The sequence below is a fragment of the Peromyscus leucopus genome, chromosome 6 (assembly GCF_004664715.2).
Source record: "Peromyscus leucopus breed LL Stock chromosome 6, UCI_PerLeu_2.1, whole genome shotgun sequence".
NCBI lineage: Eukaryota > Metazoa > Chordata > Mammalia > Rodentia > Cricetidae > Peromyscus > Peromyscus leucopus.
Genome location: NC_051068.1, coordinates 132,939,991 through 133,062,678, shown reverse-complemented (window position 1 = coordinate 133,062,678; position 122,688 = coordinate 132,939,991). Strand labels below are relative to the sequence as shown.

Here is a 122,688-nt window from a genome sequence, read left to right as displayed (position 1 = left end):
TGTGGATTTTATGTTCTCTGTAATGAAAGTTGGTTTTTAAATTTACTCAGTAGATCATTTCTTCTGGCTACTTAAGTTTTTTTTTTGGGGGGGGGGAGGGAATGCCCAATTTAAGAGGAGAAGCAGAGGGAAGGGAAAGAAAGCATACCAGAGCTAACCTGAGAGGACAGGGTAGGAGTGGGAAAGATGATGAGTCAGGAGTCAAGAGGCTCGGACCTGGGATACTTAACGGATGTATGGCTTAGGGATGGCTCCAATGGGAAACTAGCAGAACTTAAAACTCCTGTGGCCTTAACAGCATGCACGTGGTTTTCCCTCACTTGTTCTGGCCTGGAGATGTCGGTGTCTAGAACCAGACTTTGGTTTTGTGGATCTCTTCTAGCTTGATTCCCAGTTTTGTGTGGACCAAGATGGCCTGAGATGTTCCAACCACCGTATCCACATCCAGCCAGAAGAACCTGGACCAGTCCATGAATGTCCCAGTTTAAAGGGAATCTGAATGATACCATTTTTTAATTAGGGAGACCATGTACTCAGCTAAATAGTGGAGAAGAAACTAAGAGTCATTATTCTTATCATTCCTTTATTATGGAGAAAGGGCAATGCCATGGGGAGACAACTGGCTGTCCTTGCCACATCAAGTTCAGTGCTGGTCCTGAGATTAAGTTGTCACATGGTTCTATAGACCAGCACCCCACCACCACTTGACCCCCACCACCCTGGGCCCTATCTTACTGGTCTGCCTTAGTTTTCTCACAAATTTACCACTATCTGAAGTCACTTTGTTTATTTGTGTCTTATGGCTTCCCCATGCTCTTGTCTCAATGTTTGTGTCCTCTCAAAGTTCACGGCCTGAAAGTGATGGTATTGGGAGGTGTGGCCTTTGGGAGGTGACTCTGAAAACAGGGTGGAGTCCTCACAAATAGGATTAGCATCCTTACCAGAGAGATTAGGGGAGCTTCTTGACCTTTCAACCAAATAAGGAGAGAGAAAGCCCACCTGTGAGCAAGCTGACTGTCTTAGTTAGCGTTTCTGTTGCTGTGAAGAGACCCCACGACCACAGCAACTCTTATAAAGGAAAGTATTTTGTTGGGGCTGGCTTACAGTTTCAGAGGTTTAGTCCATTATCATCATGGCAGGAAGCATCGTGGCACATAGGCAGACATGGTGCTGGAGAGGTAGCTGAGAGTTCTACATCTGGATCAGGAGGCAGCAGAAAGAGAGAGAGACACTGAGCCTGGCTTGAGCATCTGAAATCTCAAAGCTCACCCCAGTGACACATGTCCTCCATCAAGGCTGCACCTCCTAATAGTGCCACTCCGTATGGACCTATGGGGCCATTTTCATTCAAACTACCACAAGGACCCTCACAAGCCATCGTCAGTGCCTTAATCTTGGACTTCCATCTTTGAGAATCATGAGAACTGAATTTGTGTTGTCTAACAGGGACATGGTCCAAGCTATTTCAATAGAGCATCCTTAGACATCACACAGATCATAGAATACATAAGCCATCACCATCACTAAATCAGTTTGTCCTCAGTCATGACTCATGTTCCAAGAGGAATTGGAGAGGTTCATTTCTCAGAGGCTGAAGCTTTCTGGGTAGAACAGGACAATGCATGATGTCTTGAAGGGCAGGGCAAACAGCTTTGGTATTCTTTGTGGTTAGGGGTTGATTGAAGCCAGAGTTCTGCACACCACTGGGGTTCTCGTGATCTGAATACTACTAATCACTAGCACCAAAAGAAATGCTCAAACTTCCTTGCGGAAGTTTGAAAAGATGGGAGTATATGGCTTGACAGAAGTCAATTATCAAATGTAGTCTGACATGCTTATTATCTATCTCCAGTAAAACTTTAATTCCCCAAATAGACACATACTGTATGCTCTAATCCTAGCACTTGGAAGGTAGAAGGACCAGGTATTTAAGGCAAGTCTGGGCTATATAGGACCCTGTCTCAATAAAACAAATGATAGATAAATAAGTAAGTAAATGGTAGAGATAGATAGATAGATAGATAGATAGATAGATAGATAATAAATAATTAATTCCACAAACACAGTTGAAATTTTTGAGAGATTTACTTACTTTTTATATTTTATCTATATGAGTTTTTTTGCCTACATATATGTCTGTGCAGCACTGGTGAACAGTACCCACGGAAACCAGAAGAAGGCATTGGATCCCCTGGTACTAGAATTACAGACAATTTTAGAACTCCACACGGGTGCTAGGAATTGAATCCTGGTCCTCTAGAAGAGCAACCAGTGCTCTCAATCACTGAGCCATCTCTCTAGCCACAGAGTTCAAATTTCCTAAATTTAGAATTCAATAAATACTTGTTGATTCAAATGAACATTTATAACTAGTTGTTTATGGAATCCCTTCCTTGTCAGAGTTACTGAGTATCTAGTCCATGCCACTTAATGAGGTTTCAGACAGTCTTGAGCAAATGGAACACAGTCCTTCCTGCCTTCCAGGAGTGGGGCATCTCACCTATCTCTGATGGAACGACAAAAGAAACTCCTGAGAGATGTGTGGAGGCCCACGGGAGAGGGCCTAGGAAACCTGTTTGGGCCACTGTGATAGAGACTTTTCCATGGCGGAGAAAGGGGAGGGCAGAGAAGAGACTGGGTGAGAAGGTCTGCTTGTGTCTGCCAAAATTCATATTGCCAACTCAGTGATGTTGGGAGGTGTGTCAGACCTCCGCTATCATTCTTCAGTAAGCAGCTTCCGATATGCTAAATATTGCACGGGGTTCCGAGGAAGCTATAGTCCACGGCACGAGCTTCTTAGAGACCGGGGATCATAGTGCAGCATGAGAAACTTGAAGGATAACACATTTGATCTCCAGCAGGAAACCACAAGAGTAGATGAGCTTCCCTGCCTGCCTCCCAACCATTTCCCAGGGACCATGTAGTTCCCAGCAATGGAACAAAGATGCATTGTTTTCTTGGCCTTTTTTTTTTTTAACCACTATCTAGATCAAAATAATAGTTCTTTTGTGAGAGTATTTCTGTATTTCCCTGTTGGTTTTCACTGTCTTATGTTGTTCTGGTTTTAGTGGGAAGAAGTCAAGAGAGGAAAAAGTGAAAGTCTCCCTTCCTACGCTCCTATCACCGAGTAACACCACTTCAGCTCTCTCTCCCTTTCCCTTCTCCTCCCCCTTCCTTTCCCCCTCCCCCTATCCTTCTCCCTAGATGATACATTTGCAGGAAGATGGCTCAGCTGGTGAACACATTTTCTGCACAAACTTAGTGACCTGAGTTTTAATTCCTGGATCCCATGGAGATCTGACAACCAAAAGTTGTGTCCTGACCTCCACGTGTGCATAGAATAATAAATTAAATATAGTATTTTCACCTTTAAGAATAAAATGCTGGGCTGGCGGCTGGCTCAGGGTGGAGGTGGTTCAGACCATAAAGTAGTTAATGGACAACACGCATGAGGACCTGAATTCAACCCCCAGCACCCATGTCAAACGCCAGGATTGTGGCATGCACCTGTAATCCTGGTGCTTGGTCGGTAGAGACAGCAGGTTCTCTGGGGCTCACTGACTGGACAGTCTACCTAAACTGGTGAGTGCCGGGGTCAATGAAAAATAAATAAATAAATAAATAAATAAATAAATAAATAAATAAATAAATAAATAAAGTGGAGAGCAGTTGAAGAAGAGACCTGATTTTGATCTCTGGCCTCCACACTCATGGACACACAGAGAGAGAAGGAGGTGGGATGGAGACTTGTTCTGTGCAGATAAAACCCTGCTTTATTGATGTGATCCTCCTTGCCCTTAGAGTTATTGATGAGCCATGAATTTCTTCATGGATTATGTCATAGTTCCATAATTCCACGTGAAGCACCCGACTTTTAGGGTTCTATTAACATCTGTTTTATCCTTCCCTCATTCTGTCTTCTAAGACATTTTCCCCACCTTTCTGCCTAAAGAATCCCAATTCATTCTTTCTTGGGCCGTTTGCCTGCATGCGTGACTGAGCATTACATGCCTGGTGTGCACAGAGGCCAGAAGAGTGTATCTGGGTCATCTGGAACTGGAGTTACGGATGAATTTGAGTCACCATGTGGATGCTAGAAATCAAACTCGAATCCTCTGGAAAAGCAGCCGGTGCTCTCCTTAACCACTGGGCCATGTGTCCAACCCCACACTTTATTCATTCATTCTTCTTGTTTTGTTTTTGCTTTTCAGTTTTTTGATACAGGGTCTCACTATGTAGTCTTGACTGGCCTGGAACTCACTATGTAGACCAGGTTGGCCTAGAACTAACAGAGAACTTCCTGCCTCAACTACCTGAGTGCTGGGATGTAGAGGTGATCGTCACCCTGCCTGGCTTCTCCTATTTCATTTTTTAATTAAATATTAAAATCTAAATTGTTTCTATAACTTTTTTCTAATATTTAAAGACTTATTTGTTTCATTTTATGTGTATGTGTGCTTTGCCTACATGTGTGTATGTGTACTGCTTCCATACCTGGTATCCAAGGAGGCCAGAAGATGGGGTCAGATCCCCTGGGATTGGATTTACAGATAGTTATGAGCTGTCATGTGGGTGCTGGGTATTGGACCTTAATCCTCTGCAAGAGCAACAAACACTCTTAACCATTGAGTCAACCATCCAGTCCCATCCATTCTTTCTTAAGGTCTGAATCCCATACTCCCTCTGAATCTGAGTTTAGGACCGCTCCTCCGTTTCTCCATCCCCTGTGTTTCTAACTTGCCAGACCACACTGCAATTGCTCCTGTGTCAACCACAACAGAGGGATTTCACGAGGCACAGGAGCATGGCAACGTTAGCTGTACCTCTAACTCGTAACACGGTGCCCAGCGTATAAAAGGCTTTTGGTTGTAAACTGAACCAAGAGTGAATGAATGGCAGGAACTGGAGAGGTGGCTCAGTCCATATAAAGTGCTGCAGCTCTCCTGTAAAGAGCTGGGCAGGGTGGCAGCCCTCACCTCAAACCCCAGCTCTGGGGATGCATACACAAGAGGATTCCTGAGTGCACTGGCCAGCCAGTCTAAGTAAGTCAAGTTCTGGGTTCAGTGAGAGACCCTGTCTCAAAGAAATAAGAGAGAGAAAGAGATTGAAGAAGACACCTGATGTCAGCCTCTGGCCTCGTGTGCATCTGCACATGCGTGTGCATGCTCATACACACACACACACACACACACACACACACACACACACTGGAATGAGTGCTTTAATACAGTGTGTAATTAAACAGGTTAGGATTCATGCTCTTACTACCTCCTTTCTGATTTCTACTCCATTTCCTTATCCCTTGAACATGTCGACATACTGACACACAGCAATGTGGTGGTATTGTGTTCCCCAAAATATTGTGTACTCTAATAAATTTATCTGGGGTCAGAGAACAGACAGCCACTAGATACAAAGGCTAGAAAATGGTGGCACTCACACCTTTAATCCTAGCATTCCAGAGATAGAAATCCCTCTGGATCTCTGTGAGTTCAAGGCCACATTGGAAATAGCCAAGCATGGTGACACACGCCTTTAATCCCAGAAAGCCAGCCTTTAATCCCAGGGAGTGGTGGTAGAAAGCAGAAAGATATATAAGGCGTGAGGACCAGAAACTAGAAGCTTTTGGCTGGTTAAGATTTTGGCTGGTTAAGCATTCAGGCTTTTGAGCAGTAATTCAGCTGAGACCCATTCGGGATGAGGACTCAGAGGCCTCCAGTCTGAGGAGACAAGACCAGCTGAGGATCCAGCGAGGTGAGATAGCTGTGGCTTGTTCTGTCTCTTTGATCTACCAGCATTGACCCCAATAACTGGCCTCAGGTTTGATTTTATCAATAAGAACTTTTAAGATTCCTGCTACACAGCAATGTTAACCCAGTGGATCGCTGTCCAAGTCTTCACTTGATTCACATTCAGAGAAATGAAGAAGTAGGAATGGACAGCGGGTCTGGTGGTTTTTCTACACACGAAGTCTCGCAGCAAAATGCAGAACTCATGAGAAGGGCGGACTTCTCATACTTCACTCGAATAGTTGTTCACGGTTGCCATGAAACTTTCCATATGTTTATGTAAACATGACTTTAACATCCTTAGAGCACATACATAATATAGAATTTGGGCATTCTTAGACCTTGTCTAGAAGTCCCTTGCTGGGTGAATCTGTGTATTGCTATGTCCATACTGACATGAGAAACTGGATTACATCTGATCCAGGCTAGTTTTACAAAATATTTTCACCTAAATGAGTGGCTAAGGTGTCATGTTTTATTACTATACTAGTTAATGTTAATCATTATTAAAATAGTTAAGTCACCAGGTGTACTGGCACACACCTTTGTTTGCTCCTCCCAAGGCAGAGGCAAGCAGATCTCTGTGAGTTCGAGGCCAGCCTGGTCTACATAGAGAGCTCCAAGACAGCCAGGGCTACATAGTAAAACTGTCTCAAAAAGACAAACAATAAAATGGTTAAGTCACTTGAAAATGCCTCTTGATGTAAAACAATGCGAACATAGCTGTTTAAAATAAGACACTCAGGGCTGGAGAGATGGCTTGAAAGTTAAGAGCACTGGCTGCTCTTCCGAGGTCCTGAGTTCAATTCCTAACAACCACATGGTGGCTCACAACCATCTATAATGAGATCTGGTGCCCTCTTCTGGAATGCAGGTGGAACACTATATACAAAATAAATTAATAAATCTTTTTTAGTAAGGAAGGGAGGGAGGGAGGAAGGGAGGGAGGGAGGGAGGGAGGGAGGGAGGGAGGAAGGAAGGAAGGAAGGAAGGAAGGAAGGAAGGAAGGAAGGAAGGAAGGAAGGAAGGAAGGAAGGAAAGAAATTAAAACACTCCTAGACCTTTCACTGTGTAACTTGTGATCACTTAAGAAGCTCCTTTTCTCTTTATATATGTAAAACCTCTGGATTGAATTGTTTTTAAAAGTTGATAATATAACTCACCTCCAGGACAAAAGCATAGTACAGGAATTATCACTGAGGACAGAAAATTGCTACCAAGTTCTAGAATAAGGCACCGGTGAGCTGCACGTACATGCATACATCACACATAGGCACATGCATGTTTGCGCACGCGCGCGCACACACACACACACACACACACACACAAAACACAAAGAACTTCTGGAATGGCTCAGTGAATTGACACCTTTGCCCTAGAATATGAGTGTTTGACCTTGTGGCTGAAATCAGATCTTTAACACAAAGCATGGATAAAGAAGCTACAATATTTTGCTTTGTTCTGTTTTATGGACTATTGATTTCAATTTTTAATACTGAAATAAAGTATAGATTTCTTTTTCCCCAAAAAATAAAGATCTAAAAGCCCACATTAATAAAAGATTTGCAATTATATAAAAAATCAGGTACTCAATCTCAACTAATCAATACAATTTTATAAATAAAAAATTAAACTCTTCATCCAAAAATCTAGACCTGTAGAAAACAAACATGAAATGTCACTGAAAAATTGCAATTTTTTTTCTTCTAAAAAGTACTAACATTTTCCCCTAACAACAGAGAAGTTAATTTAACAAACTGCCTTCAAGTTATGATGGATTTTCAGGTCCAAAGAAAACTCTACTCCCCAAATTCTGGGGCCCCTTCCCCTCTACCAAAGGAGCCATTCCTCCATTGTTCGGGGGACAATCTATCTGTGGTGCCTTATTAGCCTTCCAAAGCGTGTGCTGACCTCCAGGCTCACTCAGTACCTGTGGTTCTTCTCAGCTCCGCTCTCCCAGCCCCCTGACATACCCTAAACTTCTGTAGTGCGTGGCCTTCCCTCCCTCAGCTTCTCATTCCTGTACGAACTTCCATCATGCGCTAGCTCGAGTCTCTCTTTTTTGTCTTTCTCTATTGGCCGCCTCATTCTTGTTCCTCTTTCTCGGTCTCCTTTGCTCTCAGTCTGTCTTCCTCTCTTGCTCTCCCCTCTCTCTCCTCTCTCAAGCCCCGGTCCAATCTGCTGGCCACATTGCATCTACTACTTCTCTCCTTGCTCTGGACTTTTCCAGATAGATGCCTCTGGCTGTTCTTTCCCTCATATCTACAATAAAAACCTTCTTCTCAATCACTGGAGAATAGAGTGGTCATGGTCTCAGTTTATACATCTGCTGCCAAAACCCTCAGTTTATACATGTATTAGAAGAACTACTATTTAACTTTTTAAAAATATGATAATACCATGTAATTTTCTAGTACAGTCATGTACTGTGATAAATTTAGAAGTAAATATGGTTTAAACTTTCTGTTAGCTTTTAAAAAGTTTTTTTTTTAATTTATTCATTTTGTTATGTGCATGAATGTTTTCTCTGCATGTGTCTCAGTATGACGTGTGTGCCTGGTGCCCATGGAAGTCAGAAGAGGGCATCAGATCACCTAGAGCTGGTTACAGATGGTTATGAGCCACTTGGTCAAAGTGGGACGTGAACCTGGGTCCTCTGCAAGAGCAACAGGGGTTCCTAACCACTGAGTCATTTCTCCAGCCCGAATTTTGGAGAGCTCTGTACTGTTGTCCAACTTACTGGTTCAATAAATTATTCAGAGGGCATGATTTCCCTTGTGACTTTATTACTTTGGATAATATTTTCATGAAGGGAAAGCAAGAAGGGTGGGTGAGGGGGGGTGCTATCTACAACTACATCCACCACCTTAAATGTTTATATTGGCAGATGGGCATCCATAGAAGCAAAGGAAACCTAGGAGGATGTCTGTCTGTGGTATACTCTAAAGGTCTGTACAACACTCCTTATTGACTGGGGGTGGGGGGGGAGTGGAGAGAGAGGAGGGATAGTCAGGACATCTCTTGAGGAAACTTTATCTTTCAAAGTCCATCAAAGGAAATCTCTAGCTCATGTCCACAAACATCAGAGAATCTCAGTCATTCTCATGAAGTGAGGGACAGACACCCAGATCGTCCCAACTGTACTTAAATGGCTGGGAGAGAGCAAGGAGGAAGTTGACTCTGTGACTCACTGGTAGCTAGCAGTGATTTTATAATATGTACCTGCTGATGGAGTGTGGGACCTGAACAGCTTACAAAACACCACCAGCCACAGTCTCCAGCCTGGCTACCACAGTCCCTGCTCAGGAGCACAAAGAGAGCATCCAGAGTTTGCAAGTATATTTCAAAGCATTTATCTGACTTAATCCTCGAATTTCTCAGTGCATGGGTGAGAAAACAGATCTTTACAGATGTTAAACCATCAACTCACACTGCAAATAATAAGAGAACCTAAGGCTAGGGCTGCTTCACACAACCAGCTTGGCCTATTCTTTCTTACTCTGTTCCAAATACAAATTACAAGAACAAGAAATCATCTGTGCTCTCTAGGCAGACATCAGAAAAGGGAAAGCAGCAGATGAAACGTTGGAGCCAGGACTTAAGCTTCGTGTCATTGGAATTGCTACTCCAAGCAGTCTCCACCGAGTGACTGCCTTGGCCTATTGAAATGTCGACTGCTGGAGGGAAGAAACATGTGCATCCGACTCATTCGATATTATCTTAAAGAAACCCTTCTGGGGCAGCTTCTGCAACCGTCAGCAAGTAATGTGAATTGAAAAGTATGAACCAAATCACTGACTTCCTGAATGAAATTTATCTGAGTTTAGTCTTAGTAAGCAAAGCAGGAAGTCATAGAGTCTTTTTCTAAGTATTAAAAATTCACTATCTTAGACTCAGAAAGGCAGATATCGTGTTTTCACTCATTTATGGTTCCTAGAAAAAAACAACAACAACAACAAAAAAAAAACGTGTCCATATATGTACACAAAAGTAGAAGCAAAACTATCTAGGAGGAACTAGTGGTGGAAGTTAGTAGGGAGGGGATCTGCTCAGAGCACAATATATACTCACATGAAAATGTCCTTATTGCTGGGGGTAAAACTCAGTGGTAGAGCGTTTGTCCACCATGTATGAAGCCCTAGGTTCAATCTCTAGCACGAAAAAAGGAAGGAAGGAAAAGTTAACCCATACACTTCCCCTGATGTCAACTCTCCCAGGGCAAAAACAAACAATGTGAAAATCCAACACAACATGTCTTCTTCCCAAATCACAATCCCATAATAATGGCACCTAATGAAAATGACCTGAAAGAACTTCCAGGCAAAGAATTCAAAAGAACACTTATCAGTATGCTTAAGCAACTCAGAGAAGACATGAGCATATGCAAACAAAAACAGAGAAGAGTGAAATAAGAAGAGCCAATTAAAAATATGAAAATAGAACTCAGCAAAGAGAACTGCTAAAGAAAACCCAAACTGAAATGATGCTGAAAATAAAAAACTCTCTAGGTCAAATAAAACTCTCACTGGCAAGCCTCACTAGTAGAACAGAACACATGGGAAACAGAGGCTGGAAGAGAAGGTAAAGGAACTGGGTCACTCAGTAAAGGTCAGTGATAAACTTAGATGCGCGCGCGCGCGTGTGTGTGTGTGTGTGTGTGTGTGTGTGTGTGTGTGTGTGTGTGTGTGTGTGTGTGTGTGTGTGTGTCTGTGTGTGTCTGTGTGTACATGCAGAGCACGAGAGCTCTGGACACCATAAAAGGACCTAATCTTTGGGTTATGGGTGTAGAGGGAGATTGCCATAGCAAAAGCACAGAGGAAAAATTTCCAAACCTGAAAAAAGAAATGATGTTACAGGGAGTCCACCAACAACAACCGCTCAGACACAGTTTATAGCCAACTGAAGGTCTTTATTCCAGCTAGCTGGGACTACACTCAGGTACTTAGGACCTAAGTGTAGTCCCAAGTGTCCAAATCACAAGGTTTTTTTAAGTCAAAAACCACATCTTGGCCTCTCACTCCACAGTTTCAATGGGACTTTGCAGAAGCAAGCAGTTTAGCAGAAGCTGAGATAAATGGTCGGTTGGAGGGAATTCCACATAGGCAAGCAGTTTAAACAGAAGCTAGGGTAAGCTAGCCAGCGGATCTTGACCTCAGGTTCCTAGAATAGAGTTTGGTAATTTTCCATGGGATTCTTCATCAAGGAGATCAAATTCTAGCTAAACCTGAAATGGCCTCAGCAAGAATCCAAAATGGAGGATCCTCTGCACTGTCTTGCCTTGCCACAATTATCTAAGTACAAAAGATCTACAAATAGGTAGGACCAGAAATTAAACTTCCAGCGACATAGCATAGTTAAAACATTAAAAATAAAGGGAAATAGGCTGGGCAGTGGTGGCGCATGCCTTTAATTCCAGCACTTGGGAGGCAGAGCCAGGCGGATCTCTGTGAGTTCGAGACCAGCCTGTTCTACAGAGTGAGGTCCAGGACAGGCACCAAAACTACACAGAGAAACCCTGTCTTGAAAAATCAAAAAAAAATTAATTAATTAAAAAATATATATGGAAATAAAGGGCATTAAAACTGCAGGAAAGAAAGGCAGGCCCTCTGCTGTCCTCTGTGGGTGCTAGACATGCTCATGGTCCACAAACATGCAGACAAAATACCCGCACACATAAAATATTGTTTTATATATATTTGAGGAAAACTAAAATCTTTCCATGACTAAAAGAGATGAAGTTATGGTCACTAAGCCAGCTTTACAGAGGCTACTGGGAGGAACACCTGCCTCTGAAGAGGACAAACACACCTGGACTAAATAAACAACTCCAGAACCAGAGATCAAAAGAGTTCAAGGAAATGGCATAAAAACAACAAAGCAACAGGAATCAATGTATCCTAAGTTTGTGGCAACCACATCAGCCTATAAGTCCTTCTGACTTCACCTAATGCTGTTGTATTTGAAGATTTTGTACTCCCCCAATCATCGATAATCCAGTGTCTTCCACACAAATGCCCAAAAAAATTCTCAACACCCTTCCATTCTCTCTATTTGCCTTCTTAGTTTCATTTGACTTTTACAGAGGACCTCACCATTAGCCTGTCTGAAAAACGGTTGTACTTCCCCAAAGTACACTATATATACAAAGAAAATCTGTTTTCTCTAACCTTGTAGTGGAACTCATCTAGGCAGAACTTTGGAGCTTCCTTGGGTTGCCCATTTCCATCAACTAACAAATTAAATCTATTCTCATGGCTGACTGTCTTTCTTTAAAACATTTTTTTTGAAAGATTTATCACATAGTGTTCTACATGCAGGTGTGCCTGCATGCCAGGAGAGGGCACCAGATCTCATTATAGATGGTTGTGAACCACCATGTGGTTGCTGGGAATTGAACTCTTGAAGATCAGACAGTGCTCTTAACCCCTGAGCCATCTCTCTAGCCTCCAATGGCCATCTTTCTAATGATTCAGAGCCTTGGCACTGGTTGAAAATGCTCCCATCTGCCCCATCTGGCATCCTTTGCTCCTGAAGTCTGCCTTAGATGTCCTTTCTCCAGTGAGTGGTCACAGTAATAGATGGCGATGCCTGGATATGGTGTATCTTCCAGGTTAGACCATGTGCTCTGGGAGACAGTGCTGTCTTGTTCCTAACTGTGGCTCTGCAGTCTAGTCCCACAGAGGACACGTAAGCATGTATTCAGTGATGATTACCCATTCCTTCCTTTCCATCTCTCTTCCTCCAGCCTGTCCATCACAGTCATTCCTCTTATGTGATCTGAAGACAAATCTCAACACTTATCTTCCTATTTTTCACAGGATCATTTCTCAAGTAAGTTTCCATTTTATATTACTCTGAGAAGGAAAAAAAGTTAGGCTAGAGCCAGCAAGATATCTCCCTGCATTAAGGCACTTGTCTCCAGACATGGCTACCCAAGTTCATTCCCTGGGGGTCCAATGTGCTAGAAAAAGAGAACAGATTCCTGTAAGTTATCCTTTGATGTCTACCCATGTGCTGTGGCAGGTACACACCCACTCACCCACATACTCAAGCACACTGAATGAGTGAATGAATGAATGAATGAATGAATAATGTGATGTCATGAAAAATGTTAAATTAGGCTAATGATAGTTTTCCTCTAAAAATATATTGAGAAATAGCCAAGCTCCTTCTGATGCTATCAGGTAGGCCCTGGAACTCTTCTGTCAAACATAATTTTGTAATACATTACCTTCAAATAAGGCCAACCCATAACAGAGATGGGTCAGTAGAGAAACAAAACAACTCCATAATCATGTCTGGACATGGAGCCCCTTTATCAAGTAGTCCACAGCCTCTGTCTCTTTGAGAGCAGGTTTATTGCGATTTCCATTCACAAGACTAACCTCAGTTTCTTTTCTTTTCTTTTTTTTTTTTTTTTTCCGAGACAGGGTTTCTCTGTGTAGCTTTGCACCTTCCCTGGAACTCACTCTGTAGCCCAGGCTGGCCTCGAACTCACAGAGATCTGCTTGGCTCTGCCTCCCGAGTGCTGGGATTAAAGCCCGGCCTAAACTCATTTTCTAACAACAGCCAATCCTACACACAAACCCTCCCCCAAGCACTTCACATGAGTCAGAATCATACAATAGACCTTTGTGTAAAGCTGTCATACTGAACTGCCCAGACAGTTGCCTATGGTCTGCTTTTTCCTCACTGCCAGAGTAATAACCTGGGTTTACTCAATCCAAGTGTCTTTCTGTTGGCTACAGAGATTTGGTAACATTTTGCCCTCTATACAGGTAAACTGCAAAACACATTTCTGCAACTGCTTATGAAATTGGGGGACTTCAGGAATGATGAGAGCAGGTCACATGGATACCTCAAGGTAAAAGGATGCAAAAAGATTGCTTTGGACCTAAGAAGCAAACTGAGATAACCATTTTACTATCTGACAAAATAGACTTTAAATCAAAACTAATCAGAAGAGATAAAGAAGGGATACTACATACTCATCAAAGATGGCTTACCAAGATGGCACTTCAATTCTTTTTATTTATTTTTACTTTTTGTTTATGTTTTTCTTTTTTTATTTTATAATTTAATTTAATTTTACATATCAGCCACGGATTCCCTTGTCCTCCCCCCTCCCACACCCCTGCCTTCCCCCCAGCCCACCCCCCATTCCCATCTCCTCCAGGGCAAAGACTCCCCTGGGGATTGAGTTCAACCTGGTAGATTCAGTCCAGGCAGGTCCAGTCCCCTCCTCCCAAGCAGAGCAAAGTGTCCCTGTATAAGCCCCAGGTTCCAAATTGCAGCCAGCTCATGCACTGAGCACAGGTCCTGGTCCCACTGCCTGGATGCCTCCCAAACAGTTCAAGCTAATCAACTGTCTCACCTATTCAGAGGGCCTGATCAAGCTGGGGTCTCCTCAGCTATTGGTTCATAGTTCATGTGTTTCCATTTGTTTGGCTATTTGTCCCTGTGCTTTTTCCAATCTTGGTCTCAACAATTCTCCCTCATACAAACCCTCCTCTTTCTCGCCGATTGGACTCCTGGAGCTCCACCTGGGGCCTGGCCGTGTATCTCTGCATCCGGTTCCCTCAGTCATTGGATGAGATTTCTAACATGACAATTAGGGTGTTTGGCCATCCTATCACCAGAGTAGGTCAGCTCAGGCTTTCTCTCAACCATTGCCAGTAGTCTATTGTGGAGGTATCTTTGTGAATTTCTGTGGACCTCTCTAGCACTTTGCTTCTTCCTATTCTCATGTGGTCTTCATTTATCATGGTCTCCTATTCCTTCTTCTCCCTCTCTGTTCTTGATCCAGCTGTGATCTCCAGTTCCCCCAAGCTCTCTTTCCCTCGACCCTCAACCTTCATTACCCCCACTAATGTCCAGGTTGTTCATGTAGATCTCATCCACTTCTCTGTCATTGGGCGATCCCTGTGTCTTTCTTAGGGTCCTGTTTCCTAGGTAGCCTCCCTGGAGTTGTGAGTAGCAGTCTAGTCATTTTGTTTTACATCTAGTATCCTCCTATGAGTGAGTACATACCATGTTTGTTTTTCTGAGTCTGGCACTTCAATGCTTAACATCTATGCCCCAAACACAAGGGTACCCAAGTTCATTTTTATGAACTACTACAGCTTAAATCACATATCAACCCTCACACACTGATAGTGAGAGACCTCAATACCTCACTCTCACCATTGGACAGGTCATCCAGACAAAAACTGACAGAAATGCTGGAGCTAACGGACGTTATAAAGCAAGTGGACCAAACAGATATCTACAGAACATTTCACCCAAACACAAAAGAATACACCTTCCTCTCTGCACCTTATAGAACTTTCTCCAAAATTGACCATATACTCAGACACAAAGCAAATCTCAACAGATACAAGAAAACTGAAATATCCCCTGCATCTTAACAGATCACCATAGATTAAGCTGGATGTCAACAGCAACAGACACATCAGAATGCTTGCAAACTCATATGAACTGAACAACTCTCTACTGGCTGAAAAAGGGTCCAGAAAGAAAGAAAGAAATTAAAAACTTTCCAGAATTGAATAAAAATGAATGCACAACATATCCCAACTAATGAGACAAAATAAAAGTGATTCTAAGAAAAGAGTTTATAGTACTAAGTGCCTACAGGGGAAAAAAAAAAAACTGGAGCGATCTCATGCTGGTAACTTAACAGCACCCTTGAAAGCTTTAAGACAAAAAGAAGAAACTTCACCCAAGAGGCATAGACAGCAGGAAATAATCAAACTCAGTGCTAAAATCAATAAAATAGAAACAACAAAAATAGTAAAAAGAATCAATGAAACCAAGAGTTCATTCTTCAAGAAAATCTGAAAGATTGACAAACCCTTATCAAAATTCACTAAAAGGTGGAGAGAGAAAATCCAAATTAACAAAATGAAAAGGGGAACATAACAACACACACCAAGGAAATCCTGAGATCTTAAGGACATACTTTAAAAATCTGTACTCCACCACAAGAGAAAAATCTAAAGGAAATGGATAATTTTCTTGATGCACACCACCTGCCAAAGCTAAATCAAGATTTAAACAACTGAAACAGGGCTACAAGCCTAGAGAAATAGAAACAGTAATCAAAAGGCTACCAAACAAAAAAAGAGCCCCAAACCAGATGCTTTTAGCCCGGAATTCTACCAGAATATCAAAGAAGACGTAATGCCAGTACTCCTCAAATTATTCCACAGAATAGAAACAGAAGGAACATTGCCCAATTTTTTTTATGAGGCTACAGTTACCCTGATACCTAAACCACATAAAGATCCAACAAAGAATTACAGACCAATTTCCCTTATGAACGTAGATGTAAAAACTCTCAATAAAATACTTGCAAATTGAATCCAAGAACACATCAAAAACATCATCCACCATGATCAAGTAGGCTTTATCCCAGAGATACCAGGATGGTTCAATATACAAAAATCAATAAATATAATCCATCATATAAACAAATTAAAAGACAAATCATCTCTCATTAGATGCAGAAAAAAAGGCCTTTGAAAAAATCCAACACCCCTTTGTGGTAAATGTTCTGAAGAGATTAGGGATACGAGGAACATACCTAAACATAATAAAGGCAATTAACAGCAAGCCAATTACCAACATCAAATTAAATGGAGAGAAACTCAAAATAATCCCACTAAAATCAGGAACAAGACAAGACTATCCACTCTCCCCATATCTCTTCAGTATAGTACTTGAAGTTTTAGCTGGAGCAGTAAGAGAACAATAGAGATCAAAAAGATACAAATTAGAAAGGAAAAAGTCAAAGTATCTTTATTTGCAGATGATATGAGCATATACAAAAGTGACCCTAAAAATTCCACCAGGGAACTCCTACAGCTGATAAACACTTTCAGAAAAGTGGCTGTTTACAAGATTAACTAAAAAAAAATCTATAGCCTTCATATATAAAAACAACAAACAGACTGAGAAAGAAATCAGGGAAATAACACCTTTTACAATAGCCTCAAATAATATAAAATATCTTGGGGTAACTCTAACCAAGCAAGTGAAAGACTTGTATGATGAAACGTTAAGACTCTGAAGAAGATATCAAAAGATGGAAAGATACCCCATGCTCATGGATCAATAAGATTATTATAAAATCCTACAGATTCAATGCAATCTCCATCAAAATTCTAACACAATTCTTTAGAGATCTTGAAAGGACAATTTTCAGCTTCATGTGGAAATATAAAAAAACTCCTGACAGCTAAAATAATCCTGCATAATAAAAGAACTGTTGGAGGTATCACCATACCCAACTTCAAATTGTGTATACAGAACTATATAGTAATAAAAACAGAATAGTATTGGCACAAAAGCAGACATGTTGATCAATGGAATTAAATTGAAGACACAGACATAGATCCACACACCTATGAACACCTGATTTTTTTTTTATAAAGAAGCCAGAAATACTCACTGGGAAAAAAGTGTGCCTCAACAATTGATCCTGGTCAAATGTGTGTCTGCACATAGAAGAATGCAAACAGATCCATACCTATCACCCTGCACAAAATTCAATTCCAAATGGATCAAAGACCTCAACAGAAAACCAGATACAATGAACCTGATAGAAGAGAAAGTGGGGGACAGCTGTGAATTCATTGGCACAGGAAAAAAACTTCCTGAACAGAACAGCATTGGCCTGGGTGTGAAAATCAACAATTAATAAAAAGACCTCAAGAAACTGAGAAGCTTCTGTAAGGCAAGGTACACCATCGTTTGAACAAAGTAGCATCCTATGAAGTGGGAAAATATTTTTACCAACTACACATTTGATAGAGGGCTAATATCCAAAATATAAAAAGAACTTTAAAAACTAGAGCTCAAGAAGACAAATAACTCAATTAAAAATGGCATACAGTTCTAAACAGAGAATTCTCAAAAGAGTTGAGAAACACTTAAAGAAATATTCGACACCCTTAGTCAACAGGGAAATACAACTCCAAACTACTTTGAGATTTCGTCTTACACCCATCAGAATGGCTAAGATCAATAAAACAAATGACAGCTTGTGCTGGTGAGGATGTGGAGTAAGGGGAACACTCATCCATTGCTGGTGGGAGTGCAAACTTGTACCGCCACTATGGAAATTAGTGTGGAGGTCCCTCGGGAAGATGGAATATATCTATTATACCATTCTTGGGTGTAGCTAGAGTTTTCCTGCCTTGCCCACAGTCAGGACAAATCTTTGTCACCCACCAGTCCCACAGCCGCTCAGACCCAACCAAGTAAACACAGAGACTTATATTGCTTACAAACTGTATGGCCCGTGGCAGGCTTCTTGCTAATTGTTCTTATAGCTTAATCCATTTCCATAAATCTATACCTTGCCATGTGGCTCATGGCTTACTGGCATCTTCACATGCTGCTTGTCCTGGCGGCAGCTGGCAGTGACTCCTTCTGCCTTCCTGTTCTTTCTTTTCTCCTCTCTGTTAGTCCTGCCTATACTTCCTGCCTAGCCACTGGCCAGTCAGTGTTTTATTTATTGACCAATCAGAGCAACACATTTGCCATACAGAACATCCCACACTTGGGCATATACTCAAAGGATGCTTTGTCCTACCACAGAGACACGTGCTCAACTATGTTCATAGCAGCTTTATTCATAATAGCCAGAAACTGGAAATAACTTAGATGTCCTTCAACAAATGAATGGATAAAGAAAACACTATACATTTACATAATGTACTTTACTCAGCTGTTTAAAAAAAAAAAAAAGGGAAATCATGAAATTTACAGGTAAATGAATAGAACTAGGAAAATGAGGAGGTCCCTGCAAGTGTCATATGGGGAGGCAAACCCCAAGAAGAGATAAGAATGAAAACCCGGTGTAGATTGACATCATCAACTTGGATCAGACTTCAGGGAGTCTAATGCTAGGTAGTTCATTGTCAGCATATTTAAAACACAGTATAGTTTGGGAAAAGGTTTCCAGGCAACTATCAGTCTAATCAATTCCAGGTGCACAATAAAGCTTAAAGTGTGACTACCTAGAAACTTTTTTACACGGTACATGTGACCATGAGGGTGGATTCTATACCTAAAAGGCCTAGTATCTAGTATCTAGTATGGTCTCTGACCAATAGCATAGAGGTCAGCAGGCCATAGAGCACATGTTAACACCTCCACTAAGGATAGGTAATGGTCTAGGGTGGGAAGAGTCTGGAATAATCAATCTGTGGAATTTGGATGATGTTGGATTCTATAGTAAAAGGTAGGTGAAGTCTGCCTCCACAGATAGCAAAAAAAGTCACCAGGTCATTAACAAAATCTGCTCTCAGCTTTCTGGATGGAATATAGGTATTTGATTTGTATCTCCTCCATTAAGGAGACACCCCTGCATAATTAATATTCCTTGTTCTCTTTGTGCTTCTCTGTGAGTACAAGGACCTCTGTGCTGCCAACAGAAAAATTCATCCTGAATGAGTGTGAGAGACCCACTCCCACTTTTACCCCAGGGTACTCTTGAGAAGGGAGAAGGGAAAATATTTGGATAGAAGAATAGAGGGGAGAGAGACAGTTAGAAACACAGGATAGCTCCAGACGGCCTGGATACAGAACTTTATTCAGAAGGGCTTTTTATAACAATGCCAAAGGGTAAGAGAAAAGACCTCCCCCTTGCTAGACACAGCCAAGTGTAGACACTTCCAAACACCTGGTACCCAGGCCCATGGTCAAATCATCCTCTTATGCAGTCCTGCTGGTAAAGCAAGCTCAGATCTCACTAGGAAACCTCTGTGGGCTCCCACAAGTGAGGTAACCCAGACCCACTCAGAAAGACAAATATGGTATATAGTCACTTACATGTGGATACTGGCTGTTAAGTCAATGATAACCAAGCTACAATCCATAGAACCACAGAGGTTAGGTATAGAGTAAGGGACTAAGAGTGGGGGCAAATAGCCCTCTCTAGGAAAGACAAATAGGACAAATAGTTACAGATGGATGAGGAAGGGACTAGAATGGGAGGACCAAGTAGGGGAGAGAATGAAGAGGAAGATGAGGGAAGGAATATGGGGAGAGACAGCTGAAATTAAGGGAACTTGGGAGGTAGTATGGAAACCTAATACAGTAGAAGTTTTCTAAAATAGATGTCATATATGAAGGTGTTCTAAATGAAATTGTAACATAAATGGGGAGACAGAGCCCCAGATGAACATCTCTTCTTACCAAAGAAGCTTCCAGTACTGGGATTGGGTTACATATTGAGTTGTTAGCCAAAGGTGGTCTTATGGGAACCCCCAAACAACTCAGGCTATTGCCAAGACAAACTGATGGCAAAGCCCCACTGCTGAAGACACAACCATTGAACATGGAGAAGTCCAGCAGGTGCCTACAGAGAACCTTCATCACCCCTGTGTGTTTCCATCTGTACAGGAAATACAGGAAGGTACTCTGCGTGCTACCAAAGGAGAAATGTAAACACCAAACCTGCCATAAACCTTTTGATCTACTTGGTGGCCTGCCAGACACAGTGGCACAATGTGCCAATGGCGGCACAAAGCTTGTGGGAGTCACCAACCAATATCTGACTTGACTTAAGGCCCATTCCAGGAGATGGAACCCATACCCAACACTGCTTGGGTGACCAAGACCCTGAGAGTAGATAGTTCATGGACCTAGGGTAAAACCAAATACTACTGTTCTAAAAAAAAAAAAAACACAGCAATAAAGTGATTCCTAATGACATTATGTTGTATTTGTAGATCAGTGCCTTGCTCAGCCACCATCAGAGAAGCTTCCTCCTGCAGCAGGTGAGAACAAATACAGAGACCCACAGCCAGACAGTATGCAGAGAATGAGAGACCTTGGAACACACAGCCCCTAAATGGAGTGTCTCCATCAAATCCCTCCCCTCAGGGCTCAAGGAGCCCTGCAGAAGAGGATGAAGATGGAGCCAGAGGGGATGGAGGACACCAAGAAAACAAGATCCTCCAAATCAACAGGACTGATGCACATAGGAACTCAGAGACTAAGGTAGCATGTGCAAGGCCTTTGTGGGTCTGTACCAGATAGGGTCCTAGAGCTGAAAGGAGAAGTGGACATATACCCACATCCCTAATCCAGAAGCAATCTCCAATTGATAACCTCTTGCAAGTGAAAATTTAGTTTCTTCCAAGGAGTCTCACCGGGGAAACAAACTACTCTTAAGGCAGGCTGCTTGCTCAACAATAGATGGCCACTGGAAAACAAACTCAACAGCATTATTAGAGTTTCCTTGTCTCATACATAATATTGTGTCAAGGCCTCTTTAAAAAATTTATCTTAGCTGGGCATGGCAGCGCACACCTTTAATACCAGCACTTGGGAGGCAGAGGCAGGAGGATCTCTGTGAGTTCAAGGCCAGCCTGGTCTACAGAGTGACTTCCAGGACAGCCAAGACAAGAGAAACTTTAAGGTCTTGAAAAAACAAAAAAAAAATCTTATGTTTTATTTTTCTTTTATATATATATATAAATGTGTGTGTGTTTTCCTTTCCCCTTTTACCCTACAAATCCTTTGCAAATATATATATTACGGCTTCCAGTTCAGTTGTTTTTATGGGATTCCCGAGTATGTGAACAAGTGGTTCTCTTCTACTAGATCAGTTTCATGCTCCATTTCTTGGGTTCTTTTCCTTCTGTTTGTTTTGTCCTACTCTGGTTTATTAGTTTTTGTTTTATCTTAATTTATTTTATTATTATCTTTTAGAAGTCTGTTTTCTAATGGGAGACAGAAGGGGGTGGATCTGAATGGGGAACGGGGAGGAACTGAGAATGGAGGGAGGGAAAACTCTAATCAGGATGTATTATGTGAGAAAAAAAACTATTCCCAATAAAAGGGGGAAAAAATCAAACAGTATTGGCAATATTTAACTTTATAACATGGGCCTCCTTAAAATTGTGAGATAAAATTATGTTCACCCTTTTGAGTGTTTTCAGCCTGAGGTAAACTGGAAAATAAAAAAGAAGGGGAAAACTAGAGGTCACAATGACGCTTGCCAAGAACCTTGTGCAGAAGTAATCTTATTACTCTAAGTATGTTGAGAATTTTGAGTACTGAGTTGGCTCTGAGCCTTCTTTCTGGAGATAGGCAAATACTGGAAGTACACACCAATGACCTCAAAAACACAATAAACAAAGAGCTAGCACTCCCGTGGGTGGAGAAAGAACTTACTTCAATCTTAATTGAAGAGTTAACATTTGCTGAAGTACAAGAAGTTCCACCAGGAAATAAATATTTGTTTATTAAAGATGTTTGTTGTTTAGATGCTTATTTAAGCCCAAAGCTGTTTAATACAGGAATTATTTGGCATTTTTAAAATGCATTCATCAGCTAATTATCTGGTCACAACACCTAGTGTGAAGGATTTCATTAGGCAGATATTGACCTTGGCTTTCACCCTGAGGCTAGCTCAAGGGTTGGATCTCATAGGCAGGGCTGCAAACACACCAGGCTCACTCTTCCAGAGAATCATAAAAAATAATGGTTCTTTACCTTAATTTACTTAGGACTTTCTTTCTGGCCAAGATTACTTACCCACAAATAAATATTATTTTAAAACACCAGCTTGAAACTGATCTGTCCTGGGGGAGAACAGATTGCCAATCCTAAGTGGTTCAAATGTCTTTTGAAATTGTCTACCTAGTTTCAAAAGTCAAGTGAAGGGGAATGTTAGCTCCTTCTTGGGTCATGGATCAGGGAAGAGCCCAAGAGAATAATGTGTTCACTGATTCTGTTTTAACTGTGTATTCTTTCAGGTGAATGACTGCTAAAATAACCACTGAGCTTATACACATTTCTGTAGTAGTGAGCAAACTTTTAATGTTTAACATGTAGAAGTTAATACAAATCATACAGGTTTTTACAAAGTGACTTCATCCCTACAATCAACACAGAAATGAGGAGGTCAAACTTTGCTAGAATCCCATTCTACCCCTCCATACATCCTTCTCCTAGGCAACTTTCAGCATCATAGATGACTTGCGCCTAGGTCGTAGCTTTATGTAAATGAAATCATGCTTTTGCTTCTTGCTTTTCAACAAAGGGATGCATTTAGCTGGGTGGTGATGGCACATATCTTAAATCCCAGCACTTAGAGGCATAGGCACTTGGATCTACGAGTTCGAGGCTAGCCTGGTTTATAGAGCAAGTTCTAGGACGGCCAGAGCTGCATAAAGAAACCTTGTCTCAAAAAGTAAGCAAGCAAGCAAACAAGAGAGAGAGAGAGAGAGAGAGAGAGAGAGAGAGAGAGAGAGAGAGAGAGAGAGAAGAATGAGTTCAAATTGTGTTCATTTGTAAGAATATGCAACACTTTGGTTTTCTGTTCTATTACTGATAACATTTGAGTTGTTTCCAGTTTGGGTCTAGTATGAATCATGCACATACATATACATGACTTGAAGTTAAAAAAAAAATGGTTTTAACAAGAAAACAGCTGGCAGATAAATTGTTTTTCATTATTTTCCTATTACAACTATGAAGCTATTGTAGACAGATGTTGAAGCATAACTTTCTATAATTCTGTGCCTGAAACAGGCATGGTGGTGCATGTCTTTAATCCCTGCATTTGAGAGGCAGGCAGATCTCTGTGGTTTCAAGTCCATCCTGGTCTACATAATGAGTTCCAGGTGAGCCAGGTCTACATAGAGAGACCCCGCCTCAAAGAAACAAAACAGTCTATGTACAGCCAGCTCATTAGTGACTGTCACTGCTGAACCAAATCACCACACATTTAGTCCTCTACAAGACAAATTCGTCCTCAGAGGGTTCTAGAAATCAAAGGCCCCAAACAGGTCTGTAAGGACCAAATTCAGTGTCAACAAGGCTTCTGGAAGCTTCAGCATAAACTTTTTATCTCACTTCTGCCAGGTTTTAGTGTGTGTGTGTGTGTGTGTGTGTGTGTGTGTGTGTGTGTGTTTATGTGCATGTTTCTGTGTGTGTAGGTGTACATGTGTGTATGTATGTGTGCATGCATGCTCCTGTGTGAGGGTACATGTGTGTGTATGGAGCTGCACATGTGTATATGTGTTTGTGTGTGCATGCATGCTTCTTTGTGTGGGTACATGTGTGTGTATGCAGGTGCACATGTGCATATGTGTGTGTGCATGCATGTTCCTGTGTGTGGGTACATGTGTGTATGTGTGTGTGTAGGTGCACACATATGTGCTCGTGTGCATGTGCGGGCCAGAGGACAAACTCTGGTACACATTCCTCAGTCTCCAACCACATAGAGACAGGATCTCTCATTGGCCTGAAGTTTGCCACGCAGGCTAGACTGGCTAGTAAACCCCAGGGATCTGGAATCTCTCTCTCTCTCTCCCATGAAAGATTTTTGTGGCTCCATGGTACCTATGTAATCCAAGATGTTCATGATCCTTAACCACATGGGCAATGTCCCTTTGCCATGTGAGGTGACAGATTCAGAGGTTTTAGAGATTAGCAGATAGACAGCTTTGCAGGGGCATTAGCTAACTCGGCAAACCAGTCTCTGAAATGATTTGTCTCCCATTTTCCAAACACTTTCTGCAAGGTAAGGCAGAAACTCAGTGTCCTTTTGTCCTGTGACCGCCCCCCCCCACACACACACACCTTGCCAATGTCAAAGGAGTAAACCTGAGATGGAAACTGCTGGGTCTTGTGGGGTAATCTTTTTGTTGTTGTTTTTCAATTAAGAAATTTTTTAAAATTCATTTTACATACCAACCACAGATCCCACTCTTCTCCCTCTTCCCACCCCCAGCCTTCCCCCCACTCCAGCCTCCATTCCCTCCTCCAACAAGGTAAAGCCTTGTACATACAGTTGAGACAAGTCCAAGCCCCGCCCCCCCCTGTATCTAGGCTGTACAAGGTGTCCCATCATAGGTAGTGGGCTCCAAAAAACCAGCTCATGTACCAGGGATGGATCCTAATCCCACTGCCATGGGGGGTGTGGGGCGTTTACCCACCACCCCCACAGTTCCCCAGAGTTTTCTTGAGTGCAATCAGCAGGAAATGTTAGATAGAAGGATTTATAGCGGAGAATCTTGCGGAGATAAACAGATAGAAAATAAAGAATAGCCTCGAGAGGGCCTGGAACCTATTCCAACGGGCCCCGACTGTCTCTGGCCCAGGGTTTTTATAGACACCAAGGGGTGGAGCAAAAGACCTCCTCCCCCAGCACAGCCAAGTGCAGACCATCTCAGAAACCTGCACTCAGGCCCCTGGTCCTGATCATCCTCTATTCGGACCTGCTGGGTAAAGCCACGAGGAACCCAAGAACGGGCTCCCACAGGGGGGCCCTTAAACAAACCAAGCTACAAAATTGTCTCCCATGTGCAGAGGGCCTAGTCCAGTCCCATGCAGGTTTCACAGCTGTTGGTCTAAATTTCATGAGTTCCCACTAGCTTTGTTTGGCTGTCTCTGTAGATTTCCCCATCATAATCTTGACCTTCCCGCCCCCTTGCTCATAGAATTTCTCTTCCCTCTCTTCAACTGAACTCCTGGAGCTCAGCCTGGTGCTTGGCTGTGGATCTCAGCATCTGTTTCCATCAGTTACTGGATGAAGGCTCTATGATGACAGGGTAGTCACCAATCTGATTACTGGGGTAGACAAGCTCAGGCACCCTCTCCACTATAGAAACTAGACATTAAAATACCAAACAAACCAATTTAAAAAATGGCTACAGAGCTAAACAGAATTCTCAGCAGAAGAATCTTAAATGGCTGAAAGACGCCAGGCGGTGGTGGCGCACACCTTTAATCCCAGCACTCAGGAGGCAGAGGCAGGTGGATCTCTGTGAGTTCGAGGCCAGCCTGGTCTACAGAGCTAGTCCAGGACAGGCTCCAAAGCTACAGAGAAACCCTGTCTCAAAAAAACAAGAAAAAAAAATGGCCAAAAGACATTTAAGGAATCACTCAACATCCTTAGCCATCAGGGAAATGCAAATCAAAACAACTCTGAGATACTACCTTACACCTGTCAGAATGGCTATGATCAAAAACACTAATGACAGTTCATGCTGGAGAGGAAGTGGAGCAAGGGGAACACTCCTCCACTGTTGGTGGGAGTGCAAACTTGTACAACCACTTTGGAAATCAGTATGGCAGTTTCTCAGAAAATTGGCAATCAATCTACCTCAAGACCCAATGATACCACTCTTGGGCATATAGCCAAGGGATGCTCAATCACACCACAAGGACACATGCTCAATCATGTTCATAGCAGCATTATTCATAATAGTCAGAACCTGGAAACAACCTAGATGCCCCGCAACCAAAGAATGGATAAAGAAAATGTGGTACATATATACAATGGAGTACTACTTAGCAGTAAAAAACAATGACATGAAATTTGCAGGCAAATGGATGGAACTAGAAAATATCATCCTGAGGGAGGTAACCTAGACTCGGAAGGACAAACATGGTATGTACTCACTTATAAGTGGATACGAGATGTAAAGCAAAGGATAACCAGACTACAACCCACAGCTCCAGAGAAGGTAGCTAACAAGGAAGACCCAGAGAGAGAGATGCATAAATCACCCTGGGAAGGGGAAATAGTGGGGTGGACAATGGAGGGTAGGGGATGGAGGAAGAGAACATAAGGGAATGGGATGGTCAAGTTGGAAAAGGGACAGAGTGGAAGAGCAATGAAAGAGATACCATGATAGAGGGAGACATCATGGGGATAGGAAGAAACCTGGTGCTAGGGAAATTCCCAGGAATCCATAAGGATGACCCCAGCTTAGACTACTAGCAATAGGGGTAATTTTTTGTACACTATGAAGACGTGTCTCTGCCAAGGCACTTTCTGATTGGTTTTAATAAAGAGCTGAATGGCCAATAGCTAGGCAGGAGAGAATAGGGGGGACTTCTGGGGAAAGAGAGAAACTCGGGGGTGTGGGGGAGGTGGGGAATCAGAAGGTGCAAGATTCACCAGACAGACATGGAGGAAGTGGGATATCCTGTACTGAGGGGAGGTAAAGAGCCACGGAGCAGAATGTAGATTAATATAAACGGGTTAATTTAAGTTTTAAGAGCTAGTTGGGAACAAGCCTAAGCTAAGACCATGCTTTCATAATTACTAAGAAGTCTCCTTGTCATTATTTGGGAGCTGGAGGTCCAGAGAAAGTCCAGCGATAGATGGGGTTTGCTGCTGCTTCTCCAGCAGCAGTTACAGATGTTCCACGGCACTCACGATTATTGGTTGGCTAAATGAAGTTATTATCATTCCCTGCCCAAAACATTCTGGAAGATGAAAAGTAGTCATGTGTCACTCAGTGTACTCAGTCGTGGCTGGTAAGGATGGTTTGTCCTAAATTCTAATCTTCGCCAAAACACTTAAGATTTTTCTGCATATCAGTTCCCTCATCTAAAAAACGCAATCCGGACTCAATATGCAGGATACTCATTTCAAGTGGGAATAATACAACACTCAAGATTCTGGCCGATAAATGGCATGATTTAAATTAATTATAAAGCCACACACCCTGTCAGTATAAGATGTTATTAAAAAGGAAACTGAGCCAGGCATGTGGAGCATAATGCACTATCACCACAGTTTTTTGTTTTTTTGGTATTTTTGTTTTTTGTTTTTGTTTTGTAAGTTTAAGGTAAAAAGCACTCTTAATAAAAAAGCTTGTTTTCAGAAATTGCTGGACAAGACTAGATTATAAGAGAATCAAGTGTTCTTCAACATGGAACCTAGAAAAACAGCTCTCACAGAGTACCTGATAAGTGTTGAACTACAAAATAGGAGAATATTTTGGTGGATTTCAAATTGCTGTAGACATAGTTTTTGCCAGATATAACCTGGAATTCTAGTCTCTATTAATACTTTCACTGTTTATTTCTTGGATTTTTTAAGTGTTTAAAACTTGAGTCTCAGCCGGGCGTGGTGGCGCACGCCTTTAATCCCAGCACTTGGGAGGCAGAGGCAGGCGGATCTTTGTGAGTTCGAGGCCAGCCTGGGCTACCAAGTGAGCTCCAGGAAAGGCGCAAAGCTACACAGAGAAACCCTGTCTCGAAAAAACCAAAAAAAAAAAAAAAAACTTGAGTCTCACCACATAGTCCAAGCCAGTTTTAATCTCCTGATCCCCCTGCTTCAGCCATGAGAACCTCTGTGTTAGCACCTAATGGATCTGTCAGCACTGGGGTGTGCAAAGACCAGCTGGCTTGAAATACGCACTTATCCAGGGAGGGGTCATGGGGTATGCTGGCGGTTGTGTAGCAGTTTTAAAAGGCCATCAAAAAAGGAATGGTGCATGCCAGAAAAGGCACACTACTTTGGACAAGTATATTTATTTGTTTTCCCCATGCTGAAGATCAAACCCAGGGTCTGAGATATGATAGACACATATTCTAACACAGGGCTACATCTCCAGCCCTTGGAAATGCATGTTTATGACTTTATATTTGAAAAATGGAAGAAAACTATCTGTGTATCTATTGGTATTAGGCTAAGTATTAGGTGAATATTATATAATATTTATGTCCAAATAGGAGAAATATCCAAACCGCCTGGAAATGACAGGGTGACATGTATAAGAATCCTTAAAGCTCAGAACCATTGGGCTAAATTATTGGGTTTTTACTTTATCATTAGGAAAATGGAACTAATCAATATTCAAAGCTGGCCATCTGCGGATCCAGCGGTCATCACTCAACTGCTTGCAATCTTCTAAATGTTTTATCACCTACACATCTACATATGGAAATTTTAGCTCTCACAGTGATGGTGCTATAAGGCAGGGTCCTCGGGAGGAGTTCTGAAGAACGAAAGTCCAAAGGAGCTCATTGGCCCCCTCTGCCACGTGGGAATTCAATGAGAAGACACGTATGAACCAGTAAGTGAAACTCAGCAGCCAAATCTGCCAGCGCCTTTGTCTTGAGCTTCCTCATCTCTAGAACTTTCCAATCAATTGTCCAGTCTGCGGTATTTTACTATAGTATCCCGACCAGATTAAAACACTGCTTATATAATTCCAATCCTAAATAGCATGTTTGTGTAACTGAATAATGGGTCACTTTTCTTTCTGTTTGATTTTTAGCAAGCAGTTTTATTTCTGTGATTAAAATTAAAGTAAGTTTTAAAAAGTAGTTTCTTGGGTTGATGAGATGGTTCAGTGGGGAAGACTGCTTGCTGTGAAAGTCTGATGACCTGAGTTTGATGTCCACACACATCATGTTCTTTCCCTCTCCTCTCTCTAGTTCTCTCTCTTACACACACACACACACACACACACACACACACACACACATACACACACACACACACACACACACACACACACACCATGCTCTCTCTCTCTCTCTCCTCTCTCTCTAGTTCTCTTTCTCTCTTACACACACACACACACACACACACACACACACACACACACACACTTAAACACTTTAAGTTGTTTTAGGTCTGAGGATGTAGCCCAGTTTGTAGAGTACTTGCCTAGCATGAGAAAGGCCTGCATTTTATCCTAGGACTACATGAACTAGACAGAGCTATGATGCTAGCATTCTGCAGATGACAGCAGGAGAATCAGGAATTCGTGGTCATCTTCGGCTACATAGTGAATTCCAGGCCAACTGAGGCTACACAAAACCCTTTGATACTTGGTCATTAAAAAAAAAAAAAAGTAGTTTTAGAGTCCACATAAATTTCTTTTAGACTTAAAAAAAAATTGTGTGTATGCATGTGTGTGTTCGTGTGTGAGTTCATGTGTATGTGAGCGTGTGTGTGTGTGCACATGTGTGTGTACATGCATGAGTGTGCGTAGATATGGACAGTTCCCTCAGAAGCTGAGGGAGGAGCTGGACCTTCTGAATCTGGAGTTACAGCCTGTTGTGAAGTACCTGACATGAATTCTGGGAACCAAACTGTCTTAGGCCATATATCCTCTTAAAAACTAATCCATCCCTCCAGCTCCCCCCCCACACACACACACATATATTTTGTAATTGGTTTGTAATTTAATAATGAGCATCACACATCTAAGCACACAGACTTATTTTAGTCAGAATCTTTAAATATCGAGAGGGTTAACATCTCCCTCCACTGCCCCTTCACACCAGCTCCTTCCTCAGGCTTCATTTTCTTAGGATGTGGGAGCACTGTCTTCCCATTTGTTCAAGCTGCAATCACAGAAACCATCATTTATCTGGCTTTCCCCTCACCCGCCCCACAAGCGGTCCCCCTCCACAAGCCACCCCGCATCTCTCCATTTCCCTCCATCTCTATTCCTGGCACTTTAGTCTGAACCAACATTTTATAGTGTGAACTGCAACTCAGGGATGAATTATGGGATCAGTTTAGAGGGTGACAACCAGCCTTTCTTCTTCTACAGTGAGAGGGGTTACAAAACCTCAGGGTGTACCCCTCACAGTCAGTGTACCGTGCCGTGGAATTTTTGCTTGTGTGTATGTGTTTATGTGCTGGGTCACTCATGAAGTATATCACTTGTGGCCAGGAATAATAAAAGGTTGAGAGAGAGCCTAGATTTAAGGTCACATATTTCTTGCTTGAACTGCCTGGATCCTGGAACACTTACCCAAGGATGTTGAGAAGGCAAACAGCCTTCAGTGGCAGAACAGCGGCAGCATGAGCCGGCAGCTGTCCTGCCACATCTGTCTCTCTCATTCTTCCCATTTACTGTACTCCAGCCTCCCTGCCACTGAACAAACACCCACGTGTCCCCAGCTCAGGGATTCTCTACTTGCTCCCCCTTGGTCTTAAGGCAAATATCACCTCCATAAAGTTCCCTTTCTAATGTCCCCCCATCTCTACCTTCTTTTTTTTTTTTTCCCCACAGCACCTACTTGTTGTGGAATATTATTTTAACTGGGTAAAGGTGTGTTACATTTGTTTATGCTGCATTTGTTTACTAGGCAAAAATGGGTTGCATTTGTTTATGCTGAATTTGTTCAAGTAAAGATGTGTTGCTGTTTCACCTTGCCTGCCTAAGGCACCTGATTGGACTAATAAAAAGCTGAATGGCCAATAGCTAGGCAGTGGAGGGACAGGTGGCACTGATGGGCAGAGAGAATAAGTAGGAGGAGGAGTCTAGGCTGGGGAGGAGAGAGAGAAGAAAGGAAGGAATGAGAAAGAAAGAGAGAGAGATGTCCAGGCTGGCCAGCCAGGCAGCTGCCAGCCAGACACACATGGAATAGGACAGGACATACAGAAGGAAAGGAAAGGAAAAAGTGCTGAGGCAAAACATAGGTGAAGAGAAACGGGTTAATTTAAATTTTAAGAGCTAGTGGAACAAGCATACGATAAGGGTGAGCATTCATAATTAATAAGAAGTCTCCATGTCATGATTTGGGAGCTGGCTGGTGGCCTAAAAGAAAGCCTGCTACACCTACTCCTATCTGAAACCACCTGATTTATTTCTGGTTTTCAGACTTCTTTACCGACCTTGTGTTTACTAGAATGGAGTCCCTAGGAAACAGAGCCTTCTCTGTCTCCTTTGCTGATGTGTCTCTAAAACCTAAAACACAGCTCACTGTACGTCTATAGCGAATACATATTTTTGATTTACTGGTTTACTCAATACAACCCTATGCTAGGACTGGGGCAATAACTCAGTCATTGAAGTTCTTGTTGCACACACATAGGCCCCGAGTTTCATCCCAGCACCCATGTAGAAGACTGGGCTTGGTGACATGTGCCTGTGATTCCATCACTGGGGAAGAAGAGATCGGAGGATTCCAGGAGCTTGCTAGCCATCAGCCCAGCCCGTTTGCACTCAGTACAGTAATACTCTTACTTTTCTAAAAGAATACAGATATATTCCTCTTGTTACTTTCCTTCATATTAAAATGTCTGCTAGACAGTCTATCTACTGATTGTATGAGGTATGTACTACAGATAACTTCATCACCAATCAGACAAATGGTATTGCAAAAAACAAGTGTACCAGTCTGCTGTAAGCAACAATTAACTCTGACATAATTCCCCCAACCAATTCGTCCCAGCTTTGACTCTCTACAAAGTCCACCAAACAATTCCAGCATTGAACAGATAGAATCTCTGTGTGTGTGCATGTGTCTGTCTGTCTCTCTCTGTGTCTCTGTCTCTGTCTGTCTCTCTGTCTGTCTGTCTCTCTCTCTGTGTCTGAGTGACTGCCTCTCTGTGTGTGTCTCCCTCTCTCTGTCTGCCTGTCTCTCTGTGTCTGTCTGTGTCTTTATGTCTATCTGTGTCTCTATGTCTGTCTGTGTCTCTGTGTCTGTCTGTGTCTCTGTGTCTGTGTCTCTCTCTTGCTCTGTGTCTGTGTTTCTCTCTGTCTGCCTGTCCTACTCTCTCTGTCTGCTTGTCTCTCTCTCTGTCTGCATGTCTGTGTGTGTGTATCTGTCTCTCTGTGCGTGTCTGTTTTTCTCTGTGTGTGTCTGTCTGTTGTGTCTGTCTCTCTCTTTGCCTGTCTCTCTCTCTGTGTCTCTTTCACTCTGTGTCTGTGTGTATCTCTGTCTCTCTCTGTCTCTCTCTTTCCTTCTCCCTCTCTCCCTCCCTCTCTCTTACACACACACACACACACACACACACACACACACACACACACACACACACCAAAAGAACAAGAAAGTCTTATCAACAGTCCTGATTATCCAATACTGGGTCAACCAAGGCAACTGACCCATTAGTGATGGATCGGCCTTTCATAATAACAGAGGCTTCAGACTGTTTTAATGAGAGAAGAATAAATAACTTACTATTTATATTCTTATTAGTCATCCAGTTTTCATCTTGATGATATTTTTCTATGTAAACAAGGAAAACAGGCTCTGTATTTGGATAACATGATAAAGATGTTTATATTTTCCAAAGGTTAATGCTAAGATTAATATTTTTAAGATCAACATCATTAAAACTTTATGTTTCTCCTAAGAATGTTGAAGCACTTAGCCTTTTTGGCTGGGTTCATCAATTGCCAAGTCATACCTTCTCTTCTTGCAAGGGATGGACATAGAATCATAAACAAGTAGCCTCACTCAGAGCCATAAAGCCTCAATCAAAATCATAATTTAGGGTGGGAGGGATTAGGGCTCAGTGAGTAAAGGCTTGCCGAACAAGCATGAGGCCCACAGTTCAAATCCCGAGAGCCCTTGTGAAGGCAAACGTAGTAGCAGGTGTTATAATCCCAGTGTTCCTACCCCAAGAGTAGAGGCAGACAGGAGAATCCCTGGACACTCAAGCACCTGCGGACCTTCCACAGTCAGCAGCAAGGGAGACACTCTGTCATCAATATGGTGGAAGGCAGTGCCCAGCATGTGAAATTGTCCTCCTTGTTCACACGCGCGCGCACACACACAGTTTTTGAAAAAAATTAGAATTTAGGCTAACTCCAAAAGCTTACACAAGTAAAAAGAGTATTGTAAAATCTCTCTCTGATGGAATTCCTACTTACAGCCTGCTGCGCCTTGAGCAATACCTCACCTTGATTCTACTTACTAGAACGAGTGGACTGTGGACTTTGAAAGAGAAAGTGAACGGTTCAAATTCCCAATATCCAGATGAAAAGGGAAACCCCAGCAAGGTGAAATCGCCTGTCTACAGGTCACCTATCTATCGGAGAGGCCGAATGGAACATCGGTATCTAGACCCCCAGGTGAGGAGGCTTTCCATCTGCTATTCCACACGGAACCTCAGCCTGTGCTCCCACCCAAGGGGTGCCGCCCAAGGGATGATGGACTAATCTAGTCGTTCTAGTGACTAACTTGACAACTAGCAAGTCCTCCACAAATGTCAAGACAGATGAGCGGTTCCTAATGTTTCCATCTGAACATATGTTTATGCGTATAATATACATATAATTATTCTATTTATCTACTGGGAGGGGACATGTGTACCATGGCAAGCTGTGGCAGTTAGAGGCCATCTAAGAGGATGTCTTGGGGTTCCCATTGCTGTGATGGCACACCAGGACCATAGCAAGCTGGAGAGGAAAGGGTTTCTTTGGCTTACACTTCTCCATCACTGTTCACCTCTAAAGGAAGTCAGCACAGGAACTCAAACAGGGCAGGATCCTGGAGGCAGGAGCTGATGCAGAGGCCATGGAGGAGGATGCTTACTGGCTTGTTTCCCATGGCTTGCTCAGCCTGCTTTCTTATAGAACCCAGGACCAGCAGCCCAGGGATGGCTCCACCCACCATGGGCTGGGCCCTCCCCTATTGATCACTAATTGAGAAAATGCCTTACAGCTGGATCTCATGGAGGCATTTCCTCAACTGAGGCTCCTTCCTCTCTGATGACTCTAGCTTGTGTCAAGTTGACACACAAACAGCCAGTCCAGAGGATGGCTCCTTCCACCATGTGAGTCCTGGAGATAGAACTCAGGTTGTCAAGCTTGGTGGCGAGGGCCTTTACCCACTGAACCACCTGCCAGTTCCATAAACATATTTGTTTTATTTTTTAGGAGGGAAAAGGGAACCAAACCCTTTCATACGTGGTATTGAGAAGGAGGACACAGACAATAAGGGAGAAAGGGGCTGCAGGCCAGAGAGCCAGGAACAGGTAGGCAGTGACCCCCCCATCCCACCCACCTCCACCCCATCTCACCCACCGTCCACCCCATCCTACACACACACACACACACACACACACACACACATACACACACACACACACACACTAGAATTTACAAGTAGATGATAAGATTAAGTCGATGGATTCAGGGAGACTGGTGGTGTCCCGTGAGGAAACATAAAGCCCTTCTGTGGTCTCACCTCTAAACAACTCACAAAGTGACAACCTGCCGGGGTCACAAAGGCTCTGTCTGCTCAGGACACCTTGGGACTTAGTCAATCACAGCAAGGCTGGGGTCTCCTTGATCCACTGCTGTCCCTGTCTATGGGACCTTTAGCTGAAAACTCCGGAGTCGGACCAGAGAAAGACTCTCCAGTCTTCTCTAAAGAGCCAAGACTTGATGGACAGGGCTGACCCCGTGGGGAGCCGTGAGTGAGCGCAGCAAAGGACTTCAGAGCGCTGTGTGCAAATGGAGTCAATGCCTGGCCGAGATCTGAAAATACTCAAGATCCCTGAAGCCTCAGACTCAGGCTTCATCCCTTTCCTCGGAGGCACAGGGTCCCCTAAAGAGCTGCTGCCAGCCTGCTGAGCCCCAGCCCCCCACCCCCACCCCGGAGTCTGTGGCTCAGTAGGTAGCTCAGGGCGCCTGTCTCCAGTCAGTTCCACAGCCTTATTCATGAATTTCATGAATGCACTTTTTAAATGTCCCCTCCCTCCCTCTCCCACCAGACTTAACTAACAATTCTTTTTGTTTGTTTGTTTTTGTTTTTGAGACAGGGTTTCTCTGTGTAGCTTTGCGCCTTTCCTGGATCTCGCTCTGTAGACCAGGCCGGCCTCGAACTCACAGAGATCCACCTGCCTCTGCCTCCTGAGTGCTGGGATTAAAGGCGTGCACCACCACCGCCGATGGCTTAACAAACAATTCTCTAGCCTTTTGTCTGGCACTTAACCTACATCTGTTCTTCACGCATCTGACACCGAGGACATCCCTCTGATGCCATTTAAGTTGGATTCCCTAAGCCACCCTCAAAGCTCCACTTGTTCCCTCCTAATGGCCTTGTTGCAAATGAAAGCACTTCCTAAATAGCAGGGAGAGTTGGAGGGAGTGTTGGAGACGCTTCAAACATCATGCTACTGATGATAAAACTCAGACTGTGAGTCATGGCTACCATAGCTCAGGCACCTTACACCTCCCCAGTTCAGTCCTTCCGGAAGGTCCGCATCCATCCATATATCCTATCTGTCCAAAACACAGCGTGAACCCTGTCCATTTCCTCTTCTAAAACCTCCCATGGGAAGCTGGCCTGCAACACAGGTCTTTCCAGGAAATTTAATTCTTGGGTATTTGAATACTGAAAACATTCGCTCTTAGAATCAATGATCTTGAAAACTCAGGTAAGATCATGCCCTACATAGGTAGGACATAGGTATACTTATTGCATTTTAACAGTAAAATTACAGAATTTCTTATATTGTAATACCATAAGAACTTTATTCATCTTATTTTTGTTAAATAGTAATACATGCATTACATTCAAGTTTTCCTATTCTCTCAAGTCATTTCCTTTTTCCTTTTGTGTTTTTTCTTCCAAATTCCCATTCAACCCTGACCTTTACCCTCACTAGAAATGTCAACTGTCCATGTTCCCTTGCACTACTCACTAGGAGCCCCCTTTGACAGCCTAGGCGATTTCTGCTGGCACAATCAGGGCTGTGCTGAGATGGGAAGAGCTGAGGCCACGGTATTTAGCTGGAGGTAGATGAAAAGGGGAGTGGCAGCCCAGGTGGCACTGGTGCATGCCCCCAGAACCAGAACTCGGAAGGCAGAGGCAGGCAGAGCTCAGCGAGTTGAATGCCAGCCTGGTCTACAGAGTGAGTTCCATGACAGCCAGGGCTACACAGAGAGAAAAAAAGAAAAAAAAAAAAAAAAGAAAAGAAATAAAGGAAAGGGAAGGGGCTACCTGCCACGGGCAAGGACTTGGGAATACTGTGCCATAGCAATGGCCACCAGCCACTCAAGCATGCACAGTCCTTCCATGATGAGCCTTGTTATGTGTGGCAGATTACCAGTTACCTGCATAGGGGAAAGTGACAAATCTGTTACACCATGGTTACTCTGGGCATACTTAGGGACCATGTAGAGGAAGGCGGGACAGTGAACAGACTTTGGTAAAGACTGGCCACTAGAATAACTGACTCACATCGGAGACAGCCGAAGGGGTGGGAGACCCCTTTCCATTTGCTGCAAGGGGTTTTGATCCATGCAGCTGCACCTGTGGCCTCTCACCACTGACAGCTGGAACTGCTATTTTCATTTTGAAATTCAGCTGCTCCTATGACAGTCTTGATGCAACATTTTAGGCATGTTCAGAAGCATGACTCATGATACTCTCCCAAGACAAAACCGCTCCGGTGGTCTTTTCAAATAGTGCTCAGCTTCCTGATCTACTACTAATGCTCCAGACTCAGGTGCAAGATTCAGACTGCTTGCAATTTGAGAAGCAGGAAATCTCAGCCAAGACACTCGGCAAAAAACACTGGAACACAGGAGAGGTCTGAAAGGCAAAGAAAGGAGATCAAAAGTCTAACTGCCAAGTGTCACTTACTCTACAAAAGCCTATTGATTGGATAACTGCAATCCTCCCATTAATAAGCACCAACTAAAATGTTTACAACTTCTGGTTTTCTCTGAGGCTGGAATCTCATCCGGGAGGGAGGGAAGGAATTTGAGGTGTAAAAACCCACTTTCAGAATGTGGGTGCTAGGGGTGATTATGCGATTGGAAGGTTGCAATCTCATCAATCCGCTCACTACTATTTAAGCATACACCAGACAAGCTTTTGCACTAAATAATTGTGGCTTTATTTTTCTTTTCACAAAATACAAAGTGTTGCACCACGTTATAGTAGTGTTTTAACACAAGAAAATCCCAAGGTGTTCATTGGGAGAGGGGTGGGTTATACAATGTTGATTTGTGTCATTCTTAATATTAAAGGAAACTGTCATGACAACGGATGCTGACCAGGTAGAACATGCAGGTTATTGCTTAGAACTTGCATTAAACTGTAAAATGGCACAATACAAAGATTACAAACATTTCAAAATTTTACTGAAAGTTCTGAAAAGATACTTACTATCCCTTCAAACAAAGCACAACCAGAAACCAAAATCAAAGAAACTCAATTGTATTTTAATTACTGATACATCTTAGTATACTGGTTTATAAATTATCTGGTCTTTTATTTTATAAATAAAACTCTTCAGTTTTATGGAAATAAGTTATTAAGCATATTTTGAGAGGCTTCCAAAATCTTTATGACAATATTATATTATAGCATCAGAGAAAAATTGTACATATCACTATAATTAATGCATGTACCCCAGTTTTAAAGTGGCCTTTGCAAATAAGATCTATATTGAAATGTTATTACAAATTCAATAACTGAAAAAATATCATAGCTTACCCTACTTTTAGGACTATCATTTACACAAAAATTCCCTAAGTAAAAAGCAGACATAATCCTACAGAAACCCATCAAGCAGGAAACAAAATACAGAGCACATTTTATTTACAGCTACATTTTTAGGTTCAATTAGCCAAAAAGAACAAATGATTATAACACATATAACAGACTTACATAAAAAATGCAAAGAAAAAGGTTTAAGATGGTGTCTAACAAGTTTCCAGCCAGAGGTATAGAGCTTATAAATCTGTGATTTAGAAATCATTTTCATTGTGTTTGGTCTTTTGTGTAGGGCCTGATATCAAAACTGCTGCTCAGAGTGGATAAATAAATGTAAACTTTTTTATGCAAACAAATCCATCTTTTGAAGCTGCCTACTGCTATCAAAAACAAAGTATGACATACTGTCAAGAAACCAGAAGCTCCAGTCTGGGCACAAAGGTGCCAGGGCTCAAGAACCAGGGTGTTGAACTCCAGGAAACATTAACTCATCAGCTAGTAGTTTGTTTTTTAAATAAACAGTACCACAGAAGGCTTTTCTATTTGAAGAGCAAGATTCTAAAACAATTTGCCACAAGCAGACCCTGTCCTCACCAAAACAGCTCCATTTTACAACCTCAATACTGCCAAGGGGTCCATAAAGAACATTTAGATCATTAACACACCTACAATAAATCCCTAGCTGAAACACTTTATAAAACTCTTATTGCTAAACCAGTTTAAGAAAGAGCTTACAGATGTTTAATAAAACTATAATTACCTTTGTTTCATGTTGTAAACAGGTATTATTACATGCTGCTGGCTTCCTGTAGCCTATTAATAATTGTAGTTTGTCAGATCTTTCTTTATTAAACTTCCTACAACGCTTGTTTCCATGAAAGAACCTATTTGTAAACTTTGAAACTTGCCACAAGAGACTGAGAAGCATAGAGATGAGTGGGGATGTCTCAGAAGTTGACACGGAAAGGTCCTGGCATCTGGAAAGGGGGTAGTGAAGTCTGTGGGCATTAGAGAAGGAAGGGCAAGCCAGGTGAGCTCACACAGAAAACTCAACAGAGGAAGAAAATACCATCTTTGAAAGCAAAGCAGTCTTGCTGTCTCCTCCCACGCCAGGTCCTAGAGGCTTTTCTCATTTCTGCTCACATCAGGAGAGTTTTGCATCAGGGTTGGCTTTCAGTAGCTTTAGTGTGAGCCAACTGTAGTTAAGGCCAGGAGGTGTGTGTGTGCGCATTCAGAGTCTCTTCACACAGGAAGATTCTCACTGGTGTGTTGGTTCACACCTGCCGGAAAGCACTGTGCCATTCTTGTGACAAAAAAAAAGTTTGCTTTCGATGAAATCCAAAACACACAAATACATAAGCTTCATGAAACATTATTGATGCCCATAACTAGGTGGGCTTTTCAACTGCACAAGCCACTGAAGTGCTCAGAGCAAGGCAATGCAAACACACCGGCCTCTAGGATGCTGATTTACATACTTGGAGCAATGCAGGAACAGACTTATCCAGATCTGTTAATAGAGTCTTGTGGGACATGTTGGCATGTCTTAAAAATGAAAGGCAAGAAACATGTGCATTAGGATAGTACTTTTCCCTCTGTGCCTCCGTGACAAACGACATTTCCAAATGCCTAAGAAATGCCACCAGCAGTCCATGAATCCTCAAGAAAAACTTGTCTCCAAATGCCCAAGGTCTCAGAGGAAGCAATTAAAAAATCTGACACTTAAACAAAACTGAGTTAAACAAATTATTAAAATTCATGAAAGAGTTTCATCCAAATACCTATAAACTAGACAATTTCCAACCAGACCCTTATGGACCCAGTTTATCCATAATACAGTAAACTGACTCTCAGAGATGGTAACAACCCACCATTATTCCATAACTGGCCCATGAAACAACAAAAAGTAGTTGAAATTTAAAAAGCCAACATACCATAGTAGTTTGAGTTAATTTCTTTGCATGCATGTATAACTCCATTTTGAATTTCAAATAAATGCAGACAATCCTCTAAATGATTTTAGACACAAAAGTGCAAATTCTATAAACCCAAGCTTGAAAATTTCAGTCTCACACGTAAAATACTGAATGCAGGATCCACGATCTTGCATGCTATTAATTATTTTTGCTCTTTTTTAAGTGTCATGAGACATTTTCTAGAGTGCTACACATTCAGATTGTCACTAATTTTTTTCTAGAAAAATAGAATTGCTTAAAAATTTATACCAATTTGCTTTTATTTTCTATAAAGATTTTAAGAGTTGTTAAATATCAGAATGCCTAATAGACTCATTTAAATTAATCCACGTAGCCAAATACTTAATATCTAAAATATCTAGCAAAAATTTGTCATTCAATAAATGAAAATTTCGTTGTTTTAGTAAATATTATTTTCTGTCTTTATTTGTATTTTAGGTTGATAAACATAATCACAGAACAGCAAAATCCAGACCATTGAAGGGCTGGCTTACAGTGGCAGTTTACAGAGCATTGCCATGATGTTTCTCTTCTATGAAAGAGCGTGGAGAGTTTTGGATGCTGCTGCTAATAAGGATTGCTGACTAAGGGGATGACAAACCTTAGTCTAACGTTTGATATTCTGAATATACTTATTTGATGACTGGCTACACCAATCAATGAAAAGTAATGGCCATGACCTTTCAAGCAGGAAACAATTATTGCCTACATGGAGATTCCTAGCTATATGCTGTCATCATTTTGATGGTGAGTTTAAAATCTGTGTTCAGAACTGTAGCAATATCCAAAGAGTCAAAAATATTTATCTCAAGATTTATTTCCTTTTTTAGTGAATTTCCAAAATAGTTTTATAATATAAATGTCTTCTTTCCTCAAAAAAAAAAAAAAAAAAAAAAAAAACACCACTTTTCTTGTAAGAGCTGAGAGCAATATAAAACCACTTGCACTCCTACATCTTCACCCTTTAGACAACCAATACTCTTGAGTGCCTATGATGCAGACAGCAATAAACTTAGCAAGCCATTATCAATGTAACATTAGCTGCTTTAAAGAAGCAGCCCTGTCTTTTACATTACCTTATCTTTCAAAAGTAAATATACCTGATTTTATCATTTGATTGACTGAAATTTCAATTCCCATCTTTAAACAAACTAGGTCTTGCCAGACTCTATCTGTATTAGACAATTAAATTAAGCTTCATTACATTAAATATTTTGATTACATTCCACTAGCCTCCTTTCCTCATCATAAGATGAATGATGAAAGAGAGTCAAACACTCTCCTTCAATCCGAGACTCTATATGGATTAGATCTTTTGGCTTAGGTTCAGTTAAATTCAAGTATTCACCACTAATTGAATTAAGACTCTTTTTTTCTTAAGAACAATCATTAAAGTCAAGTACTTCAGAAGAAAATAAATAAAGGCAATAAGAACTAAATATATAATTCTCTGTTTGGATTGCAAGAACCAAAGTAAAAGTACACATGTATACACATGTATACACACACACACACACACACACACACACACACACACACACACACACACTACTTCCTTCACATAAAATGATAGTTTTAATAATCTGAATACTTGGGTTAAACCACCTTCTTCCTTCCTTCCTGCTCAAGAATAAGAAAGCAAAGAGGAAATCAGCAAGCCTGAGTAAAGTCTAGGAAGAAAACACAAACACTGACTTGTCTGTAGTTTCAGTCTCACCCACACAAGGCTGATTTCAGGAGCATGACAGATGCATTCTGGGAAAGACTGGTATTCTGGTGTCAGGCTTGGAACTCAGGAAAGATTTGGCAAGAAGAAATATATTTTTCATGGAAAAAGTACAAGGAAACAGAGGGAAAGGTAGTAGTACTGAAGCACGTTCCTAGTGCGTCCTCCTGGTAGCCTAAGTAGTCATTATCAGCATGCACTTTTAAAAGACCTTCATCCCTAAGGTCCACACAATGGGTCTTAAACCTGGCCTGACAATAAAATAAAAAAATAAATATAATTGGATAAAGCACTAAACATACAAAAAAAGTGGCATCTGAAATCTTTAAAATGCAAGAAATATTTTCAAACATGATCTTGTCAAAGTGAGTGAAATACTCCATTATAACAGATGAATGCATATCCAGATGAAATTGTGTCATTTCTGATGGCCTGGAGGGAAGGATGCGTTAGCAACTTAGAAACTAAACCCTACGCAGGCACCGACATTAGAAGAGAACACAGCACAGTAACCCGAGTGGCTTACAGACTCAAAAGCAGTTCTCATTCCTTCAGCAAGATGGGTGGCATAACAAGGCCACCAAATTACCAGTCATTTTTCTGCAGAGAATAATCCCCACGTGCACTGAGAGTTCAGGAACGTTTCACCACTCTACTTACAACTTTTATTTAAACCTTTCAATTCCTATCCATGCTCGAAATGCAGAAGGAAAGAAGAACTCTTGGGAGTGAAAACTAAATTTTATTTTCTGTTTTCTAAATATAAAAAAGAGAGAGAGAAGAAAACACTGAAACCCTGAATAACAATCATAACTAATAGAGCAGCATAAGAGCATGCCAGGAACTCATCTATTAGTAGACGCGGTGTGAGGAGGCATGAAAATGGCTTATGGAAGCAAAGGTGTTTGATGAAGCACGCCTTTAATCGAGTTTCCCATTCTGAAGGCTAGTCTTGGCTTTCTCCTGTCCGATGAGAGAGATGACCTTGATGCATCCTTTTGTAATTTTGATCATCCACATGACATTCATCACATCCAAAACAAGACAAGTAGTGATCCAGGTACACTGGATTGCAAATCCAAGCCTTATGTAGGGCTCTGTTCCGTACACGGAGTACACAAAGAAATACAGAGGCGGGATTGCAATGATCCGCACTATGAAAAAGACCACCGTCATGAGGATTCCATTGATGACATTGGCTTTGGAAAACTTGGGGTACTTCAGGGCTTCAAAGAACCACCTGGAAAAGAGAAAGAGAGAAACATCACACTTACTCTGCAGCTTGGGAATCTACCACCTTACTCTCAAGTTTTAGGCTATAAAAGAATTCAAGGAACATCTAACAGTTTGCATACAGGAGCTGGGGAGTGGCTGTGTGGATAAAGTGTTTTCTGTGTGATCACAGAGACTTGAGTTCTGCATCTTGGAGTAAAAGTTTCCACAGGTTAAAACGAAACCATACAATTTCAAACTGATATTTGTAACCTACCTCTGGTTCACAAAGGGCTGGAGAGCTCAGCAAGCAGGCGAAAATTGGCAATGTATGAAAGCACTCCATCTTTCTGGATAAGAAACAGAAAGAGTGTCAGGGACTCATCAAAATATACAGATGTTCTAGAAATAGCCAGTCACCTTTATGTATAGGCCATCATTATAAAAACAGACCAGGTGTCTACCTTTCATCATTAAACGGATTTTCTTTTTTTTAAAGTATTTTTTAGGTGTATGAATGTGAACCTGAATGGTTGTATGGGCACCATATGCATGCCTGGTGCTCTGGGAGACCAGAGAAGGTCTCCAAGATTGCAGTTACAGACAGTTGTGAGCCATCGTGTGGGTGCCGGGAACCAAACCCAGGTCCTCTGGTAGGGCAGCCAGTGCTCTTAAGCTGCTAAAACATCTCTCCAGCCTCCTGATTTTCTTCTTCAGACTTTAGAGATGTGCTTTGAATTCTACAGGTGATAAAAGATGGATCCATCACATATTCAAGTTCACTTAGCACTTTATGTTCACCCAGGGAAACAGAAATCAAGCAACTGGTTCACACTGAAGTAACAGACTCTACCACCCACCGTTACAGCATCCTCAAACTACTCTAGGAAAAATGATCACATAGAAATGTGGACTTCTAAAGTTAAAGAGTTTTATAGTAAATGCCTCTGGGTATTCCTTTAATATCCATTATGAAATAAAAGTGCTTAAACATCTCAAAAGTGTATTTATCCTACACTGTGATAATCTCTAAGCAAGTATATATTTTGCTAAACACAACAACACTAGATCTAGAAATATATACCTGTCAATGGAAGATCCCAGAACTAGAACACACACACACAGACACAGACACAGACACACACACACACACACACACACACACACACACACACACACGGGGGGGGGGGAGTGTTAAAACTGCCATGAGTCAAATGGGGTCACTCCAGCATGTCTAATCCTATCAGAGTTGTAATACATCTCAGAGAAAAGTCTCCCCACCCCCAATCCAGTAGATGCACACAAAATTTGGTAAACTATTTTCAGGCCAGGTATGCCATGCTAAGTTAAAGCAACACGAAGCATTAAAAATCTAAAGTTGTTTTTTCTTTTTAAACTACTTATCTACATAATTATTTGGGGGGTTTACAATTCGGTGCTTGACCATAGAATTAGCTTTCCTGGAGCTCTTTCCCCCCATTTTACAGTTCATTGTCGTTAGTGAGATTGGAATGTATGAGTCAGAAGGAAGGGACGAGGGATGGCCAAAGAGCAAACCAGCAGGTAAGATGAGGGGTCATCTTGTCACAGTGACCCGGGACACTGCCACTAAAGCCATGTGTAGGTGTCAGGCTGTGTGTGGGTTTACTGATTTCACCTAGACGTGGTGAAAGGTAACAGTGCCCGTTAGTAGTAACACCACCAACTCAACATGGTTTGTTTTTAATGACAGTACTTCTACAACCGTTCTTCCTGTCCTTTGACCTCTGTTGAACAGTTAAACAGGCGATACTATATGATTCTAGAATATATAACACATTGTAAGAATAATATAAACTAATTAGAATTAGAATGAGTTTAAAGATAACATTTTTCCCTGTCCCATGACACAGGATATTTCTTTTCTGTTTTCTTTCTCAGTAACATTTCTTCCTTTCCAGTGACTACCTGCAGCCCGAGGGGAAAATCTGTAAGCGCGGTGTGTAAAACTACGACAATTGACACGTGAGATTCCCTCTGACTTGCATCAGCTCCTCAGCCAACCAAGCACCAGTTTCTATTGTCAATCCATTACGACATAAGCCTAGTTTATATAGTTTCCCAACAAAGACGCTAGGATATAGAATGCGTTATTAAGTTTCCTGTTCCCCAGAAACATCTAGTCACTTTGTATCTAAAATCTTGTTCTAGGGGACTAGCTGTTGTCGGTTAAGTTCCTTTGGAGGTAGGAGGGCTTCAGCTGCACTGCATATCTCTGAATAGCCATGGTGTTTTCATACTTAAAGTAGACAGGACTCCCTGACAAGCTATAATAGACTCCTGCTTGATGTGGCTCCCATTTGCTGGTAAATTTTATTGTTTTTGAAACAGTGTCATATGCAGCACATGCTGCCTTTGAACTCACTAGGTAACCAAAGAGGACTCTGAACTCCTGATCTTTCTGCCTGTGCTACCTCCTGCTTCTACCATGCCTCAGATTAAGTGCTACTATGGGCAAAACCCAGAGGTCTCTGTGTGCTAGACAAGCACTGAACCACTGAGCTACATTTCCATCCCATAATTCATATTGAAGTTTTGAAGTTACCTCATTTTCAAAAGCTGAGTAATTGCTTCATTGTATGATTTTATTTTCTTGTAACAAACACCTTAAACAACTCAAATGAAGATGGTTTCTTCCTGTGGCCTCCTCAAAAACCAAAGAGCTCTGAGAGACTGTCCATAAACATTTGCGTTACTGTACTATTTTTCTACATTTCATCCTCAATGTATTAAGTTGTTCTGGGGGTTTTGGTGAAATTTATAAGTGATTGAATACCAAATCCTCAAAATCAGAAGTTGTGTACAGATATGCAAGGAATTTAACAGGTAATATCTTTCCCCATTTTGGCAAGACATTTATACACAGAAATTGGCCAAAGATGTGTATGTGTTCCCTGCCAAACACAAGATGAGCAACACCTCATCTTCATGTTAACAACCTACCACCAACTCTTATTTTGAGTTCAGTGTCTAACTCTGTTCTTCAAAACACACCCAAAAGCGGGGCTTGGGGTGGGCACTTTTTGTTGTCATGACTCGATGTGACTACTGAAGAGCCGAACACTGCTCCCATCTGACATCTGACACAATCACCTCTGTGTTGCAAGAGGTCAAAACACCTTTTCAGTCCCACAATCCTCCCCCACCCCCACCCCGCACCCATTTTGTCAAGAGGATTTCTGAGTTGCCGCCTCGGCATTAGGAAATGCAAGTTTGCTCAATGTTATGTAGCAATCAAGACAAACATACAATGTGTATGTTCATACGGTATTGTCTAAGCTAACTCAAAGCTGGCTGCTTTCAACTGAGCATCAACATCTTTCTGGAAGGTGGAAAGGGCAAGCTTGATTTAGATGTAGCTGCCCATTGCATGCCAGACTTGTGAAAGGCCACCTCCTTCTATGCCTTTAGATCTCTTCAGCCAAAAGTGTGTTAATCTGGGAGGGTTGCAACAAAGAAACGGGTGGTGGGTAAAAAGTACAGTGTTTCAGCAAGAGAATGCATCAGTTTTAGAAGCCAGAGGTCTGAGGTGAAGGTGCCATCCGGTGCAAACCCCTGAAGGTCAAAGGAATTCTCTGCTCCACGCTTGCTGCCAGCTTCGCTTGCTGCCAGCTTCGGATGGTCCCTCCACTTTGGTGGCCTAACTTCTATCTTCACACAGAATTCCTTGGCCCAACCCACTCCTTTTAATATGGACATCAGTAACAGTTTATTAAAGACCCAGCCTACTGAAAAATGAACTCCTCTTAACTAATCATATATGCAAATGGACCTATTTCCAAATACTCATTCAGAGGTACTAGAAGCTAGGAATTCAACATGGCAATCTTAGTGGGACCATAATTCAATTCATACTAATGTGGAATCCCCAATTCTTTTCCTGCATATTACATAGTATTTCTGTTTTGACTATTTTTCTCTTTAATTCAATGTTATGAGTCTTTCTATCTGCCTATTAATAGTATATATTTTTCCATATACAAGAATGATGACCTTCTTTTATCAGTGATGTCTGGGCATTCTAGTAGTATCATAAGCCATCTCATTTTCATTACATAAACTCTGAGAAAATACAGTCACTCTAGAAAATTCAACCTTATAGATTAAACAGTGCAAATCACAACTGTCAGTCCAACACCCAAAGTCTATGAGGGACTATTGCTGTTCACAATTACAACATACTTCAGTTGCATCAGAAAGTCCCAGTGATGAATGATCCATTATTAGAAACCGTAAATCAGAGTTGCCATGGATAGTTTCCCATCATGGCATGGGTTTCCTGGGATGTAGGATTTTCAGAGGCACATCTTCCTTGGGTAAGTCACACTCATTTTTGTTTTACTATAAATTCATTTTCATACATAATAGAAGTCACATTTACAGCTAGGAAACACAAGGATGAAAAACAGAACAGCCTGACCTCTCTACTTTGCACAGCATGAAGAAGCACTTTAAAAATAACAGGAAACAAATTGCTACTCACATTGCAAGTTCATGCATATTTTATGTGTATTCTTAATAAGAAAAATTGTGGTGACTTCTTAAAAGCACAGATGAATCTGTCCAGAAGAATTGCTTAGAGGGGTTGGAGAGATGGCTCAGCAGTAAAGAGAACTTGCTACTCTTGAAGATGTGGATTTGGCTCCCAGCACACACATGGCAGCTCATAACCACTTGTAACACTAGTTCCAGGGAACCTGACATCCTCTCTGGTCTCTGCAAGTACCAGGCACCCACATGATGCACCACACATACACTAAGGCATACTCACACATACATATAAAAAAAAATAATAAATCCTTTAAAAGTCAATTAGTTGGAGTATTCGATTTAAAAGCAGGTTGACTCTCAGCGTCTTGGCACACATCTATTTCCTAGCACTTAGGAAGATCCTGAGTTCTAGCCAAACTACACTACATATCAAGTCCCTGTGTCAAAAGAAAACAATGTGTTTTTAAAGAAAAAAGAGATTAGAAGAACACTGTTTTAATTGTTCATCATCCAAATGAAACAAGAAACTGAATTTCTATAAGTTCTGTACTGAATTAAAGCAACTTTGAAACTATATCTGTAAGTCTTGGGGTAAATTATGCAAAGAAAAAAGTTATTTTTAATGGGATTCTCACTTGAACCGGATACAAAAGTCTTAGAAATATTTTGTTACAACAATCCCTCTATTTTATGGTTGTTTCTCTGTCTCTCTGTCTGCCTCTGCTCACCCCACTTCTTGTTTTGTTTTGAGACAGAGTCTCACTATATACCCGAGGCTAGCCCTCACCTGTGATCCTCGTGGCTCGACCTCCAAGTGCAGGGACTGTAAACGTGTGCCGCCACGTCTCGCTGAGTTATTCCTCACTACAGTGGACTCACAAGTACAATAAGCACGCGTTCTTGTTTTGTAGGGTAAATTTCCTCACTCACAACATCATCTTTCTCCCCTTGGCTAAGGGCAGCTCTTCGTCCAATCTGTTTTTCACTAACAGCTTTCTTCTTCTTTGGGTCAGGTGTTTTAAGGCTGTAGCACGTGACACAATTATGTTCAATGTTTACAGAATGTGACTAACCAGACATCTACAAAATCTTATGACCTTATATGTTTCAAAAGTATACCAACTTCCTTGACAAATGACTTCCTGTGTCCTCCAAAACACAGCTTGCCTAAAGGTAAGAGCCACTGCTAAAATTTGTGGGTTTTTAAAAGTTTTTCTTTATTGACTGGTTTACTTATGTGTATGGGTGTTTTGCCTACAAGTATATATGTGCATCACATGTGTGCCTGGTGCCAGTGAGGCCAGAAGAAGGCGACAGATCTCCTGGGACTGGAGTTACAGTTATGAGCTGCCATATAGATGCTGGGAATTGAACCAGGTCCTCTGGAAGAACAGTCAGTGCTCTTAACAGCTGAGCCATCTCTCCAGCTGACCCTAATTCATTCATTCATTCTTTCTTTTTTTTTTCTTTCTTTCTTTCTTCCTTCCTTCCTTCCTTTCTTTCAATAATGAAACAATTTTTTTAATTTTTAATTTTAATTTACTGGTTAATGGTAAGCTCAAAAGTATGTTCAGGAAATACATTACATTGAAAACAGCTGCTGATCACTTCCTCCAACTCCTTTCATAGCGTCATAGAATAAAATGTGGCTGTTAACCAAGGCACCAAATTAGTACCAGAGGCAACATAACTTTATGATGTCCTTTAAATATCATGTTACTGCTAAAAATAGTACATTGGAAAACATCTTTCTCTAACCATATTCACCCAACGTGCAAATTCTCCACATTAAAGAAAAGCTGAGGCCTTTTATATTCTGTCCTCCCAAGGAAATCTCCACTCTCTCGTTTGGTTCCAGCAGCTCCAAAGTACGGTGCTTGGAATGGAGGGCCTGGGAACCTGATGGAGATGCACGGGGTTTGATTTCATGGTTTATTTCTTTTTATTTTACATGCATTGGTGTTTTGCCTGCATTTATGTCTGTATGAGGGTGTCAAATCACTTTGAGCTGGATTACAGACAGTGCTCCCAACTGCTGAGCCATCTCTCCAGCCCTGGTTTTTTGTTTGTTTTTGAAGTATCATCACTGTGTGTGAGTATGGCTGTCTGGGGATGCATGTGGAGCATGGCATGGATGGAAGGCAGTGGACAATGCTGTTAAAATCACTTCTCTCCTTCCACCATGTTGTAGGATCTAGAGACGGTCTCAGGCTTGAACAGCAAGTGCCTCGACCTGTCAAGCCATCTCAACGACCCCTCTTATTTTCTTTAATGTTCATGTGTTCTATGCATGTGTCTCAATGAGTGTGTGAGGATGTACTCACCTATGCCTGTGCTTGTGGAGACCAGAGGTGGACATCACCTGTCTCCCACTGTCCCTCTCTGTCTCTCACTGAACCTAGAGTTTACCTTCTAGAATCTGATTATCTCCCTCCCTCCGACACTGGAGTAACAGATTCACATCGCCAAGTCAGGCTTTTACATGGGGCCTGGGGATCCGAACTCAGGTCCTAACGCTTACACAGCAAACACTTTGCCCCTGAGCCATCTCCCCAAGCCTGGATATGCATATTCTTGAGCCTGATCCCACACGTACTGACTCTGCAACCCCGGAGCTAGAGACCAGTCATCTGTGTCTTCACAGGCCTGCAGGTGAGTCCAGCACATAGCAAACCGAGATGCTTGGGATGTTTGTGTGCCAAGGAGCTAGCTCCCTTGGCTGTGGTTAACGATGGCTTACAAGCACCTCCACCATACCATACAGTGTTTTCCAGGAGAATCTGCTGCGTTTCCTCTAGCAAAGTTTCCTCCTGACCCTTTAACTCCCAGTGAGGTCAGTTTTGCCACAGATCTCTCAGCTTGTCTGTTACAATGACCAGAACCTGCCAAGTACCTATAATCCTATGCCTTGTTGTCCACAAAGCCTGGCACAGCAGTTGACACTTTTTTCCTGAGCTTGAATCTTGCCCGAAACAGGAGCCTCACCTCTGAGGCCAAGAGCTCACTCACCTCTGCAGAAAAGCCAGTTAGAAACACAGGGTTAAAACCTTTCCATTGCACGTTATCTAACACCGGCAGACCAAGACAGAGCAATCTCTGAAAATGGACATCACGATTCCTTCTCTCTGGGACATGCAGGCTCCTCCCAGCAAGGGTGGAAATGCTACCTCCTCCTCTTTGAACTGGGTTGCCACTGGCCACTCACTTGATTGCTGGAGTACTGTGGTATCTACGTTCTGTGTGCTCCACAGCTGGGGCAGGAGAAGCCCTGCTTCCTCCCCAGGTCTCCTGCAAACATCCTTTTTAGAAAAACCTGCCAGGTGCAGGAAGCTGAAACCTCTCTGAGGAACCAACGAGGAACCAACCACACACTGGTGCTGTTTTACAGGTCTCACTGGGTCCCATCAGAGAGCCTTCAGCACCTGCCAGCTGCATGAAACCTGCTAAGAATATCCTCCCCCATTCTAACCTCTCTCTCCTCTCTCTCTCTCTCTCTCTCTCTCTCTCTCTCTCTCTCTCTCTCTCTCTCTCTCCCTCCCTCCCTCCCTCCCTCCCTCCCTCCCTCCCTCCCTCCCTCTCTCTCTCTCTCTCCCCCCCCACTTGCTTTCTGACACAGGGTTTCTTTGTGTAGTTTTGGCTGTCCTGGAACTCATCCTACAGACCAAGCTGGCCTCGAACTCAGGAGATCTGCTGCCTCTGCTTCCCAAGTGCTGGGATTACAGGCGTGAGCCACCACCACTCCTGGTTCTGATTTCTTTTTTGCATAGCATCACCAGCTTGCCAGCTCTATCAAGTTCTCTGGCTACAGATCCTACAACCATTTTATGAACTGTAAAAATACATAACATGTTAAATTAGAACTTCCACTCTATCCCTTGGGTGGCTGCATCTTACCCAAATGTGCACCCCTACTTTGCCCCCACAAACCCCGTTTCCTGCCAGCCCAACTCCTGGCTATCCCTAGGAAGAGGGGATGTCTTCTTCCAAGGACTCTCTCCACATGGTCTTCTGACCTTCTCGACTTTTTCCTGCCAATCTAAATATAAATTTTTGCTGTGCCAGGATCTCACTGTGTAGCTCTAGCTGGTATTGAACTCACAGAGTTCTGCCTGCCTCTGCCTCCGAGTGCTGGGATTAAAGAACATGGGCCACCACACCTAGCCCAATATGAGTATTTTTAGAGGCCTAGTTTAGTCCAACATCTCTCAAAAGCTCTCAGAAAATTCAGAAAGGTATATATGTGTATAAGTGTGATATACACCAACTGTAATAACACGAGTCAAGTACAGCCAATACTTAGCCCTGGAGAAAGAACCCTAGAGAACACACGAAAGGATAAATTTCTACAAACTCAGAAAATGTTTTTATAAATATCTATGTTTGGAGGAAGAAAGAAGCTAATGAAACGTCTTTTCATTCTCTAAGTTACTGTGGTATTACTGACTTATCATTGGTTACTTAACTGTTTACTTCATTATTGAGAAAGGGTCTTGCTATACTGTAGCACAGGCTGGCTCAAACTCGGTGTTCTCCTGCCCTAGCCAACAGGATGCTGGGATTCCTGGCATGCACCACCACTCCTGGCTGTCTCTCCATTAGTTCCCCAGTGGAAACCCCAGGCTCTATGATCCACACCCTCCTCACCTGAGACAACCGCCCCTCCACCCCCTCCACACCTTAGTTCCAGGTACTTTAGCATGACCATTCACATCAGCTTTGGTTGCAAAGTCTGGCTTAGCCAGGGTAAACCTCCTCCCTCTCCCACTTCCCAGTCCTTGGACATTTCCAAGTGTCCTCTAACTACTTCTCCTTTTCAGGCTTTCATTTCTGGGTCCTAATCTAATCTTGCCTCTACAGTCAACTGGCTGCTCCCCTGAATATTTCTCCCCTGAACGTATGCAAGATTAGGGGCTCCAGCTAAGGGCTACCTTGGGTGTGCTCTGACCAGGCAAATTAGAACGTTTTCTAACTGAAACTGAGCCTTTCCTGGTGATGCCTCAATCTGAAAACCGCTTTCATTTTCAGGTGATAGATACTATGGACAGAAGTGAAATGCGGTCAATGACTACCTCCAGGGTATTTCTCTCTTTTACAAGTTATTAAATCTAAATGCAAATTTAAGCTCATTTCTTTAGGTTTATCATTCTAGTATGTAGCTTTATTTAAAAATATAATATGTTGTCCAACACAGTAGTTTTTCTCCAAACTTCTCATAAATAAGCTTTCTTAATTTATTGTGATAAAATATCCACATCATGAAGGTTTTAGAAGTGTAGAGTCAGTGACATTAAGAACATTCATACTGTAATGCAACCATCACCACTACTCCAGAACCTGGACTTAGTTACTCTAGGCATCTCAAATAAGTGGAGTCATGATAAGCTTGCTTTTAGGAAAATCTACTTTAAGAGTAAAATACTGAGCAGGATGCACATTTCGGTCTTCTTGGTTAACAGTTGTTTTGTTTTGTTTTTTATCATCATATACCAAACCCTGAGACAGCTCAGGAGGCCCAGGCTAACGTTATTTAGTGGCTAGAAGTTAAGAACTTTTTTTCAAGCTTGCTGAAGAAAATTGCTAAATGCATTCACAATCTTTCCTTTTAAATGACTGGAGCTATCACTGTAAGCAGCTTGGCAGCTTGACCACGGCAGCAACTGCCCTGAGTGGAAACTGAACGGCTTCACCAGGAGAGGTAGGTAGAGAAGAAGCCTGGATCGGGAGACACTGCTGTCGCCTTCAGTTCCAGAGTCGGCCAAGACTGTGAATGTCATTGCCGAAACTCTTAACAGGTTGACTATGAGATGGTGACAATGAAAACTTTCACCTGCCATTTTTGAAGAGGCAATGGGAGCTGTCAATCAGGTGACCACTTTTTCTACGGCTATCAGGACAATCAATGGTTTAACAACTCTCATAGATGCCTGCAGGAGACTCTCACCCAGCCACTAATGCCTTCGGGAGACTCCAGACTAGAAGAAACTGGAGCTAGGGAACCACCCAAACTGCCCTGCCACTCTGAAAGAAGAATGATCTACTTTGCCAAATTCAGCTTAAGAAGATCCCACACGTACTTAGGAGGTAGAGGCAGGCAGGTCTCTGTGAGTTCAGCCAGCCTGGGCTACATAGCACATTCCAGAACAGTCAGGCTTACAGACTGAAACCCTGTCCCCCAAAACCAAAACCTTTTTAAAATAAAGATTTTGCTTCCTAACTCCATTAACCATAAAAGATTAGTGAGTGGCATTTATTTCATGGCACTGGTATGGAGCTATTTATGCTGTGTGTATGTTTGCATGTCCATGCATGTGTGTGTGCAGGTGTCCAGGTTCATGCATACATAGGCTTGAGGTCAATGTTTTCTGCAGTTACAATCCCCCTTTTTTTTTTTTTTTTTTTTTTTAAATTTTTTGAGACAGTGTCTTCCGCTGGTCTGGAACATGCCTATTTGGCTAACTAGGTGGTTGGAGGACTCACTTGGCTCCACCTCCCCAGTACAGGATGATAAGTGTGAGCTGCCATGTCTACTTTTTACACAAGAGCTGAGGATCAAGCTCAGGTCCCCATGCTTACTGGGCAACAGCTCTCCAACCCCTGGAAATTTCTGCGAATGTTATAAAAAAGGGCCAATATTTTCCTAATCCTTAATGTCTATGGAAAACTACCACTTCAGTGAGCGTGGCGCAACAAAGTCTTCCACTTTCAATAGGACTTCATACACAACTGCTTAAAAGTATTTTTAAAACACAGAAACTGGGGTAAAACATGAAACAAAGAAAAGGAGTCTGCACAGAAATTCTGACCCTTCAGACACCACACTGCAATCAATACTTTTAAATAAATTCATGAAGACCCACCAGAAACCAAAGTTTCTCCCTAAACTGCAGCAGACTGGTTTAATAATTAGACACCAGGGCCCTGCAACAATGCAGAGTTGAGAATGATGCATGCACACAATATGATTTTCAGGTTTACATGTTTTCGGGAAAAACCGTAACTAATTATACGCAGGTGTGGTTTGGCTGGACCATGCAGCGAGTCATAAGAAAAGAGAAACTGAGCACGTTGAATCATAAGAAGAAAAAAAAAACTGAGCATACCAAGGAAATCAGGATAGGCAGCTACAGTATGGGAAGTGTCCTTTAAAAAATGCATTAAGCCGGGCAGTGGTGGTGCATGCCTTTAATCCAGCACTCGGTTGGCACAAGCAGGTGGATCTCTGTGAGTTCGAGGCCAGCCTAGTCTAAGGAGTGAGATCCAGGAAAGGCGCAAAGCTGCACAGAGAAACCCTGTCTTGAAAAACAAATTTTAAAAAAATGCATTAAGGGCCTGAAGAGATAGGCACAGGTTCGACCCCAAGCACCCACATGGTGGATCACAACCATCTGTAACTACAGTTCTTGGGGAATCTGATGCCTCATCTGGTCTCCAAGGACACCAAGCACATATATAGTGCACAGACATACATGACACAAAACACCCCCACACATAAAATAAATAGATACATATATTTTTAAATGTATTAAAGCATAAATCTGCTGGGGATGTCTTTCTGTATGCTGTGAATGTGTTGACTGATAAATAAAATGCTGATTGGCCAGTGACCAGGCAGGAAGTATAGTACAGGCAGGATAAGCAGAGAAGAGAATTCTGGGAAGTAGAAGGCTGAGTCAGGAGATGCTGCCAGCCACTGCCACCATGAGAAGCAAGATGTATGGGTAAGCCACAATCCACGTGGCAACTTATAGATGAATAGAAAGGAGTTAATTTAAGATATGAGAACTAGATAGCAAGTTCATAAGTAATATAAGTCTCTGTGTGTTCACTTAGGTCTGAGCGGCTGTGGGCCCGAGCGGGGCTGGAGAAAACTCCAGCTACATAAATCAACCCACATCCACACAGTAAGAGATAACCTGTCTCTCTTCCCTTGCTGATCAACATCCTTTAGCATGGTGAAAGCTGAGCTTAAAAAGCTGTCACCTGTTTGTCTCTCTATGCAGACAGAAGCAGCATTCCTGAGATTTAAATTACTCTGGTAGAAAAAAAAATTAATCTAGTAAATGTGGTAGAGGGAGGTGCAAAAGGAGTGTTGAAAATATTATCTAACCCAGGGCTGGGGAGAAGCTCAGCCGGTAAAGTGCTGACACTGCAAACAGGAGGAGCTGAACTCAATACCTAGCACCCATACATACAAAAGCCAGGCCCGATGGATGGCACCGAACTTAGAATCCCAGCTCTGGGGAGGCAAAGAGACAGGTGCATCCCAAGGGCTCAAGGGCCAGGCTCACCTACTTGGTGAGTTCCAGGCCAGTGAGAGATGCCGTCTCAAAAACCAAGGGGTTAGCACCTCTGACCTCCACAGGCATGTGCACACCTACATGCACACACATATACACACAAACATACAGCATGTACAGACACATGCACAAGGGCATTGAAAAACCCAGGTATAAGGGTTGGAGAGATGGCTCAATGGTTAAGAACACTTGCTGCTCTTGCAGAGGATCTAGGTTCAATTATTAGCACCCACACGGTGGCTCACAACTGTCTGTAACTCCTGCCTGACTTCCCTGAGCACCAGGCATGCATGCGGTACACATACATACATATAGGTAAAACATTCATATGTATAAATATATAGGTATATATAAGTGTTTTTAGAATTCCTAAGTATATCCTGTAATATCTTGAATCCACATCTTGCTATTCAAACCATTCCTTCACTAGAGGATATATTTAAAACCTGGAGGAAACCTGCTTCTACTACTCCTGCTTTTTTATTTACTTCCAATAACAAGATCATTTAAGTAAAAAGATCTTTAGACAGTGGCAGACATGTCAAGTCAAAGTGCTTTTAAATAATGATTCTTATAAATAAGAATTTTGTAACATTTTACTCCAGAAAAAGGAATTCTTATTTTAGAATAACAGAATGGGCTGTGAGTTCACTGCATGGGGAAAAACCCTTTGTATAGTCAAAGAAGTGTAAGATTATTAATAGCAGACACTTAGAAACTACTTTTGCTAAAAAGCCCTGACTCCTTCCTTGGGTCCACAAGATAACTAAGAGCACAGTGACGACCTGGCACCTCTGCCTTCATTTTCCTTCTGTCTCCTCAGGCATTTCACAAAGCACCAGGATCCCAAAGACACCCACAGGTCTCCGTCATTATCCTAAACTTGCAGTCACCTTGGATTTCGGATCAACAGGACCTTAAAAAGAGGGACTGAAACTACCCCAGAGTGACAGCCAAGTCTAAGACAGACCCCCACCCACTGAAGGCAGGGGTGATGATATTGAGGCCACCCTGAGCAGGAGAAATCATCTTCGAGTAACCAGATTAGTCCTCTCAACAGTGAGGATGAATACTTCTCAGTGGACCAGCTTGCAGGACCAGCTCCTGCAAGTGATCTAAATAAAGGGCTATACCTTGACCAGGACTGCCTAGTCACACTACAGTCCTGCCCTGAGTCTTCCTTTGTTTAAAACTGAAGCTCATGTCAGCAATCTGAAGATGAACTCGGGGCATCCATTCCTCTCCGGATCAATGACATCTCCTTCCTGTTTTTCACCATCACTGATCTTTTCCATTGGTGTTGTTAAATGATCTGACTGGGCTGTGAGAGCTGATATTTCTGCCCTAAACTCTGGTTGCAGACTGTTCAAAAACAGGGTCTTTAATCCAGTTTTTGGAAAGCAGAGGCAGGCAGATCTCTTCGAGCTCAAGACCAACTGTACTACATATAGAGTTCTAGGGCAGTCAGGGCTACATAGAGATGCCCTGTCTCAAAACAACAACAACAAAATCTTTTCATTTCTTTTTCTCTCATTTTGCTTTGCTATGAACAGACTCAATTTAGATATATTTCATAGTAAAACATATAGCAAAGGAGCCATTAAAACAGCAAGACTGCAATGGGTCTTACTTATCAAATAAGACAACCGTTAATTTCTCCTTTAAAACAACAGCATGCATTTGGTTTTTAAAAGCAGGCATAAAAGTCCAAAGGGGAAACTAGTATTCATCTCATATAATTAAGCATTTAACTTGCCAATCTACACACAGCCAACCATTTACCAAGCTGATGATTTCAGAGGTCAAGACAGAACAGCAGTTCATAATATCTATGCTTACAGATGCACGTAAAGGACCCGTTAACTTTATCAGTTTATATTCTTTCTACAGCACACAGAAATCTATACATATCCAAGGCTGTTAAACCACAAATGCATCTAGAAAGACAAGTAGTTACATCTACAAGGTCCTAAGGATTTTTAAGTGGAAATTCAAATAACTAGTGTCATTTGCCTGACTTGGTTTAGGAGTAAATAGACACACCAAGTCAGGAACGGTGGCCCATGTCATCCCTCCACCTCTTGAGAGGTGGAGGCAGGAAGGCAAAGAGTTTAGGGAGCATGGGAGGAGTTGGCTGGGAGAGGAGGGGGATAGAAATGATGTTAATACAGTATACTCATGCATGAAATTCTCAAAAAAGAAATACCCTAATGGTACCTTCCGCCTCACTGCTACCTACTATGAATTTAGCATTACTGTTACAAAAAGACAAAGAGAAGAACCCATAAGCATTAAGGAAATGCATATGACCCCTAAGTCACCTTGACAAGATGGTAATGCAATGAACTGCCTTTCCTTTTAATATATATTTGGTTCAACTGGTGTGAAGGGAAAGGCGAGGAGTGTGTTAATTCAAGATTAGGTTCAGCCAGCCTACGCTACATGACACCCCATCTCAAAAGACCAAAACCAAACTAAACAAATCGACACTAGTAGAAAAATACATATGAATTTATTATTTTAGTTATTAAACAAGTTAACTTATCTTAAAAGTGATCCCTGCATGCATTTGAATGCGGCCACCATGAATTGAGACTTACAGATTACTGGGCATGGTGGCGCATGCCCTTAGCCCCGAGGCAGAGGCAGGCAGATCTCTGAGTTTGAAGTCGGCCTGGTCTACATAGTGAGTTCCAGGACAGCCAGAGCTACACAGAGAGAACCTGTCTCAAAACAAACAAATAAAAAGACTTACAGGCTTAGAATTGTGTTCAGCCTTAAGCGTCTCTCTCCAGCCTTGTCTGCTAGCTAGGCTGCTGTGAATGCCGGTACTCACCAAGACAAAGTAGTATGCCGTTAGAGCGGTACAATGGTGAATTACAAAAAACTTGTCGCCGATCACTTTCCAATTCAAAAGTATAATCAATAAGTCTGCAAGAAAGAAAAATGAGATATCACATTGGAAAAAAGCTGCTTGGGTTTATGAGTATTAATCTCATTGACCACTAACCCTTGGCTGTCCATTCTGACGCCACTGCGCTTAGTTCAGCCTTCAAGTCCCTGACTCCACCCACTTCCGCTCCCTTTACCTGCCTTGCCCTCCCCACAAAGGTCAAACTAGGGGAAGCTTCACAGCCTCAGAATCCAGCGGCCATACCCAACAGTACTAACAACTGCTAGAAGTATAAGCAAATAACTTGTTTCCAGAGTTAAACATGTTGAAAATATGATCAATCAAAAATAAGTTGAATGTAAGTTTAAGTTGTTGACTTTTAGTCCTATAGCAAGGTGTAAACAAGTAAAATATCAGTAAAAGGTACAAAATTATCCCTTCATATTTAAAATACTAATTTTTATTATTCGTTTCATTTATTTATTTTGAGAGAGAGCTCATGTAGCTCAACTAGCTTCTAATCTGCTATGTAGCTGAGGTTCACCTGGAACTCCTAATCTTCCTATTTCAATTCTGGGATTGCAGGCATAAACTACCTTATCATGTCCTCAACAGGAAAAAAAAAAAGATACAGATAATCGTTAAGGAAAACTAGTAAAACCACCAAGAACTATGACTATTCAAAAAGTCTACAAATAAAGGGAAGGCATCAATTTCTCATTAAGAGACTTGGTCTACGTATCATGACTCAAAAAATAGTTCAGTTTAACAAAACAGAAACTGATCAAAATATTAACATAACTGTTTCCCTTAGCAAATGGTTGAACATCAAACATAGACTGGGAAACTGAAGGCCCCTGAGGGTCACATTTGTGGCATTAGAGCCTCTAGGACATAGAGATTTCATTTTCAAAAGCAAACATTACTAGCACAAAACAAGATATAAGCATTTTGAAAGAGGATTCAAGTTGTAAATTTTAAAGAGAAACTAAATACTACCAGAAAAATAAGAATATCAATGAATACCTGTCTTTTGATATACATTTTCCCTGTCTGTTTTGGCTGCATTTTCCTTGGTCACAAGCTATGACCATTTTGTGGCATATTCTATAGAGACTGAGATGACCTTACTTTGTGTGATCAGTGTTTCATGGATTGTTATCTTATTTAGGAGAGTCTTAATAATAATTTTACTCTGTACTCGATCCCGGAACTGCTGAGGAAGCAACTCTGTAGAGTACCTGCCTAGCATGCATAAAGGCCCGGGTTTGGTCCACAGCACCACATGGTGGTACTTGCTTAATCTAGAAAGCCAAAAAGTAAGTTTCAAGCTTGCCACCATTGAAGGTTGTATTTTTTCCTGTACAGAACCTTAAAGCTAATTTTCAAATAAGCCAAAAGCATCAACAATAGATTCTTTGCATCACTCCACGAATAGTTTAACAAGTAACAAGCAATGAAAAAATGCTATCACATACCAGAAATGAGGTAGCCTGAAGCAGTTGCAATATTCAATTTCACAAGCGTTGAATCACCCCTATACATATTTAAAACAAAAACAAAACAAAAACCCACCACATTATCTTCTTAAACATTCAGACAGTTTTCTTTTTCATCTGATTTATTGAGACAAGGCTTCATGTGGTTCAGGCTGGCCTCAAACTTGCTAGGGCCAGCCTTCACTAGCTTCCCTGAAGTCTTGTCTCCACTTGCCCTGTGGGATCACAGGATACACCAGCACACCCGACACAGTCTGTGTTCTAATCACAGACCTGTTGCCCATCCTTCCCACAGAGTTTACTCAGAGGCTAAGTCAGCCTCCAGAATCTTCCTGATGATTAGTCATTGATTGTAGGTAGTCATTGATTGTAGGCATTTAAACTAGGCTGAAATCTAGGAAACCATCTAACACCAATCCACACTGGGGTTTGCAGTGTCAAAAAACAGAGCTCCTAAGGATGGTCAAGAACAGCCTATATATTTTCTGGAGTGCTTAGAACTATTCCAGAAGCTTCAATCCATGGGCACAACACACGGCGTGTTTTTGCTTTAAATGCAGAGGCAGCATCCACCAGTTTCAATGAGCTTTTGGAGGACACCTGAGAACCCACTGGCCTATGTGGGGAGTGGGTCAATAACAATTCTAGACTCCATTCTAAACCTATCTAAGCACAGTGTTTAGGTTAAGATAATACTTCTGACTGCACAAATAGACATAATTTTTTTACACATGCAAATACATATAGACTTATAAATGTGTTTTCATATGATTTGTTCATATAAGGACTGAAATAGAATTTTATATGCTGAGTTTTAAAATTCCTTACTCTGAATAAGGGACTCAAGTAAATGAAGAAATCATCTATTTCATCTCTGATTTTTTGAGGCAATACAGTCCTATCAATATTACTGTACTGAGGATGAGAGGGATTTGCCTATTACCTGAGAATATGATCAGAACAGGACAATTTGACCTGATGTTGTGACCAGGGTCACAGATGCATATCAATATAATGAATTTACTTTAAAATATTTTATTTCATTTATTATTAGTAATATATGTGTGTTGTGCATATGTGTATGACATCTGTGAGTATAGGTGTGCACATGCTACTGTGTGTGTGTGTGTGTGTGTGTGTGTGTGTGTGTGTGCAGGTCAGAGGACAACTTTCAGGAGTCTGCTCTTTCATTTCACTTTTTATGTGGTTCCAGGGTTTAAACTCAGGTTTCCAGCCTTGGGCACTAGCCTAGGATGACACATATTTGCTCCACGCCATCCTTCATATGATTTATAATATGTGTCACTTTAAAATTAACACAAAATAAAACTGTTAATAGTTGAACTAAAATGGAAATGAAGAAGAAAAGTCACATCTTCTTCATACATTCTGACCTTTAAATGCAAACCAGGAAAATTAGACCTGGAATAAATCACAGAACCAAAGGGGGGGGGGACAGCAAAATTCACATTAGGTTAAAGTTCACCAAGGCCAAGCTTGGCCAAGGAGCCGCACCTCTTTTTTTTTTTTTTTTTTTTTTAATAAAATGTACTTCTCAAAGGACTAGTTCTGTTTACAATCATGTTAGAAAAAAATAAACATGGGGGAATTCAAGCGACAATTTATTTAGATTAAGAATAAAAAAACCTGGTCAAGGTATAAAGTATGCTAAATTGAGTCACTTTGGAAAAAAATTCCTAATGAAAATGAATTAGCTAGTATGATCCTAAAGGGATAATTTTACACCTATGGCAGGGGTGGTATCCTTGTAGTCACATGGTGGTCGTCCAAACACCTGGTTAAACTGTCCTGTATTCCACAGAACACAGTCACCTCACATCAGTACTTCCCACACGCCTCTCCTTGACATGAAGCTAACTTAAATCTTCCTAAGTTGGCAAAATTTCTGCAATTGCAACCATATTTAATGTTTTCAGGAAGAGCCATCCTCATGGTTACCTTAGATTATTACATGTACTCAGTCATCATGTTTATAAGTGTTTCTCGTGTGATTTTAATCCCTCTTGCATGGCCATATGTAAATCTCTTTTCAATTCTCTGATGGCAAACAATAGGTCACCCACAAGTTCAAAGGCAAGTCTTTCGTGATTACTCCAGATGACTGCCCTAGCTCCATGATGACACTGTTTTGCTCACAACAGTGTTTGTAGTAACTTGGTTTTGCTCAAGTAATCATACTCTCATTGTTTTGGGGAGCAATTGCAATATGAAAGCAAAATGGCCCTCACCATTTGTGTTCACATCTAAAATCATTTTAATATAGTTGGCTGAAGTAGGACTGACTAGAAGCACTTCAATAAGGCATACATCAAAGATAATCGATGTTTTTTAAGTAATGCAAATGAGGCTGTTATTAATAATTCATAGCAAAGCATAAATCAAAATGAACAAGTGGGAAAGCGGCTCACCAGAGTGGATCAGCTATGGTAGGCTCATCAAAAAAGAAGAGGTATAAGCCAAAAATCCCAACCAGTAGAGAGTGGCACGTAGACACCACCCTGAAACGAAACAGGACACACGCACAGATCTCAGATTCCTTGCAATAAAGGACTCTTTCTCCAAGACATTTTCCATTCTGAAAAATTCACACCTCGAAGCATTAAAAGTTCAACGTGAAAGAGTGAAATGTGGGAGTAGTGTACATCTGAGGATGACTGAACACTGTCGTCCAGAGGGGACAGGGGCATGGCTCAGCAGCAGAGCACTTGCCTACCATGCATGAGGTTCTAGGTTCAATCCCCAGCACCATTCATATTTAATAATTAAGGGCCAGGGTGGTGGTGCACGCCTTTAATCCCAGCATTCAGAAGGCAGAGGCAGATGGATCTCTGTGAGTTTTGAGACCAGCCTGATCTATGTATCAAGTTCTATGGCAGTCAGAGTTATATGGTAAGACTCTCTCAAGAAACATCAACATCATCATCATCATCATCATCACAGTAATAATAATAATAATAATAATAATAATAGTAATAGTAATAAGTGTAGTCACTTAGAAATCATAGGGCCACAGCTTTCTTTTCAAGTGAACAAGTTCTATAATTCTGGGGGAACCATTTCTCTGTGTTAAGGTTCTAAAGTGGAAACCCACTTGATGACACTGTTGATAGCCTTGCCTAAACTGGCCCACGACCCTCCGACCTCCAAGTTCCATCCACAGCAGGACAGCTGCAGGAGAGAGCTTGCACCACCACCAGGCATTCAAACACTGCATCTACATCGCCACACAGAGGGCTTCCTGCAGCTGTTCAAAATCCTCTGAGGGGAAAGCATGGCCTCCCCTGAAGTCCTAAATAGTGATTAGTAACCGTATGTCAAAAACGTTTCCTTCTCAGCTCCCTCCCAGGACGGGTCAGCAGGTAAAAAGCACCTGTTGCTGAGCCTGAGTTCCAGAGGACCCACATGGTGGAGGGAGGAACTCTCCCAAAATCTACACACATGCAATGGTGTATGTGCCCACAAACATACAAATATACAGAAAGCATACAAACACTTAGGTTTCCTTTTGTAAAATAAAATCTGATTTTTAAATTTTATTTCTGTCACCCAGGCCTTAAGTGTTAACGGGTTAAATGGTAAGCGGAAGTGTGGTACGTTCTCAGACGGCTTAGTCAAAAGCTCTCCATATCCTGGGCAGACACTCCAAACCACCTATCAGTCTGTACCAGACTCTTCACTTCTACAGCTGAGTGCCGGGACAGCATTGGGGAGGTGGAGGCAGGAAAATCAGGAGGTTATTCTGAGCTATGTAGTGAGCTGCAGGCTAGCCTGGGCTACATGAACCTGTCTCAAAAATGCAAAATAACAACAATAAAAGTCTATACTTGCAGAAACTGCTGCTGGTAAACATTTGAAATTTTTATCTCTTTAAAACCATATTCCTGGAAAAGCAAAAATGTAGTAGCTAAAAAGAAACACCAAAGGGAAAGATTCCGAAAAAGCGTTGTCTGCGGTTTGGAGCATATGTCAAGTCTGGAGGCTGAGTCTTAAGACATAAATATGTACTTTAGAAATAGCCCAAATCTCCTTTGTACTCTTCATCTCTAAGTTCCAAGTATACAAGCTGGAGCAGGAAGCAGGAAAGAGAGAGACGAGAAAACGCTATTTGAACAGCTAAATGAATCTTGTATGAGGCCAGACAGACTCCTTCTTCAAAGCAGAACTTGGTTTCACATGTTATAATTTCCTGCATCACAAAACGGTGATGAGACTGAGTAACACAAAGTAGTTTCCAATTCCATTTTCATGTCTGCCTCTATCTCTCTGCACCCTCCCCATTTCTTTGGTTGGCAGCTACACACGATTCAAAAGCTTTTACATATTCTAACCACATTGAAAGGGAAACAAAAAGAGTTCGAAATTTACTCAGAAATTCTATCTCTCCCACCATTCTTTCTATCTTCAAATATTAGAAGAGGTTTTTTTTAAAAAAAAAAGATAGAAGAAAGATAAAATGTCATACAAGGAAAGTTTGAGAATTCTTACATCAGAAGATGTTGGGGCTGAAGGGATGGCTCAGTGGTTAGGAGTACTGGCTGCCCTTCCACAGCACAGGACTTCAATTCCCAGCACCCACACGGAGGCTCGCAACCAACCAATCTGTAACTCCAGTTCCAGGGGATCCAGCACCCCCTTCTGACCTCCACAGCCACTCATGAAGCATGTGGTGCACAGACACACGTGAAAGCACACATACAACACCCATACTACATAAAATAATAAAAATTTGAAAAAAGGATAAATCTAGAAGGCTATAAATTGTAATTAGAAGTTCATGATAGGGTTTACACTCTGCCCTCTAGTCTGTAAAATCCAATCAAATTGCATGTGGCTAACTTGCATGGGCTATTCACAACTCCAAGAAATATGTTCTTTTACTATCACCACAAAAGAATACATGTTTATTGTTGTGAATTTTTCAGAGAGGGATGTAAACCAGAACTTCCTAGAGTCATCGAAAGTGAAAAATCTGTCCCTAGCATTTTTCTTTTATGTATATGGATGTTTTGCTTGCATGCGTGCCTACTGCCCTGGGAAGCCAGAAGGCGGCGTCAGAATCCACGGGACTGGAGTTACAGAAGGTGTGAACTGAGATGTGGGTGCCAGAAACCTGAACCCAGGTCCTCTGGAAAAGCAGCCACTGCTCTTAAGCACTGAGCCACCCCCAGCCCCAACATCTTCTGATGTAAGAATTCTCAAACTTTCCTTGTATGACATTTTGTCTTTCTTCTAGCCCCAAGACCACACAAAAATTTTGACCTTGATCTTTTTTTAAAAACCTAAAGGAAGACTTTTTCACTTCATAAAACTATTTTTAAATCAATCCATTGTGTTTTCATGGCTTTACCTTGAGTTCCATTCAATCTTCTTCTCGATGCTAAGACTATTATAACCTGGAGAGACTTTTGCTGAAAACCAGTAACTTATAAAGTGGAAAAGAACCTGGAAGACGGCAAAGCTACCACAAACAGTGCCGGCGACCAGCTCGGGGTTGGCTTCCATAGTTCTTCAACCTGTCAAGAGAAAGGACGCCCTAAGTTGCTGCCGCACAATAAGCCTATAATATTTTTCAAAATCTTAACAAGTATACATTTATCTCAGTATTTTTAATACACCTATAAGAATATAAGAAAAATTTCAGCCTAAGGAAAACAAACCGAGAATTTGCAAGCCTCCTGTTTCTCCGCATTTACCATCTGTGTGTCAAGTGTCACACATCTGTTATTTAAAACAAAAATACTTTAAGGTACCCTAGTACCTTAAAGATCTCCATGTCATAAAAAAAAAATTTTATACATCACAATTCAAACTTATCTAATCTTAGGAGTTTAACGTTAAGAGGAAATTTCAATTGATGCAATTGAAATTATTCTTTTAACAATATTGTTTTAATTCTATTTAGATAAATTGATTACTCTTTGACTCAATATTCTCATCTATAAATTGAGAGTTGATCGGGTAATTTCTAAGAAATATTTAAGCCCCAAATAATAGAACATTGCCTACAACGACAAACAAAAAATAAATTACAAAGTTAAAAACTGATTGCTTTTATGAGACACAATGTTGAAGACAAAATTTACATCTTAAGAAGAAGTAAGTAATTAAAAAGAACCATAGAGGCTGAGAGACGGTTCAGCAGTTATGAGCCCTTGCTTACTCCTGCAGAGGACGGGGGTGGGGGGGTGGGGGGGTGTGACTCTTAGCACCCACATCCAGTGACTTTCAACCACCTGTCATTTCAGGTCCACAGAATCTAACACCCTCTTGTGGCCTCAACAGGTACTGCACTACCATACACAAGCCCACAAGCATGCACACAACTAAAAATCAAATAAATCTTAAACACACACACACACACACACACACACACACACACACACACACACACACACATCACTGTGACTTTAAGTTACTGATAATGTTAACATTTTTCCTTAGACCAAAAGCTTCCATGGCTTTTTGTCTCTTTTATCATACTTTTTTTTTTTTAAAGGAGCTTTGGGTTTTAAGGACAGTTAGTGAAAAGAATAGCATACACACACACACACACACACACACACACACACACACACACACACACACACACACTTGAAGTATGTTTTCTATGTTGCTGGGCTGAACTTTTATTTGGCTCCTAAAAATAATCTTAAGGCCGGGCGTAGTGGGACAGGTCTTCAATCCCAGCACTCGGAAGGCAGAAGCAGGTAGGCAACAATGATTTTGAGGCCAGCCTGATCTACATAGTGAGATCCAGGAGCCAGAACCATACAGCCATATATTTTCCTGAGACCCTGTCTCGCAGGGAGAAAAAAAAAAAAATCTTAGGTACATTCAGCCCCAAAGAGCTGTGGCATCTGTTTCTATCCAGCAGTTGAGTGTTTCTACCTTTGACAGGGCCGGTCCTCAGATGAGAGGAAAATGAATCAATACACATTTTCAAGCTCCTAATTTGAAGAAATAAAGTCACTTACTGAAGCCAATTCACCAGAGAAAAACCAAGTCATTGCCTGAGCTAGCAATAACCCCACTTCATCCCCTGCCAACCAGGACATCATAATTTGAATCAGTCTCCCATGGGGCTCCTTCTGACAGAATTCATGTCTGTAATGAATTATACCCCCCCATCACTACCTCTCTCTCTGAGTGTATGCTTGGTAAAATTGATACTGCATTTCTTCTCTGTACGACTCCATTAACTTTATTGCTCATTTACTTTTTATATTTTTTTTTATTTCAATGTGTGTGTACTAGGCATTAGAAAAATTAATTTGTGGCCTTTTAGCTTAGGCTTACTATTAACCAAATAATACATAAAAGTAAGCTTTGTGCATCAACTAAGTGTGTTAGTACTTGATTATGTGCAACGTCGTAAGGAAGGAAAAGTGCCTTTCTAAAGGCAAAGCAAGCACAAACCCGGCGGCCAGGTGGAGGGCTAATTAAAGAAAATGGAATCAGGAAGCAGAAGGTTCTGAGAGTCTACGCCAGTGGTTCTCAACATGTAGGTCACGACCCCTTTGGGGTTTGCATACCCGGCATCCTGCACATCAGATATTTACATTACGATTCATAATAGTAGCAAAATTATAGTTATGAAGTAGCAACAAAGTAATGTTATGGTTGGGGGTCACCACAACACGAGGAAATGTACTGAAGGTTCACAGCATTAGGCAGGTGAGAAGCACTGCTCTGAGCACAATTGTGAGGGTGATTTGATGAAGGCTTGGGACGCTGGTCCTGGAGCATGGGCTGCTGGCAGACTCCATTAAAATTCAATGTATACACAAGCATTTCTTGAATGTTTCCTGAAAGTTCTTATAAAACTTACCACACATTACCAGGTTTGTGAATTATTAATTAACTAATACACTAAATAAGGCATTCTAACAATCCACCATCAAGAAATGCATTATGGGGCCAGGCTTGAAAATGCAGGCCTTTATTCCCAGTGGTCACGCCTCTAATCCTAGCATGAGGGAGGCAGGGGTAGGTAGATTTCTGTGAGTTCAAGGCCACCTGGTCTATATAACAAGACCCTGTCTCAAAAGAAAAGACAGAGGGGAGGGGGGAGAAGGGAGAAAGAGAGAAATAGTATGGGCTCAAAGGGGACTCTGTGGGTCAGGATACTTGTCACCAAACCTGGCAACCAAGTTCCACCCCTAGGATCCACATGGTGTCAAGAGAGACTTTAACTCCCATAACCTGTCCTCTGACCTCCACATGTATGCCTTCGCACATATTCATGTGTGCATAGAAACACACAGAGACACACATTAAATACATATGATTTTTAAAAACAATTATTCCCCTCAAGTCTTAGATTTTGTGAATTATTTGTTATAGTGAATGATATGCTATATCTTTTAAAAGATTTATTATTTCATGTGTATTAGTATTTTCCCTGCAAGTATGCACACTCGGTGCATCCCTGGTGCCTGCAGAGACCAGAAGACGGCATCGGATCTCCTGGTATTAGAGTTATGGATGGCTGTCAGTCCTCAGGTGGGTGCTGAGGTTAGAATCCAGGTCCTCTGCAAGGATAAGTGCTTTTAACTGATGAGTCATCTCCAACCCCCAATATTTTATATTTTCAACAGACTTATTTTCTTTTTTTCTTGGGTTATATGATGAGAGTATTTCTTTGCCAAAAAAAAAAAAAGTTTCATCTATAACTAAACAAAGAGCACCATATATTTTCAAGCTGTGACTTCTATTAAAGGCTCAGCAGACAGAAGCTAATTAAATTGTTGTACTCTCAGCTCTGCTTTTTAATAAGCAGCTGCTTGCTTAATCAGTCATGCCAAATCGAGGACTCATCTAGAGATCATTACAAATGTCCCGTCCCCCCCCCCAAAACTAAGGCCTTTTGGTAGAGTAATTGCCCCTGTTCATTCACTTCAGGTGCCTGAATCAGACGATGGAATGGTAAAACTGGACAGAGCAAATGATGCCTAATATTAGCCTGGATAAAGGGCCTTTTCGGACTTGGCAATCACTAAGCCTTGGCGATCACTGAGAGAGTGGAGAAGCATTAAGCCTCATTCACGCACCTCTACATGTGGCAGCATCTGGTAGGAAGCTAGGAAGCCGTCCTAGAGGGAGCTGTCCTAGAAAAAAAGCGGCTGAAACAGACATGAGAAATGAACGAGACTTAAGAAATGAATTCTACCATATCATTAGCTGTCGTGATTCACAGGAATTGTGGACACTAAAGAAACTTCCACTGTCTTGCTGAGTATAATGATGCTTGCTGGTCCTTTTCCCACAAGATGCACAAACTTTCAGGAGCTGTGTCTCAGGTCAAGAACAAGCCTAGACCTCTCTCCTCACTACAAAAGCCCTCCTCTGCAGAAGGACATTTACTCTCATTTCTGGAGGCATGGCCCTGGAAATAACAGAAAGGGCTGATTACGTCTTCACTTCAGAACCAACAAGACATCCTACATCTGTCACTTGTCAGCTACATACCCGGCTTGGGGTTGGTGTTTGGAGTGCTAAATGGGGGACATTTGTGAGTCAGTAAGACAAGGGTCTCTATCAAAAATCCTAAAGTTCAGGGTGCTATGGGATGCTCCTTGATCACTAGAATTAATACCTAGCAGAGATTGTGCATAGTGAAGAGATATCAAATGGTATCCAAAGACTTGTCCCGGGTTTCGGCACCAAGGTAACACGTTTTCTGTATCCCAATAACAGGTTTCTCCGACGACGACGCAGTAAGCCAGATCAAGCCGAATTGAAAATGTAAAAGACCAGATTTATTTGGGCAAAGCAGCTCAAGGGTGGCCCCCCAAGTCCCCAGAGATGGAGGCAGGAGAAGGGGCAGAAGAAAACCACATGGCCGATCTAAGGCAGGGTGCTTAAATACCCCATAGGTGCTGGGTGACGGATCTGACACAAGCCGGGTCTGTGTCCGATTATTGTGCACTTTTAGATGGGGTCGTGGGCTGCTGGCAACTTCCGGGGAGGAGCTGCCAGCCCGCCACCAAGAATGGGGAACTGGGCTTTTGGCGCTTTTCCTTGTTGGAGATTCTCTAAGGGCGGGGTTTGGAGAGAGATGGCGCTCCCTGGAGTGAGTTGGAGGTTTTGCTTGAACAAGCTGAATAAAAGAGAGGCTGATAAAGAAAAAAGCATTCTCTTTGTGTATAGATGTGTGTGGGCATGTAGGTGTGCGGAGGCCAGAAGACAACTTTTGGGGTCAGTCCTCGGGAGCCATCTACTCTGTCTTTCATTTGTTTGTTGGTTTGGTTTGGTTTTTTGAGACATGCTGTCTCATTGGCCTGGAGCTAGCCCAAGTAATCTATACTAGCTAGACAGTGAGCCTCGGGGTCTGCCTGTCTCTTGACTCCCAGAACTGCTCTTTTTTTTCCCTCTTTACTCATGGGTTCTGAGAATCAAACTTAGGTCCTCCTGTTTGTCTGGTAAGCACCATACCAGGCAAGAGCCACCCTCCCGGCCCAAGACTTCCCCCTTTATTTCAACTCCAACTGGACGGATGCTTTGCAGCTGAAGCTCAAACAGCCCAGCTCCATGCAGTGGTTTAGAACCAGCCACTCACCCCCCACAACTCCGACTCTCATTCCCCTCAGTTCAGCGTTCACATGTTTGAATCACTAAAGCCATTCCCATGCAGACACACAACAAGTAGGAACCACTGCCATGATGTTTACTTGTAAAAACCCTTAAAGGGGGCTGGGATAGGGCTGCGTGTTTGTCTTTAAGACCAGCAGGGCAGAAGGAAGCTGAGAACAATGCGCCACTCATGCTTAGCATTCCTTTTCCATCCCCAGCTAGCTCCCTTCCCTGTTTCCCACATTTATTCCAGATACATCCACCACCAAATCTCAAGTTGTGCCTCTCTTCTGTTAGACGTATTTTTTTCCCCATTTTTCACAAGCAAATGAAGGCTACTTGGCATGAACTCTCGACATTGTTCACTGCCTCGTTCCACCCCGAACCGTTTCTCTGTACACTAGACCCTGCTTGGTTATGCATTCCTCACTCCTAATACAGCTCTCCTTACGTACAGCTCCAGCACTCACTTCCTATTGCACCAGCTCTGGGTGGCTCCACATGGGATCACACAGGTCCCATGCCCCTGTCTGGCCCAAAACGAACTAGCCTAAAGCAGCCCTATCTCCATGGTTACACAGCTCAGTGGACGGCACTATCCTACTTCCCATTTCCCAACCTACATCAGCTCAGCCATCCCTGATGCCTTCCGGTGTTACCCCCACAAGTGACCAAACAGCAACTCCTAAGGGCCTAGAGGATGTCAAATGAAGGAAGGGCAACTTGATTCCAGCAAAGTTCCAAACTCTTCTCAGGATGGACTGATGGCTAACTTGAAAAAAATGTGACTGGCTAGCAAAACTTGGTGAATCCTAAGCTGGCTAAAACCTAGAAGCTGGATGTAAACCTGTAAGAAGTAGACTTGAGAGCTAGCTCCTCCTGATGTCGATGGGTTTCCCCTTGGGGCCATTTCAGTGAGTCCATTTTGACAACCATCTATCTATCTGCTAACGACTTAATCTGCACAGAACATACAGCAGTGAAGACAGTATATACACCAGGTCATACAAAGAACTGGGTCTCTCTCCTAGTTGACATGATGACTCCCGGTCACAAAGGAAAAATACGGTTAGGTACACTCAAGAAACCAGGGGGAGAGAGTGAGAGAGAGTCTTAATATTTTAAGTGGCACAAATCAATGAGAGATAACAGTATAATAAATAAATCATGCCCAAGGAAACAAACCTCAGACTCACAATCAGGCAGGGAAGAGTTGACCTTTCCATCAAAGTGTGAGTCTGAGTAGCCTTTTACTCAGTAATCACACAGTAGAGAACTGTTAAAACAGTGGTCTTCAGAAACACACCCCACTGGGAAGAGTCACTGGGCTCTGGAATGCGAGTTCTCCAGAAGGACTTGAGAAGAACTGGGAGGGGAGCTCGGTGGGTTAGGTCTTCCCTAGCATGAGTGAAGCTTTGTTTTCTAAACCTAGCACCATATAAAGCAGGCATGGCGGCTGACAGATGCCTGCTACCCTGGCACAGTTGGCAGCTGTGTGACCCTGGCCAAACTACTGAGCTCGTCTTAACTGAATCTCGGTTTCCTCATCCCATACTGGACACAACAGCAAACCTTGCATGGCTCTCATGGGGCCTGGTGTCACTCCGGCCAAGAGGTAAGAGCCTCTGTCAGCCACACCTGGACCTGAACTCATCCCCGTTTTTATCAGCCCACACTAAAAATGTCAGCAGCATCCACTGCCGTATCTTCACCATGCTCCCACAATTCCTTCTAGTCACCAGACCCAGCCCATCCGCGTGCTCCCTAGAACTGCTGCTCCATACCCAGAATGCAGCACCACACCCTTGGCGTCTCTTCCTAGCACCCTGAAGACATCCTCTTCTCCTACAGCTCTCAGTGCAGTCTGGTCTTACACTTTACTGAGATGTGGTCCAGGTCCCTGCTTTGCTCATGGTCTCTCCTTCAGGCCTTCCTCCTCTATTCCCGCCTCACTAAAACACCAATATTCCTTTAGGTTTTACCAAGGACCCATGCCACCCACCCTCTTCTTATCTGTATCATCTTCTAACCTGTGTACTTCCTGCCACACAGAGACACTGGCCCCAGCTCACTGGCGTCCTTAAGCCTGTCATCATCTTGAGTAACTCGCTGTCCATCTAGACAGCCCAGCATCTTTGACGGAGTCCTTTAAGCTCACCTGGAATAGCACTTGTGTGCCATTTCAACCATGCAGACTCCAGACTTCACCGTCATGTTACGCCTCCAAAACAGTGTTGAAGTGTTGTCTTTGTTGACCTCAGCTTCCTTTCCTTCGAGACTGTTCTGAATGACACTTTCAAATCCTCCAATCACTCATTGCTCCTTTACCCCGTGAGCCCTTTGACCTTTATTAACTTCAGTCTTTTGACATTCCAACACATCATGATGTTGTCATCAGTGTGGAACTGAGAACGACACAACTGACTTACAAACCAAAAACTACCACACACACACACACACACACACACACACACACACACACACACACACACCACCTTAGTGTTTTCATTAAGTTTCTGGTTTTCTAGGGGGCTGTACAGTGGACAGTGGATACACTTGGGAGCCCATCATTTCAGTAACAACCTTACTAACTAACACCCTCTAACTCCCTTGTCAGTGGCTGGCAAAGTCCAAACTCTGGATATGTCCAGTTATTTACTCAGCAATGAGTCCCGAATGAGCACTGGTGCAGGCCACGGTGGTGGTCTGAAAAAGAAATGTCCCCGGAAGCCTCTGGCATTTGAACACTTGATCCCTGGTTGGGGCTTTGTTTGTGGAGGTTTAGGAGGTGTGGCCTGGCTAGAGGAAGTCTGTCACTAGGGGCAGGCTTTCAGGGGTTGCCCACTTGAGTTCCCTCTCTGGCTCATGTCTGTGGTTTCACAATGTTAGCTCTGGCATCCTGTTCCAGGTACCACAGCCAATGCCTGCCGCCACGCTGTCCCCACCATTGTGGACTCTAACCCTCTGGAACAGTAAGTTGAACTAAACTCTTTTCTCCTATAATAAGGTGCCTTAGTCATGCTGTTTTATCACAGCACAGAAAAGGAACTAACACAGCAACCATATGCCAGAAGGGATTGAAATTAGTGAGCATGAAATAATACAAGGCCCCAACAGTCCTCTAGACTACCCTGCTCTATAAGCACACTGCCCTGGCCTACTAACCTCATGTTTCACAGGAAAACTCCAAACCTCTAGCTGTCTCCTCCATTACAACAGATAACCCCAGCCTTCCGCACAAAAATAAAAGAATCCAAGCTATGAAAATCTTCAGGCTCCGTTGCCAAGCACACAAACACTTGCATCATCTGCCCTATCTGTCTGCCTACCTGGAGCCTGCCTCTTTCACCAGAGTGCTTCGGAGCCATCCCTTCAGGCCTCCTCGGTATATCCTCCTCCTCCTTAATTGGCTATCATAGCTTTCTTTCTTTTTTTTTTTAACATTTTAATTTATTTCGTGTGTACATGTGTAAATGTATATGGGCACACACATAACACACATGAGTAGAGGTCAGAGGACACCTTGCAGAGAAATCACGTCTCTCCTTCCACCCTGTGGATCCTGGGACTCGGAGTCTGGTAGGTCCTCAGGCTTGGTAGCAGGTGCCTTTATCCACCAAACTGTCATGTCGGCCCCTGTATTAACTTTGTGAAAAGTTCAAATCCCCAGTAAAAACAGATGCCAACAGATCCATTGCCTCTTCTTTGATTCTGGGAATGAATATTGTCAACCTGACAGGATATAGAACCACCTTGGAGATAAACCTCTAGGCATATCTGAGGAAATCTGTAGACCAGGTTAATTAAGGTGGGAAGAACCACCTTAAATGTGGACTACACCGCTTACTGCAGAAAAGGAGAAAGTGAGCTGAGCACCTGCGTTCATCTCTTTGCAAATGAGTTTGGGTTTGCACAAGACAGTGCCTTCCAAGGGTGGAGCTCTTGCCCTCAGGGCACCTCTCCTCTGGTCTGGCTGGAGAGCAGGCAGAGCCTCTTTAATCATGCCAATCTCACACATTATCTTTGTGTGCCTGGTCTGCAACTTTAAACTCCCTCCTCACTACACCGTGGGGCTCGTTTTCCCTTTCTCCTACTTCCTGACTCTGGGCACAGTGTAACCTGGTACTTCATGCCTCTGCCTCCGCGCCTTTCCAATCATGATGGACAGCGGTGAGACGTGTAACCACCATAATCGCCGTCCCTCTCCTCAATCTTCTCTCTGGCTTCCCTTCCCGGCTAGCATTCTCTTGCTCCACCCACCCCTGTACGAGGTTCTAGGAAGGCCTGTCCCTTCTTTCGCAGACACACTTGCCATCATTCCCATCTCACTTTTCAGCCCTCGCCATCCTTATCCCCATCCTCATCACTCTCCGACGCCAGCCGGCCGCTGCTAGTGATTACATCAACAGGGACTCAGCTGGTGCACCACCCGAGCTCCCAGCAACATCAGACTTCCCCACTGACCCTCCTGCAAACTCTCTGTGTTCCATGTCCTCCTAACCCCGCGCTTCCCTACTCGGCCATCGCATAAGGGAATTCTCTAGGTTACTTGGCCTCCTTCCCTCTAACTTGCCCCCCCTGCACCCCCCTCTCCGCACCCCCGCCCCCGTGATTCCTGAGGTACACAGAGCTAGCTTCTACTTGTCCTTACTACACGAGTCTTGAAGCCATCTCAAACAAGGTCACAACTTCACCTCTAAGTCATCCCCATGTCCCCTGCTTCCAGCACCTTCCATTGTGCTACCATACCCAACTACCATGAGGTCCTATGGATTTACTCCTTAAATAGCTTTCAAAAAGATCTCTCTCTCCTCTCCTCTCCTCTCCTCTCCTCTTCCTCTCTCTCTCTCTCTCTCTCTCTCTCTCTCTCTCTCTCTCCCCTCCCTCCCTCCCTCCTCCCTTTTTCTAGCATGTGTCCACACTGGTCTCCTTACTGTGAAGGACTGGAAGGCTCAGGGGAATCTTCTGTGAGAGCATCTCCAATTATGTCACCTCTAAGCCTATCATCAAAAATCCTTATTTCCCAAGGCTCTCCTGAGGAAGACCCTGCCTTCCCCTGGCTCACCCAGCACTTGCCCTCACTTGCTGCTTCTCCAACTGTATGACCCTGTTGCTGTTATTGAAGACTCGGGGTTCCCTTCTCCCTCCATGAGGCCCTCGCACATCCTATTCCCCAACTCCCAAACCTGCTCCCACACTCCCAACTTAACTCCATGGCTCTTCAGCAACGGGACAACGCTCAATTCCTCATGGGAGGCTTCTCTGAACTTTGTCAACAATCCTTTATAGCTGCAACTCAGACAAATGTGTGTGCCATAAGGACGGAAGGCTGGCCACGTTTCCCTCACCACATCTAACGTATGGTCTGCCATAAGTGCACAGCATGTGTTCAATGTCTATTAATAATGACATTCCCATTCCTTTTGTTCCTTTTATTGTTTATTTTTATTTATTCTTTGACAGTTTCATGCTCATATACATATTTCTCATATGCACCTCCTCTCCACCTCTAGATATATCTAAGACTAGATATTCCTAGATCTCTCCATATATATGTGTGTGTGTGTGTGTGTGTGTGTGTGTGTGTGTGTGTGTGTGTTTGTGCAGGCTACTCCCAACTTCATGTCCTTTTTTAAAATAACCTGCAGAGCCCAATTGTGCAGCCTACATACTGATCAACCTACCAATGTTCTTCCAAAACCACACACCCCTAAAGAAAACTAACTCTTCCCTCCCCAGCAGCCGCCAACTGTCAACAGCTCCTCATGAAGGATGGGGGGGGGGGGTGTTCATGAGTCCCTCTCATCCATGTTGGTAGACATTCCTGATCTGATAAGTGATTGCTATTCTGCAAGTACTTCATCAATTACCATATATTTTCTAAATTGACAACCCAGCTACCACAGCATAAATGTATGTTGACTTTGAAAGGATCTCATTTCTAAACTTATCCAAAAGCAGAGTGCCAATAGAGATGAATTAATACTGCTACAATATTTTTCCATCTTTAATTCCCTCCATCCAACATGTGACATGCATTCAAAAACATACAACAATCTGCACTATAGTTTTAAAGTCTTAGCAACTGCCTGATTATTCATGTAGAGTCACTTACCATTCTCATGGGCCTAACACTGTAGGACCTAATTAGATCTCTTATCTGCAAACTGAGCATGCAAATGAACGGAAGATAGCTAACTCCAAGCCCAACAAACTAGAAACCGACTGAAAGCTGAGGAGAGACTCCTGGCTCATTGCAGGATCTGTCCAAATGCTGACAAAAGGTCCATAACTGATCATGGGTTTTACAATTTCTGTACACCACACCGTCACACCACACTTGGAACTTTCCACCCATGTAGAAAAACTGGCAAGCATTAGGCAAATGCACAAACATCTCAGCTAACTGCTGTTACAGGCTTTTGGTTTTTAACTTTTATGTGGTATTTGGGGTTGAATTTGGGGCCTCCCATATGCAAAACAACCGCTCTACCACTGAGCTAGACGCCTAACAAGGACAGGGTCTCACTGAGTTCTCTTGCTGGCCTTGAACTCATATATTCTGGCTTTGGCCTCCCAAGGAACTAGGATTACTGATGTGTGCCACCAGCCCTGGACTGTTTTATTATTTTATGTTTAATAGATGTTCTGCCGGTATCTGTGCACCACATGTATGCTGAATGCCCAAGGAAATCAGGAAAGGACATCCAATCCCCTAGAACTGGAGTTAGGAACAGTTGTGAGCCAACATTTAAGTGCTAGGAGTCAAACCTGGGTCCTCTGGAAGAGCAGACAGTGCTCTTAACAGTTAAGGGATTTCTCTTAACCCTTGTTTTATTATTTTTAAATTATGACCTGACAGTTACATGAAAAAGTTAGGAGAATTACGTTCATCAAGTATGTCTCCTTTTTATTTCCTGAGCATCAAATTCAAGAATCATCATCAACATGGCTGAAAGTCTGCAGGGCACAGGAACAGCAGGCAATCCATAAAAACCCTCTAAAAGCGGTGTGTGTGTGTGTGTGTGTGTGTGTGTGTGTGTGTGTGTGTGTGTAGGTATGTATTTAGTGTGTGTATTTCATGGTCTGTGTGTGAGTTCACAGGACAGTCCTGTAACTGACCTGCCTGGCAGGAGTGAATACATTCTAGAGATTCAGGAACTCTCTTCTTCAGCTAATCAGACTGTTTAAGGAATGAATCCAAGAAATTAGTACTTCCTCTCCTGCAGACAGGAAATGGAGGACGCCCTGTGGGTATTTAGAGGAGGAACCTGTCTCTAGGGGAGTTACAACTTGGGGAGAAGATGACCTTCCAGGGAAGACTCTGCTCAGACAATGGTGGGCCAGAGACCATGCCTTGGGGGACTGCTCTTGCTATTTAAGGCCTACCCTCACCTCAGTACCTCCTGCAGATGGACTGGGGAGCTCACGGGAGCTCCCTGGCCCTCTTCCCAAAGTGGTCACGCTGAAAAAAACTTCTGCTTTCCACTATTAATTTGGCTCCTTTAGTTGGCTTACTGAGCCAAACTTGGCATGTTGGAGTGTAGGCTGTGACCCCCTAAGTCTGGTAATAACGTTCCAACCTTTCTGCACCCAGCATCATGTAACAGAATTTAAGTTAAAAACAAACTCTTCAATTCTGCCTGCTACAGACCGGGGCAACTGATGCTTAACAGTTGTTTAGATGATGATAAAGCATAAGATGTGTATATATGCCATACATTTGTACATTTCTAGCTGGCTTGTCTTTTCCTCCCGATTCCAGGACAGGAAGGAAATGAAATCTATTCCCTAATCTAGGCTCTGTGTGGATCACCCATAGAGTGTCTACAATGCAGGTGGCCCCACCCTCGCCACCTCAGGGCAGAGAACTCTTAACAATTCCTATCTCTACTGAAACTGCTTTAACCAAAGATTTCGCCTCATGACATAATCTTGTCTCTTTGCTACTTACTAGTCTGAATGCCCTCTAGGACTCTTTCTCTGCCCTGTGGACTGTTTCTGTGGCCACTGTTGTTTTTACTACTCTTTTGCAGGGAGAGGGTGACAGGGACTCTATAGCTTAGGAACAACCCAAGGAGAGGTCTGAATTCCCTGCAATCCTCCTGCCTCTGCTTCCCAAGTGCTAAGATTTCAGGGACGAGCCAGCACACCCATCTTGAGGTCTTCCTTTCTGAAGTTTATTTTAGAGGAAAAGGATTTCAGATAAAGATTTTTCTCAGTGTCCATTAGTCCCTGCCAACGTTGTCCGACATGGCAAGTGGGGGGGGGGTCCCCATCCTTGGTTTCTCCCTGAGAATCCCTGTTCCCTCTGATCAGGTTTCCTTTCTATTACAGCAGTTATTAACTGGGATTTTAACAATCTGTATTCATATTTTCCTCAACGGCCTTAAAGTTTTTTTTACGTGCTTTAGTTTGGGGTACTTTGTTGTTGTAGTTGGGGGTTTTGCTTGTTTTCAGCACTCAAGATTAAACCTAGAGCCCTCACGTGCTAGGCAAGCACTCTAACACTGCGCTCTATCTCCAGCCCTCTTCGTATTTTTTATTTGAGAAAGGCTCTCACTAAGTTGCTCAGGGTGGCCTTGAACTTTCCGTCTTCCTTGCCTTCCTCCCCATGATTCATGTTTTAGCTTTTATTTTAAAAATAAATGAAATCTAGTAGAATTCATATTGCACATCAATGTTTGTCTCCTGTCATATTTTTCCTGCTTTCATCTTTGCAGTAGGCATTTATCCCCGGACTCTGACTTCACTTGCAACAATGACTAACAAGTAATGGGCTACTTACTGACCCACAGGCAAAGACCCTTTACCAGTGAGTTCTCCCCCTGCCCCCTGCTTCTCACCCCCAACTGCCACGAATTCCACCTACTCATAGGAAATCAGTTGAGTTTCTAGGGCCCACAGGCTCAGAGTGCAGGCGGCACATGTGATTTCCGTGATAAACACTGCTTTCTCTCGTCTCACCCCACTTAAAACTTTTTATAAAGAAGCTTTTGTTCTTTAACCTTCCAAGTTCCTGATTACAGCCACTGAATTTTGGATAAACCAAAACGTCTGGAGCCAGGAGCCACAGTAGTTGGGAAGTCACACACACTACTAACTGCGGGAGCTGGCACAAATCAAAAGGATGGGTTTGGAAGGAAGCTGGGACCATTTGAGAGCTTGTCCTTAAAAAAATGAACATTTCCAATGCAGCACGAGACCCCAGTCTCAGGAGTCCGCTCTGATGGGGTCCTGACCCTGAGGGCGCAGGTGGCCCAGCATCAAGTGGAAGGCTCTCAGCCATCTTTTTCTTCCCAGCTTCTGATATGCTTATTTTCAAATCAGTGCCCTTCCCTTCCCGGAGAGAGATCCAGGCAGGAGCTGTTTGGCTTAGAACATCTTCTGGCCCCCTGCCAACACTGTGAAATCAAGGGAAGACTGGACAACACACACTCCCTCCCCCACAGTTTGTTCTATTTTTAAGGTGGGGGGGGGGCAGGATTGGGATACCTGCCAGGCTTCCCAGGAAGTCGGAACCTAAAGAGCTGAAGGTTCTTCTCACCTCCAAATCAACAGGCCACGGGGAAATCCTTGGTGTGCAGAGAAGCAGCTGAGGCAAGACTCAGCAGCCTCCTACCTTGTGCTTTTCCTTCCTGTTCCCCACAAAGTATTAAGTGGAGTCAGAGAAGATGAAGAGCCACTCAATGGGTTCAGAAGACTTACTCCATTTAGCTGGAGAACCAGAATCAAATCCCAGCCCCAACTCTTCCTTTAAACACTGGTAGCACATTTTATTGTGTGCATAAGTGCGGATTTCCGTGTGTGTCTGCAGGTATGCACATGTGTGGGAGGCAGTCCCAGTTCCTACCAGTGGCCTTGGTTGAAAAGAATACAGCCTGGCCAGGCCAGGAGTGATGGCACACACCTTTAATCCCAGGTGGATCTCTGTGAATTCCAGGACAGCCAGAGCTACCTAATAGAGAAACCTTGCCTCTAAAAAGGAGGAGGAGGAGAAGAAGAAGATATCCTCTCTAACCTACAAATTCTATATCGCAGGTATAAGAATGCCTCGACTGCCAGGTGACTATACGGTTTAAGTGAGATAATGCCTTAACTGTACCTAGTATAGCACACAACACATGCAGCTATGTGTAACAAACCACTTAATGACCATCAATCACTTTGTAACGTGACACTGCCAGTCCCAACCAAAGCAGAGCCTGTCTCTCCCTTCATCCATCTGGGCTGGCCTTGCCATCTCTCCACAGAAGACGGGAGAAGGGAGAGCGTGACAGTTATAGGGCAGGGGCAGCCTCGCAGCCAGTCTGTCTGCCCTGCATGCTCCTCGACCGGTGTGCTGGCCATGAAGCCATGAGAAGGAAACTGAGGCTGGAAATCGCAGTTGGCAGCCAACAGTTAGAACCAACCACATTAGTAGGCCATCTGGAATCTTCCAGTCCAGTGACCCCCCCCTAATGCGCACAATTCCTGAGTCTGTACCACGCAGAGGAACTGCCTAACCACCCCCTATATCTCAAAAATAAGAAAACATTGTTTTAAGTTGCTCAGTCAAGAATGGTGATCCCTCTGTGGTGGCACATGCAAAATTGCAAGGTGGAATCAGGAGGATCAGGAATGCAAGGTCATCCTTGGCTACATAGGGAGCCCAAGGCCAACAGAGGCTAGCAGAGAGCCTCTCTCAAAACAAAATAAAATAGACCTTGGCCTTTAATCCCACCACTGGGGATGCAGAGGCCAGCCAGTATGTTCCAGGCCAGTCAAGGATACAGAGCGAGACCTTGTCTTAAAAAACCAAATATATATATATATATATATAAAACAGTGCTTTGTACTAGAAGTCCTTTCCTTAGCAAGAAATGTCACACCTACTTCTCTGGCAGCCCCAATCTGGCAGTCTGTATCTAAATCCATCAGCATCTAAATCCTTCTTTTTCTCCTAGGCCTAAAGGCCCTGAAGCTCATCTACATTATGATCTGATCTGAGTTGGGTAGCTTAGTTAAGAAGACATCTCACAGCAAAGAAAACAGCATGAAGAGACAGCCCACAGAAGGGAAGAACATCTCTGCTAGCTATACTCTAACAGGGGACTCTAATGGAATATACAAAGAACTCAAGCAGGGCGTGGTAGAGCACGCCTTTAATTCCCAGCACTCGGGAAGCAGAGGCAGGCGGATCTCTGTGAGTTCAAGGCCAGTCTGGGCTACAGAATGAGCTCCAGAACAGGCTCCAAAGCTACAAAGAGAAACCCTGTCAAACAAACAAACAAACAAACCCAAAAACAAATACTAAGATATCCAATCTATAAATGTGCAAGTGAGGGGTTGGGGATTTAGCTCAGTGGTAGAGCACTTGCCTAGCAAGCGAAAGGCCCTGCGTTTGGTCCTCAGGTGAGAGGAGGGGGGACGACAAAAACTTCATCTCAGCCAGGCAGTGGTGGCGCACGCCTTTAATCTTAGCACTCAGGAGGCAGAGCCAGGTGGATCTCTGTGAGTTCGAAGCCAGCCTCGTCTAAAGAGAGAGTTTCAGGACAGGCTCCAAAGCTACACAGAGAAACCTTGTCTCAGAAAAAACAAACAACAAACAAACAAAAAACCAAAAAACGTGCAAATGAATTGGACAATTCTCAAAAGAAGTATAAATGGCCAGGAACTATATGGGGTCATGTTTGGTCATCAAGGAACTACAAATCAAAACTCTAATGAGAGCCATCTCGGCCCAGTCGTTAAGCTCTCCTCAAGAACACAAACTACAGAAGGTCGTCAGGACCCGGGTGACGTGGGAGTAAGGAACTCACACTGCTGAGGGAATGTCAATCAGTGAGGCCACTGAGAGAATATTAGAACTACCACATGACCCTGCCATACCACTCCTGGAGATATACCCAAAGGAATCTCAGTCAGCATACCACAGAGATAGCCTGCACCCCCAGGTTTACAGGCAACACTAGTCACAACAGCCAATTATGGAATCAGCTGAGGTGTCGTCCATCAACAGGCAAAGGAAGAGAAAACGATGGAGTTCTAGTCAGTCATAACAAAGACCAAAATTACCATCTGCAGGAAACGAGTGAGACTATAAACTGCCATGCTGTGTGAAACAAGCCAGATTCAGAAAGACAGATCCTGCGTGTTTTCTGTCCTGTGTGGAATCTAGTTATTTGTTGTTTAATGTAAATGACATAAAAGCAGAAGGGGAAAGAGGAAAAACTACTTGGGGGAAAAGAGGAGGGGAATAAAAGAGGGTAATAAGTGGGGAAAATGACAAATATTACATATTTTATCAAGTGTGGAACCTACAATTTATAAACATGTAAATGGCAACTCTGTCTTAATTAGCATGCAACACGGTGGATTTCATTTTGACATCTTCGTGTATGCCTATCATTGTTCTTTGATCACATTCACCTCCCAGCACCTTCTTTTCCTCTGCTCCACCCCCCTAGTCCTAGAAACAGGACTACCTGAGAAAAAATAAACTTTTTTAAAAAATAAAACAATAAGACCACCATGGATTATACACATTCTTTAGGTAGTCTTTTATTCTGCTACCTAAGGGCCACTTAAAATCACTCAAAGTACTAAGTACAGTTTTTCTAATCTCTTCCTGTGAGACTGACTGCCTTCACCTAAGGCCAGATCTAGCCACACTATTAGCCAAGGAAGTTGACATTTACCGACCTGATTCAGCGTCCAGTGCGGAACCCCGTCAGGTAGTCAAGCAAAATGATGTGGTTGGCGTTCTTGGTTTTTGCTGTTGAGACAGGATCTCTCCACACAGAGCTGGCAGTCCTGGAACTCACTATATTAACCAGGCTGACCTTGAATTTACAGAGATCAGCTTGTGAGATTAAAGGTGTGTGCCACCACACCTCACTGATGTGTTTGTTTGTTTGTTTGTTTGTTTTTGTTTGTTTGTTAACCACTTCATAACCCAGTGAGTTAACACGCAGGCCATAGCAATGTTTCACTCACATCACACATTTCACTTCACATGGCCTCAAGTTTAACTACAAATCTCACATTTGGATTCATGACACACAGTGAATCATGCAAAAGGAACTAAGCATGGCCCACAGCCTCCATCACAAAGGGCTGTTCTGAAAGCCTGGCTTGATGATGCAGGTCTGTAATTCCAGCTACCTGAGAGGCTGAAGAGGAGGATCACAGGTAGGCTCTGCCTGGGCTACAGAGATCTGCCCTAGGACGCTGTTGCTCAGACAAGCATTTGGTGACTGTGCGTCCAGAAGCTCAGACCCATCCCTCACCCCACCCCCCAGCACTTCTGAGTCGTCAGTTTCCCCAGCTTTATGAACTAGGGTTGGGCTAATATATAAAAAAAAATCACATACTGTGTACTACCTTGTGAAGAAAAACTATCCAGGAAGAGTGTCACGTTGCTGTTTATTTTGGTCATGTGTCCCTTTAGGTCCTGTTAAAGCTATTTCTGGGTTAAGCCTATGAACTTACACCTCACCCCACTGACTTTTACGGAGTGCCCTGGCCAGCACTGGAGAACTTGATCTGAAATGGCATCAGAAAGCCAAGCCACGAGGTTTTACTGTATGAAGCACACGCGGTTGGTGTGAACATAGCCTCTGCAGATACGGTGTTGCCTCGAGTAAACACTCAAAGGAGAAATTTGTGTTGTGTAGGTATGGGGCGTGGGGGGTGTCACACATGTGAAAGTGTGTGTGGAAACCAGGAGTCTACATTCAGTGTTTCCTCAAATACTCCCCACCTTGTTTTCAAAGACCACACAGCCCGCTGAAACTGGAGCTCAGTGAATAGCTAGACTAGCTGGTCAGAAAGGCCCTGGGATCCTCGGAACCAGGAACAGTCCGAGTTCTCTGGTCTCCCTGTGCAGTATCCTTGTTGGTCACTGGAGTACTACAAACCAGAGCCTGTAGCAAGGAGAGAACAGGACTGCAAAGTACACAAGGCAGCTTTACTCACACCTCACTGCTTTTATGTTTTCCCCCTAAATTTAGTTTATGTTGCTATAGTGTATATATATATACATTTTCATGTTGTCCCAAATCCCTTCTTCTCCGCCCAGCTCCAATGCTGTGACTGATCTCAGGGCTTTGATATATGCTAGGCATATCACACTCCTGAGCTACATCCCAATCCACGTATTCCTTTGTTGTTGTTGCTGTTGTTGTTGTTGTTCGAGACAGGGTTTCCCTGTGTAGATTTGCGCCTTTCCTGGAATTCACTCTGTAGCCCAGATGGGCCTCAAACTCACAGAGATCCGCCTGGCTCTGCTTCCCGGGTGCTGGGATTAAAGGCGTGCGCCACCACCGCCGCCTGGCTGTATTTCTTTACTTATGACAGGGTCTCATATAGCCCATTCTGGCCTCCAACTCCTTACAAAGCACAGACTGTTGGTGACTCCTGATGAGCCTGCCTCGGCTTCCCAAGTGCTGTGATTATGTGCCACCACAGCTGGCTTCCTCTTTACCCACTTTTATTTTGAGACTTAGGTCTCACTAAGTCCCAAGGCTGGCTTCAAACTTGCAATCCTCTTGCCTCAGAGTCCTAAGTACCTAATGAGAATGTACCACACATGGTTGGGAAAACATTTATTATCTTGGGCCATAAGGAGTCATTATCAAGCCCTCCAAACCCACAGTGTCTGAGGGCTTGCTTCTAAGACAAGAATCTAGGAGTTGCCAGAAGGCTGCCTTCGCTTCAGGGATAAGTCCTCCCTCCTGGCCTCCCACCCCAACCTTTATCTTGCCCTACAGCACTTCATTTTTCTATAAAACACAAAAGTAAGAAATCTTTTCAGTAATACACAGGCTTTCAAAAACCTGAAAAGTGGACCTGGAGGGATGGCTCAGTTGGTAAAGAGCCGCTGTGCAGTCATGAGGGCCTGAGTGAGTTAGGATCTCCAGCCTCCTCCCACCTCCACCCCCACCTCCGCCCCCATCCTCACCGGGGGTGGCTCCCACCTGCAGAAACAGGAGGATCCAGGGGCTTTCTGGCCAACTAGTCTAGCCAACACTGAGCTCCAGTTTCAGCAGGTGATGCTGTCTTTAAAACCTAGGTGGAAAGCGCCCGGTGGGCATGAGAGAGCCCACGCCTTTAATTCCAGTCTGCAGAGGCAGGTGGATCTGAGTTTGAGGCCAGCCTGGTCTACATAGTGAGTTTCAGGACAGCCAGGGCTACAGACTGAGACCCTGTCTTTAAAAACAAACAAGGTGGAGAGTGCTTGGGAAAGACATGGATGTGGATTCCTGGCTTACACACACACACACACACACACACACACACACACACACACCTACATACACACACACTCACACACTCACACACATACACACACTCATACACACATTCACATATACACTCACACACACTCACACATACATACACACTCATATACACACACACACACACACACACACACACCTACATATACACACACAACAAATTTAAAAAAAAGACAAAGGATATCGCTCAATCTGAGCAAAGCTGTAATCTTTATGAGTCCTTAAAGAAGCTTTAACAGGGGGCTGAAGACATGGCTCAGTGGTAAATAGCCCTGGCTGTTGGCTGTTCTTCAGGGGGACCTGGATTCAATTCCCAGCACCCACATGGCAGCTCACAACTGTCTGTAACTCCAGTTCCAGGGGATCTGATACCTTCACACAAATGCACATAATTTTTTAAAAAAGCATTAACAAATGACAAAATTTGACTAAATCCATGTGCCCCAGTATTTTTACTTGTATTAGAGCAAGCATGTTAATCCAGCAAGATTAGTTTTAAAAACTGTGTCCCATTTTAAAAATGCAACACTCTGTCTAGGGGGCTTTTACATTTAATTAAAAAAACTAAAAATTCAAGGGGTGGGGGGATGGTGCACGCCTTTAATCCCAGCACTTGGAAGGCAGAGGCAGGTGGATCTCTGTGAGTTCGAGGCCAGCCTGGGCTACAGAGTGAATTCCAGGAACACAGAGAAACCCTGTCTCGAGAAAAAAAAAAAAAAAAGCCCTAAAACTTCATCAGTTAAAATTTCTTTTTGCTGCCATTCCATTAAGTAAATTCATAGCAGCACGAAAGGCATCTTCAACGCTGTCTATACACACTTTTCTTTTTCTCTTCCTTTGTAGTGCTGGAGGCTAAATGCAGAGGCTTAAACCGGGCTGTGTCACCCTACTGTGTTCATTCCCAGCCCCCCAAATACTCTCTCAGTGGATTCAATGGTAAAAACTAAGTAAAATGAACTTGACCAAGATCGTTTCTCCTTATCCCCCAAACTGAAAGTTAAATGAAAGCCAGTATAGACAGCTAGTTGGTGTATAGTTGTTTCTAGAATCCAGGATCCAAAACTGGGCTCACGGGAGTCGCTGGGCAGATACCCAAAGTTAGGGGAGGTGAGAGATAATATTAGTGAAACCAGAACTGGAAGCATTGGACAAATGCCAGGCAGATGAAACCGGGTGAACTCAAACACCTAAAAAATGTCACCTGCAGTAAGAAAGGCACATAAGGAATCCAGATGCTTCAAAGAGGGGCTCCAACTAGGTCGAATGTCAATGACGAAAGCAAGAAGTCACTAAGCAACGGGCTAGGGTGGACTCTGATACCTGTGTACCTTTTTCGGTAGGCTTCATTTTACCGGCGGAGAGAAGTGTCAAGGTGTTAGGTGTTGGGAGTCAAATGTTAATTGTGATGAAAAAGGAAATCAAAAACCCAAAGAAGAGTCTCGGCCCTTAGTCAACTCCAGGGCACACATTAGAATTCGCTGCCTGACACTGGCTGAGGCAGAAACTTGAATTTGATCATGGATCATGAAATAGGCCTCTGAGGAAGTCCTGATAGCCTCGCTGTGTGATAAAAGAGAATGAGAAAACTGTTCCAATTCTTGGTGAGGCCAGCAGCCAACTTCTTACTGAGTTCAAACACCAAGTGAGGCTTAGAAACAACACAACACACTCCCTGAGCTTCGCTCAGAACTCCTCAAAGCCAGGAAGTAGGAGCCTCCTACTCATCTTCCCACATCTAAGCCCCCGAGCTGCCCGAAGCAGCCCACAGAAGAGGACATGACCTAAATCCATCAGCTACTTTGTTCAGGGCCATTTGTTTCTTCACTCTGCAGAGAGAAAGCCGCGGCTCCAAAGAAATCTGCTTTGGAATCCAAATGCAACTTCCTTTCCACACTTCTTCCTCCTCCTTGCCCTTCAAAAGCAATTGCTTGGCTTTGCAGTAAAAGGGACAAGTGGGAAGTCCCTGTTCACATCTTCCCCGTCCAGCTGCCTTGCGTCTGTATGAGTCTCATACCCTTACAGACCAGATGAGTTCCCACACTCTCTTCTGTCCCCATTGACAGATCCAGACAGCTCTCAATCACCTCCCCCAGCATCTCCACCTCCACCCCACCCTGACCCCCAATAAACATGGTTTTCCATTGATTAAACAAATAGGGGACTGGAGGTGAGGAGTTCCTAAAAACTCAGACTAGAAACAGAGTAAGAACAAAACTTGCTTCAGACACTCATGTACTTATTCATGTTCTGAGTCTCAAAGTAAAAAATGCACTTTCTGACGTCCTTAGCCCCAGAAGTTTGGAACATTGCTTCAGACAGACAGGCCTAGGACATCGGTCCCATTGTTCACCAGCTCCCTTCTCCCATGTGGTTCAAGCTCGGAGCAGATGTGCAGCTATCTTACTGGGGGGGGGGGCTATTTTCAAGAACAGTGGCCTTTTACACTACTTTCCAAGCTCCTTATGTCTCCACGGGATTACCTCTTCCTAAACACACCCATGTTATCTGAGCCAAGAAACCCCTTTTCTAGTTATGCCTTATCGTAGCTTCTCCGGCCTGGGATCCGCTGGCTGCACATCCAAGGCCTTCCACGGAACTACAGGCCTCAGAGCAGCAGGGCTCGGCTTCTCAGTGTGCCACCTTTCATCCTTCAAAGAAAAGCACTGCCAAAGTACTTCAGGTTTCCTTATAAAAGCACCTCTTTCCTGACGTGATGTATTCATGCAAAGAGCACCGTGGCCAGTGTCAGGTGAATATAGCGGTCCCTATCACCCAGTTCAAGTCTGTTTGTCCATCCCAAGGACACACGGTTACTCCACCTCCACACGGCTCTCCCCTCACAGGGGCAAGTGGACATAGGGAAGCACGAGGAAACTGCACTTGCTGGGACACCTTCCCTGCTCAAGGATGATGGCGCGAGCTATCCAACATAACTCTCATAACTCTACCCTCCAGGCTGCCCACCCCTGTACATACGCCCACTATTCTAAAGAGTTCACCACCTTCCTCAAAAGAAAAAGCGCCATTTTCTGTATCTCATGTCCCCAGCCTAACTAACCCTTCTCGGTGTTCTTAACCTCCCAAGCGATACTCAAGCTCAAAAGATAAAGAACATTAACTTGGAAGCAGGTGGGGGAAGATTTGAGGTCTGGAGGGTTTCTGATGAACTCAACTGTGTGGTGTCCTCTAATAAATGCAGGGCTTTGAGAAGAATGCAGACATGCCAGGTCTCCTTTAGAGCACCAAGGGAGCTGAGTGAACAGGTCTGATGACTATAACACAGCTGCCCTTGATGGTGAGGGACAATAAATACTCAGAGAGTGACTGAGCAACCTCAAGCCTACTCCAGTCCCTCCTCACTCCCCGGCCCCTCTCCTGTTTCCCTTCGGAACCCAGGCTCTCTTGCCCATTAGTTATGTTAGGCCAGGAGGGCGGCCATCACCGCCTACGGAGGTACCGATTCTTCCTACTCCTTTGCAGGGAGTGCTCTTCCCTAGCTGAGCACTCAGCAGGCCTTCTGAGAACTCAGTGCTCCCAGGGCCTCTGATGGCAATCCAAGGGAATCTCCCCCACGGAGATTTCAGGAAACCACACAAGGACAGGCCAACTTTTGCATCTTTCCTCTGTGGGTCTATTCAAGAAACCCTTAGCAAACGACCATCTTCTCTGGTGACTGATGTTCCAACCTTCTGACAACTGTCCTCCCTAGTCCCTTCCAAGTGAGTCTAGGATGTGAGTGGTGAGAGCTGTAATTCTTTTCCCCAAGTGATGAAGGCTTTTACTGGAAGGAATAGAAACACAAAGCTACTAATAATGACTAAGCAACTGGGTCAAAGGCATCCAGCCCAAACAGATAAAACTCGCGCAAAATGACACAGTAAAGAGCCAAACACTGGACAGAGGCAGTGTGGTGAAGAGGAGGAGGAGGAGGAGGAGTTGCAGGGACTCAGAAGGGAGACAAAGAAGCACCTTCAAAATAAATTCTCTGGATCACCACATGGCATAGCAGAAGGGAAGCGCCACAAGCTAGCCTTTCAAGTTTGACATTGCGGGCACACGTTTCTAAATTAGTTTCATCCATACAAGTTAAGGAAAATAAAAGAGAAAACATCTTTAACTTGATAGAGCACTTAAAAAACGGGAAGTGGGATTCCTGAATGTAATGTATTCATTTAGGAGCTTCTTATAAAGGTAAAGCAATGTTCCACCCAGCACATGTTCGTACAGAAGCATTTCGCCATCCAAGATCCTTTCCCCCCTCAATTTCCGGACTATGTAAAGGTTTCGCTAAATACAAAGACAGACTTGTGTCCACTCTAAACACATTAATTCCCACCATCCACACAAACTCTTCCACACTGCCTCCAAACTGGTATCTGAATTAATTTAAACATCAAAGATCACTTTTTAATATTTCGCAATTTTACATACACGTTCCCACGGACTCGCGAATGTAATGAAAAACAACAACAACAAAAACCACACAGGCCAGCAAGTGACCCTTAAATGAACATGAACAACTCAAAACTACTTTCACAGAGGCTTCCCTACCATCTCAGAAAGGTGGGAAAAATCAATACTGGCATTAGAGACCCTATTTCCTGACAGGGTAAACCAAGGCACTTAGTTTAATCAACTTGCCAGTGGTTATTATATAGTGCTGAAAAGAAAAACCAATTCCCCCTCCACTAGACTTCAGCACTTGGGGTTGCTAAAAATGGGACCCACTTGAGAACCGCAGGGGTAAATAAAAGCTACTTGTTTTAGAAAGAGGCTGGGGAGGAGGGGGGGAATGCCACTTGATGCGCCCGACTGTGAGCTGGGTCTCTTGAAAGAAAGCGTCCCCTGCAGGCCCAGAGGTTGCACCCACCCGCTTTGGGCTCAGACCCCTTAGGCGCCGCTAGCCAAGCAGAAAGCCCGGACGGACCGGACCGAGCAGCCCGCGAGAGCCGAGTGGATCTCGGGGCGGCGCGGGGGGCCGCGGGGCCCGGGACATCATCTGCTCCAAGCCACGCGTCGCGGGGCCGGCGGCAGGAAGGATGCTGCGCCGCCGCACACCTGCGGGAGCCTCCCGCGCGCTCCCACCCGCCTCGGGCGCCCGAGCTCGGCCGCCTTAGGCCGGTGCGGCTTCGGCGCCGTGCCCGAAAGCTGCGCTGGGCGAGGCCGCCCTCCTCCCGGATCCCGTCCAAACGGCGTCACCTGTGCCGGGTCCCGGGATGACTCGCGCGGGCGGCGGCTGCGCGGGGCCGGGAGAGCGCCGCGGAGCTCACAGGCGCCTGGTCATCCGGCCCGGCCCGAGGGCTGCGGCGGCCGGAGCCACGCGCGAGATGCTCGCGGGAGAGCCGGGGACGCCTGGAGGAGCAGTCGCCGAGGCTCGCGCCGCCGCTGCCGCCGCGCCCGCCCGCCCGCCCGGACTGCGGGCTCGGGTTACCGCAGAGCGGCTCCTTAAAGGGGCCGCGGCCGCTCGCACTCGGCTGGCGCTCGCCGCGGCTCCGACCCCAGGCCAGAGTGGGCGGGGCCCGGAGGCCGCGCGTGGGGCCCACCTCCCCGCGCTGGAACTTCAGTCTCGGCGGGGGCTCGCCGTGGCGAGCTCCGGAGGTGGGCTGCGATGGGAGCCCGAGAGCTCACCCTCGCCCCGGGGGCCGGGAGTGTGTGGTTCGCGGGCTTTCCCAGCAAGTCACAGACCTCGCAAGTGGGGAGAAGTATGTGAGTCCGCCCCCGCGGCGGTCAGCGCCCTGGCTCGCCACGTAACCCCAAACCTTTTCCAGTGCTGAATTCTGCTTTATATGCCCAAATGCTGGGCAAGTGATCGGCATGTTTTGCTTATCGGAAGGGGACGAAAGGGCAATCGCTTTTTTTTTTTTCCTGCCACGTCTGACATGGCCAAAGTCGAGCCCCGCCCCGTTCTGGTTTGAGGCTGCAGGTGCGTGCCAAACCGGGTAGGAGGCGTGTGTGTAGAAGAGGCGTGTTGTCTCCCCAGCAGCCTCTTCCCAAACCTCTGGAGAACACCCTTGAAGGACCCGCAAGCAGTCTGAGAGTGTAGCTCCTGCCTAGCATGCCCAAGGCCCTGGATTCTATTTCCACGGAACAAAAATGGATACATTAGCAATCCATCTACATCCGGGACCCCCCTGTGTTCATGGTGTTTAAGTAGGACTGGACATTTTTATACAGGCTGAGTATCCCAAGTTGCCAAATTCATAAACTTGTGCTTTCTGATCTGCTGTATCAACCAGACAGAATTGCCTGGGAGGAAAAAACAAAAAACAAAATAATGTAAAAGCACATATAAGCTCTATAATTTGCAAAATGCAGTCACAAATCCTATTTTTGGAAAGAAGTAAATTCTAAATAAATTGAATCATTTAGAAATTCCACCACTAATGACGTAGGGCAGTTTTGAGGAAGACAATAAAGCTTATTATTTGACCTAATTTGTACACACACAGCGACACATCTGCTGTCGAATTAGGCCAGAAAATGCACGCATAACATCACATCACATAACATATGTATTTATATTCAACAGGAAAGTAATAGAACTGAAATCCTATTTATTAGAACCTAGAATTCCTTTTAGTAGCGCTGTCTTCAGCTAACTGACCTCACTGAAGCTCAATGTCTTCATCTATATAAATGGAACAGCAATTCAGTTATTTCTGAAAGCCCCAGGTCTTGGCCCGGAGAAAAACCTCTAATCGGCGACAGGGTCAGAAACACAACCAGGAAGACTATGCAAACTATCCCCCACGTTCTGCCCAAGACACTCAGAGCATTCCAGGACAGCAGCGCTGTGGCCACACCTGTGACATTATGGATACTTCACAACCTGCATAGGCCTTGACTGTTTTGCTTTGATCCATAGCTGCTCCATGTACTCACGGAGCTCTCTCATAACTCTGTGGGCTTGTGATGGTTATATGCAGATATCTGCGGTGCCAGTCCAGATAGGACAAATATCCGGAGTGCTATCTCCGGAGTCAGTCATCTACAGGCACTCGCCTCGCTTATCATTGTGGGTTGTCAGTTGCTCTGTTCACCCCTGATAAATGCACCATCATTACCTTTGACATCTATAATTCAAGCAAGCCAAGCAAGCCTACAGGAATACACTGGATGTCTCACTGTTCCTTCCTATTAGGCCTCTAGGAATGCATCACCAACTGCAAGAGTGTACTGAGATCATACGTAGTGACTATATTAAGGACAAAGTCTGGGATCTGCAAAGAGTTCAGAAAATACTAGTTGAATCTCAAAACTTACTTTTCTCGACCTCTCCCCGGAGACAGTCTCAGGTATCCCCGGCTGGCAACTAATTCATACAAGATTCACTATAATACACACCCAGATTGAACGATAAAACTTTTAAACTAATTTAAAACATGACTTTAGGAGAGAATATAAACTGAATGTTTTCTGAAATTTTTATGCAGTTTAATTTCTTTAGACAGTTCATTTCCTTTATTCACCTTAAATCCTAGTTTGGTGAATAAAGGAAACTAATGAAACTTCCTCAAAATTCTGTGTTTACTCTCTGAAGTCCTTCTGCACTTTTAATGTGGACATCAAGGCTAAGTTGTACTTGTAATGCTTTTGATCATAGAAACAGCTCAAGGGAAGTAAAAGTGTTTATTCATTTACTCTTAAAAAGAAAATAATAGAGAAATTCCCCTAAATGCTGCAAATTTCCCTGATGAATTAGTTTCCAAAAAAAATCCTTACACTTCTAAATAGAGCTGATTGTAAAATTGAGGCTGGAAACGACTTTGTTTTTAAAATAGCAAGGTAGCTCAGGAAAAAGTGTCCAAAAACTGCCTCGGTTCTCCTCTGACTATTGGAGAGATGGGGCCTAAATGGTACCACACATTCTGATCAGAAAGTTTTGGCTCGAGTTAGGAATATGGCTCTGAGGCAGAGCTCTTGCCTGGCATGTACAAGGCCCTGGGTTCATCTGCAGTATAGGAGTGGGAGGGGAGGGAGGGGAGGGGAGGGGAGGGGAGGGGAGGGGAGGGGAGGGGAGGTTGTTGGTTCAGTTAGTAATAAGAATGAATAACTGCTTTAGAATTTTTAGGATATCAAGAAATTTTTTTGCCAAACATCAAGTATTTGAAAGTACTTTCAACTGTGTTTTAGGAAGGCACTGTTTGAAAAATACTAAGAAATGTTATCCCTGTGGGGGTGACAGTCTAGATAACTTTGGAGTTCTTTTTGCTTACATTGTATGCTTTTCTCACTGACTGCTTACATTGTATGCTTTTCTCACTGACTGCATATGTATTTTATTTTAATTTAATTTAAATATATATATATATATATATAATATATATTATATATATATTATATATATATATATGAAATTTTTAAAGCTTCAAGTAATAGCCATAGCTGCCCACTTCTCACCTATCTTCAGCCCGGCCTCAACCCCTGCTGTGTATTCCCTATTTTCTAATACCATTCTTTTTTTTTTTTTTTAAAGATTTATTTATTATGTATACAGTATTCTGTTTGTATGTATGTCTGCACACCAGAAGAGGGCACCAGATCCCATTACAGATGGTTGTGAGCCACCATGCGGTTGCTGGGACTTGAACTCAGGACCTCTGGAAGAGCAGTCAGTGCTCTTAACCTCTGAGCCCTCTCTCCAGCCCCTAATACCACGCTTGTACAGTTTCTTGATTTTCAGTTCCAGGCGTTATTAACTGACATCTTGTCGCCGTATTTGAGGATCTAGCTCTTTCCCACAGCACCATTGCCGCCACATCCCCCAACACCTGCCCTGCCCTTGCTCCCAAATTAGCCTCATCACAGTTGATAAACAGTAATTAAGGCTTACATCATCCTGACCAGGTGAACAGAATGCATTGCCAAGTAGAGTACGTGGTAACATTTTTCTTGAATGTTTCCCCTCTGGAGTTAATAACTGACCGGGCTTTATTTGCCTTTTAGAACATGCATCTAGCCAAAATGCTGTCCAAATTTCTTAACATATCCACCAAATACCCATGGGTAATGTCTTCTAACACCCAAACATGCCACTGACTTGACTCTCGTGTTGCTGAAGCACAGACTCAACACCACCTTGTTCGGAGAGGCACACAAGAAGCACACGGTCAGAAAATGTCCTTTTCCTGTTCTCAGTGGTGCTGAAACAGCTGATGTCTCCACAGTTCCCACGCCTCTCTGACTTCTTTTCTTCCTAGATTGTCCCAGTGTGCTTAAAAGTCTGAAACTTCCCAATAATGTATCTTAGAATGAGTCTTTTTTTCCATTGGTTACATTGAACACTACAGGGTTTCCTTCAATCTTACCTACAATATTGTCTTTCATTTCCTTGAAATTCTTACCCCCTCCCTTTTTTTTTCTTTTTGGTGAATTCTAGGTAGTAGTAGTAGCATGTCTTTTATTCTCAAATTCATTGTCCTTTCATATGATTCTGAATCCAGGACTCACTTAAAAAGCTGGGTGTGTGCCTTGAGGCAGGGGGAGAGGCTTGGACCTGCCACTACTAAATGTACCTCCCCAGGGGAGGCCTTACCTTCTTGTAGGAGGGATGGGGAGGTGTTGGGAGGGGGAGACTGGAGGGGTGGGAGGAGGGAAGAGGGGACTCTTTGATTGGTATGTAAAATGAATTTTTAAAAATTCTTAATAAAAAGAAAAAAGCTGGGTGTGCCCGCACACCTGCACCCTCAGGGGGCAGGAGAAGCGGGCGGATCCCAGGGCTTCGCTGGCCATCTATTTTAACCAAAATGGCAAGCTCCTGCTTCAGTAAGAGGCTCTGTCTCAAAAAAAAAAAAAAGTGAGGCAGAGCACAGGAGGGGAAAGACATCCAGCTTGACCTGACTTCTGATTCCATATGCATGTACACAGGTAAGCACACCCCCACACAGAGATAACATGCACATATGCACACACGCACACACACAGTGTGGTCTTACTTGATCAACCTTCAGCTCTTATGTCTCAATAAGCTCTTGCCGACATCCCTGAGCCCTTGGGCTGTTCATGTCAAAGTATGCATGGCTCCTAGAAACCAGGAACATTTGTGCTTTCCTCCTTTGGTACTTAATCAGTGTTTTGCAATTAACCTTTAACTCAGTTCATTTCCTCCTGACCCAGGTGATGACCTCGCCCACTGCTAACCTTATCTCATCTGTACCTTACTGTCTGTCCTGTCTCTCCATGCTCCCAACATGTCTGACATCAACCCTACTGTACACTAGCCGTGGAGAACTCTCTTGAGCTCCAGACCTACGTTCCTACTGGGCTGGTATGTTATCCCAGATCCAGTGTAGTAAAATATAGAACGCATTGTCTCTCCTCTCCAGGTTCTTCATTCTTCCTCCCACATACTAGTCAGGTCCAGCTCTCAGGATCAGATGAGATGGGGTGCATTCAGGGTAGCATGGTGGGTAAGCCATACTCTTCTTTCTCTAGCTTTCTCTGCTATGGACTCATCGTGCCTCGAGTCATCCAACTCAGAGACTTCAATTGTGGGGGGCCGGTGAGAGAGAGATGGCTGAGTAAGTAAAGGCACCTGCTGCCAAGCCTGACAACCCAAGTTCGATCCCTGGGACCCACATGGGACTCCCGCAAGCTGTCCTCTGACTAACGTGTGCTAGTCTCAGATTCACTTGATAGTTGAGGGTGACCATGAAATTCTGATCCACCTGCCTCCACTGCCAAGTGCTGGGATTACACGCAGGTGCAGCTATACCTAGTTTATGTGGTGCTGGGGACTGGACTCAGGGCTGCCTTGCATGAAATTCCTCCATTCTTGCTCAGACCTCCCTCTACCACCATACCCTACATGTTCATCCCAGGTCTCAGCTCCGTCTCCCCAAATGCAACTACCAGTCCCTCCAATAAACCTCTTTTCTCGTCCCCATAGCTCATGCTCTTTCCTTTAAAAATTTCAACAAGCTTATAAGTGTACATTTTACATACACACATATTTTATTTTTACAAGTAAACTGAGTATCCTAGTGATGGATGCTCAAAACCATATCTTTCAAACCAGCTGTGGCAAAATAACTAGAACCTTGTGAAAAGAAATAAACACATAAAATCACCCACACATAGCCCATTGGGGCTGGCAAGATGGCTCAGCAGGTAAGGGTGCTTGCGGCTAAGACTGATAAACCTGCGTTCAATCCCTGGGACCCATGAGGGGAAAAACTGCCTCCCAGACGGTGTCCTCTCACCTTTGCTGGTGACGCAATGCCGGTTTTTACATCTCTTACTAGCAGTGTAACTTGAAGTAGGCTATGTCGACCTCAGTTACTTTATCTGAAAAACAGTGATAATAACCTTGAATCATTTTTTTTTAAATAGATTTTACGAGGCTAAGACCTAACTTGAGTTTCTGTGGGAATTAAACGGAATCACTGAGCTCCAACAGTTTTGGGTATGGAAGCCAGATCTGGTCGTGCAGTCTCTTGGCTGCTTGGGAGACTGAAACAGGAGAACCTCAAGATCCAGGCTGTGCTACAGAATGAGTTCGAGACCACCTGGGCAACATTGGGAGATCCAGTCTCAAAATAAAAGAGAGAGAGAGAGTCGAGTCGGGGATGGACCTCAGCAGCAGAGTGCTTGCCCAGCATGTGTGAGGCCTTAGGTTCAAGTCCACTACTGTGAAAGAGAAAAGGGTAAAGCAAACTATACTCAGTAAACATTGCCAAATCAAACCAACACTACTGGGCATACTGTCACTCAGTTAAGTCCTGTGAGGCTCACTTTTTGTCCATTCATGGGTATATCCAGGCAGCCAATCAGCCAACGTGTATTAAATACCAGTGTCTACTAGGTTGGGGTAGATCAACAATCGTCCCTGTGCTCACAGAGTTCCAGGCTAGCAGAGGAGACGAGAACTTAGACAAACATGGCCAACCATGGATTAAATGTATAGAATGTTTACAGAAAAAGAGGTCGGAGAGATGGCCCCGCGGATAAGGCGCATGCTGTGCTGTGCGAGCAGGAGGAGGGCCTGAGTTGGGACCCCCAGCACCCAGGGAGATGCAAAGGTGGGCGTGGCAGACTGCACTGAAGGCAGAGAGAAGGGATTCCCAGAGCAAGCTGGCTAGTTAGAGCGGGTCTTTTCAACCAGCTCTGAGTGTAATTCAGAAACTTGGCCTTGGTGAATAAGGTGTGCAATGACTGAGGAAGACGCCTGACGTCAACTTCAGGACTACAAACAGATGTCTACAAGCACTACCTAGCACACACATGGAAACAAATAAATCACAAAATAGTTTGTGTTGAACCTATTCAAAGGATGGCCAGAGCATCACTAAGGAAGAAGAGTGTGCTCAAAATTATTGTGCTAGACTAATATATGTGACTCTTATTTAATTGCACAGGAACTGAATAATGACTGTTTATTCTGAGTACTTATAATGTATCAGGTAGCACCAAAGCATCATATTACCCCGCCCCCCCCCTTTTTTTTTGAAACAGGGTTTCTCTGTGTAGCTTTGGAGCCTGTCCTGGAGCTCACTCGGTAGCCCAGGCTGGCCTCGAACTCACAGAGATCCGCCTGCCTCTGCCTCCCAAGTGCTGGGATTAAAGGTGTGTACCACCACTGCCCCATATTACCCTATTTTATAAATAAAAAGGTTTAAAAAAAAAAAACACATGGCTTACAGAAGCCAGGCATTTCCAGAGATCAAGCAGTTCTTTCCATATAACCATTTCTAGGAAATGGATAGCCATTTCCCAGTAGGAGAATAAAACACTGAGAGATTAGATCTCACAAGAGAGACTGGCTGGAACTTGGGATTTTAGCTCAAAGCCCAGGCAGATGTGAAGGAAGAAGTCTCCAGAAAGAGAAGGAACATGTAAATCCACAGAAGCATGGAGGGACCCGGAATATTCCCCCTGCCCTCGAGAGCCCCCCCAAATCAGGAATATACGACATACACTTACAGAAACGGCCGCAGAAGCCGAGGCCACTAAGGCGATGAGAGATTATTAAAAATAAATTATGCCACACTAAATTATGTAGACTCTGCTCAGGAGAGGAGAAGACAGTGGGGGGTTTTAGGCAATGGAATGAGGAGATAAAAGACTGAGAAGGAGGAGGCAGTGTGACCTGCTATGAGGCAGCAAGAGCTTGTGTGACTGAGAGGAAGACTGTTAATGTCAGACACACTGACATGGGCATGACCTCAGAAAAGAGAACCCTTGAGCTACAGTCTCCTCATCTACACATGACAATAATGATGTTTGCTAGAGGGACTGAAGAACCTAGGTGAGTGTCTGTGCTGTATTTCAGATCTAGTAGGCACTCAATGAACAATGGGAGTTATACTAACTTGTTTATTGCTATTACTATTGTGATGTAAATAGACTGAGACCCAGCTTTGGGCTTCTTAAAGGAAGGACAAATTAAAGACACTTGCTGGTGTTGTTTTTACTGAGGTTGTTTAAAAAGCAAAATAATAAAATAAAATAGAATAAAAAATGCTTTGTTTGATTTGGTCAGACATTGTACGTCAGTCTGTATCAAACAGCAGAGTTTCAGGACCACAAAGCAGGTATCAGGAACATCATGATGTTAAGGGTTCAGTTAACCAAATACATCACGTGTCCTACTATATGTCTCACACTGTTTAACTGATGTACACACACACACACACACACACACACACACACACACACACACACACAGAGTTAAGGAATCTTTTTCTTATAATAATAATTTATAAGGAATCTACAGTTTAATTTGCTTGGTTGTTTCCTTCCCAATTCCTGTCTTGTCTTTTTCTTTTTCCTTTTATTTTAAACAGGTTCTCACTGGGTAGCCTTAGCCTGCAACTCATTGTGTAGACCAGGCTGGCCTCAGGTTCCCAAGTGCTAAGATTAAAGGCATGAACCACTGTGCTTGGCCCCTGGCCTTCTCTCTCATTTACAACACTTAACCCTTAGCTGTTTATATTACAACTGTAATCTTGGTTCTTATAGGAGTGGAGTCCCCAAGGTAAAGCTAAAATCAGATGTCTGAATAATTAACTGAATGTTTTAAGAATTCGACAAGAATTGTGTGATTAATTCCTCAAACCCTCTTTACAAAATTCCTCCTGTGCCTTTCCCAAAGCTAGCTAGCTATCATTATTTTCCTCCAAGGTATATTAACAGTACCTAAACTCAACAAATATTCTTAAAAGGGCCAGGTAGTAAATAGCTCAGGGTTTGTGAGCCAGATGGTCATTTACTAAGCTGGACGCCTAAGACCTAAAAGACAATACAAATTAATGTGTATGGCTGCCAATAAAACTTTATTTATAATAACAAGTGTCAAGCCTTCTGACCTGCCCTCTGTTCCTCATATTATAGTCAGGGAATGCTACTTCTAAATGTCACTCTTCTGTTTAAATACTAAATGATTTCCCATTGATTGCTCTTAGGATAAAGGTCAAATTTCTTAACTGGATAAACAAATTACCTCCATTAGCTTCCTTTCTGACCACTTCCACTTTCTAACTCATTTTTTCATCAATATCTATCTACTTTAAAATCCCCAAGTTCCAAGTTTTCTCTTCCTTCTACGCAATTGTAAATGATGCCTCCGATCTCTTTCTCATCAGCCGCACTCACCCCCACTCTCCCTCAGCCCCCAGCTCAGTTGACGTCACTCATCTATGTTATAGGTTACACATTAAATATGACTTCCCCCAGGAAGCCTTCAGCGACTCTTCTCCCGCTCTCGGTGTGTTGAGATCGCTGGTTCATGGCATGAAGCTCCTATTAATCAGAATCTCTATGTATGACTGTGTACTCCCAAGCACTCAAAAAAATTGATGAACACATAGGTTTTTTTTTTTTAACTTAAGAGTAAGGAAGAAAGGGGGCAGCAGGCTGAAGATAAAGATGGAAGGTGTTCCTGGGGTCTAAATGGTAGATCATAAACTGGGAGTGCTTGGTCTCTTTCTTTCTAAGGGAAGTTGCTGCTAGAACAGGCTGTCATGGTTTGCTTGGAGGCTTGGGAAGCATACATCCCGAGGTTTGCCAGTACTGTCCAATACAAAGCAGATTTGGTCATTTTCCTCTCAGTGACCTTGGCTTGCATTTCTGACCAACACTCACATGTTAAATATCATGTGGTAGGCGTAGGCCCCAGAGCTTGGTTGAGTCTCTGTGCAGCCTTCCCACTGACACTCCATAGACTCTCTTTGTTACTGATGCTTTACACCAACAAAGCTAATGCTGGATGGAGTGTCGTGCAGAGGAACAGAACAATGGTGGTGCTGAGCTACGAAGGAAGAAGAGCCTGACTGTCTCCAGGGCTCATTGCCTCCTCCCCGTCCTTCCCAGTAAGCGGGGCCACGTCCATTCTCACCTCTCTGGGTACATGTCTTCTGTGGCTCTGCTGCAAGTCTCATCCTGGATTTTAAGGGCGGTGTGGTTGCGTACAACACAGTTCAACAAGGCATTGGCTAAGTACTGTTCAGGTGTCAGGACATGCGAGTTCCACAGACCTATCTCTACTTTGCACATGAGGAAATATGGGCACAAAAGGAAGCGAAGGGATATTCTCCCATGGTGCCCACCTGGAACTGCAACACTCAAGAAGCTGAGGCAGGAGGATCTCAAGTTCAAGGCCTACATACCAAGGCCCTATCTCAAAATCAAAGAAAAACTCAAGTGTGATCCAAGTCACAGAATTGGTAATAGTCCACACATGTAGGTGTAAAGGGAATATGTGACAGAGTGAAGCATCCCCCAGCCCTCCTCAGATGGGGCAAGCGTGGTGAAGCTGAACAACTCAGGTTTCAAGAATCCTTGATAGGCGATAAGGGAGTTTATATTTATTGTTTATTGCTGCCTAATAAACTATCATAAACTTAGTGGCTTCAACCAACATTCATTTATTAGCTAGCCTGAGTCAGTATTGGACTGGACTTGGAAATAATTCCTGTCTTCAAATGGGCTCAACCATGTATTGACGGTTAGCTAGGAGCATACTGGAACTCGACCCGAGACAGTCTTGCAGGTGATCAGGACCAGTTCTCTCGAGAGCGCATGCTTGCTTTGTTTTGGGCTCTCAGCATCTTGAAGTTCTTGATAGTTGCGGAACAAGGAATCCACTGGGCCGGGCAACTTATGCTACCGGCTCTTCTGGAAGTTGTTGCTGGTGTCAGCCGGGCATCTTTCTCCATGTCGCCTCCCATCCTAGAAAGGCTCACCCAGGTTTCTCTCCGTGACGACAGGAGAGTGAGAACAATGTCTCTGAAGGCCTAACCCATAATTTCCCTATCATCACTTTTGCTGTATTGCCCAGCCTCCCGGCCAACCTAGACACAAGGAGGTGGAAACCTGAATTCTACTTCTTGATAGGAAGAAAAGCCAGATGAACAACAAGGTCCCAAGCCATGTCTGTTTTTCTGGCCTTGTTAATTTGTAATAAAAGTAAATTACTGCTGGGTGGGGTGGTGCACACCTCTAATCCCTGCACTCGGGAGGCAGAGCCAGGTAGACCTCTGTGAGTTTGAGGCCACCCTGGTCTACAGAGCGAGATCCAGGACAGGCACCAAAGCTACACAGAGAAACCCTGGCTTGAAAAAAAGTAAATTACTAACCTTCTAAAATTGTCTACATCCCCACTGCCCTTTTCCCATGAAGAGAGTATTTAAAGTGTTACGGGGGTGGTAGTTGCATGAGATGCTGGGCCCTCCAGAAATCATACTCCCACCCGAATTCTCACAGGTCAACTATCACAGCTGCACAAGAGAAATAATCTATTTCCTTGAGAACCAGAGGATTCACGAAGAGTGTGGAAATCAACAAAGACCAGAAATACCTTACTCACAGATATAAGGAGAAGCCCTACCCGAGTAGGATGCTGTAACAAGTGAGTTTGAGCAGATAAAAAGCCATGGGTCCGCAACCATAAAGCTTATCAAGGTCAAGGGACTCAACTGGATTTGTGGCTACCTGCTATTCAGAAATCCTAACGGAAGACACATTGAGTCTAATTCTGATTAAAGTTTATAAAACTTTTTTTCTCAAAGTGGCAAAGAAAAGACAGAAGGTAGGGTAAGGAAGATGGGTGACTGGGAGGATTTGGGGGAGGGGGAGGTATGATCAAAACAGTATATGGAATTCTCAAAGAACTGATAAAAATGTTGAGGTGGGTTTTTTGTTTTGTTTTGTTGTTTTTTTTTTTTTTGTTGTTGTTCTTATTTTTGTTTTTTTGTGGCAAAGAAAACAGGAATCTCTTGTTCTCCTGTGAAAAGCCCCAAATGTCTTTTAAGGGGGCTAGGAAGCCTTCCTCCAGCAGAGCAAAGTGCCCAAAGAAAAGAAGGCCAAGAGGAAGGAGGTGGCCCCAGCCACCAGCATCGTCAAGAAACGGGAGGCCAAAAAGGTGGTGAGTCCTCTCTGAGGAAAGGCCTAAGAACTTCGGCACTGGACTGGACATCCAGCTCAAAAGAGATCTCACTCGCTTTGTCAAATGGCCCAGCTACTCAGGCTGCGTCAGCAAAGGGCCATCCTCCATGAGCGGCTCAAAGTACCTCCTCTGCCATTGACCAGGTCCCCCAGGCCTGGGACTGGCAAACAGCTACCCAGCTGCTGAACTTTGCCCACAAGGACAGGCCAGAAACAAAGCAGGAGAAGAAGCAAAGGCTGCTGGCAAAAGGGATATCCCAACTAAGAGACCACCTGTCCTTCAAGAGGACAATCACAGCTTTGGTGGAGAACAAGAAGGCTCCCCTCTTGGTGATTGCCTCCAACATAGACCCCATTGAGCTGTTGGTTTTCCTGTTTGCCCTGTGTCTCAAGATGGGAGTCCTCTATTGCATCATCTAGAGGAAGGCCAGGCTGGGGCGGCTGGTGCTCAGGAAGACATGCACCACTGTGACATTCACACAGGTTAACTCAGAAGACAAAGGCTCTCTGGCTAAGCTGGTAGAAGATATCTGGACCAATAATGACAACAGCTACCATGAGATCTGCTGCCATTGGCAGGGCAACGTCCTGGGTCCCAAATCTGTGGCTCAGGTTGCCAAGCAGGAAAAAGCAAAGGCCAAAGAGCACACTTCTAAACTGGATTAAATGCCCATTGTTAGGTTTTCTGTACATAAAGATAAATACAAAATTGCCCTAAAAAAGAAAAAGCATTTCGTAGAGAAATATGCAGATTTTTGTTTTTGCAGAAAGCAACTGCTTCTCATTGCAATGTGTACCACTGTTATGGGTAGAACAGGACTGAGTCGCCATTGAGAGATCCATCTTTAACCTCATTCATAGGACTTGACTGAATGCTCGCTCAGGTGATGTCTGAGGCATGATGACACGAAATATGTAAAAGATTGAAACTTTTATGGAAAATGGTTGAAGAAAAGAAATGAGTCTCCAGACTGAAAAGTTTAGAAAGAAGAAACACAGCCGGGCGTTGGTGGCGCACGCCTTTAATCCCAGCACTCGGGAGGCAGAGCCAGGCGGATCGCTGTGAGTTCGAGGCCAGCCTGGGCTACCAAGTGAGCTCCAGGAAAGGCGCAAAGCTACACAGAGAAACCCTGTCTCGAAAAAAAAAAAAAAAAAAAAAAAAAAAAAAAAAAAAAAAAAAAGAAGAAACACAAGCCTGGAGAGAAAGCTTACAGGGAAGGACGGGGAAATGTTTGTGAGCCCTTCATCTGGAAGGTTCTTCTCTTGAGTGGCATTATAAGGTCCTATAGCAAGATCCCTGCAGGCTGGAGGGAGTGTTGTGCCTGCCTATACTTTCAGTTCTTAGTAGTCTGAGACAGGAGGATGGTGACTTCACCAGACTGGGATGCACAGTGAGACCCTGTATCAATCAACCAACCAATCACTGGGAACTTGTGTTCGGGATGACTACATCTCAGCATCTGATATACAACTCTGCTCTGTGCTCAGCTTCCATCCAGTGACATAGTCTGGCTGCATAAAAATAGACAAACACTCCATCAAAGGGAGAAAAGCCGGGGTTGTAAAGACTGTGGTGCCATTTTTAAGTGGCTGGGCTGTGGAGGTCACAGAAGTCAAGCTGAACCAGACTGGCTGAAGGAGGACATTATTGATTTTGTCTTTATTTTTTAATGAGAAAAATTTGAGAGTGTTTTGCTGGCTAAGAGTAAGGACACAGTTGACAGTTACTGGGACAAGATTAGGGAGAGGAAGAGAGGACAGAATTAATGGGGGAAAGGGATTGGCTTCTTCCGAGTTTTGAGTTAAAATAGAGGTTCCATTAGCAGACATGTACCAAGTCTTACAAACTGTTAAACTGCTTCCCTGGGCTCCTTTCTCTTATGTTCAACCTTCTCAAAGTGAGCACAATCAGCAAAAAGTCCACCTGAGCACTGGTGTAGAGGACGAGGCAATCTTCCTGCCAAATAGTTACATCATCTAAGTTTTATATTTTTTTTTAAATGCTAGTAAATTAGCAAGACTGTTTTCATAAAAAAAAAATGAGAAGGGATTCAAAATGGACAGGGCACCTAATGTTGATAAATGATGAACAGCATATTACATATGTCACAGTCATGCTGAGAAGCCAGCAGATTAACTTGAGAGGGTAAGGGGCTGAAAAGTTGAAGACCTGAGTTCAGATCCCAGCACCCACATACCATGTCCCACATGCCTTCGACCCCAGCGTTGTAGGAGGCAGAGGCAGAGGAACCCCTGGAACTTGTTGACTCTCGGCCTGGTCAAAACTGTGAGCTCCAGGTTCAGGGAGAAGCCTGCCTCGAGGAATAAGGCTAAGCGTAATGAAGAGGATGCCCAACACCTTCTTCTGGCATCCACATGTGTGCAACAGGGGCGTGCGCCTGCACCTGCACACATATGTGCACACCACATATACACACACACACACACACACACCATACACACACAGTTAAAAAGTGATAAGATCTGTTTAGTCCTGCTGTTAAGTATATACATTGATTATTTTACAAAAGTTCCCAGAGAAAATAGCACTGACCTTTAAGTAGCACTTCTGAAAATTCCATTTTTCTGATCCTTTTTTCTTTTCTGTAAAATATTTTCTTTATTAAGTACTGTATTAGTCAGGGTTCTCTAGAGTCACAGAACTTAAGGAATGAATCTCTCTCTCTCTCTCTCTCTCTCTCTCTCTATATATATATATATATATATATATATATATATATATACACACACACACATACGTGTGTGTGTGTGTGTGTGTGTGTGTGTGTGTGTGTGTGTAGTGGATGTTCTAGCAAGGTGAGGGCAAGCAGGCAAAGACAAAAGCTCCCTTTGTCTATGTCCTTATATAGACTTCCAGCAGAAGGTATGGCCCAGATTAAAGTATGTCTTCCTACCTCAAGATTTGGATTAAAGGCATGTATCTTCCCACCTCAAGATTCAAATCAAAGGTATGTGTCTTCCTACTTCAAAGGTCTGGACTAGAAGTGGATTCACCCACTTGAAACCAAGAAAAAATAATCTCCCACAGGTGTGCTCTGCATTTCTGGATTGCAGTTCGTTCCAGATATAGTCAAACTGACAACCAGGAATAGCCATTACAAGTACCTTCCCCAACTACCACCATATTCTGAAGCCACTAGATGGCCACAACACCAACACTGGAAATCAAGACACCAACAGTACTCATTTAGCATGGTCAAGTCTCCATTTCCTCACTAACAAAATGGAGTAATGATATGGTTCACATTCATTAGATGGCTGCAGGAGGCCATTACATGTACACACAAATTTCACAAGAACTTTACTGTGCTTTTTCTTTGCATTAAAGTTAAGGGTTAATAATTAGATAGGAATAAAGACAGAATTTGTATTTCTGTCAACGACAAAAAGCTCTGAGGAAGCAGAAAGGAATGTTTTAAAGGAAAAAAGGGGGATGTCAGGGGCAGTAAACATAAGAAAGAAGAGGTTTTGTGACAAGTGGAGGATCGGGAAGGTAAGAAGATTGAATGACAAAGATGAGGAGTGTTTAGTGAAGAAAATCTCGTTAACATTTATTTATTGATCACAACCTATAAACCTGATAATGTTGAAAGCTAAAATCACTCTTGTGATTATCATTTTTAAAATGTCATGGTTTATTTTCCACAATAGTCTAGGAATATACTTGTTGTATAGTTGTTGTTTTTCTGATTGGTGGTGGTGGTGGCAGTGTTTTTAAAGTAGAGTCTTATGTTGTCCAGGGTAGCCTGCTTGCGACTGTGTTGAGATTATAGGTATGTGCTACCATACCTCTGTTGTATATTTTTGTTGTTCTGAGATAGAGTCTCATTCTATAGCACAAGACATTCTCTAACTCAACATGATCCTCCTGCCTTAGCCTCCTGAGTGCCAGGATGTATATACTACCATACCTGACTTGAAAAAGTATTCTTTACTGAAATGTTAAAAGTACATTGTTAAAAAAAAAAAAAAACACTTTTCCTGGGCTGAGGACGGGGCTCAGTTAATAGAATGGTCACCTAGCATGCACTAGGCCCTGAGCCTGATCCCTATGATTCAGCTCTAATCCTAACATTTGGAGAGATGGAGGTAAGATCAGAAATTCAAGGCCATCCTCAGTTATATAGTAAGTCTGAGGCCAACCTGAGCTGCATGAGACCTTGCTTCAAAAAAAAAAAAGAAAGAAATCGCTGGGTGGTGGTGGCGCATGCCTTTAATCCTAGCACTCGGGAGGCAGAGCCAGACAGATCTTTGTGAGTTCCAGGCCAGGAGCAAAGCTACACAGAGAAACCTTGTCCTGGAAAAAGAAAAGAAAAGAAAAGAAAAGAAAAGAAATCTATTCCTTTTAAATTTTATAAGTGAAAAGTCAGGTATAGTAAATATAGTAAAAAAAAATAGCATATAGCATATTTCTATTTTACTCTGTTTATAGAATAGTAACTTACATAAGTTACAGTAGTTTTTTATTTTACTTTAATTTTTTTATTTTATGTGCACATTTGTCTGTGGGAGGGTGTCGGATTTTGGGGAACTGGAGTTAGACAGTTGTGAGCTGCCATGTGGGTGCTGGAAATTGAACCCAAGTCCTCTGGAAGAGAAGCCATTGCTCTTAACAGCTGAGCCATCTCTCCAGACCCCAAGTTACAATAGTTTTAATGATACTATAGATGATAAATAATATAAAATATAGAATTAGACTGATGAGAATTGAATCCTGATTTTATGGACTCTTGCCTTTGTACCCAGAGAAAATGACATGACCTTTCTGTAACTCAGTGTCCTCATTTGTAAAAGGAAGATCCTAATAGTATCTGTCTCATAGCATTTTTATGAGAATTAAATTAGATAATTCATGGTCTAAGTGCTTGGCATACAAGGAGCACACACACAAATGATGATCAGAATACTTATAATAAAGTATTACATAGATGCTTCCTTCAAGGGTTAGCACCAAAGGGTCCTAGTACTGGCTTTACTAGTTATGACTCAAAATAGCTGCTAGTGTATAAAACTAGAAAAAGTCTTGTCTGTAGGAGTCCCGAGATTATGCTGGGACAATTCCATCACTAACCTTCTGAGAACCTTAGTGTAAGATGTACAACCACCAGTCCTGGTGGTCACATGGCCCCAGTTCTGTCTCTAACCCAGATAGAGGGCTCTTGTCCTACCTTGTCATAGAAGGCAAAATGCTGACCAAGGTTGGTCTTCTTGATTCTTACAGGAAAGCTGCGGTCTTCTTGTCCATACTTGCCAGTCTTTCCTAGGACTAATGGGTGCTCTGGTGGGAAGGGATCTAGCTGCCTACGTTTCTACAAGTCTCTGCACACTGGCAGCCCATGGGTTGGTGGGTTTTCTCTAGGAGACTCTGTCAACAGGTAGGGGCTCCACATACTCAGCTTATTGTTAAGTCACTGCTTGGGTGTCAACTGTTACTGCATTATCCCAGGATCCCTAGCCTAGCCTTGTGAACACCATAGAATAGGTGCTGGTAGATTTGGGCTAAAAAAGTGAGCCTGCTTATATTCCCAACTACTTCAATTCCCAGAAGCCTCCCATACCATTCATACCATTGAGTCTTATCTCCACAATTCTTTTAAATTACATTCTTTTAAATCTCCCCCATCTGATTCAACCCCTATTCCTCATCCTCTAAATCCTTCCCCTGTTCCCCTCTGCCTTTCTTGATATATAACTTGTGAATTTCTCATCTTGGAACACCTTTTCCCCTTCACTGCTTAAGCCAAGCCCTCGTTCTCCCACATTTTCTTGGTATCTCTCTCAAACAGAGACCATGTTTCTCACATTCACATAGGAAGTGGGGAAGACATTTCTCTTTCTCATTTTCTCCTCCTTTCAAAAACTCTGGTTCCTTTGAAGTCTTATCATATTGTTGTATGTACTGATAATACATGCCTATTAGATTCTTTAAGCAGGCTTTAAGAAAAAGACCAAAGCCAGGAGGTGGTAGTACATGCCTTTGATCCCAGTGCTCAGGAGACAGAAGCAGGCAGATCTCTGAGTTCAAGGCCAGCCTGGTCTACAGAGTGTGTTCTAGGACATCCTGGGCTACACAGAGAGACTTTGTCTTGAAAAAAAAAAAAAGAAAGAGGAAGGAAGGAAGGAAGGAAGGAAGGAAGGAAGGAAGGAAGGAAGGAAGGAAAGAGGGGGAGGGAGGGAGGGAGGGAACGAGGGAGGGAGGGAGGGAGGGAGGGAGGGAAGAACCATTAGCAAAGGCATGAATGGAGTAGAGAAAACACAAGGAATAGTGTATGCAGTAACCAAAGGGGAGTGAAGTGGTGGACCTAAAGTTAGACCAAATGGTCTAACCGAGGGGAGAATTAGGACTCAGGAGACCTATACATAGGAAAAACGACGAAAAAGAGCAGAGATCTTCAATTCAAGGACACAGTCTTCCCTCTGGCTGCTAGAGTCTAGCAGATAGGCCCCTATTAGTCACATCCAACGAGTACCAGAGCAAGGAAGCCTGCTGATTTTAGCCCACAGGTTTCAGATAACAAGACACAAGGTGCAAGGAGAAATCCAGCTTATCCCTAAAGTTCTTCTTGGTTGCCAGGGCCTCCAACTCTCTTTTTAAGATTTGATCTCTTAGCTGATTATTTTCCTCTTCATCACTCAGTGACTTCAGTATGGGGGGCGGTGTGCCACTGACCTTTTCCATTCATGCTTATAGGTCATACTTTAAATACTAACACTGGTAAATGCACAATAGCAACTTCAGGCATTCCACTCTGACTACTGCCTGGAGAGTTCACTGCAAGACTTACAGTGTTCGATCTTAATCCTTTTCTTTTTCTTTTTGAGACAAGATCTAATATACTCTAAGCTGGCCTAGTACTTGCTATGTAGTGATTACAGGCATGCACCAGTTTGATGTGGTACTGGGGAAAAAATCATGCATGCATACATCTTGTAAACCAACTTCGCTACCGCCCCAGGCCAACTCGTCAACCTTCTAACTCACTGTTCTTCCCAGCCCTTCACTATTCATCCACTCCCCCATCTCTACTCTTCTGTCTTCACTTTCTACTCTGTCCGCAGAAAAATCCTCAGACCTCGCTCCCTGGGGAAAAACCTTCTCCGCGTGCTGTATTCACCTGTCAAAACTAACTGCTTGAAGGCAATTATCTGCCTTTTCCTGTGGGAAGAAAAAACATGTAAACTATGTTAGTTGCTTTCTTCTGTGTTTGTTATCACAAGCCTTAAATGGCGTTTTCTTTGTTTTGTTTCTGAGACAAGGGCTCTAGCCTCTGAGCCTCTTGCTTCCTCCTCTCCGAGCTGTAATCACAGGCGTACCCCACCAACCCCGGCTTCAACAGCATTTTTAATTACCCTGGTCCTGGTGAGGGTGCCAGTCACCCATGGTTATTATCCTGTACCTTCCTTCTTCAGACCTCCTACTAACACACACACACACACACACACACACACACACCTACACACACACACACCTACACACACACACACCTACACACACACACACCTACACACACACACACCTACACACATACACACACACACACACACACACACACTTCAAGCTGTCATTCACTCACTGTTGTTCAAATCTTTTTTTTTTTTTTTTTTTAATTTTCCGGAGATGAGGACTAAACCCAGGGCAAGCAAGCTCTCTACCACTGAGCTAAATCCCCAACCCCTTGTTCAAATCTTAGATGGCCTTTTAATAAAAAACCCAGAGCCAGATAACAGGGTGAAAGCTGAAAGATCAGAGAAGCAGAACAGCCAGCCGCTAGTTCTTACCTCTATGGAAATCCTCAGCCTAAAGAGAGCGAGTTCCTGTTTCCTCACGCCTTATATACCTTTCTCTGCCCTGCCATATTACTTCCTGGGATTAAAGGCCTGTGTGCTTCCCAAGCAAAGGCATGAGATCTCAAGTGCTGGGATTAAAGGTGGGTGCCACCCTGCCTGGCTCTGTTTCTCTCCTAGACTAAATCAATTTCATGTAACCCAGTGTGGCCTTGAACTCACAGAGATCCAGATGAATCTCTGCCTCCCAGTGATAGGATTAAAGGTGTGTGCCACCACTGCCTGGCCTCTATGTCTAGTTTAATGGCTGGCTCTGTCCTCTAATGCTCAGGCAAGTTTTTTAGGGTACACAATATATCACCACAACTCACCAGCTCCACAAACTTCCGTGTACTGCATCTCCAGCCCCTCTCCACCCCCACCCCCCACTCCCGGCTCTCTGGCTGGTTAACAGAATAAGGCTCACCCCTCTAAGAGCCCACCTTCTTGGCTTAGGTTCTAAATTCCAACCCATTTCATCTTCTGAAGAAGGTCCCCCTCTTGTCACCCTCCTTTTCTCTCCTGCGGCAATATTCCTCCACTAGAGATCCTCAATAGCAAATATGTCAAGTTCTCATCTTAAAACAAATTCCCCAGGGGCTAGGGATGCAGTTCTGGGGTACAGGGCTTCCCTAACAACCTCAAGGCCCTGCCTTTGGTCCTCACAGTATGTCAACCAAAGAGGAAAGCTACATTTCCCAATTCTCTGTGTTTTACCCAAGATGCCCATTTCCCATTAAGGGAAAATTGGAAATGCCTAATAAGAAATCTGATTTTCAGTCAGCAGTGGTGGTGCACGCCTTTAATCCTAGCACCTGGGAGGCAGAGGCAGGTGGATCTTTGTGAGTTTGAGGCCAACCTGGTCTACAGAGTGAGTTCCAGGACAGCCATGGATGTTACACAGTGAAACCCTGTCTTGAAAAACCTAAATAAATAAAAATCAATGTGGGGGGGAGAGAAATCTGATCTCCTCCTCCTCCTCCTCCTCCTCCTCCTCCGTCTCTTTCCTGCTCATTCTCAATGGCTTTCCAGCATCTACTATGCTATGGAATGCTGCTATTTTTTAGATTCCGAGTGACTGACCTGTTCCAAGCACCCGACTTCCTTACCTGTCAGCAACATGCATAGGGCTGATTTGGGTCTGATCCTTAAATCCTTTTCTTCCCTTGGTTTCTGTGGTCAGCTGCATTTGTTACTTTTCTATTTCTGTTATAAAACACCACAGCCAAGTCGACTTACAGAAGGAAGAGTTTATTTGGCTTACAGGTCAGAGGGATAGGAGTTCCTCGTGGTAGAAAGGATGGGCAGCATCCCGCAGGCACGGCTGCAGGAACAGGAAGCCAAATGCTCACATCTGGAACAGCAAGAGCAAGCAGACAGTAAACCGTAAGTGAGAGGGAGAGGCTTGTTTCTCTTAAGGCCCATCCCCAGCGGTAAGACTTCCTCCAGCAAAGCCTTAGCCTCAGAGTACCACCAACTGGGGACCAAGTGTTCAAAAATGCCTGGGACTATGGGGGTTATTTTTTATTCCAACCACTCCACCACTCTGTCCTGAGTCTCCTCCTACCTCTATGACTTTTCCAGCTCCACTTTTTTTTTTTTTTTTTTTTTTACTTCTCAGCCTCCCCTACTTCTCTAAGTCAGAGCAACCCCAGACTCCTCTCTATCCTGTACTATCCAATGCAGCGTCCTGTGGTGATGTGTTGTGTCCCCCAATATCCTGTGTTTCTCAGTAAAACAAAACTTGCCTGGAGATCGGAGGAAAAAGCCAGCCACAATATAGAAGTCAGGCAACTTTGGTAGCACATGCCTTTAATCCTATCACTTGTGAGGCAGGGATCTGTCTGGATCTATGTGAGTTCAAGGCCACACTGGAAACAGAACTGGGTGTGGTGGCACACGCCTTAAATTCCAACACTAGTTAACCATGGAGGTCTGTGCAGACAGACAGGAAGTGACAGAGCTGGGCAGGAAGAGGAAGTGATATAGTTGGACAGAGAGAGCAAATCAGATGGAAGAACAGCAAGGCATATAGGTGTGGGTAGACAGGAAGTAGCTCGCCTTTGGAAGCTGCAGAGTTGGTGAGGTGAGGTTAGCTGTGGCTTTCCCTATTTCCCTGATCTCTCAGGTTTTCACCTCTATGTTTGGCTCTGTGTTTTTTATTTAATAAGACCATTTAGAAATTTGTCTAGAGTGTTCACTCATGTGGTGGTGGATTTTAGTTGTCAGCTTGACAACAGCATCTAGAATCCCCCAGGAGACAAACTTCTAGATGCGACTGTGATATCAGTTAGGTTAGTTGAGATGGAAAGATGCACCTGAACTAACTGTGGGTGCCACCATTTCATAGACTTCGTCCCGGACTGGATAAACATGAGAAAGCAAGTTGAGAACAAGTAATCATCTGTCTCTGGTTCCTGACTACAAGTACCATGTGCTGCTGTGGAATAATCCCTTCATACACTGTGAAGATTTGTCGCTGTGATTGGTTTAACAAACAAGCTGACTGGCCAATAGCTGAACAGGATAAAGTTAGGCAGGAAAGCCACACTGAGAATACTGGGATGAGGAAGGGTGGAGTCAGAGGAGTTGCCAGCCAGTGACAGAACTAGTTGGACACACAAAATGGGATAGAGGTAAAAGCCATGAACCTTGGGGCATCACATAGATGAACAGAGATGGGTTAAGTTGTAAGAGCTAGTTAGTAATAAGCCTGAGCTATTGGCAGAGCATTTGTAATTAATATTAGGCCTCTGAGTGACTATTTGTGAGTGACTTCGGAACAGGAAAACTCAACCAACAATGTGCCTTGGAAGAGACCACCTGGCTCACCCTCCCGTTGCCATGCTTTCTTTCCCTGCCACGATGGACTGTACCCTCAGACTGTGAGTCAGGGGACACCCTTCCTTCCTTAAGCTGCATTTATCAGGTACTTTGTCACAGCCATGGGAGAATGAACACAACTAGCCAGGGGTGTCTACTTAATTTTAAAATAATAGAACATAATGAGACAAAATTAAAATTCAGTTCTATTGCATGAGCCATATTTCAAGTGCTCATTGGGCACATGTAAACAGTGTACAACACAGACAGATACTTCCATCATCACAGACAGCAGTCCTGGACAGGACTGTCTGAGCTCTCCAGTGATCTCACCCAGCTCCATGGTTCATAACTCATCTATATGTCAGTGAGTTCTAAATGTATACCTCCAATCTGGCCCAAGCTTCAGATGCGAATGTAGAAAAGCCTGTTTCATGTGAGCACTTGGGTGTATTATCAGGCTATTTGAACTAAAGTTCAAAGTAGAACACTTGTTTTCATTCTTTCACCTTCCTCCACCCACAAAAGCTTTTTTCTCATCTGTTAGACGATACCATCTCACCAGGGTTTTAAAAATATAGGGTTTTTTTTCATTTTACTTATGTGTATTTGTTAGCATGCTCGTTTGTGCGCAGGTACATGGGGAGGCCAGGAGAAGGCACCAGATCCCCTGGAGCCACAGCTACACAGACAGTTGTGAGCTGCCTGCTGTGGGTGCTTGGAACAGAACTCTGGTCCTCTGCAAGAGCAGCTAGTGCTCTCTGAAGCCTCCATTGCACCAATTTTGAAACAAAAAATCTGATGTTACCCTGATCCCTCTTTTTTATTCATCTTCAATGTCTCATCCATTAGTTTCACTGACTTCACACCTAAAATATATTTCAAATCTATCCTTAGCTGTGATGGTATTGTTCCCCAAAATATTGTGCACCCTAATAAACTTATCTGGGGTGAGACAGAATAGTCACTAGATACAAAGGCTAGAAAATGGTGCACTCACACCTTTAATCCTAGCATTCCGGAGGCAGAAATCTATCTGGGATCTCTGTGAGTTCAAGGCCACATTGGAAACAGCCAGGCATGGTGACTCATGCCTTTAATCCCAGAAAGCAAGCCTTTAATCCCAGGGAGTGAGCCTTTAATCCCAGGGAGTGATGGTAGAAGACAGAAAGATATATAAGGTGTGAGGACCAGGAACTAGAAGCATTTGGCTAGTTAAGCATTTGGCTGGTTAAGCGTTTGGCTGGTTAAGCTTTCAGGCTTTGGAGCACAGTTCAGCTGAGAGCCATTCGAATATGAGGACACAGAGGCTTCCAGTCTGAGGAAACAAGATCAGCTGAGGATCCGGCGAGGTGAGATAGCTGTGGCTTGTTCTGTCTCTCTGATCTTCCAGTGTTCACCCCAATACCTGGCTCAGGTTTGATTTTATCAATAAGAACTTTTAAGATTCATGCAACACTTAGCTACATCCTCTGTCATTTTCTCTAGTCTAAGATTCTTGCCTGGGCCATTGTCCTGCTTATATGCCATGCCCTGCACCTACAAGTCTGCAACCCCTCTCAGGCACGCAATCAATATGCTGACTAAATGACACATGCAATCCTACAGAATGCTGCAAAAACTCCACCTTCGTACACACTTCAGAGATATGTCTGAATATTGGTATTTCCCATAGAAACGTTAGGAAATGATTTCTTTCCGTAGTTTTGAGGAACAGTCTCATGTAGCCCACATGGGCCTTCCACATACTATGTAGCTGAGAATGACTTTTAATTCGTTACCCTCTTTTTCCTCCCTACCTCCCAAGTGCTGATGTGAAGAGTGTAAACTTCCAAGTCTATCTCAAGACACTCCCGTGAACAGATTTAAAAGTAATCACTTCCCAGACAAACTGAATGATTGGTGTGAATCACGTATCATTCCTTTTGTCAACCATTCGTGTTTTCCCGAAGGATCATGAATCTGTTATCAACGGGGCCAGTCTGACTCACCTCAGGAAGCTTTTGTTGCTACTTCTTCCTGCTCAGCCTTAACGTCCAAGATCACACTCTAGCTCACTGACCTCTTGATTATAGTCCACACATTCCATCACAGCTCAGTACTCTGCTCATGCACTGGACATTTCTGTTCAGGGGCTTTCCACTTGTTCTTGCCTCTGCCTGCTTAGCTCATCCCTGAGGCTTTCACTTCCTTGACAGGAAAACAGTCCCTCTGGAAAGCTCAGAGTAACTCAATCAATGACTCTGTATCAGTTGCTTGTCTTGTTGCTGAGACAAGCCAGCTGATAGAAACAACCCAAGAAAGGGCTTACTCTGGCTCACCATCCCAGGGGAATCTTCTAGCCCACGTCAGGGAAGCCATAGTGGCAGGAACGTGAGGTATTTGCAGTCACAGAGCAGAGGGCGAAGAATGCTGGCACCCCGATCCTTCCCTCCTCCGCATTCAGTCCAGGACCCCAGCCCATGGAATGATGCAGCGCACAGTTAAGGTGGGTCTTCCTGGTCTCGATTGGGATAGGCATGCCCTGAGGCTTGTCTCCTGGATCATTCTAGATCCTGTCATGTCGACAAGTAACAGAAACCATCTCACACATCAAACACCGTCTCTGCTTCCTTTGATTACTGGCATAACTGGTAGCCCCCAAATGCTTCACTGTTCACCCCCCCAAGCTGTGGTCAAACTGAATTTTTTTCTTCAGTTATGGGAATTATAATAACGAGGGGACAAGAGGATCAGGGGATGGGAAGTGTAATAGTATCCTTTCCATATTAAGTCTTCCTTAACCTGGAGCTTGGGGCTGGGAGCCATGTAATTAAGTATATGCCTGACCACTGCAGCGTCTGTGTCTGTTTGCACACCCACATCTTCACAGCAACCCAAACACCACAACTGCCTATGAAAACAACCCCCTCTCCTTGAGCTTCCGAGCCGTAACCAACATACAATGGCCAAAAACCATATCAGAATTTTATGTCACCCTCCATTCCTATCTCCACCAGCTTTGGGGATCTACTTCATTTTATGTATGGGTGATCTAAATATGGCTTAAAATAGGGAAATAAAGTCTCCCATGAGGGATCTGAAAAGATATGTTTCTCTTAGCAGAGACCCAGTGACAGCATAACAACTTCTTAAGACTGTGGAAATTGCCTTGTGTGGAGTGGTTTCTGAATCACTCGTTGTTGTTGGTTGTTTTCTTGACTCTTTTGGGGGGCCCACTACCCAGCTCCCAAATAAATCACACACAGAGGCTTATACTTAATTATAAATGTCTGGCCTTAGCTTGGCTTGTTTCTAGCCAGCTTTTCTTAAATTATTCCATCTATCTTTGGCCTTGGGACTTTTATCTTTCTCTATTTGTGTGTACATTTTCTTTCCTTCTTACTCCATGTCTGGCTGTGTAGCTGGGTGGCTGGGTGGCCCCTGAAGTCCTCCCTCCTTCCTCTCTTGTTCCTTGATCTTTCTTCTCAGCTTTCTCCTTCTACTTATTCTCTCTGCCTGCCATCCCCACCTATCCTTTCTCCTGCCTTGCTATTGACCATTTAGTTCTTTATTAGACATCAGGTGTTTTTAGACAGACAATGTGTTACAGTTTCACAGAGGTAAACAAATACAACATAAACAAAAGTAACACAGCTTCAAATAATGTTTCCCAACAACTAATATCCCCCTTTTTGTTTGTTTGCTTGTTTGTCTGAAACAAGGTTTCTCATTCTGTAGCCCTGGGTGCCCTGGAAATGACCATGTAGAAAGGAGCTGGCCACTCAGAGATCCACCCTCCTCTGCCTCCTGAGTGCTGAGGTTTAAGGTATGCACCACCATGCCTGGCCACTAATATCTTCTTTTAATTGTGATTCAAGTCTTAGGTTGAATGTAAGATGAATCTTAAATGGTCTTATCAATAAAAAACCTGGAGCCAGATCTTACTGGGGTGAAAATTGAGAGATCAGAAAAGCAGAAAGAAGCCAACCACATTCTTTTGTTTTGTTTTGTTTTTCAAGACAGGGTTTCTCTGTGTTGCTTTGCGCCTTTCCTGGAACTCACTTGGTAGCCCAGGCTGGCCTCGAACTCACAGAGATCCGTCTGCCTCTGCCTCCCCAGTGCTGGGATTAAAGGCGTGCACCACCACTGCCTGGCAGCCAACCACATTCTTACCGCTAGGAAACCCTCAGCCAAAGAGACAGCTACTTCCTGTATACTCACGCCTATAAACCTTTCTGTGTTTTGCCATCTTACTTCCTTTTTCCACCCAGGTACATCACTTACTCTCTCTCTGCCCAGCTCTATCACTTCCTGTCTGTCTGTATAGACCTCCAGACCTCTATGGTTAGTGCTGGGATTAAAGGTGTGTGCTGCCACACTGCTCTCTTCCCAGTGTGTGACTGTGAACTCACAGAGATCTGGATGGATTGTTTCCTCCCGAATGTTAGGATTAAAGGCATGTGCTACCACCGCCTAACCACTTTGTTTAATATAGTGACTGGCTCTGTCCTCTGATCTCCAGATAAGCTTTATTGGGATGCACAAATAAAATGTCACCACAGTTGAAGCCACTCTGGAGAATGGCAGAGGTGGTGGAAGAAAATAACATGACACTTGGTGACGTTCTTGAACCACTCTCTTCTGTGTGTGTCCACGTGTGTATGTATTTGTGATTGCACCTGCGTGCATGGGAGGAGGCCAGAGGTCAACACTGTCTTCCTCAATTGCTTCTCTGCCTTACTTTTATACTTAAGGATTTATTTTTATGAGTATGTGTGTTTTGCCTGAATTATTTCTGGGCACCATGTGTGTGCCTGCAGATTTTGGAAGAGGGAATCAGATCCCCTAAAACTGGAGTGGGAGATAATTGTGAGCCACCAATTGGGTGCTGGGAGTTGAACCCGGGTCCTCTGGCAGAGCAGCCAGTGCTCCTAGCCACTGAGCTATCACTCCAGTCTCTTTGCCTTATAGTTTTTGAGACAGGGTCTTCCACTGAACCTGGAGTTCACTGATGTCTGGAACCCATGAATCCTCCACCATGCCTGGCTTTTCTATCTGACGGGGGTTGAAACTCCTTACATCCTCATGCTCGTCTAGCCGGCACTTTACTTACTGATCCACCTCCCCAGCACCGGAGTCGTACTGTCTGTCATACCCACCAGAGGCCCTGCCTCTGCCTCCCCATGAGGTATGTCTAAAGCTACAGCATGGCATTCTCATTGCATCCAAATGTGCCAGACACTGACTTCTAAGTCAACAACTATGGATTTTCATCACATAAGTAGCTTTAGGCAAATTAACTTTTGTGTAATCTATTTCTCCATCTGTAATGCAAAGAATAATATCTGATTGTAAAGAATGAGGTCAAGAGGGATTGATTGATGAAAGTGCCCCTAGGCGAAGTGCTGTGAGGTCTATAATCAGATAAAGATACAGTCAGGAAGCCTGACTGCCGACTCAGGAACCAACACACCTGGCTTTCTAAGAGGATCTCATGAGCCATCCTGGAACTTATGATCCCGTATCACTTCCAAAAGCATTCTAGGCTCCAGGTAAATGTGATTACCAATGACACTGAGTTTAACAAAGGAGTATATGATATAGCATTCTTAGGCAGCAGGAGTTAGGATTTCCCGTTTCTAATTCTAGATCTGATACTATCACTTAGGCAAGTAGTAGGACCTTTTAGACCCTGTCTTACTCATCTGCATGCCTGACCTATCTAACCTGCAGCCCTATGAGGGTCTGAGGGAAAATAACATTTGGTGTCAAGAGGTTTTATTTTGCCTTAACTTAGGCTAAGCAGACATGACCGCATCCACAACTGAGATTGGAGGAGGCACTGGCAACCCATCATTTCAGTGGAACAAGCCAGGAATGCTTTGGGGTAAAATTAACTATTAACTGTAGGACTATGCCTTCCTTCTCTTGCTATCTGAAGCCAAGGAGCTTCCATTCCTCTCAGGAATATGACATAGTTTTAAGTGATCATGAGTCTGGTCATGGTTTGAGATCTGTGAAATTGTCTAGAAAAGTTAAAACATGAACGTTGGGAAAGGGCAGATTTGAATGTCCCCGCCCCTCAAGGGTATGCCTCTGAATGGCAAACATCTTCAGTACTGTCTTGTCTGTGGAACCCAAGCGTCTTGTAAGAAGGGAGCAACAAAGGAACGAAGTAATGATGTATGCCGTGAAGCTTTGGCAAAAACTGGCAGGGCGGGGGCAGCTACTAACCCGGGGCTTTGTGGCCCTTGTGGAGTACACGTAGCTTGACCTGGTCACTGGTGGAAATCAAACTTCTCCGGCAATTAACCTCCCAATTTCATCTTCGCCTGCACAACTGCAGCACAAACTCAGGTAAGACAGTCTTAACCATTCCACCCAGCCTGGCTTCGGGCTCCTGCACTCAGCTCCGCCCATCACAGACAAGCCCCGCCCACCAAACGCGGGCGACACGTCGCTCTGCGTTTTCCAATCAGAGCTGCACTTCTGAACTTTGACCGCCCAACTCATCAGAGCCGACAAGCCCCGCCCACAAGAGGGGCGTTTCGCTCCCTGTTTCTACTTGACGGGCGTACTTGCAACCTTTGACCGCTCGCACCGGAAATACTACGCGTGTGCCAGCCGTTTGCATGGTGAGCATTCTGATTTTGACTGCCGCAGTGGGAGCGGTGACGATCTTGCTGGTCCAGAGACTATGGGCTGTGTTTCGGCCCCATCACGTCACTCCCCGAAAGTCGCTCGGACTCTTGATAGTAGCCGGATCTGGTAAGCATCCCGGAGGTGGCCGACGTACTTGTGTCCAGAACTACAAACCCCAGAGTGCACCGCGAGTCTCTTCGGCCTTCTTAGCGCCTTTAAGAGCGCTGCATGCTGAGATTTGTAGTTTTTCTGTGTTCCCGGAACCGGTCAGCCCGTAGCTGATGCACACCTCCCCCCCCCCCAGCCACCTTGTCATTAAGACAAGTAATTTACACTTGTCTGTAATTAAGCCTGTGTACAGCTTTCTAACAGATAATTAGCGACGGAGTACACTGAAGCCTCTTGATGCTGATATACATTGTCTTCTTCGCTGCCGCGCGTTATTAATCTAGGGTTTTTGTATTTAGTTTAAGAAACGTGAACATTCCATGGTAAATGAGGCAGAGTTGTCGCACTTACATAAATGTGCTAAGTCCTTGAGGATAAAAAAGTGGACGTTCCATACGACAATACCTTCAGAGTGAAAATTTAATTTTTAAAAAATAAAGTTTCAATATGGAAATTTAAAAATTTTAAAACTTAAAATTTTAGATGAACAGTTTTAACGGGTGTACAGTCAGACATGACTTTACACAACCAAAGTGATACCCGATCTTATACATCAGTGCTATCTGGAATGCATATGTTGATCCAGGGGCAGGAAAACAAAATTAAATCAAGCCTAATAGAAAATGATGCGGTCAAAAGACACAGCAAATCTGAGGTGTTTAAGGCTGCCTCTGCAACTGGGCTTGTAGTTTTACAGTAAAACTTTAAAAATAGAACACTCTAATAAAGGAATTTCATAAATCAGTAATGTAGTTGTGTATTGTCATTATATAGTGTTATGTACTGTGTATAATATAGTATATGTTGTACTTTTTTATATGATAGGCAGCACAGTAAATTTGTTTATATAGCACTACAAACATAGATCACCTTGGGCTATCCTGTTATGATGATTATCATGTCACTAGGCAATAAGGATTGTTCAGTTCCCTTTTAATCTCGTGTGACTGCTGCCAAGTATACTATCATTGACTAAAGCATTATGTGATGAATAACTACACCCATGAAATCATATGTATAATATAAGCAAATGTACCAAACTTACATGCCATTATAATTCCTTACTTATTTACTTAGCATGTTTTGAGTCGTTGGAAAGGCCAGACACTAAACTGAGCTCTGGAAAAAACAAAACAAAAAACCGGAAATAGAATAAATACAATAAAACAAATAATAGAATAAAACAAAACTGGTATCACTTGCCACAGACCAATGTCTGTGTGCCAAGCACTAGGAAAAGGACAGAGATACAGCGGTGAATGAAAAAGAAAAGCTAACAGAAGGTGAAACAGAAGGAGTAGTTACCACACAGAGAACCAAAACCTCATATTAATCATAGAGGAAATGCAAGTTATTTTAAGTGAGCAAAGCCAGAGCATTTACTTTGAGCAGAAGTAAAATATTTATCAATTTTTTTTTTTTTAAGTAGGAGCACACTAGGTGTCGTGTTGAAAATAGCCTCCAGAAGTAAAGGAAGTAGGGATGTGATTTATAAAAGCTGTATTCATAATTCATGTGAGCGCAGCTTAGAGCGAGATGGTAGCTGAGAAGGTGGTGAGAAGTGGAGGGACAGGGGAGGTGGCTCAGCAGGTAAGAGGACTTGTTCTTGCAGAGGACCAGAGTCTGACTCCCAGCACCCTCGGGGTAGCTCACAACCATCTGGAACTCCAGCTCCAAGGATCTTGTAGGAATACAGTGAAGTCCTGAGGGAGTGTGTATTCTTGGTGTAGTCATGCCGTATTGTGGTAGTTTGAATGAAGATGGCCCCAGAGGCCCACAGGGACTGGCAGTTTTGGGAGGTGTGGCCTTGTTGAAGTAGGTCTGGGGTTATTGGAGGAAGTGCGTCACTGGCAGCAGACTTTGAAGTCTCAGAAGCTCAAGCCAGGTCTAGTGGCTCGGTGTTCTCGTCCTGCTGCCGGCAGATCCAGATGTAGAACTCTCAGCTACCTCTCCAGCACCATATCTGCTTGTATACCATCATGCTTCCCACCATGAAAATAATGGGGTAAACCTCTGAACTGTACGTTAGCCCCAATTAAATGTTTTCCTTTATGGGTTGTTGTGGTCATGGTATCT

At 43.5% G+C, this 122,688-nt stretch overlaps 1 protein-coding gene and 2 pseudogenes across 1 annotated transcript; 2 read left to right on the top strand and 1 right to left on the bottom strand.

Moving 5' to 3' along the window:
- Positions 1-42,187: 42,187 nt before the first annotated feature.
- On the bottom strand, positions 42,188-108,522 carry LOC114700457 (TLC domain-containing protein 4-like). Its single transcript, XM_037207268.1, has 9 exons — positions 108,342-108,522; positions 105,707-105,756; positions 96,972-97,056; positions 65,265-65,430; positions 62,326-62,415; positions 59,876-59,934; positions 58,341-58,435; positions 42,966-43,027; positions 42,188-42,738 (listed from the first exon to the last, which is right to left on the bottom strand). Exons 4-9 carry the CDS (start codon positions 65,417-65,419, stop codon positions 42,387-42,389), a joined length of 813 nt encoding a protein of 270 aa, XP_037063163.1. The 5' UTR covers positions 65,420-65,430; positions 96,972-97,056; positions 105,707-105,756; positions 108,342-108,522; the 3' UTR covers positions 42,188-42,386.
- On the top strand, positions 90,987-103,818 carry LOC114700438 (annotated as a pseudogene).
- A 13,626-nt stretch (positions 108,523-122,148) lies between the features above and the next one.
- Positions 122,149-122,688, top strand: part of LOC119088263 — a 19,942-nt pseudogene continuing 19,402 nt past the window's right edge.

What these genes read in the sequence shown, in the direction of transcription:
- LOC114700457 (XM_037207268.1), bottom strand. Translation starts at nt 65,419, where the DNA reads ATGGAAGCCAACCCCGAGCTGGTCGCCGGCACTGTTTGTGGTAGCTTT. An exon ending in AAGATTGAATGGAACTCAAG is followed by an intron (nt 62,416 to 65,264) that starts GTAAAGCCATGA and finishes GTTTCGTTTCAG; the next exon opens with GGTGGTGTCTACGTGCCACT. An exon ending in CGGCATACTACTTTGTCTTG is followed by an intron (nt 43,028 to 58,340) that starts GTGAGTACCGGC and finishes TTTCTTATCCAG; the next exon opens with AAAGATGGAGTGCTTTCATA.